Genomic DNA, 144,179 nt, shown 5'->3' on the forward strand with positions numbered 1-144,179 from the left:
GAAAGGACCAAAACCACTCTTAGTCCAGCCGGTGTACCAGGTTCGCGTATTTTAGTCTGACGCGAGATTTTGATCATATCTAGACTCACTTCCCTGTCATAAAATAACACGCTGCGTGTTGTGCCGCACGGGCAGATTAGCTGTCCTTAAAAATACGTGAATGTACGCAAAGTGCTTCGTTAAGTGAGAAGCCACCACATGGTAAGCTTTCAGTTTTGTGTCCAGAAGACTTGGGCAATATTGTATTTTGGGATTTGTGGCAAGTGTGGGAATAATAGTAGGAAATTGTCATTCAGTGACTGTTTTTTATCATACAAATTTCTTTGACTGGAAGGGAATAGTAGGGTAGCTGAAAGTGGTGAGATAGGGACGTCGCTGATGAAGAAAAAAGAAAAAAATAGAGAGAAACGGGGTGGAGAGAAGGGAGAGAGAGAGAGAGAGAGAGAGAGAGAGAGAGAGAGAGAGAGAGAGACAGAGAGAGACAGAGAGAGGACGCACCACGAAGAGTTATGAAACTTGGTCACAAATTGATATTCACACAGGTATCGACGGATAAACTTGGTTGTCGGTGGATGAATGTGTGATGCTGCAGCCCAAATCACCGTGCACCTGGCAAGGATAGTGAAAAGAGGACACGCCGATACCAGGGCATAACTACACATGCTGTTTGTCGACTTCAGAAAAGCATTCATCGGGAAAGTATGCTGAGGTGTCTGGAACAGTTCGGTTTTGCCAAGAAACTAGTAAGCCTCACGAACGCCTGCCTACTGGATACTACAGCAAAGGTAAAAATTGGAAATAAGGTGACTGAAACATTCAAAATAAAAACTACGGCAGGGCGACGGGCTATCACATGTTCTTTTCAATCTCGCATTAGAGAAGGTAGTGTGAGGGATGTCTCTAATGAACTCACAGGAGTCAAGACCTCGAATATGCCGATGATATAGTGCTACTATCTGGGTCGCAAGAAGAAGTAGGGGAAATGGCTGACATTGTAGAAACAACAGCGAGGAAAAATGGACTTCAAGTCAATCGTGACAAGATGGAATACATGGTTCTACACCGTAGACATAATGAAACTCAAGAACCACTTCCACCCTTACAGACTACTGAAGGTTCTTATCTGGGCGCAGTATTCACAGATGAACCATCCACTAAAATGGAAATAAAGGCAGACTACAGGCAGGCAATCGCTGTTACCACGGCTTTAATGCTGTCCTCAAAATCACAAGTTTCTCAAGACATTTCGAAATAAACATCTACAAAACACTTCTACAGCCAGCAGTACTATATGGATGTGCCACCTGGAGTACAACCAAGCAAGATCTGAACAGACTGATGATATTTGAAAGGAAAGTCCTACGGAAGATTTTTGGACCAGTTTACGATAATGAGAGTGATAAATCGAGGAACAGCCGCTGTGGCCAAGCGGTTCTAGGCTCTTCAGCCCGGAACTGCGCTGCTGCTACGGTCGCAGGTTCGAATCCTGCCTCAGGCATGTATGTGTGTGATGTCCTTAGGTCAGTTAGGTTTAAGTAGTTCTAAGTCTAGGGGACTGATGACCTCAGATGTTAAGTCCCATAGTGCTTGGAGACATTTGAACCATTTGAAGAAATCGAGGATTCGTAACAACACAGAGTTGTATGATATTTAGAAAGAGCCGAACATCATGGTTTTAATGCAGACACGACGACTACAGTGGGCAGGCCATGTTGCTCGAATGCGGGACAACCGATGGCCGAAAATTGTACTCAGCACCAAGCCAACCGGCAGAATGCCCGTAGCAAGACCTAGAACTCGATGGAGTGACTGCATATCTGTTATAACCAGGAATAACACAATAACCTCGTCAGTCTGGTTTATTAAATCATAAATCACTTTTTAACAATTATGTTAGCCAAGCGTCTACCTAGGCTCACACTCAGAAGTAATGCATAATTAAAGTTTGGTTATACCAATGTCCAAATGTGCAGAGTGGGGTGCACGTCCCGTAATTATTCCCAACCCCAGTGAAGTTCAGTCTCTCCAAGTGAAGTCGCTAGATTTCCGCCGAGCAGACAGGTAACCTCGAGTGGTGCGTGGAGTCACCCACAAGCAGCTGGAACACGGCGTACTGCACTTCCCGATGAGAACTGTCGTTTGCGGCGGCGGCCTGGTTTATATAAGGCTTGTTAGTTAATGGAGCCGTCGGCTGGGGTCGCTGTTTTCCAGGGAAAACCAATCGCAATGTTTCCTGGCGTAGCCAATTGCTGTGTGCTGACAAACGCGCGCGCGCGAAGGCGGCCAGCGATGGTAGCCGCGAGCCGCCCGGAGAAGTGCGGCCAGCGATGTATTTCTTGGCCACGTAAGGGAGCGTGCGTGTGAAGACGGCCAGCGATGGAAGCAGCGGGCCGCCCAGAAAAGTGCGGCCAGCGATGTATTTGGCGGCCGCGTACTGGAGCGCGTTGTTCGGTGTTTCTTATAAGTGGTGTATACCACAGTATCCAAAGACCTTCAGAGAGTGGGACTGCTGGAAGGATGGCAGAAAGGAGCCGAAGACAGGCTGAAGTGGAGGCAATCTCTCAAAGCAGCGTAAATTTAAGTACGTAAAGTAAAGTAAGTACTCAGTTGGACAGGAACAATGCCTCGCAGTCAGGAGCATGAACAACATACGCAGACGTCAGCATTTGAAAGAGGACGTGCAGCTGGGTCGACAGAACCCGGTTCTAGTAATCGGCGAATAGCCCGACGTTTGGAATGAAGCGGTGCCACGACTCAGCGATGTTGGCAGGAATGGATAAAACATAGCTGATCACAAGGTCAAAAGGGAGCGGTCACCCCAGGGCGAAGATGAGTCGTGTGGCTCGCCGCGATGTATCAGTGCGGCTTAGTGGTATCTCTCGGTTGCGCGCTATGTGTGCAGCGCCGTCTGCCGGCTTTCTCGTGCAGCGGTGCGTTGTCTCGGAGCCGAGGAGTGGAGTTGACATCTGACGCCGCCCGAGAGCAGACCTGTCCTCCTTTTGGTGGCAGCCTGTTGTTCACCTGCCACGCGTTAGCGGAAGTGTTTTGACGATGGAATAGAGGACTGGTAGTACGAATCTTTGGCCCTCTGTCGGCCGTTCCTGTTCAGCCTAAATTGAAAATAGATTTTATGACATGGCCTTGCACACAACTTAATGATTACGGGTGACGCAAAAGTGAGCACTGAATGCCTATTGAATCCTTAAAAGGCCTAGTGACAGTAAATTGTACTATATAGTGGCCTGTATCGGTCTGAAGCATTTATCGGTGATTAATTCAATCATGTCATGCAGGGGTACAGTAGACGGACTCACGTAACGTCTTAAATCAAGTGTAATATTATTTCTCTTATTTAGTATGATTTGAATTAGACTTTTAAAACTTGGCGCCAGTTTTATTTCGGCCAGGACTGGTTGCACATAATCGTTAGTTTGCTGGCCACTGTACCGTTTAGCTGGGCCGCTCTGTTTGCAGATAATGAAGAGATCGGTCTGTAGTGGGCGATTCGTTACCTTTTGTCGCTTCTCGCGCGCTCTCGTGTTACGGGCCGGGCTAGCTAACTGTGTTGGGCCTGCGTGTCACGCAGCCGCAGCTACTGGCGCTTGTGTGCGAGTCGTTACTGGGCTTGTTAATTTGTTGTACATCTTAAAACAGCTCATGCAATAATTTGTTCTTACAAGGAAGTGTAGCTCGCTGTGGTATTCTGGCTATATTTGGTCGTTAATGCGGAACCTTAGTGTGTTGTAGAGGTACTCTGCATGTGTCTGGCCTTTCTAACCAGGAGTTAGCGACGACGCATCGTCCTGCTGCCAAAGCGTTTGGCTACATCATCTAGGTGGGTGTCTGCTCGATCGCGAGCTTATTTTAATATCTTTTAAATTTTTGTTGGTTGAACGCCCAAAATTTTCTACATCTACTTGATTACTCTGCTGTACACAATGAAGTGCCTGGGAGAGGGTTCAATGAACCACCTTCGAGCTGTCTCTCTGCCGTTGTACTCTTGAACGGCGTGCGGGAGAAAGACCACTTAAATTTTTCTGTGCGAGCCCTGATTTCTCTTATTTTATCGTGATGATAATTTCTCCCTATGTACGTGGGTGCCAACGGAATGTTTTCGCAATCGGAGGAGAGAACTGGTGATTCAAATTTCGTGAGAAGATCCCGTCACAACGAAAAACGCCTTTGTTTCAATGATTGCCACTCCAATTCATGTATCGTTTCTGTGGCACTATCTCCCCTATTTCGCGATAATACAAAACGGGCCGCCCTTCTTTGAGCTTTTTCGATGTCATCCGCCAGACCCACCTGATGCGAATCCCACACCGCACAGCAGTACTCCAGAATAGGGCGGACAAGCGTGGTGTAAGCAGTCTCTTTAGTAGACCTGTTGCACCTTCTAAGTTCTGCACCAACGGAGCACAGTCGGTTCTGTAGACAACGCTGCAGAGGGTGAGCTCCGCCTTAATCTCGCAAGACTGGCAGTCTTTACCATTTCCACTACCTGTCCAGAACCAGAGAGAATCTCCTCCAATCCAAAGCGACACACGTCACTGATACCGACGTGGGGCACTACCTGCAGTTTTCTGCACTGTGTACTCTTCATGGCATCCGGAAGCACCCATTCCACATCCGGAATGACTCCCCCTGTATACACACAGAGTGCACACTGGCTCCCTTCCCCTCCTTGCAGCCATGTTCCTAAGGGGTCCCGTTACGCGCCTAACATTGAAGCTCCCAACTACCAGCAAACCCACCCTCTGTGAATACCCAGACCTCGTGGGCCGAGAAGCTTCCTCTGGAACAGGGTGGACGACTGCATCCGGCTCAGAGTCTTCGTCAGCCACAGATAATGCCCGAAACCTGTTCGTCAAACGAACTGGGGAGGCCCTACGATCGGCCCCGTTGGCAGACAGTCTTTCACTGCCTGCCAGACTTTGGAATGATCTCCCACTCGACCACAGGGGTCAACCTCAGTGCAGTCGGTACCCGGGGCGGCCACAGCAGTGAACAGATCGGCGGACACGTGGGACGTGCTCGAAGTCCCTCGCATCCCAGCGTCCGACCTGCCCCAGTGATACCCCTTGGCAGCAGCCTCAAGCTGTGTGATGGAAGCCAACACTGCTTGGAGCTGTGAGCGAAGGGTCACCAACTCAGCTCGCATCTGTACACAGCAATCACAGTTCATATCCATCACTGAAGCCGCTCGCGTTTGAAGCTCGTAAAAATATGTAATAAATGAATGGTGTACTCGCCTAATTAGTAGCAGGAACGCGAGGTGCTCTGTCACTGACGGTCTAAACAACACTGAGCTGTTGTAACCAAAACAAACAAAAGCCTGTACGATACGAGGGTCGATACAAGGGTCAATAGCAACGGCGGTACTGTATGTGAGACTATTGTTAAAATAAAAGGTTGTTCCTAGTAACCACTAAAACCACCCAAAAAGTTACAAAAGTAAACTGAGAATAAGTCGCTTCTGTTTGAATCTTGTAAAAATATATAATAAACGAACGGTGCACACGCGTTATTAGCAGCAGGAGCTCGAGGTGCTCTGTTACTGACAGTATAACCGATGATTAATTATTACCGTTCAAAGAGAGAGGTTGTTTCTTACTATTATCACCATTTGGGCGTAATATGTTTTTGCTCCCAAAGGTTAATTATTTTGCTATTGGCATCTGATTTTTTTCATAGCTGAAGTTGATTTAAAATTTTCAGTCATTTAAATTTTATGAATTACGGGTTTACATGAGAGCTACTTGTATAAGTCAATTTTGTAACTGAAGCTGATTTAAAAATTTTCAGTCATTGAAATGTTGTTTAGTCTCAGCAGTGAAGGACTGTGTGTTTGACTATGAATGCTGCTGCCCTTGTGTGTTAACTTCGCTCAGCCCTGCACTCTCCAGACACGTATGCTGCTGTGCTGCTCCTTGCGTCTTTCTGTTATTGAATTTAATCTCACGCTTACCAGAAGACACAATGAGAGAACCGAGCAATCGTCAGAGAATCCCAGAGCCCCAAATTCACGATTATCGTCGATCCGACGTGCAACTAGCGCTTCAGTGACCACAAGGGCCACTAATAGGCGATTCACGAAAAGGGGGCTGAGCTCACAGCGCCCCTTGCACCGACTGCCATTGCCCTCTGTGCCTCAACCTGCCCATTCCCAGTGATGTCTGGCCCATTCGGCCTGGAATCTCATTGACTGGAGTACAGTTGTCTTCAGCGATGAGTCCCACTTCGAACTGAGCTACGATGACCAGTGATGTCTGGAAACGCCCCGGATCGTGGTAGGTTACCAATCTATCACCCGTGATTCGGCTCGACAACCAGGAGTGACGGCCTGGGGTGCCGTTCCATCTCATAGCAGGACCTTCTGGTTGTGATCCGCGCCACCCTTACAGCATAGCGATCCACAGTACTCTACGCCCCGCTTTGTTGCTCTTGATAGCAAGCCATCCTGGGCCTACATTTCAGCAAGATAATGCTGCCCGCAGACGGCGACAGTCTTCATACATGCGAAACCCTACCTCGGCGAGCAAGGGGACCGGATTTCCTCCCAGTTGAAAATGTCGAGAGCGTTATGGGTAGGGCTCTCCAACCAGCTCAGGTTCGCCGGCCGGTGTGGCCGTGCGGTTCTAAGCGCTTCAGTTTGGAACCGCGTGACCGCTGCGGTCGCCGGTTCGAATCCTGCCTCGGACATGGATGTGTGTGATGTCCTTAGGTTAGTTAGGTTTAAGTAGTTCTACGTTCTAGGGGCTGATGACCTCAGAAGTTAAGTCCCATAGTGCTCAGAGCCATTTGAGCCAGCTCAGGTTCTTGACGACTGAACGCACCAGTTGGACAGAATTTGGCACGATATCACTCAGGAACACATACAAAATCTCTGAATCAATGCCAAGCTGAATAACTGCTTTTACAAGAGCCAGAGGTGGACCAAAGCATTACTGACTTGCTCAATTTGTGAAGCTCTTTCTTTTGAAAAAGTCATCAGATTTTTCTGAAACTCTAATCGTTTGTTTGTCTGTATATGTACTCCACATCTGCCGATTTCAGTCCCATTCGGATAATGTCTTCGTGGTGCGTGTTTTTTGTTTTTTATTCTTTACGTCTTAGAGTGTATAGAGTGTAAAAAAGATACGTGTACAAGGCTTTAGAGTATTTAGAGATGATAATGAGAAACACTTTTTACGTGAGAAAAATGTCAGAAGTACACCATTTTCACATCGGAGGTCCATGAAGATTTTGACACTAGTGGTTTCATGTTCGAACTGCCGTGTGATGAGTATTGTTTTAGAGATGTTGCTGAAACGTCGTCCCTTAACACTATGCACAACAGGCATTTGCATGCAAATGATTATCTAACATGTCCCAAACAATCAACTGTTTCACGAATAAAGGCTACAGCTTCAGCTAAACGAGTCAACATCTCTTTTGAAGTGTCTGTCGGTGTGTCGTACTCCACACGCTTCATCTGCAACAGAAAAAGTGAAATCCGCAGGAATGAGAACGTGGTGGTCACAATATATGTGTTTCTCAAGCCACTGCTTAAGCAGATGAATACATTTCCTTAAGATCCTTCCAATAAATGTGAGCCTGGCATCTGCTTATCATACATTCAGTTTTATACGGCAGTTCTAATTTAGGCCTCTCCAGACAGTTACCGCGAGGTATTTTATGGTTGTTACTACGAGGGCTATTCAGACAGTAGGGAGCGTTTTGGCACTAAAGAAAACTAAGTGCAAGAAATACATTTCATTATATACATCTGAAAGAGCGACTGACATACTACTTTTCCACATCGTCACCAAACACATTGAGGCACTTATAGTAGCGGTGGACAAGCTTTGAATGACCTTCGTCGTAAAATTCTGCCGCCTGAGACTTCAGCCAGGAGTTCCTAGTCGTCATCAAAGCGCTGCGTTGCAAGCCAGTTCATCATCTTGGGAAACAAGTGAAAGTCGCTTGGTGCAAGATCGGGGCTGTAGAGCGGATGAAGGAAAATTTCCCATTTGAATGAATTAAGGCGTTCTTTAGTGCGTTTTGCCGTGTGAGGTCGGACATTGTCGTGCAAAAACAAAATTTTGGACGTCAGCTTCCCTCGGCGTTTGTTTTGAACTGCTCTTCTAAGGCTGTGCAAAGTTTGACAGTACCACGCAGAATTTACGGTTGCTCCACGTTCGGTAAGATCAATAAGAAGCACACCTTGCCTATCCCAAAACACTGTCCCCATCAGCTTCCTTGCTGACAAGGTCTGCAAACATTTTTTTTTTTTTGGGGGGGGGGGGGGGGGGGGACCTTGTGTGCCCCTACTCCATGGACTGTAATTTTGTTTCGCAATTGACGTGTTTCACCCAAGTCTCGTCATCCGTTACGATTCGATCCAGTAATGAATCACCATGTTTGTGGTAGGACTCCAGAAATGTCAACATTGCACCCATTCGCTGTTCTTTATGGTGCTCTGTAAGCATTTTGGGCACCCATAGACCACAAAATGTGTGGTAGGCTAGCTTTTGGGTGACAGTTTCAAACAACAAAGTCCGTGAAACTTGTGGAAAAGAAAGTGAAAGCTCCGTTGTTGCGAAGCGACGGTTTTCACAAACCGTTTCATCAACTTTAGCGACAAGATCGTCAGTCACAATGCTCGAGCGTCCACTCTTCTCTTCATCATCTTCGGCCATTTTTAAACCGAATGCACCATTTCCGGACGGAACATTCACTCATTACGTTGTTTCCGTACACTTCACACAGTTCATGATAAATTTCTATAGGTTTTAGACGCGCAGAGACGTTCCCGCTGTCAGAAATGGATGCCGATTGAGCTGCCGAGTACGCACATACATACCAAAATACATGCGATCGGCGCGCCTAGCGATGTCAGAAGGAAACGTTCCCTACCTTCTGAATAGCCCTCGTATTTGCAGTGATTTGTCGCCAGTAGTATAATCTCTACACCTCTTTATTCGTAATACGTTACATTTATTTACGTTCAGCCCAATGAATACTATTCCTCCTAGCAGTAAGATGCAATTGTGTAGCTAATCGTATAAACATGTCAACGTGTAAGCTTCCTATAAAAGACTGCCTTCATGTAAGAAAACTGATTTCAAAAACTTTCTCCTCATTTAACGCATGCTTTAGATACCACATTCAATTAGTGAACAAAACTGGCTGATGGTTGGCTCTATGTTGCGCACGTGAATCGTGTCGTGAAATAAAACTTTAAATTTCATGAAATGCAAAACTTGAAATAAAGAAAATGAATCTAATTAAATTACAAAATAAATAACCTAATTATGTGTTCAATGAAAACTATGTAACTAAAATTCAAGACCAAAGTGCGTTATGAACGTTGTGTAATGTGAAGTGCAATATTAGAATAAGAATATTCAAGAAAATAAATTATTGCTCTGTTTGGAAGAAAAAATTGAAATTAGGAACACTGTTTACTGGAAATTAATATGATTGCTATCACGACACCTGACAATCCTGACAACACACAGTTTGCTGAAGAATGCAAGGAGAGATCTGCCTTGAAATAAAAGTGACTCACCTCTTACTCACCATGCTGTTTTTGTCTCTGGAGTACTGACGCGCTCGATAGCAAATACAACTCAGCAGATGCAGCACCTAAAGGGAAATAAAACTACTCACTAGCAATTTATTTCTTTTTGATTGTCAGAAACAATCTGTGTAGCGGAAGGCACAATGCACGCAGACGACAAAATATTCAAAACTTTACTACAAACCGTGGAGGTGCGTTTTACTTTGAAGAAAATTGTCCTTGACAAATTAATCTATGATTACTGACGAATTAATTGCAAAATTATCTCATTACAAAACCTACAAACATTTCAATCAATTGAGTTATACATGTCATAATGAAAAACAAAGAGATCAAATTAACTCTAATCATAAAAGTTATTGGTTATCTGAGGGACAACGATTTCCTTCAGTTAATAATTCTGACAAACAAAAATTTCATTCTTGTAGATTTCTTCATTACCTTTAAAATTTCTCCAAAGTCTTCTCTATCAATATAAAGAAAGAGAAAGTATTATAAATGAGTTTTTATCTCCAGAATAAAGTATTCTAGATAGTTTCTCCCCTATTCACAAAAAGCAGATCTCGTTCTCTGAAAAACTAAACTGCTCGCCACAAAAGCTCAAATAAGAATGCCCCAGCGGTGCACAACTGACTGATTAGGAACTCAACCATATAAAACTAAACACAAAGGATCTTATTCACTGCTCATGCATTGCGCTCATTCATCTTTGTCCCAGTGCAATAGCGGTGAATAGTTTACAACAGCAGAAAACATATGGGAATCATACATTATCTCCTGCTATCTCACCCCTCCCCCCCTCCAAGAAAAAGTTTAATACGGATTGTCTTAGCTATGGTAAGACAGGTGCAAGAAAATGCTCTGATTTGCGTTTTACACGTGAAGATTGTCTTTGCACAGGGAGGAAGCACACGTACTATTTGCCAAGTTCTGTAGACTGTAGGTAAATATTGCATCACTTACAATTATCGCAGATTCGCTATAATGTTTCACGTCATTAATCTTGAAGCCAGTATGAGAATACAATTCAAGGTAAAATGTTGCATCACTTAGCACTAACGAAGATACTATTAATGTGTCTCTGCCATTAATTTTGTGGCTAAGAAAAGGAATGGAACTAGTACAATATTGACACATTTCTCGAAAAAAAAATGGCTCTGAGCACTATGGGACTTAACTGCTGAGGTCATCAGTCCCCTAGAACTTAGAACTACTGAAACCTAACCAACCTAAGGACATCACACACATCCATGCCCGAGGCAGGATTCGAACCTGCGACCGTCACAGTCGCGCAGTTCCAGACTGTAGCGCCTAGAACCACTCGGCCACTTCGGCTGGCCACATTTCTCGAATCATTGATGAAGTTATATCAGACGCTGACTCAGTAAGGCAACTGACTGTCAGTCGCCGTCCGGAGTGGCCGAGTGGTTCTAGGCGCTACAGTCTGGAACCACACGACCGCTACGGTCGCAGGTTCCAATCCTGCCTCGGGCGTCGATGTGTGTGATGTCCTTAGTTTAGTTTGGTTTAAGTAGTTCTAAGTTCTAGGGGACTGATGACCTCAGAAGTTAAGTCCCATAGTGCTCAGAGTCATTTGAACCATTTGAACTGTCCGTCAATGACCACACTCTGAAGACTGGGAATAAATGTAGAATCAAATAGGCGCAGACTCAGGGTAGAAATTTTCCACCGATGACTCTTATACTCATTTGAAGTCTTGTAATTTCTTTGCTCTCAGTACTACTATTCCATTATGTGAGAGCAAAACTTAGCTAAGTCCTTGGGAACTTCACTAACTTTGTGATTATACAATACATAACAAATACACTATGTGATCAAAAGTATCCGGACATCTGGCTGAAAATGACTTACAGGTTCATGGCGTCTCCCAGCGGTAACGCTGGAATCAATATGGTGTTGGCCCACGCTTGGCCTTGTTGACAGCTTCCACTCTCACAGGAATACGTTCAATCAGGTGCTGGAAAGTTTCCAAGGGAATTGCAGCCCATTCTTCACGGAGTACTGCACTGAGGAGAGGTATCGATGTCGGTCGGTGAGGCCTAGAACGAAGTCGGCATTCCGAAACATCCCAAAGGTGTTCTATAGGATTCAGGTCAGGACTCTGTGCAGGCCAGTCCATTTCAGGGATGTTATTGTCGCGTAACCACTCCGCCACAGGCCGTGCATTATGAACAGGTGCTCGATAGTGTTGAAAGATGCAATCGCCATCCCAGAATCCTCTTCAACAGTGGGAAGCAAGAAGGTGCTTAAAACATCAATGTAGGCCTGTGCTGTGACAGTGCTACGCAAAACAATAAGGTGTGCAAGCCCCCTTCATGAAAAACACGACCACACCATAACACCAGTGCCGCCTCCGAATTTTACTGTTGGCACTACTCACGCTGGCAGATGTTGTTCCCCGGGCATTCGCCATACCCACACCCTGCCATCGGACCGCCACATTGCGTACCGTGATTCGTAACGTCACACAACGTTTTTCTACTCTTCAATCGCCTAATGTTTACGCTCCTTACACCAAGAGAGGCGTCGTTTGGCATTTACTGGCGTAATGTGGCTTATGAGCAGCCGCTCGAGCATGAAATCCAAGTTTTCTCACCTCCCGCCTAACTACCATAGTATTTGCAGTGGATATTGATGCAGTTTGGAATTCCTCTGTGATGGTCTGGATAGCTGTCTGCCTATTTCACATTACGAACCTCTTCAATAGTCCGCGGTCTCTGTCAGTCGGCAGACGAGGTCGGCCTGTACGCTTTTGTGCTGTACGTATCCGTTCACGTTTCCACTTCACTATCACATCGGAAACAGTGGGCCTAGGGATGTTTAGGAGTGTGGAAATACCGCGTACAGACGTATGACACAAGTGACACCCAATCACCTGACAACGTTCGAAGGCCGTGAGTTGCGCGGAGCGCCCCATTCTACTCTCTCACGATGTCTAATGACTACTGAGGTCGCTGATATGGAGTACCTGGGAGTAGGTGGCAGCACAACGCACCTAATATGAAAAACGTATGGTTTTGGGGGTGTCCGGATACTTTTGATCACATAGTGTGCATATAGGTATTGTATGTTTGCTAAGAAATATGTGAAATTGTACAAGAGCATTGCATGAAAATGTCAGATGAAGCTTATGTACGAAACATGAGTATTTTTACAGTACAGTAATCAGTGTGAACAAAAATCATATTCATACAAAGTGAATTATGCAATATTCTCTGCCAAACACAAAGTTGGTAAGAGGAGTAGCTGACAAAACATCAACATCCTCTAATGTTCACAGATGGCCGTAAAATGTACAAGAAAATCGAATGTGCACACAATAATAGATCTTACTTTACAGAAAGTGCTTAGTTACCCAGCTCTAAGATGACAAAAGTAGAAACACAGGTAACAAAAATACATACATGAAAAACATACACAATGTAAGAACAAGGATGTATATAAACCAGAAATAAAGGACAAACAAACATGTATCATGGTTCATTTAAGAGAAAACGAAAGGGAACTGATTGTATTTCAAAATCAAAATCTCAATCAGTCTGTATAATATTTTACCCTGGTGTCTTGTATTGCTCAGCTTTCCAGCTTCTGTGCTGTATGTCCATTATACCTTCACTGAAACGTCGTACTTGTCTCATATGTTTTGCCTTAATTTACCTGTCAAAAAATCATTTTCACGTAATAATACCTTTCATGTCAATTTAGCTGCCAAAAACATCATGTCAGTTTGTCTGCATTTCATTACCATATAATCATAATCACATAATGATCATTCAACCTGCCTACTCATTGATATTTCCAGACTGCAGTCAACATTTTTCATCAACCATACCATACATGCAATTTGATTTGACTTGCCTACTCACACATTTTACTACTCCCATTTTTTAGTTCTCATTTGTGTCTCATTTCTAGGTACATCTGTTACATTTTCAACTTACTCTCTTCCTATACCCGTTTTTCATTATTCTGTTATTTCATGACATTTACCTCATTTGCAGCCTCTAATAGTAAATGCTTTCCTAAGTGAGCTCTCATAAAATTATAGGTATCATGATATACATATAATCGTAAAGATAGTCCATCAGAAAAGAAATGCAGTGAAAGCCATTATCATGAATATGACAAGTTTTTCGTCAGAAAGCCAATGCAGGGAAATATTTTATCTTACACATACCCAACAAAAATCATTATGGAAATTCAGTAAACAAAAATGAAGAACATATTCTTAGTCTAAGACGAATCACACACAAAAGTTTCATCATAAAAGTAAAACAGTAACTGAAGTCAAGTATGTCATCACAAAAATACAAGGTATGCTGGTGCATCAGTAATTGTGTAACGGATGAGTCTAAGAGAGAGGAACGCTATGTTAAGAAAGTCATATCATGCAACAATATTACAAACATTTCACAGTACTAATCCTAGCCATGGCAAGAAAATTAACAAGTGCTAAAATGCAAAAAGGAATGAAGCATTATTGATTAGTGATTAATTATTCATAAAAATTCTCATTTTACCACAAATTTTATCTATATTTTGATTAATAGTCTTCTTATTCATGTTTTCTTTCTCTGCCTAATGTCATCAAAACACTTGTCATTCAACAATGCATCTTACGTGCAACTATGTCTTGTAAATCTGGAATATACACTGAAGCGCGAAAGGAACTGGTATAGGTATGGGTATTCGAATACAGAGATATGTAAACAGGCAGGATACGGCACTATGGTCGGCAACACCTTTATAAGATAACAAGTATCTGGCGCAGTTGCTAGATCGGTTACTGCTGCTAAACCGGCAGTTTATCAATATTTAAGTGTTATAGTCGGCGCACGAGCGATGGAACACAGCACTCCGAGGTAGCAATGAAGTGTGGATTTTCCCGTACGACTATTTCACGAACGTAACGTGAATATCAGGAATCCGGTTAAACATCAAATCTCCGACATCGCTGCGGCCTAAATGAAAAATATCATACAAGAACGGGACCAACGACGACTGAAGAGAATCGTTCAAGACGACAGAAGTGCACCCCTTCCGCAAAGTGCTGCAGATTACAATGCTGGGCCATCTAAAAGTTTCAGCGTGCGAACCGTTCAATGAGACATAATCGATATGGGCTTTTGGAACTTTCAAGTTGGTGGATGCTCTGTAATGGTGTGGGGCGTGTGCAGGTGGAGTGATGTGGGGCTCCTGATACGTCTAGATAGGACTCTGACAGGTGACACTCTGCCTGATCACCTCCATCTGTTCATGTCCATTGTGCATTCCGACAGGCTTGGCCAATTCCAGCAGGACAGTGCGTCACCCCAAAGCCCAGAATTGTTATAGAGTGGCTCGAGGAACATTGTTCTGAGTGTAAACACTTCTGCTGGCCACCAAGTTCCACAGACACGAACTTTATTGAGCACATATGGGATGCCTTGCAACGTGCTGTTCAGATTTCCACCCCCTCGTACTCTTACGGATTTACGAACAGCCGTGAAACTAGCGCTTACAACTGGGTTCAAATTGCACCCATGACCTACCTTATCTCGTGGAACGTTGTGGAATATGGTGCATGCATGATGGGTCACAGGCACATTTTACTGCTGGTGTAAGACGACAGGTAAGCCAGCAGTGCAGTCCGTGATAGGTAGGTCGCGTTTAGCCTAAACGTGAGCCTCTGTAAGGTCATCTGACCTCAGCCCTCTGGATTTTACACTCTGGGTTCATCTCAAAACAGTACAGCATTCGCGCTAATGCAGTTGAAGAACTGGAGCAGCGAATTTTACAATCTTGACAGCGTTTGCGAGAGGGTTGGGGAGAGGGATGGAGGGGAGAAGTTAAATAATTCCTCACTACTTTAGAGGCGAGAGCAGCACTGCATCAAAATGTGAGGACGATACATGGAAAACCTGCTTTAAGAGGTAGATTGAAACATCTAACGTGCCGAAGCAATGTTGTATACTACTGGCCATTAAAATTGCTACGCCACGAAGATGATGTGCTACAGACGCGAAATTTAACCGACAGAAAGAAGATGCTGTGATATGCAAATGATTAGCTTTTCAGAGCATTCACACAAGGTTGGCGCCGGTGGCGACATCTACAACGTTCTGACATGAGGAAAGTTTCCAACCGATTTCTCAAACACAAACAGCAGTTGACCGGCGTTACCTGGTGAAACGTTGTTGTGATGCCACCTATAAGGAGGAGAAATGCTTTCCATCACGTTTCCGTCTTTGATAAAGGTCGGATTGTAGCCTATCGCGATTGCGTTTTATCGTATCGCGACATTGCTGCTCGCGTTGGTCGAGATCCTTAGCAGAATATGGAATCGATGGGTTCAGGAGGGTAATACGGAACGCCGTGCTGGATCCCAACGGCCTCGTATCACTAGCAGTCCAGATGATATACATCTTATCCGCATGGCTATAACGGATCGTGCAGCCACGTCTCGATCCCTGAGTCAACAGATGGGGACGTTTGCAAGACAACAACAATCTGCACGAACGGTTCGATGACGTTTGCAGCAGCATGGACTATCAGCTCGGAGACCATGGCTGCGGTTACCCTTGACGCTGCATCACAGACTGGAGCGCCTGCTATGGTGTATTCAACGACGAACCTGGGTGCACGAATGGCAAAACGTCACTCTTTCGGATGAATCCTGGTTCTGTTTACAGCATCACGATGGTCGCATCCATGTTTCGCGACATCGCGGTGAACGCACGTTGGAAGCGTGTTTTCGACATCGGCATATTGGCATATCACCGGACGTGATGGTATGGGGTGCCATTTGTTACACGTCTCGGTCATCTCTTGTTCGCACTGACAGCACTTTGAACAGTGGACGTTACATTTCATATGTGTGGCTCTACCCTTCATTCGATCTCCGCGAAACCCAACATTTCAGCAGGATAATGCACGACCACATGTTGCAGGTCGGGTATGGGCCATTCTGGATACATAAAATGTTCGACTGCTGCCCTGGCCAGCACATTCTCCAGATCTGTCACCAATTGAAAACGTCTTGTCAGTGGTGGCCGAGCAACTGGCTCGTCACAATACTTCAGTCACTACTCTTGATGAGTTGTGGTATCGTGTTGAAGCTGCATGGGCAGCTGTACTTGTAAACGCCATCCAAGCTCTGTTTGACTCATTGCCCAGGCGTATCAAGGCTGTTATTACGGGCAGAGGTGGTTGTTCTGGGTACTGATTTCTCAGGATCTGTGCACCCAAATTAGGTGAAAATTTAATCACATGTCAATTCTAGTGTAATATATTTGTCCAATAAATACCCGTTTATCATCTCCATTTCTTCTTGGTGTAGCAATTTTAATGAGCAGTAGTGTATTTCTTGTTGATGTAGGCCTTGGGTGAAATTCAAGCACAATTACATGGGTACTTCGAAGAGTTTACGTTTCAGATGCAGTTTTACTCAGTAGGGCACTTGATACTAAAGTCAGTGGGAGATCTTAACAACATATTCACAAATAGATCCGAAACGTCTTGCTTGCGGCCCTATGTTTGTTAGAAGCTTTTTGCTTCGACAGGTGTGTCATATACTCTCACCCACGTTAGGTTTCACTACTAATAGTGATACACCCTGTACACAAATTTTGCACTTGGAGCTCCTCTCAGCCTGGCAGTTCTTATGACCGCATGTATCGCTTGAGTCTTTAAGTCGGCTTTCCCGCAGACGGCTGCCCCTTGTTACAGATTTGTGGAGAAGCCTGACTGAGAGGAGACGAGCCGGCCATGCTGTCCAGAGCGGCGACCACGCTGCGGCTGTCACTGAGGGCAGCGCGCCACGCCCACCACAGCTCCACACCAGCACAGGCGACCACGCCCCGGTGAGTCCCGTCACCTCTGTTGTTAATTTCTCCGTAGTATATGATCGACTGGTTCAGAGTTGGATCCGTTCCTCTCTCCATGTACACATTCATAATGCCATAAAACACTGATTGAAACGTAAATCATTACATCGTGAACACCATGACTGAATTTTACCTCAGCGGATACGCCCGCTAAATCACGCACGGCTCACAGGTAATTAGGATTGTGGAAAGGACCAAGGGAGTTCCGATCGGATTCATTTCACAATTGTAATTTATTATCATTTGGTTCACAAATACGCTTTTGAAAGAATTAAATTTGCTTCGCGGCTGAAGGCCTCCAAACAGATGCTTTAGAATAAGTTCAGTTTTGAAAAGACATGGCACACAACAGGTCAGGAAAAAACACTGTCTAAAAACTACGTTAGCGGCCAGGGCAGATAACCAGAACACTAACGGCCACAAGACAGAAAATTCCGCTGGTTCACTTAACTACGAAACAAGATAATACGTTTAACTTCACGCAAAATGAACACTGCCTGAATTTACGTTAGTGGCCAGGGCAGGTAACCAGAACACCAACGGCCACAAGGCAGAAAATTCCGCTGGTGCACTTGATTACGGATGAATTAATTTGATCACTTCCACCTGACGGCGGCTATCTCGAACACTTCACTCGTTGTTGCTCACAGGAAAACCTCCACAACAGCAACGCCGGAACCGACAACGTAATGCTCAAAACCACTCAACCTTCACGTCCTGGGTCGGCGAGCGTCGATGCTCGTACCGATCGGACAGCTCCAGACAGACTCCGACAGTACAGAGAGACTGCCAGCGGGCCCAGTCGACCACGCTGCACAGAGATGTCCTCAGACCAACCGACCGACCAACAATCCACCAAAAGTCAGGCCAGGCTTAAGTGATGCGTGGCGGCAACGGTCTGGCGGGCGATGTCCACGCTGGGCTCACTGCTGCTGCAAGCCGGAGACTGGCTGTGCCGGGCTGCGCTCCAGACGCGTTGCAACTGACTGACTGGGCCCAACTCACGACCAGAAACGCCGCCGTGAACTCTCCTCCTCGCACTTTCCGACTGACTCCACGACAGATCACAACCGGGAAGTCATAGCAGCCGAGCAAAAAGCCTGTCACACAGGGGATATATCGATACGCGCTACCAGCGCCGATGACGGTCAGGCAAACAGCAACTCAGTAACGCCAGTAATTTAAATCAACGTGGTGAGATGGAGAAATGTTAAAACAGGGTGGAAAATAACAAGTGGTGTAACGGCGAGCCACGTACGGCTCAACTCTGGTATTTCCATGCCTGTAGTATATGTCAATTAAAAGATGAAATTCCGGAGTGTGTCACCACGAACCACTGGGTACACATTACTGGAAGCTAGGCTGACATCTCGAATTGCCATACATAATTTTCTGTTGACCCCATTACACAGAGGACGGCAATCTGCAAGGTCTCATAGTTAACTACATTGGCACACCAGTAGTATCTGGACACCTGTTAGTAGCCATTAGTATGGCGTGTGTCCACCCTTCGCGCGTATGGCAGCTTGAGATCTGTTGGCTACACTCTCAGTGAGGTGTCTGAATCTCTGGAGGAATGGCAGCCCATTATTCCTCAACAGCCGTAACCAGAGAAGCTAGTGATGTTAAACTTCGGGCTGTGCAGCGAAATCGACGTCTGAACTCATCCCAAAGGCGTTCCAGTGGTTTCACGTCAGCCTGAAGGCAGGCCAATCCATTTCAGATTAGATTAGTACTTGTTCCATAGATCATGAATACGACACTTCGTAATGATGTGGAACGTGCCAGGTTAATAAAAGGTGTCTATACAAGATATTACATTACACAAAATATTACATGACACTCAATATTTTTTTTTATGTGGAGGTTGGGAAATTACCCACTTACTATATCCAAAAATTCATCTAATGAGTAGAAGGAGTTGCCATTAAGAAATTGTTTTAATTTCCTTTTATATGCTATATGGCTATCTGTCAGACTTTTGATGCTATTAGGTAAGTGACCAAAGACTTTTGTGGCAGCATAATTTACTCCGTTCTGAGCCAAAGTTAGATTTAACCTTGAGTAGTGAAGATCATCCTTTTCCTAGTGTTGTAGTGTTACTTTTGAATTCGTTCTGATTGTTAATAAAAAATTTCATAAGTGATTATATATATTATGAGGCTACAGTGAAGATTTCTAGCTCTTTAAATAAGTGTCTGCAGGATGATCTTGGATGAGCTCCAGCAATTATTCTGATTACACGCTTTTGTGCAATGAACACTCTTTTACTCAATGATGAGTTACCCCAGAATATGATGCCATACGAAAGCGGAGAATGAAAATAGGCGTGGTAAGCTAATTTACTCAGATGAATATCGCCAAAATTTGCAATGACCCTAATAGCATAAGTAGCTGAACTCAAACGTTTCAGCAGATCCTCAGTGTGTTTTTTCCAGTTCAACCCCACCTAGAAATTTTGAATATTCTACCTTAGCTACCGATTTCTGATCGAAGTCTATATTTATTAATGGGGTCATTCCATTTACTGTTTGTAACTGTATATACTGTGTTTTGTCAAAGTTTATTGAGAGCCCATTTGCAGAGAACCACTTAATGGTTTTCTGAAAAACATCGTTTACAATTTCACCAGTTAATTCTTGTCTGTCTGGTGTGATAGCTATACTTGTATCATCGGCAAAAAGTACCAGCTTAGCAACTTCATGAATATAGAATGGCAAGTCATTAATATATATTAAGAACAGCAGAGAACCCAAGACCGAACCTTGCGGCACCCCATTCTTGATTGTTCCCCAGTTTGAGAAATCACCAGTTTTTTGCATATTATGCGAACTGCTTATTTCAACTTTCTGCACTCTTCCAGTTAGGTATGATTTAAACCATCTGAGCACTGTCCCATTCATACCACAGTATTCCACGATTTACACAATCAAAAGCCTTTGATAGATCACAAAAAATCCCAACAGGTGACTTCCGGTTACTCAGAGCATTTAATATTTCATTAGTGAAAGTATATATAGCATTTTCCGTTGAAAAACCCTTCTGGAAACCAAACTGACATTTTTTAAAACTTTATTTTTACAAAGGTGTGAAGCTACTCTACGATACATTACTTTTTCAAGAATTTTGGATAAGGCAGTCAGAAGAGAGATTGGGCGGTAGTTGTTGACATCAGGCGTATCCCCTTTTTTATGCAGTGGTATAACAATGGCATACTTCAGTCTATCTGGGAAAATACCCTGCTTCAGAGAGCTATTACATATGTGGCTAAGAATCCCACTTATTTCTTGGGAACAAGCTTTTATTGTCGTGCTGGAAATGCCATCAATCCCATGTGAGCTTTTATTCTTGAGAGAGTTTACTATCTTCCTAATTTCAGATGGAAATGTGGGTGGAATTTCAATTGTATCAAATGGTGTGGGTAAGGCCTCTTCCATTAACTGCCTAGCTTCTTCTAATGAACATTTAGATCCTATTTTCTCTACAACATTTAAAAAATGATTATTCAAAATGTTTTCGACTTCCGGCTTGTTGTTTATCAAGTTTACATTCGCTTTAATGGTGATGCCGTCATCCTGTACTCTTGGTTGTCCTGTCTCCCTTTTAATAATATTACAAATTGTTTTGATTTTGTTATCAGAGGTATTAATCTCAGACATGATGCACATGTTTCTGGACTTTTTAATAACCTTTCTAAATGTAGCACAGTAGTTTTTATAATATTTGGATGTTTCTGGCTTATTACTCTTTCTTGTTGTTAGATACAGTTCCCTTTTGTGGTTACAAGATATTTTTATTCCTTTAGTAAGCCAAGGTTTTTTGCATAGTTTCTTATAATTAGATTTAATTACTTTCTTGAGGAAACAGTTTTCAAATTCTCTTACAAGTGTATAATGAAATAAGTTAAATTTGCATTTTAAATTAGCATCGGGTTCCTTGTACACCTCATCCCAGTCTAACTGCTGAAGATTTTCTGTGAAATTTCTAATTGTTGAGTCATTAATTGAATGCACAACTTTGGAGGGTAGTTTTGAATTACTGAATGGAGCTGTGTCACATACTGAAACTAGCTGAGCGTCATGATGAGAAAGCCCATTCTCAACAGGACAAGAATTTATGTTTTTAAACCTATCTTGGTCTATAAAACTGTTGTCCACAAACCATTGCCTCACAGACACTGCATTATGACAGGGTGCGTCGTCATGCTGATACAATCGCGGTTTCCAACAGTCCCTCTACTGCACGGAGTACACGATCCTGTAAAATGTGTTCTTACCCTTCCGCATGTAAGGTTATGGTTAGGTGGTTTCTTATTCTATGACTGAACACAACTGCGTAAGCTGTAATGATATTGTTTAATATTGAAATTTTATCACGGAAATACACGCTTTTACAAAGTTTACAATGTGACAATGTTAAGACAGTTGTCAAAATGACGCATCTCGGCCTCTGGCAGTGAACTAATCCTAAACACAACAATATTACCTTTTAACCAGCAGTTTCTTTACAAAATTATTCTTCCGATTACGTGATGATGTTGGCCAGTACTGCGATAAATCATCCGATTCCGGTTCAAAGATAGGTACTATTTTTAGGATCAGAATCAAGTCTACAGAGGATGGTTAGTTTTGTGATAAGTTGAGCAAAAGATTACCCAAGGTCGCTCGAGTTTACAGTGGACGCAAGCTGGTGAACCAACTAGTTTACACCTCTGCATGCTTGATTTACCTTAGCTGTGATGAGTTGTCGTCTGCTCGGCTGCTGTCGCCCACTGAAATTACTATAAAAATAATTAAACCGTTGCTGAATTTTCCAGCAGAAACTCCCCTATATTTCTCGACATGCGAGAAACAGGAACTCATCCCTAGTCTCAGACTATGGCGATATACACGCACATGGCTGGAGCAGCGTGCATATTATAATAGTCTCTTAGTTCTCGCAAGAACAATTAACTAAGTGGCTGGTTCGTTTCTCCACAGTTGAAGCTCAACGATGCTACAGCTAATTTCTAGCTGGAGGTCATCTGCTGTGAATGCACTTGACACCAGTTCAGAGGAGAGACCCCGAAAATTTCGCTCTCATCTTTCCCGTAGCCGAACTCTCTCCCTACCTGGGTTCTTTCGTTCTCCATGTCACGACTTTTTTCGACCAATAGAATCATTCCTCTTATTTTGTGGAAACTCTCTCTACCAATCACAAGGGTCCTGCCATTAAACTGCGTCAAAATCTCGGCACTTTACTCCTTCCCGGTGCGTTTCCGCCAATTCGACGTTTTGTGCCTGCTCCAGACGCCTAAGAAGTTACGTGTGTCTATCACGTGTGTACCACTTGCAGGTCACATGATAGAATGCGTCACTGGTTTTATTTGTATCCATTTGGAATGCCGAAACGCAGTTTTCTAAAGTTTCTTTCTGTCCTACTTCTAGTAAACCATTATTAGTCCTGTAGTATGTATCACCTGTCCGGTCGCTGATTCTCGCTGTGGGACGCACCCCCTTAAGAGCTTTCTGTAATGCCTCCTGGGGTGCGGCCTCTGCGTCTGCCCGTGCTGGCTTCCACACAAAACGCTTCCTTTCGCTGCTTGTTTCACCTTCTGCTCATTGACAAGCATTACATAGGAGTGGTGTGTCAATACCGTCGATTGAGTGTCATCTCTTTTGCATTACATACTTATAGACAAATCTGCTCATTACCGCTGAAGTAAGTTAGCTGTCAAATTCACCTTCCTGTTACGATGTATAAAATTCTTATGTAAGGTGCGAAACTGACCTCCATTTATTCTTCCACCTTACACGCATTTAGCCTTTTTTTAAGTACAAGAAGGGGACGACATGCTAAACAAGAAAAAACACAGCCATACGGTAACATTACCCTCTCCATATTTCACTGTTGGCACTACATATGATGGCAGGAAACAATCTCAGGACTTTCACCAAACTCAAACCCTTCCATCGGATTGACACAGGATTTAGGATGATTCATCACTCTAAGTTACTCGGCCCCAGTCATTCACTGTCCACTGGCGTCACTCTTAGAAATGTGTGGCTTACGAGGAGTTGCTCGACTATTATACCCGATTCTTTTTAACTTCCAGTGCACAGTAATTGTGCTAGCTGGACTGTTGGTAGCGCTTAGGAGCTCAAGATTGATTCTTTCCACTAATTTCATGCGATTTGTTACAACCATCCTCTGCAAGGCTTCAGGGACCCTGTCCATCAGTACATGATATCTGCCTGTGGTTGGCCTTTCTCATTTCGACTTCCCAGTCATATCACCAACTGTCGTCTTGGGCAGCTTTAGGAGGGCTGAGATGTCCCTGGTGGATCTGTGACTCAGACTACATCCACTGACTGATCCACATTTGAAGTCACTGAGCTCTCCGGTCCGACCCACTCTCTACTCACAATAGAACACTTTCCTCTTCCTTTTATAGTGGTGGGCCCGCCTCTCATGAAACCTAAAGGTCAATCACGCGTAATATACAGACGTCCAGATGCTTTGATCAGGCAGTTCAGACACTGAGTAGCATTTTGTGGTATTGGGAAGTAAGTCTCTCTTCTGTTTTTGGCAGTCAAATCGAAGCCAGCTTGTCTTTAGATGTCGTGATGCAGGGAGATGTGATTCTCAGTTCTCTCTAACTCGTTGGTTCACAGTGTGGGGCACTACTGAATATGACTGATTTGATAACTTGGCCATGAGAGGCTGAGAGTTGACCAGTATGTGTCAGCAATGGCAAATCCTGTTATCATACCTTTCACGACCGGCATACGAAATAGTATATTCCAGCAGGATACTGCAGGACCCCACGCTGCAGTTCAGATCACAAACGCTTGCAGTATGTACCCCTCCTTGAGTGGCCTTCCTGGTTCTCTGATTTGTCATCCATTGAGAGTTTCTGGTACGTGATGGGCAGAGATGAATACTCTCATACTAGCTTCCAGCCAGCAATTCGAATGAACTGATATAGCAAATGTTTGAGGCATGGAGATGACGTTGTAAGACGTCATGGTGTCCTGACCTTCATTGCTTACATATTCCGCCCTCACAATCATATTCAGCACATTAAGACGCTTCATTCGAACCCAAACTCGATAAGATAAAGTCAATGTTGTATGAATCCATGTAAACGATATGTAAATAACAAGTAAGCCCACCGGGGTTGAAATACTCGAGGCTGACGTACACACATACATTCCACACATGACGGTCACAGGAGTTTTTAGGTCAGGAGGGATCCGCACAACGGGACGCTGGTCCCTTCAGAGGACGAGTCAACATCAAACGCCGAGGTGACCACCTGTGGAGCGGACAGTGGGTGCCCGAGTGAAAGGAGGAACGATCCTCTGTGCGGCTTAAAAGCAAATTCCGCTACATTGTGTGGGAGTGGCCAGCCTATGCATTCTTTACACACAGCATGCAGTTTCAGAGATTTTCACAAGGAGATAGCAAACGCCAAACGCCGATACTACAGGTTTCCTGATTGGTTCGCCTTAAACGAAACGTCATTCTCCTGTTTTAGAAGAGCAATGCTGATTGGCAGACGATATTTCTGACGCCTTGAGCTGAAGGAGCAATGGAAGACACCGAAAGATTTACCCCTTCTACATCTACATCTACATCTATACTCCGCGAGCCACCTTACGGTGTGTGGCGGAGGGTACTTATTGTACCACTACCTGATCCCCCCTTCCCTGTTCCATTCACGAATTGTGCGTGGGAAGAACGACTGCTTGTAAGTCTCCGTATTTGCTCTAATTTCTCGGATCTTTTCGTTGTGATCATTACGCGAGATATATGTGGGCGGTAGTAATATGTTGCCCATCTCTTCCCGGAATGTGCTCTCTCGTAATTTCGATAATAAACCTCTCCGTATTGCGTAACGCCTTTCTTGAAGTGTCCGCCACTGGAGCTTGTTCAGCATCTCCGTAACGCTCTCGCGCTGACTAAATGTCCCCATGACGAATCGCGCTGCTTTTCGCTGGATCATGTCTATCTCTTCTATTAATCCAACCTGGTAAGGGTCCCATACTGATGAGCAATACTCAAGAATCGGACGAACAAGCGTTTTGTAAGCTACTTCCACATCTGGCATGGAGAGGAGCCGTTCCATTGTCGCTCTTGGAGCGAGAACACGTAACGAGAGCGTGTACTCAAAGAGTGAGGAACAAGTCTCTCCTCAGTGCTTCACTGGGAGAGCACCTCTGTCGAGAGCGAATCGAAGTGTGACTCTATATTGAGCCCTTGCGATCAAGTGTTGTTCACTGTGTTGGCCACCACACTTATTGTGCAGTGTGAACGGACAGAGTTATAGTTAAACGCCTGCGAGCGAATTTTTGAGTGGCATCGTGGTGGACTGGTTATCTGACAGGTGTACGACACCAATAGTTAGACTAGGGGCGAATAGGAATCCTTGACTTCATCAAGGCGTAGGGAGAGTTTGATTGGCGAAGGTCAATCCAGATAGAACGAGAGTTATCTTATTTGTCAGCAGCGAGCCGCGCAGACAGCAGTCATTGCAGCTTATGGTATTGTGCGCTACAGCTATTGTGAGCCCCATATTTCCTCCACAACAGTACACTTCACTGCATTTCATACGCGACAGCCTTGACCATACCTAGCAACATTCTAACGTATAATTATTCAAGTTGAGTAGGCGCGGCTGTCAGCCATTCTGCCAAGTCAATAACAGTCTTAAACTTTGTATAGAAATTTCATTAGCGAATCCTATACTTGAGAGATAACTTCACATTCCGAAAAGAACCAGGATATAACTTGTTCAATTCATAACTAAAAGCGCCATTGTGATTTCTCAGAATTCTAGCAAAATAAATAATAATTTTCGTTAGTTTCATGAATTTCTTACACTAACTAGCACTACTCCAGTACCCAAGTATCCCACTAGTTACGTAAGAAATTTTGTGAATTTTTGTGTCACTTCCTTACAGCGGACGACTCCAGAAGATATTTATTGCTGAAAGTTTTTCAGGCATTTCTCTTTAGAACGTTAGGAGCGTCTGTCTGACTTCTGTAGCAGGGTGGGGGTGGATATTGCATCTTGCAGGAGCCACAGGGTAATGGGTACATCTCAGATTAATCAGTTGCGCAGAATGACAGAATAGAAACCCCACGATCACAACATTCGGACACAATTTGCTTCATTGTCACACGAATACACAGTAATGTTGATAGGCGTCAGCTACAAATGGAATCAAATGTTAATCATTTAATATCAGTTGCGTTATTGACAACTCCACAAAGCTTGATAAATATCGGGCTGGAGCTTCATGGTTTTACACATCCCACTTCCATCAGTGTAATAATGACACCATGTCATCATATGATCATTTTCCTGTTGCATGTTAATAAGGTTTTCATATAATGCATTGAAGATCCAAATCTATAAATACTGCCTTAAGCTCATTCCAAATTGTTTTTAAACTTTTTACTTTTTACTTGCATTATACATTACATTCTCGGATTACATTTGAAAAGAGTCGATACATGGCTTTTAGTCTCTGAGAGTGATTTGGTATCTCTGCCCAGCCCGAGTATCGACAGGGAGATAATGTCAGAGATATTGAGATACTCTATTCCAGACTACAGATGCTGCGGCAAGCACAACAGGTGGCGTTTCCATCTGACGACTGCAGCCCAGCGATTGCACAGCTTCTCGATATACATGAAATTTGCTGGCAGATGCTAATACGAACGACCATCAGCTGTAGAAGGAAATGACGAAAATGAAGATTTGTGCCGGCCGGGGCTTGAGACAGGCTTTCCCGCTTTACACTATCGGTCACGTTAACCACTTTGGCTATCTGTGCACAACTCATAGTCAGACCCAGACTCCCACATGTCTTCATCCCTGCATTACAAACTGCTCACGTACATGAGCCATGGCAGGAGTGGCGCCAGGGATATCTTTGGCTTAGGCACTGTCTTTGGAGCCTGGGCCGGCTCAGGACATAGCGGAGCAGTACTGAGTGGAAGGGGCCTCCCCCACTCCTCCCCCCAGGCTTCCACTACCCCGTACCTTTTTTCCTCCCCCCCCCCCTCTCCACTGCCACTGGCATCTACACACTCCCCTCTTCTTCCTCCCCCAACTTTTCCCCTTTTGGCAGGTTCCCGGACTCGCACACGTCAAGTGAGCATTCACGCGCCGGAGATCATCGCCATCGGTTCTATGTGTGTGCCGTCGTGTTAGTGCTTTAGTGTTTTCACCGCCCACGCTCCATCGTTCACGTGTGTCGTTTCAGTCATCAGTGTCCGCGTACAATTGCTGAACGTTATTTTTTATTGTGCTCCGCCTGTGAACGGCTCCGTGTTTTTTACTCAAGTGTCGACTGTTTTTTGTCCACCATTATGTTTTGTTTTTCTGTGTCTTGCTTGTGTCTATTTGTTCTATCTATGGCCGAAGAGCGACGTAATATTGCCGCTGCTTATTTATTTATTTATTTATTGTTCCGTGGGACCACATTTAGGAGAAGTCTCCATGGTCATGGAACGAGTCAATACATGAAATTATAACACGATTGTAGAAACACATAAAATGAAACAAGTCGTTAGTTTAAATAAAGAAAATCAAGAATGTAACACTGGAATTTGCTTAATTTTTTATCTCTTCCAGGAGCTCCTCGACAGAATAGAAGGAGTGAGCCATGAGGAAACTCTTCAGTTTAGACTTAAAAGTGTTTGGGCTACTGCTAAGATTTTTGAGTTCTTGTGGTAGCTTATTGAAAATGGATGCAGCAGAATACTGCACTCCTTTCTGCACAAGAGTCAAGGAAGTGCATTCCACATGCAGATTTGATTTCTGCCTAGTATTAACTGAGTGAAAGCTGCTAACTCTTGGGAATAAGCTAATATTGCTAACAACAAACGACATTAAAGAAAATACATACTGTGAGGGCAATGTCAAAATTCCCAGACTATTGAATAGGGGTCGACAAGAGGTTTTCGAACTTACACCATACATAGCTCGAACAGCCCGTTTTTGCGCCAAAAATACCCTTTTTGAATCAGAAGAATTACCCCAAAAAATAATACCATATGACATAAGCGTATGAAAATATGCGAAGTATACTACGTTTCGTGTTGAAATGTCACTTATTTCAGATACTGTTCTAATGGTAAATAAAGCGGCATTTAGTTTCTGAACAAGATCCTGAACATGGGCTTTCCACAACAGCTTACTATCTATCCGTACGCCTAGGAACTTGAACTGTTCCGTCTCGCTTATAACATGCCCATTCTGTCTGATTAAAATGTCAGTTCTTGTTGAATTGTGCGTTAGAAACTGTAAAAACTGAGTCTTACTGTGATTTAGCATCAAATTATTTTCCACAAGCCACGAACTTACTTCATGAACTACATTATTTGATAATGTTTCAATATTACACACAAGATCCTTCACTACCAAGGTGGTGTCATCAGCAACCAGAAATATTTTTGAATCACCTGTAATACTAGAAGGCATATCATTTACATAAATAAGGAACAGCAGTGGCCCCAGCACCGACCCTTGGGGAACGCCCAATTTAACAGTGCCCCATTGGGACTGAACATCATTACCACTCTCAATATTGCGGAGGATTACCTTCTGCTTTCTGTTCTTAAAGTAGGAGGCGAACCAATTGTAAGCTACTCCCCTTACTCCATAATGTTCCAACTTCTGCAGTAATATTTTGTGGTCAACACAGTCAAAAGCCTTCGTTAAATCAAAGAAAACACCTAACGTTCTCAACCTTTTATTTAATCCGTCCAAAACCTCACAGAGAAAAGAGAATATAGCATTTTCAGTTGTTAAGCCATTTCTAAAACCAAACTGTACATTTGACAGCAAATTATGTGAATTTAAATGCTGCAGTAACCTTGTATATACAAGCCTCTCGATAACTTTAGCAAACACCGATGGCATAGAAATAGGTCTATAATTGTCAACATTATCCCTGTCTCCCTTTTTATAAAGTGGCTTCACTACCGAGTACTTTAATCGGTCAGGAAACCGACCACTGCTAAAGGAAAAGTTACAGATATGGCTAAGTACTGAGCTAATATACGTGGAACAATACTTCAGTATTCTGCTAGATACCCCGTCATATCCATGAGAGTTCTTGGTCTTTAGTGATTTAATTATTAACTCAATCTCCCTCTTGTCAGTATCATGGAGGAGCATTTCAGGTAACAGTCTCGGAACACTTTTTTCTAAGAGCGCTATATGATTCCCTGTTGGGACTATGTTTCTATTTAGTTCACCTGCTATATTCAGAAAGTGATTATTAAGTACTGTACATATATGCGACTTATCAGCAACACGGACATCCCCACTACGCACTGATTCTATATCCTCGACCTGTCTCTGCAGACCAGCCACTTCCTTTACGACTGACCATATGGGCTGCTGGCCCACCTTTTGTGTAAGGTATTGAAATAATAATAAAGGATAAAAATAGTGGATGGGGGAGAACAACGTTGGGTACAGAACGCGAAGTGCGCGTATTACCGAGACGTTGGAGAGACGGCAGCGAGCACGGTGTGCCTGAGTACGGGCGGCAGTCGGCGCCTGATCGTACTGGGGTCAGTAACAGCAGGCCGGCGCTGTGGCTTCTTGGCAACCTCGTGAAACTATGCATGTGCTCGCTTCCGTGAAGGAACACGCTGCTACTATCGGACTAAGCAACGTCTGTTGTCTTCGCCACATCGATCCAGCAGCTGGCATCAAGTTAAGTAATTCAAGTCCTACCAACGATTAGTGAAATATAAGGATGATTGCTCTTGAGGCAGCAAGGACTGTGATGTGATATTTCATGCCTCTTATTGTGTGCTTCGCTCCTTAGTAGTATTGTTCGTACTTCAGCTGGCAAGTGTCAAAAAAAAAAAAAAATTGATACGTGTACACAGCCTTACCGAGCGATCTACATTCTGTGTCTAAAGATTGCTGTGTGGTACCTTACAGGCCCACATAAGGTGCTCCATGTGATGCTTGGGTTTTAATGAGCCAGTTTAGTTTGCATCATTAGTGTATGTGGTTCTGCTTAAAGGGATGAAATTAGTTTTACTATTGTCAATTTTATCGAAGTAGTTTTCTGTATAAGTTTGAGTATTAAGGTGAAGGATGGTTTGTTTTGTTCCCTGTTGTCGCTTCTGATTTATGTTTCAGAGATCGGAAGCAGTAGACAACCAAAGTGCAGAGCCTCCCCTTTTAAATTACTAGGTAGTTTTCTGTATAAGTTTGAGTATTAAGGTGAAGGAAGGTTTGTTTGGTTCCCTGTTGTCGCTTCTGATTTATGTTTCAGAGATCGGAAGCAGTAGACAACCAAAGTGCAGAGCCTCCCCTTTTAAATTACTAGTGGGCGTACAGGCGGTGGGCTTTGACTGAGCTCGCGTGTGCTGTTTGGTTCCGATTTCGGTGTTCTGAACGGGGTGGAAGTACAAACGAAGTCCACATCTTAATTCGAAGATAAGTACTCAGTCGCCTCCACTGTCCGTGGGCAAGCTATGGCCTCACAATCTCGGGCCTCAGTTATTGCACAAGCTGCAGTTTTTTAAAGCTTGTGGTGGCTCTGCAAGGTTGCCCAGGTTACATGTTTTAAATATTTGTCTTCAGAATTTTGAGGTATTTCTAGAAGAATGTGTCTTAACTGAAACAGATTTTTAAAATTGCTGTGCAATTCAGCCTTAGTGGCGTATGTCAACTTTGATGGGGAAATAATTGGGCTATTACTGATCAAACTGTCTATAACCCTGTAAAGTTGTTTGGTAATATCTCGCCTGGGGAGGGGGGGGGGGGGGGGGGGGAATGCTATTCAATAAATGTGGAAATAATAATTGATTGCCTGGTTATTTGATGTAAAGTTTGTTTTAAATGATTTACCTGGCCCGAGTGGCGGATTTTTTAAATATTTGCAAAGAGATTAATTCGCTTGTGGTTTCATATAACAAGCAGTTTGTAAAATTGGCCTGATTGGCGGGTTCTTAAATGTTTTCAAAAAGATTAATTCATTTGTGGATTTATATAACAAGCAGTTTGTAAAGTTTGCCTGAATGGCGTTTCTTAAAGAAATTATTATCTGGTTTACGATTGTAATTCTCTTAATGATATATCTATGATGCAAATAAATATGTTGAAATGTAATGGTCACTGTATGGGTCAAGTCCTTCCACTCCCTTTGTATTAAAGGTTAAGGAAATTGCAGTTCAAAATAGAAATAACGTTCCAGTGCACACATTATGTAATTCCCGTATAGGGGAACACATATTAATTGGAAGTCGTTGCCTGGTATTGACGGATAAATACGATACTGCAGTTTCTTCGGACATACATCAATGTCTGAAGGAATACTGCATCCTTCTTCTTAACGAAGCAGGCACTGCAGTATCGTAGTTTCTCGCTAGTTCCTGAAGCCTGAGTATCGCTCCACTCAATAGCAGAGTATTTTGACCTTGCCTGTGTTATGTTCTGAGATCTGGATTATGCCTTGGTTTGTGATATATGTTTAGAACAGTTGGCTACACCTTGGACTTCTGTTGGTTATTCATTACCCTCGTGATCTTCGCCGTCATTCACCTACGGATCCTTCTGTCTTCCTTCCGCCAGTCTCCATGTTGCCACCAGTGCGAATTCATTTAATCTGGCTTTTTCACACATTCGTTTTACACAAACCAAAAAAAGTTTTGCATCACCCCAGTTCCCAGAACTCCTGAAAATAGACGTTGACTGTGGATATTGTATCACAGACACAGTGCCTTTGTTCATAGATGTCACTAAACCCGCCCAAAGACGTAAACAACCATGCAAGAGTAGCGCCTATTACAAGGAGGGGGTCCGACAGCCGATCAGTTTCAGTCATTACACCAACACGGAAGTACACGGCTCATATTGTCTGTAGTTCAACCACGCCTAGACGGTCAATACCGAGGGTCGGTCGCTTCCGCATTGTTACTTTGTGCCAGGATCGGCTCTCAACAAGGGAGGTGTCCAGGCGTCTCGGAGTGAACCGAAGCGATGTAGCTCGGACATGCAGGAGATACAGCGAGACAGGAACTGTCGATGACATGCCTCGCTCAGGCCGCCCAAGGCCTACTACTGAAGTGGATGACCGCTACCTACGGATTATGGCTCGGAGGAAACCTGACAGCAACGCCACCATGATGAATAATGCTTTTCGTGCAGCCACAGGACGTCGTGTTACGACTCAAACTGTGCGCAATAGGCTGCATGATGCGCAACTTCACTCCCGACGTCCATTGCGAGGTCCATCTTTGCAAACACGACACCTTGCAGCGCCGTACAGATGAGCCCAACAACACGCCGAATGAACCGCTCAGAATTGGCATCACGTTATCTTCACCGATGAGTGTCGCATTTGCCTTCAATCAGTCAATCGTCGGAGACGTGTTTGGAGACAACCTGGTCAGGCTGAACGCCTTAGACACACTGTCCAGCAAGTGCAGCAAGGTGGAGGTTTCCTGCTGTTTTAGGGTGGCATTATGTGGGGCCGACATACGTCGCTGGTGGTCGTGGAAGGCGCTGTAACGGCTGTACGATACGTGAATGCCATCCTCCGACCGATAGTGCAGCCATATTGGCAGCATATTGGTGAGGCATTCGTCTTCTTGGACGAAAATTCGCGCCGCCATCGTGCACAATTTGTGATGGCTTCCCTCACGATAACGACATCGCTCGACTATGGACAGCATGTTCTCCAGACATGAACCCTATCAAACATGCCTGGGATAGATTCAAAAGGGCTGTCTATGGACGACGTGACCCACTAACCACTGACGGGTCTGCGCTGATCGCCAATGGATAGCGTATAGTATGCCATGACAAACACAAGCATGCATCATTGCAAGAGGACGTGCTACTGGCTATTGCAGGTACCGATGTGTACAGCAATTTGGACCACCACCTCTGAAGGTCTCGCTGTATGGTGGTACAACATGGAATGTGTGGTTTTCATGAGCAATAAAAAGGCCGAAATGATGTTTATGTTGATTTCTATTCCAATTTTCTGTACAGGTTATTATTATTATTAACGTTAATGCCCCGTTAAGGACAGCGCTAAAACACAGTCAATTTACATGGCATTTTTTTCTGTCTCTTTTCTCCCAAAAACCTCTCATATTCGCTTTGTTTCTTCTTCCTGTTCACTTCTTCTTGTTTTCTTCTCTTTGGGCGATTGCTGAAATTTCTGTTTTCTTTTTCTCTCTGTATTTCTTCCTGTCTGTCATGTCATCTGCCGAGATGTTCAGTTTCTTAGGTCTTCCATGGTTTCCTTTACCCAGTTGGTTTTCACTGTATTAGTTGCCACTATATTAAAAATTTTCTTGATCAATCTATTTTCGTTCATCCTATGTGTATGTCCGTAGAACTTTGTCCTTCCTTTCCTGATGTTATTTGTAATCGTCTATGACTGTTTGTACAGTTCTTTCGTCGGTCTCTTTATCCAGATCCGCTTTCTGAACTGACCTGTAGATCTTTCTCAGTATTTTCCTCACTTGTTTTCATTCTCCTTAATTTTCGTTCTTCCCTTGATTGCTGTTGTTTCTGAGGCATACAAGGCCTCTGGTTGGACTACTGTACTACAGTGTCGTAATTTGGCATTGATGGAAATATTTCTTTTCTTGTAATGGCTCAATGTAAGTTTGTATGATTTTTGTAGTTTTGTGATCCTTTCTTCATTGGATGTTGCGTTCAGTCCTCTTTTCTGTATAATCTCTCCCAGGTATTTGAAACTATTTACTTGTGTTATCTTTCCAAACTTCATTGCCAATGGGTGTCTGTCTGTGGATTTCGTGTCCATGTATTGCGTTTTATCATGTAAGATTTGTAGTTCTATTTTGGCTGACATTTCTTTTAGTGTCCCTAGAGCGTCCCTGGCTTCTTTGCTGTTATTTGTTATGATGGCTATATATCGGCAAAGGCCAGACATTTTATGTTGACGGTTCTATCATTGTGCCTACCCATCTTCACCCCAATGACCTCTTTGTCCCATGTCCTCATTATATTCTTCAAAACCGAATTAAATAGAATGGATAATAGCCTATCTCCCTGCCTCACTCCTGCCTTGATTTCGAACGGTTCCGAGATCTCTCCCTTAAACTTTACTTTGTCTGTTGTGTTTGTGAATGTGTCCTAGATTAGCTTCCTAATTGTCCACCTTCATTTCTTTCTGTGTGTGGCAGAGTGTTCCTCTGTCTATGGAATCGTAGGCCTTCTTGAAGTCGAAGAATGTTATTGTGGTGTTCCTGAACTTTCTTGTTTTCAATATTGATCTAGGGCACGAGAGATGTTCATTGTATGATCTTCAGTTTCTGAACCCTCCTTGGTATTCTTCTATGTGCGGATCTATTTAAGGCTCTAACCGATTTAACATGGCTTTTGATAGAATTTTGTATATCACAGGTAACAGTGAAATTCCTCTGCACTTACAGGGTTTTGTATCCTTTCTTATGGAAAGGTTGATTATCGCTGACTGCCATTCTTCTGGTATATTTTCCGTTTCCGAGAGGTTTTTGATGATTCTGTGTATTTTGCGTGAGATGTAGTCATGGTCTAATTTCCAGATTTCCACAGTGAGTCCATCTTCTCTGTGTCCACTGTTAGTTTTCAGTGATTTTAATATTTTCGCGATCTCCTCGTGTGTTAGAGGTTTGGAATCGAGGATGGGTTCTGGTTTCTCGAACTGTAGGATCTGCAACGGTTTATCACTGTTTAGCAGTGTGTCAATGTGCTGCGTTTATATTTCACAGTTGTTTTTCGGGTTTGTCTCCAGTGTTCCGTCTTGGCTTTTGAAGCATGAGCTCGATGGTTGGTATCCTCTCATATTTTCTCTGAATTTTCTGTAAAAGTTTCGTGTGTTGTTATTGTTAAAGTTCCGGCGTGCAGGGCGCCCAATGTGGCGCCGACTGTAATAAGACCTGCGATATGGCGGCCGGACCTGCCCCGCGAGGGGCCTCCCGGCCAATGACGCCAAACGCTCATCATCATCATTGTTAAAGTCCTCTTCTATCTCTTTCAGTTTGTCATTTTCATAACCTCTTTTTTTCTCTACGGATTATTTTCGAAGTGGTCTTCTGTATACTGTTTAATTCTATGACTGCTAAATTTTTTCCAGGCTTGTATTCTCTCTTCTATGGCTCTGTCACATGTCATGTTTCTTTTTCCACTATGGTTGCCCGTTTTATCAATTCTTTAACTTTCTCTGACAATTCTGTCCAGTCGCTACTGTCGATTTTCTTAATTTTTTCTATTATTTCCTTCTTGTTAATTTGCATGAACGTCGTGTCTGTTCCGAAATTTCTGTTGGTTCTCTTGATTTGTCTCCTGGATATACATGTCGCTTTAATTTGGAGTAGGCGGTGATCGTATTCAAAAAATTCTTTCCTTGTTCTTACATTCACAAATTCTCTGGTGTTTTTCATGCATATCGCAATGTGATCTATGTGAAACTCTCCTAGCGCGTTGCTGGGATTTGTGTACTACAAATCCCGTTCCGAAGTGTTTTAGATTTCTTCTTGGAACAGTTGTGGGCATTAAGTCAAACAGAGCTTGGATGGCGTGTACAGGCACAACCGAGCATGCACCTTCAACACGATACCACAGTTCATCAAGAGTAGTGACTGGCGTATTGTGACAAGCTAGTTGCACGGCCACCATTGACCAGACGTTTTCAATTGGTGAGAGATCTGGAGAATGTGCTGGCCTTTCTGTATCCAGAAAGGCCTGTACAGGACCTGCAACATGCGGTCATGCATTATCCTGCTGAAATGTAGGATTTCGCAGGGATCGAATGAAGGGTAGAGCCACGGGCCGTAACACATCTGAAATGTAACGTCCACTGTCCAGCGTGCCGTCAATGCGAACAAGAGGTGACCGAGACGTGTAACCGATGGCACCCCATACCATCACGTCGGGTGATACGCCAGTATAGCCATGACGAATACACGCTTCCAATGTGCGTTCACCGCGATGTCGCCAAACACGGATGCGACCATCATGATGCTGTATACAGAACCTGGATTCATCCGAAAAAATGACGTTTTGCCATTCGTGCGCCCAGGTTCGTCGTTGAGTACACCACCGCAGGCGCTCCTGTCTGTGATGCAGTATCAAGGGTAACTTCGGCCACGGTCCCCTAGCTGATAGTCCATGCTGCTGCAAACGTCGTCGAACTGTTCGTGCAGATCGCGACGTGGCTGCACGATCCATTACACCCATATGGATAAGGTGCCTGTCATCTCGACTGCTACTGATACGAGGCCGTTGGGATCCAGCACTGCGTTCCGTATTACCCTCCTGAACCCACCAATTCCATAATCTGCTAACATTCATTGGATCTCGACCAACGCGAGCATCAATGTCGCAATACGATAAACCGCAATCGCGATAAGCTACAATCCGACCTTTATCAAATTCGGAAACGTGATGTTACGCATTTCTCCTCCTTACACGAGGCATCACAAAACGTTTCACCAGGCAACGCCGGTCAACTGCTGTTTGTGTATGTGAAATCGGTTGGAAACTTTCCTCATGTCAGCACGTTGTAGGTGTCGCCACCGGCGCCAACCTAGTGTGGATGCTCTTACAAGCTAATTATTTGCATATCACAGCATCTTCTTCCTGTCGGTTAAATTTCGCATCTGTAGCACGTCATCTTCGTAGTGTAGCAATCTGGAGGTGGTATACTACGTCATGGGCAACAACTTTTGTTATGGAGAAAAGTTAGCTGGTGCTTCCCGGTGACACTAGGCTACTTTTTTACTTTTTATTATTGATTTGTCCCTGAGAAGCGTCAGGGCGTAGGCATTCTGCACCGTGTACATGTAATGTGTGTTGCCTACAGTCTAGCCATATTGTATGCTGGATTGGCTGTGACATAGTCCTGCAGCTCTCCAAGAGGTAGCATCACGACAACAAGGACAGCAGTACGTTGTGTCTGTTGTCCGTAGTTCCTCTCCCACCAAACAGCTGCGTGTTGCCACCGCCTATGGCGAAACAGTGGTGTGTTGATGGTCAGTGTACGTCGTACCCCACACCAGTCACGAATGCTTTTTTCTCGGCGGAACTGGGACATATACATCTGCTATACGGGGAAGCTACAGGTGGTGGACGCTTAGTAACACGTGTGTATGAGCAACGCTACCAACACAGACGCACTGCTCCAGAGGCTACATCGGAGACTGTGTGGCTATAGGACTTCCCATCTGAGACAAGAGGGCGTCAACAAGAGAGGAGTTTGTGCGATGCAATTTGGAGAGAAAATAGTGTATTGCGAGCCCCTCAACAAGAACATGAGCGATCACAAAAGATGTGGGTGTCACTCACACTTCCGTGTGAAGTGTGGCCCGATCAGCAGCAGTTTCACACATTTCTTTCACGAGAGGTACAAGCCCTTGGACCAGATAACTTCGGACCCTTATGCGGTTTTCACAGTGATTGATGCAATAATGCATTGCGGAGGCATAGTGTGCATCGTGCGTCTTGTTTACAGACGATGCGTGTGTTACGAGAGCCCGCATCTCGTGGTCGTGCGGTAGCGTTCTCGCTTCCCACGCCCGGGTTCCCGGGTTCGATTCCCGGCGGGGTCAGGGATTTTCTCTGCCTCGTGATGGCTGGGTGTTGTGTGATGTCCTTAGGTTAGTTAGGTTTAAGTAGTTCTAAGTTCTAGGGGACTGATGACCATAGATGTTAAGTCCCATAGTGCTCAGAGCCATTTTTTTGTGTTACGAGAGATGGTCGAATAAATATCCACAGCAGTCACGTGTGGGCAGAAGAAAACCTCGTTCAACTGCTGCCATGCGCCACCAACACAATTTTTAGTACACGTATGGGCTGATATCGTCGTCGAACATATTATTGTATCCGCTATTTTTTCAGCATGTCTAGAAATCAACCGAATGTGTCACAACTTTCTGGGAAATGACCTGTCCAAGCTGCTAAGAGGCAGTCCGATGAACTTATGAGTGAAACTGTGGTTGGAAGATGATGGCGCATCACCGCATTTTATCTGTCGTGTGCGAAAACACCCCACTGGCACGTTTGGTGTGAATTGCGTTTGGGATAGGTGGCTGGTTGCCGTGACCACCACGATCACCCGCTCTCAGGCCGGTCGATTTCTTCCTTTTGGGTCACGTGAAAGTAACCTTTATACTACGCCATGTAGAACACCGCGACATTCTCGGCAGACGAATACAGGAAGCATGTAATGTCATTCAGACCAAGTCACACTTTAGCTTAGAGCATAATTGACTTCTGTCGGTCAATAGTTTTAAGTGTGTTGACGGGAGCGATGTTCGCCAAGTCACACTTTAGCTTTAAATATAATTCCGCTGTTATTCCCTAAGTCCGATGGCAATGGTCACCAGGCCCGAATTATGATGGCAGTGTTCCACACACAGTTTCTACAGTATGTGTGTGGATCACCTCCATGGAGGCAAATTGAGTACCCCATCGCCGCCCATTATCCCCTACTTTAGTGTTTTCTGTAACTCATAACCATAACTTCGTCGTGAAGGTCAATCAGGCACGTGAATTAGTTTATTTTGATTCGATTCTAGAGAATTTCAGGTCAAATATACTAATCTTGAATAATGACCATCCATTTTATATGGCCCGTATTGCCGGATGTTACAGATTAGATGTAGACGTGTTCATAAGTACATTCATTTCCGTTTGTGTGCTAAGTGACCAGTATGTTCATACGTTGCAACCATAGCCAAGTAAATGCTTAACATTTACGTCTTAAAAAAATTTTTAGACCTAGTCTTCATGATGACGATGTTGGCTTTATATGATTCTTCCCACTCCTAAGTTCTATTTAGGTGGTTAAACTTCGTGCTTAAGCACAAAATTTTCCTATGCAGGCTATACGTTGTAAGCACGTGATGTCTTCCTCATAGCATGACCAACAAATACTTCATAAATGTTAAGACAGTCGATATAAGTACGTTCTGCACAGGATAACATATACGCCCTTTTCCTTAGCTATACCTTTTATTTCACTTTACTAAAAATCCAAGGTCAGGAGTTAAGTTCACGTCTTGTCCCACCAAGTAACTATCATACAGTTTCTGCGCAGGCGCAAGGTATTGTGTCCGCCTAGGCGGGCCTCATGACGCTACGGTCAGTTCCAGTACAGCGCTCGTGGCTGCCGCATCGCGGTCGCGAAGTGGGGCCGAGACAGTTTCAGATAAGTTTTTACAAAAAATGGTTCAAATGGCTCTGAGCACTATGGGACTTAACATCTGAGGTCATCAGTCCCCTATAACTTAGAACTACTTAAACCTAACTAACCTAAGGACATCACACACATTCATGCCCGAGGCAGGATTCGAACCTGCGACCGTAGCGGTCGCGTGGTTCCAGACTGAAGCGCCTAGAACCGCTCGGCCACACCGGCCGGGTAAGTTTTTACAGTCTGACGATAATTTATGGATATTTAGTTTTAGCTTGACGATGTCCACTATGGACAAACGGTAGTTACTTTTATTCTGAAGAAGGTTGGGTTATCCCGACTGAAACCAAGGTAAATCTAGATAAACTTTGCAACTGAGGCTGTTGGTTTTTAAAATTAAAATCAGTGAGTGTTCTTTGTGTATCTCCAACATTCCCTGAACTGTGTTGTCTGTAAATGATGTCAAACCTTCTTTAAAATAACAATGAAATTGGTTGCTATACTTTTAGATGAGGCCCAATCGTGCATCTTGCCCTGGGCCGAGTCTTGGCTCTCAGCCGGCCTGTTTGGTTTTGTATCTAGGTGGTGTTCGTTAAACCCCAATCTTCGTTTCTTCCTTCACAAACATTGCCGATACCACTAGTCATGCTGTTGCTAGTAGTTAATACGTGATGTCGACAGCAGGTAGCGTGGTTGCTGTTACTCACAGTCTGCTGATTGCCGGTGTTACAGGCTGGAGCCACGCGGCAGGGCGGCGCTGGTTACAGGCGGTGCAGCCGGCCTGGGTGCTGCCGTCTCCAAGGCGCTGGTCTCGGCAGGGGCCAAGGTACGGCACCAACCAGCGTCTCTGGTTTTCATTCTCCACGGCAGCAGCCGGGATATGTCTCTCTTACCGTATTCATATGTCTGCCTTGTGGTCAGTGACGCAATAAATTATTTAAAGTACGTTATTCCTGGTAAACGACTTGCTGACATAAATCGAGGAGTTAGACAAAGATGTCCTTTGTTAACAGCTCTATTTAACGTAAATACAGGATGTCCCTTTTATGCTGACCACACCAAATAACTTTTTTTACCAAAAGCAAAAAAAAAAAAAAAATTATTTTCATTTTTTTATTTATTATTGATTTATTTAACTTGGTAATATTAGGGCCATCAGGCCCTCTCTTACATCTAACCACGCATTCTGCATATTTTGCTTTCATGCGTTTTAATGGGCGTGTTAAACTACATCTAGTGAAGTGAAATAAACAATTACAAAGGTAAACTTGGAAAAATACGTACACATACAGTTTATATTCGTAGATGATAAGTACTGCTATAATTAGACATTATGATGAAGACAGATTTTGAATAGGAGTGCTAGCAGCAGTGGGTATGAGGGAAACTGATGGTGAAGGGAGGAGAAGAATAGGAACATGATGAAACACAGTTAAGGAAATATAAGGGAAAAGACGATTGTGTGGCTAATGGAGATAGATGAAGAGGAAGAAGAGAAAGGAGCAAGATAGGAGACGCTAGTTTTGATATTTGACAGAGGGGAGGAGTAGCCTTGTGCATTAATTTTGTGGGAAACGTTTCGAGGATGATAGTAGGAAATGCTTCAACTTCTTCTTAAAAGCAGCAGGGGATTGAATTTCGCACAAGGTAAGGGGCAGATTGTTCCAGAGGCGGACAGCGGCAACTGAGAAGGAGTTTGAAAAAGTTTTTGTTTTGTGAGTGAGCACAGTTAGGATACCAGTGACCCCGTGTTTCTATTATGATGGCATCAAAGGTGCTTAATCTCTGAAACAATGTACTGGGGTGCTTGCGCCACGAGGAGCTGGGGAAGTAAACATAGTGTGGTAGTGACGTAAATTTGTCCGGCCACAGCCACCCTAGTTGGGAGTATGAAGCACTAACATGAGCATATCGGCGAATGTTGCAGGTGTAACGCACACAGGCATTCATGGTTGTTTTCACTACTCATGCCATGTTGAATCACATCACAATAGTGGAGGTTCGGTAGAACGAGTGCTTGCACGAGCTGGCGTTTCATGTCCTGTGGAAACACGCTCCGAAACTTTTGAGAGCATAGAGACAAGCGGACGTCTTCTGGCACACTACGACTGTATTCTCTGCCCTGTTGAGATGCTCATCCAAAGTAACATCCAAGTTCTTAACTGTTTCCTGATATGGTATTAGAATACCGTCGAGCAGAATGGCAGGCAGCCATTCGCGTAAATCTGGACTTACTAATTTCTGATGAGCTATTAATATTATATGACGCAAATGTTTAGCTACCGGAAGGACATTAACCAGCACGGTTGCTTCTCTTATAACTTGATTCATTACTAAGAAACGAACAGCGGTACGTATTTTTCAAATAGCACCCTATAATTTTTATTTGGTAAGTCACTTCATCTCGTCACGATCTGTTCAAAAACTTATCACAGTGAACCATGCACGTAAACACTACGTTATTAAAAAGTAGCACTACATTTGATTTTGACTCTCTTGTACTAGCACACAATTAAGGTGTAGGCGTTCCGGGGTAACGTAACACGCCCACTTGCTGGAGTTCACGGTAAATAAATACAAACACAAGAAAATTGCACACCAGTCAGTCAATCGTCTTCGTTTTAAGGTTTATGTAAATAAATAAGGACTATCTTTATAGTACTCAACATATCATTTAAAAGTGCTGCAGTACTGTTCTAGATGCACCCGTACTGTAAATAAGAAAGCATGACAGCAATTTCTGTTCTGCTAACTTACATTCTCCATAGATGACTAGCATTTTCAATTTTTCTCTGTTGGTGTATGTATACTGTACTCATACAACCATTCAATTGAAGAGGATCCGTTGAACGCTCGATATGATGCTTCCTTATGTTTTCATTTGTTTTGCTGTGAACTACGTCAGGTGGACGAGTTAAGTTACGCCAGGTGCCTGCACTGTTCGCTAGTACACGAGAGTCGAAGTCAAATTTTATGCTACGATGGTGGTTTGAAAAGTTCTCGGAACGGACTAGAAAAAAAGTACTTACATTACTGAAACTTTTATTTTTGAATGTAGTCACCTCGTAGATTAATTCACTTGGTCTAACGATGTTCCAGTGCTTTGATCTCATCTCGGGAGTGAGCTCCCTCGAGGCCTGCAAAATGGTTGTCAACTCCAACTATCCATTCTTCGTTTGAAGTGAATCTTCGTCCACCAAGAAAAACTTTTAATTTTGGGAAGAGTTGGAAGTCTGACGGAGTCATAGCAGGTGAATAAGGCGGTTGTGGCGACAATTCATACTTTAGTTCGTGTAATTTTGCCATGGCGAAGGCGCATGTGTGCGGGAGCGCATTGTCATGGAAGATGACTTCCTTCTTTGCTAAACCTGGCCTTTTTTCGCGTATCTTTTGTTGGTATTTGTCCAAGAGGTTAGCATAGTATTCTCCAGTAATTGTTTGCCCAGTGGGGAGATAATCTACAAACAGAATCCGCTTTGCATCCCAGAACACTTTCCCGCCGAAGGAATTGTCTTTGTTTTCTTTGGTGGCGGAGAATCAGCATGTTTCCACTGCAGAATGAGATTTTCACTCTGCAGCGGAGTGTGCGCTGATATGAAACTTCCTGGCAGATTAAAACTGTGTGCCCGACCGAGAGCTTCTGTAAAGTTTGGAAGGTAGGAGACGAGGTACTGGCAGAAGTAAAGCTGTGAGTACCGGGCGTGAGTCGTGCTTCGGTAGCTCAGTTGGTAGAGCACTTGCCCTCGAAAGGCAAGGTCCCGAGTTCGAGTCTCGGTCGGGCACACAGTTTTAATCTGCCAGGAAGTTTCATGTTTCCACTGCTTTGACTGTTGTTTTGTCTCTGGGGTATAGTAGTGCACCCAAGATTCATGTGTGGTCACAAACCGGCACAAAAAATCGTGTTCGTTTCTCCTAAAACGGGCCAAACATTGTTCCAATATGTCCATTCTCAAGCGTTTTTGATCCAGCGTCAAGAGTCACGGCACCCATCTTGCAGATAATTTTTTCATTTCTAATTCTTCAGTTAAAATGTGATATACCCTTTCAGATGGCAAGCTGAGCAATTTCACGCACTTTGAATCGGCGATCCTCCATGACCATTTTGGGCAATGTTGCAATGATTTCTGAAGTAGTGACACATCTTGGCCCACCACTGTGCGGATCATCATCTAAGCTCTCTCGACCAAATTTAAATTCATTTGTCCACTTGGCAACAGTTGAATATAAAGGAACAGAGTCCCCCCGGAGATCGTCATGAATGTCCTTTGCTTTCATATCTTTCTTTACGAAGTACTTAATCACTGCTCGGATCTCGATCTTTTCCATCTTGACAAATCACTACGCGGGAACAACAGAGCCACGTCAGCGCCACAGCTACTTCCAAGAGCACTGACGTGGCACGTGCTTACTGCCAACTGTCCCATGAATATCACGTGAACAACTCGTTGCGCTAGCGCTGACCTCTTGTGGTGATTCCGAGAACTTTTCAAACCACCCTCGTACATTTCTAACAACGTCATGTCTACGTGAATGGTGCACTGTGATAAGGTTTTGAACAGGGCTTGAGAAGAGGAAGTGCGTAGGCGAATAAAACTGTAGTTCGCTATTCAGATCTTCGTAACAGACGAAGTTACATGCTGGCTATAGTCCCTTGGCAACTAACAACATTTACTTGACACTTTTTATTTCGCTTGTGGCAAAAATGTCAAGATAAATGGGCTACCCTGTATATAGGGCGAGGTAGTTAAGATAGGCCAATCCAAATATATCCGGAACACTCAGGAACATGTAAAATAGAGGGGAGCATCGAATCGAAATGAAATTCATTGAACGTACCATATAGAGATTCAATTAACCCCAAAATCCAGATCCCACATGGGGTCGAAGAACGGTATCAGCATAACGCTGACCCGTTGAGGTTCCACGTACTGCAGCTTGAGAGGTTCGGGTATCGTTTCCTAGTGGGCAATTTAGCGCGCGACAGAGTGGGTGCAACCAGGCGGCCTGAACTCCCGTATATTGTTGTCATCCATCCCCAAAACGAATGGGGATTGATGGCTAAACACCACGTTTTGCCAGTCTATGGCAGTCTACGCCATTCCTGTTTGGCACCACTGCAGGCGGAGTCTTCGATGTCTGAGTGTTAACGGCAGTGTACAGCAAGAGCGATTGTACTGCAAATTCGCAACGCGTCTGGATACGGTTTGCGGAACAACTGGCACTCGTACATCTGCTTGTATGATGATGCCAGTCACTGTAAGATCCCTGATCGCTTGCCACAAGACTCTTCGGTCCTCTCGCCTTATCGTCTTTCTAATCGCTAAAGACGTGGTGCGTCGCACATGGATGCCATCTCGTGTCCACTGCTCCCACATCGTCCGAACGATCGAACTGGCGAGCCATACGCCGTGTCGACCAGCGTGCGATTCTCATGCCGGTGGTTGCCCCCTCCAAAACTGGCTTAACTGTAAGAAATGTCGTCTAACACATCTAGCTGGCATTCTGCGTCTACTACCATCCTTCTTGAGTCAGCATGTGGTCGTCACGTGTATGATTCGTTCACCAGGTACTACCATACTCCTTTCACAAATATTTGACCAAGTATATGATCAAATATTCTCCAAATTTGTTTGACAAAGATATTTGATGTGGCGCTAAACAGGGGTACTACACTATTGTCATATTTTTCGTCAAAGTTCAAGATGGCTGACAACAACTTGTTATTATGCGCAGCAGTTGCATGTACCACAATTGCACTGTCTGCGCATTTGGAAGAGAAGCGGGGGAAAAATAGAAATGTACGTGGGTGAAGCCGTGGATTTTACGACGAGACGGTAAAAGCTTTACACAAAATTTGTTACGTGAGCTTCTAGTGGAGGACGTCAAGTCCTACAGAAATTACTTAAGACTGGATGAGCATACACTTCAGTATTTGCTCAGTCAAGTATCTCGTCATGCAACAAAGCACAATACTCACTTAAGAACTGCTGTATCTGCGGAAGACAGCCTCACCATAACACTCTGGTTTCTTGCTACAGGAGAGAGTTATTCTAGCTTACAGTACAGCACTCCAATACCACAGTGCGCATTAACTAAAATACCTGAAACGTGGGAAGCAAATTATAAAGCACTAAAGGACCAATATCTGAAAGTAAATAAATGTTTAATACACTGTATGTGCATTGAGAACTATTTTTATTGCAGATCGAAGTAATAATTACATTTTGTGTCCCACAACTTCAAAATTAATAGAAATGTATGAAGCTGATGAGCCGCTTTACAATGTGAGGCATCCTGAGTAAAAAAAACAGATTAAGAAGACTGGAGAGCTCAGAACATACGGGTGTTCAAAAAGTCCGCAGTGCCGTATGGTTGTTCGCCTGCCTGGGTTATTTCCCTTCAAGTGGACTCTTCCAACATTCCACTGTTTCGTTTATCTCAGCCAACGTCAGTAGTATCGTTGGTGCGTGTCGTTACGTGTTGACGTTAACGTTTAAGTTTAGTTCCTTTGTTCGTTTGTTTCCTTTTTCTCACTATTAAAATGCTAATCACTGAAGAACGTGTGTTTTTAGTCGAACAAATGTTCATAGCTGGCGGTAAATACACAGTTTCAGTTCGTCAAACATTTAATTCAGTTTTCCCGGAGACAACACTCCCACATCGAGATACTGTGCGAGATTTGATTAACAAATTTCGAAGTACGGGTTCAGTGACAGATGCACCGAGAAGTGGTCGTCCTAGCGTTTTGTGTGAGGATAAACTACTCGATATTTCCAATAAAATGTCCATAAGTCCAAATAAGTCAGTAAGGAAACGCGCCCAGGAAATCGATGTTAGTGTCAGAACGGCCCACACAGCTGTAAGGAAAAAATTAGAACTTTTCCCATACAAAGTGACAGTCGTGTAAGAACTGAAAAATACTGATCATGGCAAGAGACTGCATTATTGTCAATGGTTCAAAAATTTCGTTCAACGAAATGGAAGGGATATTCTTAATGAAACGTTTTTCACTGATGAGGCGTGGTTTCATTTATCCAGATACATGAACTCGCAAAATTCTCGAATGTGCAAGTCTATTGTGTATTCATGAGGAACCACTTCATTCTGTGAAAATATAGGAGTTTGGATTGCAACTTCTAGACGTCGGATTGTGGATCCCATATTTTTCAACGAAACAATAAACGCACAACGATACTGCAGTGATATTCTGTTCCCGTTCATAGGAGAACTTGTGTTAAGTGAAATACTGAACGGTTATTTTCAACAAGATGATGCAATCATGCCTATAGCTCGCGTTTCATTGTCACTGCTTGGTGATGTTTTTGGTGATCGCATAAGTTCACAGGGACTTCGCCCTTCACGATCGCCTGATCTAACACCACCTGAATTTTTCTTCTGGGGTGCAGCGAAAGCAATTGTATATAAAAACAGTCCAAAATCCATCGATGAATTGAAAACTGCAATATCCACTTTCACTGCTTCTGTTGCAAAAGAAATGTTACAGCTTGTGTTTGGAAACATGATTACACGAAATGAAATGTGTATTCAACAATACGGGGGGACACTTTCAACATTTAATGTGAAAATTTGTAACTAAAAATGAATATTCAATAAGTTAATAACTTGTGTTTCTCTGAGTTTCATTTTGGTATATTCGCTGTGGCATACAGCACACGCGGCTGACAATCATGCGGCACTGCGGAGAGACTTTTTGAATTAATGAAATAAGTATGTCGATACGAACTTTTACTTTCTCGTGAGAGTAGCTTGAGCGGAGGCGATTAATTTTCTTTTTCGTCTCGTCAGCCATGCACCCGGGCCGTATCTCACGGCTAAAGACCTCCGCAATATTTTTGTAGCTCTCCAGTCTTCTTAATCTATTTTTGTATTCAGGGTGCCTCACGTTGAAAAGCACCTCATCAGATTCATACATTTCGATTAATTTTGCAGTCGACGGCAAACACGAATTAAACTTCGCAGCCATGTTTACAAACACACGACCGGTGACAGAATGGTCACATTTCACAATATAGTAAACAGAAGACAAGCGGCTTTTAGGATCAGATCTACAGCGAGGCCCTAGATTTGATCATATTTATTTGATGACAGGCGATATTTGACAACGTTCCCTATTACACCAACAAATTTCTTTGACATAAATATTTGACATATCAACTTTGACAAAGAAATATGATAGTGTAATACTGGCCTTAAATAGGGTCCCTTGCCTGAATGCAGCGCCACTGTAAGATCTGTAGGCATTTGCATTAGCAACAGCCTTGGATCATTCTCCATTGAATCTCACTGTACTTATTTGCAAAGTTTCGCTTTTGTACCTTTCTTCCCTCTGGGCACTCTATTTTCCACTTTCCTGTGTGTATACCGAGGTGTGGATGTCGTAAAATTTAGAGCGGAAAATGTAGCGTATTTTCTGACACACGCAACTAATTTTTAACGTTTATAGGTGCTGAATTAATACACCGACTTCTTCCCTTTTTCATTTTTTTTTCATGGAAATACACTGAAGGAAGTATGGTACACAATGAAGCACCAGTTCGACATTTATCCGACTTTGTGGAGATGTTTATCACATAAATGATTAATCTTTCATTCCATTCGGAACTGATGTCCACCGTCATCGGTATGAGGTGTCACCCCCTCAGACACGAATACAATCTTGTATTTATTGTGGCATGGAACAACATAGCGTCTGAATGCCGCATTGACGAATTCCGTGCTACGCCTGAGAGAGACGCAGTGTGGCTTACATCCATCGCACATATGCTCACTGGGTGACAAGTCAAGGGGCTGGGTAGGCCAGTCGAAGGTCCGTTCGTTGCTTAAGGGGAGCACGTGCATCCTATACCTACAGTGTTAAATTTGCAATGTTCATGACCATTATCTCAGAACCTTTGACAGACAGAGATCTGAAATTTTTGGGAAGTATGGTTTCAGTTCTTTTCTGATTACTGAACCAGAATCGTAATATATAGACAAATAATTAGTTAGTTACGATTTTTTAATATTTATGTTCAATTTTTTTAAATCCACTTTTGTTCCTGTAAGTAGAACATAGTGCAAAATTAGAAATACATATCTGTAACAGTTCTCGAGACAATCGGTCAAGTATTTTTGAAAAAGTCAGTTTCACTAAAGCAAGTTTAAACGTATCATTTGATATTAACTCACATATGGAGGCATGGCAGCTCCTAGATATAACCAGGCCCATAATCAGCATTATGTGGATCCTGTTCTTGATCGTCCTGCAAACCTAAAAGGTTCTTTCTTTTCCTGCCTCTTGCTTCTTTAGTCATATTCTCTGCTACACGCTGGGATTTCATGAAGCTAAGCCGATCCATTCGTTGGAAAGCGTGCAGTGTGTTGGCTCCTGAAGTGATAACAAGTTGCTCTAGTACCCTATTTCTTCGCTTATTACTATCATTAAACATTATCACAGCGTCACAAACACCCAAGCATAGAGTTTTCATTCCTGCAAAGACGTTTTTGGTATGCCGGTCCGAATGACATTCCTGATAGACTCATTCGGGTTTTGCGATCGACCAAAGAGACATTTGAAAAGAAGGTCAGAATGAGCTAACACTATATATTGGTTTAGTAGCTTCCATCACTGCAGATGGTATGCTACTTTGTGCCTAAATTGTTCCTCTGTACCCGCTGCCTGATCTTTGCGGTACTTGCAACATGAATCAGCACCAGTTGGGCAAAGACTATGTGTAGGTGTATAGTCAGTGAATAATTTGTGGATGAATGTAGCCCACACTGCTCTTTTATCCCTTGGGGTCATGTGTATTGTTTCTTATTGCCATTCCACAATACTGCTGGAGTTCATCAATGTTTTTGTCTGTAAGTCTACCTTCAACATTTAGAGTCTTTCTCCGCAAATATGCATGTGCCATACCGTCATTTCTGATCACACACTGCATCCAGCCTCTTAACACGAACATTAACATTAATTCAGAGAATAAATAGCAGAAAACCGTAGCCATCTAGATTGAACAGTTCCGGGGATAGAGATACTTAAGGAAGTCAGTGCAGAGTGACTGGGTTTCTTTACACTTGCACTATTACCTTTAAAAATAAAAACTATTCTTACAATGGAAATTAATCGACAAATGATGCATCACGTTTTTCAAGATTGATCCAATATTATTAAGAGATAATAATCTGAAAATGTCACTTTTTGACCAGTTACTCTCCTTAAGGCGTTTGTGGTGTGAGGTGCAGTGTAGGGGTCTTGATGTATCTAGCTGGAATATGCCCTTTGGTATTATCGTCGTGAAAGGTATCAAAACATGGTTTACCATTCTTGGCACAAGCTAGCGGGCGTATACCTCCCTTCAGCAATTGCCACATTAGTCCTGCTGTCACATGCAACAGTTTCGTACATCGTGATTCTGGGAACTGAAGAGGAATGGGCCCCTAGGATACCACTTCCTGTGGCCTCTCACCAGGTCGTCTACGAAGATGTTGGCGTCGATTTGCCCGCCACAAACTATGGCGGGGTTCATCTATGAACAACAGACAATTCGAGTCACTGTTCCAGTTACCTCCGGCTTAACAGCTTGAAAATCTCTATTGTCTGTGTACTGTGTCAGCAGTAAACTTAAAATAAGCTCGGATAAGTATGAAATTTTAATCATCGTATTCCTCAAGCCTGGAAATACTAGAGTATCAGTTTGGCAGTGCTTGTGGAAGATGTGCACGGTGTAACATTTTCCGTTTCAGCCATTGTACACAGGGAGTCTCTCTTATGAGTCGTCAAGTGTACACTTGTCACACTTGAGTTGTCAGTGTGTCAGATATTTGGAATTTCGCACTGGAACGTGTAGTTGGAATCGACCCAAAGAAATACTGCTCATCACGTCTTTCATGCGACGCCTCCAGTCGACAAAAAGCGTCGGTTTCATTCTCTTTACGAACACAATGATCTTCAAAGTGAAATTTTATCTGCACACTCGATAGAGCGGTCCCACATTAGTCTAGTGCCATATTCGTTTTACCGATATATACAGGGCTATTACAAATGATTGAAGCGATTACATAAATTCACTGTAGCTTCATTCATTGACATATGGTCGCGAAACACTACAGATACGTAGAAAAACTCATAAAGTTTTGTTCGGCTGAAGCCGCACTTCAGGTTTCTGCCGCCAGAGCGCTCGAGAGCGCAGTGAGACAAAATGGCGACAGGTGCCGAGAAAGCGTATATCGTGCTTGTAATGCACTCACATCAGTTAGTCATAACAGTGCAACGACACTTCAGGACGAAGTTCAACAAAGATCCACCAACTGCTAACTCCATTCGACGATGGTATGCGCAGTTTAAAGATTCTGTATGACTCTGTAAGGGGAAATCAACGTGTCGGCCTGCAGTGAGCGAAGATACAGTTGAACGCGTGCGGGCAAGTTTCACGCGTAGCCCGCGGAAGTCGACGAATAAAGCAAGCAACGTACCACAGCCGACGGTTTGGAAAATCTTACGGAAAAGGCTAAAGCAGAAGCCTTACCGTTTACAATTGCTACAAGCCCTGACACCCGATGACAAAGTCAAACGCTTTGAATTTTCGGCGCGGTTGCAACAGCTCATGGAAGCGGATGCGTTCAGTGCGAAACTTGTTTTCAGTGATGAAGCAACATTTTTTCTTAATGGTGAAGTGAACAGACACAATGTGCGAATCTGGGCGGTAGAGAATACTCACGCATTCGAGCTCGCATCAACGATGCTTTCGAACTCATTGATGGGGACATGCTGCGCCGAGTGTGGGAGGAACTTGATTATCGGCTTGATGTCTGCCGAATCACTAAAGGGGCACATATCGAACATTTGTGAATGCCTAAAAAAACTTTTTGAGTTTTTGTATGTGTGTGCAAAACATTGTGAAAATATCTCAAATAATAAAGTTATTGTAGAGCTGTGAAATCGCTTCAATCATTTGTAATAACCCTGTATTAACGGGGACAGTAAAACAGGAAGAATGACCAGTGGCCCAGCAGAGACTCAGTGGTGCTGCAGGCTTGGCTGAGGCAGTCAACATGGGCCACAGCAGCGCTGTCGCTGCACATTCCAAATATCTGATGAAACAACAGGGAAAATGTGCCCGGCGAATCTTGAGAGAGACGCCCTGTACATGTTTTTCTGTCGCACTGGAATGAGACTTCGATGGTGACCTCAAAGACGCAAGTTTTGCGGCCACAAGAAAAGAGCGCTTGAAACCCACCAGTCCCTGCTCTCCTCTTGCCTACGTACTACCAGCTGCTCACTGGCTACACTGACCATCACACTGCGTCCTTTTTAAATCAGAAACGAAGTAGTGCCCAGATACGTGTAGACAATGTATGGTTTCCACTATATCCTTAAACACTGTGCTGAGTAGAAAATATCTCTAAACACCCGTTTCTTTTAAAGAATCAATCTACTAGGTATGAAACTACTCCAGTCGAAAAATTATTGTACAAATGTGTCACATTCAGTAAACTTTTTCTGGGTTTGTGACCACATTGTCAATATGCAGGATGTAAATTTTAAGTTGACAAACCAGAATAACTCGTAAAATAAGCTTCACACGAAAAAATCTGTAGACTCCAAAGTTGATTATTTTCCAGGGGGACATCTGCTAGGGGTGGGGCGGGAGGATACTTTAAAATTTCAAATGGTAACCCCCATTTTTTATTGCAGAATCAGATTCTACATTAAAACTATGTACATTTTGTCTTAAACATTTCTTTTGATTCTTGGTAGTTGGCGCTGTAATTCAAGAAAATCCATGTTATCATTTTTGCGTGGCAATTGGTTACGGATAAATAAAAAATACTTATTTACTTCGTAAATTTTGATTCGCTAACATTAAAACTCACCCTCTCTCCCCATAGTGGTCTGAGAGAGAGGAATTACAGTTTTACAAATGTTGACCCACATATTATTTTTTTCTGCAGACTCGGATAAGTTTTGTTTGTCTCTCAAATAAGTATTTTTTATTTATGTGTTACCATTTTCCACGCAAAAATATGAACATGGACTTTCTTGAATTACAGCGCCAACTACCAAGAATCAAAACAAATGTCTAAGACAAAATGTGCGTAGTTTTTTTATGCAGGATCTGATACTGCAATAAAAAATGGAAGTTCCCATTTGAAATTTTAAAGTTGCCTCCCGCCCTACCCCAGGGGCCTGGGGTGGCGGGCAAATATTAGCACAAGCAGATGTCCCCCTCGAATATGATCATCTTTGGATTCTATACATTTTTTCGTGTGAAGCTTATTTTTCGAGTTATTCGGGTTTGTCAACATAAAATTTGCACCCTGTGTATAAAACTACGGATGTTTACAGTAAAAAAAAAAAAAAAAAAACACCCTGAAGAAGGTCGCTTGCAATAGGGTCCGAAACGTCTGTCATTTTATACAGGGTGAGTCACTAATTATTGCCACCAACAATAGCTCCGAAAGCATGATAGTGGCTGAAACGTTTATGGGACAAATGTTTCATGGGACAACGTGGGCCATAATACGACCTTGGTTTTTTGTTTCTAGGTCGAATCGCTTCAGAGATATGAAGATCAACTTCGTTTTTTTTTTTTTTTTTTTAATTGGATGCTATAGTTTGTTACTTATTGTCTGATGGCGGCTATCGAGACGAATCCATTGATTTTTAACAGTAAGGTCTTTGAAGATCAATGAAGGTCACAAAGGTGGCATGAACGTCCATTTACAGAAGGTGTTCGATGTGATGACCATTGGTATCAGTGCAGTGCTGCAGTATTCTTATCATGGATTGAGTGGTATTCCTGATCACATCGGCACTTATCGAAGCACATTTTCTGACAATTTTCTCGCATATCTTCAGGTGTAGTTGCGACGTCTTTATAAACAATGTCTTTTACGAATCCCCACAAGAAAAAATCCAGAGGTGTCGAAGACTGACGAACGAGGCGGCCACGACACATCTCCTCCGCGTCCAATGTAGCGATTTGGGAATTGTCTGCGTAGCTCATTTCTAGCCACCAGCGAAAAATGTGCCGGTCACCCATCGTGTTGATACCACATTGTGTTCCTTGTTCCTAAAGGTATTTCTTCCAATAACAGATCTAATGTATCTTGCAGGAATGTGGTGTGCTTCTTACCATTAACATTTCCTTCGATGAATTAGGGGCCTATAATTCTGTCCTCCAGAATCCCATACAATACATTCACCGACCACGGTTTTTGGTGTGCTATTCGCTCCTGGAAACATGGATTTGCAGTTGCCCAGTAATGCATGTTATGCAAATTAAGATTTCCATGGTTCATGAATGTAGCCTTCTAAGTAAATAAAATCAAATTAATAAATGTGTTATCCCTCTGAATCTGAAATTGAGCCAATTTCCGTTCCATGTTAGTAACTTTCCTCTGCTGGATATGTTTCTGATGCATTAAAGATCCAGTTGTTCTCAATTTATAATACACATATTTAAATGGTTCAAATGGCTCTGAGCACTATGGGACCTAACATCTGTGGTCATCAGTCCCCTAGAACTTAGAACTACTTAAACCTAACTAACCTAAGGACAGCACACAACACCCAGTCATCACGAGGCAGAGAAAATCCCTGACCCCGCCGGGAATCGAACCCGGGAACCCGGGCGTGGGAAGCGAGAACGCTACCGCACGACCACGAGCTGCGGACCACACATATTTAAATGTACGACATGTAAGGTAAGTACGTTGAGGATATCTTTCAGCGTATAAGTCTCTAGCTTTCACAGAATTTCGATGGCATTCTCCGTAAATGAGAAGCATATTGACTTCTTTCTCGAAGGAACACATTATTCAAATTCGCTTCATTCGACGATTCTAGCCTTATCGTTCCTATTAGTGTTGTATTGCGAAACCGTCGAATGGTGTTCACGTGTCAAGGGCACGCTAGCTGGATACGCCGCTTTCGGCGAATATTTAGTATTTGTACGATATACGAGAGAGAATTGTCAGAGCATGTGCTTCGATAAGTGCCGAAGTGATATGGAATACCACTCAATCCACGAAAAGAAGATTGCAACACTGCATTGATACCAATGGTCATCACTTCGAGCACCTTACGTAAATGGACGTTCATGCCACCTTTGTGACCTTCGTTGAGCTTCAAAGACTTTACTGTTACACATCATTGGATTCGCCTCGATAGCCGCTATCAAAAAATAAGTACCAAACTATAGCATCTCATTAAAACAAAAAAAAGGCGACCATCATATCTCCGAAGCGACCCCACCTTGCACCAAAAAACCAAGGTCGTATTATGACCCCCGTTGTCCCATGCAACATTTGTCCCATAAACTTTTCAGCTACTATCATACTTTTGGAGTTATCCTAGATGGCAACAGTTAGTGACTCACCTTGTATATATTGACATTACGATCACAAACCCAGAAAAAATTTATTGAGTGTGACAATGGCAGCAGAAGCCTACGACTATAAATGTGTCAAATATTTTAACTTAAGCATGCAAGCGAGGAAAAGTCTAGGCTGTGTTTGAAAGTATGTTTAAAGTTTGGTGGAAGTCACTAAGTACTCACTTTATGCCGGCGGCATAAAACGTCATCCGAAATTGTATTGAATGTTTTCTCAGAAAATTGTTTTGAACAATTAGTTCATGAGCCCACTCAAAGCATACTTGACCTCTCAGCAAGAAATAATCCTAGACAAATAGGCAGTATCATGACGGATACAGGGATTAGAGACCTAAGGCAGTTGCTGCTAGGTTGAATACCGTAACACCCTGAGTCATCAAAAAGAAACGCAAAGTACATCTATTTAAAAAACCCGATAAAAATTATCTTAACACCTTTTTAAGAGACAGTCTCTACTCCTTCCGTTCTGATCATGTAAGAGTAGAAAAGATGTGGAATGATTTCAAAGAGATAGTATCGACGGTAGTTTAGATATATATACCACATAAATTAATAAGTGACGGTACTGATCCCCCATGGTACACAAAACGGGGCAGATCGCTGTTGCAGAAGCAACGAAAAAAGCATGCCAAATTTCAAATCCCCAAGATTTGCAAAGTTTTGAGGAAGTTCGAAATATAGCGCATACTTCAATGCGAGATGATTTTAATAATTTCCACACTGAAACTCTGTCTCGCAATCTCGCAGTAAACCCAAAGAGGTTCTGGTCATATATGAAGCAAACCAGTGGCAAGACGCAATCAATACCTTCAGTGTGCGATAACAACGGTGAAGTCACTGATGACAATGCCACTAAAGCTGAGTTATTAAACACGGTTTTCCGAAACTCCTTCACCAAAGAAGACGAAGTAAATATTCCTGAACTCCAATCAATAACAACTGCCAAGATGGGAAACATAGAAGCAGATATCGTTGGTGTAGCAAAGCAGCTTAAATCTCTCAATAAAGGCAAGGCCTCCCGTCCACATTGTATAGCAATCGGGTTCCTTTGAGAGAATGCTGATTAAAAAGCTCCATATTTAGCAATTATATACAACCGATCGCTCATAGAAAGATCCGTACTTAAATACTGGAAAATTTCTCAAATCACACCAATACCCAAAAAGGGAAACAGGAGTAATCCGCTGAATTACAGGCTCATATCACTAGCGTATTTGCAGTATTGTTTTGGAACACATGCTGTATGCGAACATTATGAATTACCTCGAAGAAAACGATTTGTTGACACATAATCATCACAGATTCAGAAAATATCGTTCTTGCGAAACACAACTAGCTCTTTATACTCCTGAAGTAATGAGTGCTATCGACGGGATGTCAAATTGATTCCATATTTTTAGATTTCCAGAAGGCTTTCGACACCGTTCCTTGCAAGTACCTTCTACCCAAACTGCGTGCCTATGGAATAACGCCTCAGTTGTGCGACTGGATCCGTGATTTCCTGCCAGATAGATCACAGTTCGTAATAATAGACGGAAAGTCATCGAAAAAAAGGGAAGTAACATCTGGCGTTCCCCAAGGAAGTGTTATAGACCCTCTATTGTTCTTGATCTATATTAATGACATTCGAGACAATCTGTATGGCCTTCGAGGTTATTTTTCAGATGATGCTGTCATTTACCGTCTTGTAAAGTCATTATATGACCAAAACGAATTGCAAAATGCGTTAGATAAGATATTCCTATGTTGCGAAAAGTGGCAGTTGACCATGAACAAAGAAAATTGTGAAGTTATTCATGTGAGTACTAAAAGAAAGCCGGCCGAAGTGGCCGTGCGGTTAAAGGCGCTACAGTCTGGAACCGCAAGACCGCTACGGTCGCAGGTTCGAATCCTGCCTCGGGCATGGATGTTTGTGATGTCCTTAGGTTAGTTAGGTTTAACTAGTTCTAAGTTCTGAGGGACTAATGACCTCAGCAGTTGAGTCCCATAGTGCTCAGAGCCAGCCAACTAAAAGAAATCAGCTAAATTTCGATTACGCTGTAAGTCACACAAACCTGAAGGCTACAAATTCAACTAAACACCTAGGGATTACAATTACAAATAACCTAAACTAGAACGATCACGTAGATGATGTTGTGGGTAGAGCAAACCAAAGGCTGCGATTCATTGGCAGAACAACCTATTCTAGAGTATTGCTGTGCGGTGTGAGATCCGCATCAGGTGGGACTGACGGATGACATCGAAAAAGTTCAAAGAATGGCAGCTCGTCTTTTATTATCGCGAAATAGAGACGACAGTGCCTCAGACAGGATACGTGAATTGGAGTGGCAATCATTAAAACAAAGGAGATATCGTTGCGACGGGATCTTCTTATGAAATTTCAATCACCAGTGTTCTCCTCCGATTGCGAAACCATTCTGTTGGCACCCACCTACATAGGGAGAAATTATCATCACGATAAAATAAGAGACATCAGGGCTCGCACAGAAAAATTTAAATGCTCGTTTTTCCCGTGCGCCGTTCGAGTGTGGAACGGTAGAGAGATGGTTTGAAGGTGGTTCATTGAACTCTCTGCCAGGCACTTTATTGTGAATGGCAGACACTTTCCGAAATACTATTTAGGTATCTACTAAAAATATAAACCGCAATGCCTACGCAGCTGATTTGCGCAAAAATGGGATAATCCTGCATGAAGGAGGACCAGTGATAGCAAATGAAAGGGTGCAGAATGCCATCCAGTGTCCGACTGGCAGGGATGGATAACAGTGAATGCTACATTCATTCATCGAGATTAATTATGGGTGTAACAGGAAGTCAGCGCCACAGTCAGATCACTGCGAAGAGTCCTAAATTGCCACCATAGCTGAAATATCACTGTGCATCGTTTATTTACGCATACTTGAAGAAACAAATGTTTTTCAACGTAAATAATTGGATAGGAGTGTACTACTATTGACGATCAGGCTTCACAGGCTAACAAATGTACCAGTGAGGAAAAATTACATATCTTCTGATATTTAGAAAGTCACTATGGGCTTGAGACGAGCAAGGTGTATAACTGTGAAGCGTGAGAAGTGATCGCGGAACGTGACGGCATGTTACCCAGCTACTAGTGTTGCCAATCTGATGTAACTCTGCGTACCTGTCGTTTGCCAATTATCTTCTTCAATTAAGCGTAACCCTTGGTTCTCACGTCATCGACGATCTGCCATACGTACTAGTATCTAGACCTGCCTTGCGGTTCTTACCGTCATTTAAGCTTTTCTATCCAAAAGAGATGCCCGCAGGGCTCCATCCTAGGACCTATTTATTGACACATTGCAATAGAACGTTCAATGAAGCTGTCAAGTGAGATTGAGAAATAGAGTTGAGCGCTAGAACAACGCGGCATTATCTGTTACATATTCATGATTCCTGTGGTACGAGAAGCAGATAGCCGCTTGTAAAATTGTGTACATTGCACCTAATGTGAGATGGTCATGCAGGAGGGGCTCCAGCAGGTTATGTCACTAAGGATACAGGTTGTGACACGGTACTGCGAATACCTGACTCTGACGATAATTTCACAAAGGTGTGTGATAAGGCGTACAAAGTCATTTATAATAAGCGATCCATTCTCTCTCTTCATCTACTAGTGTGCTTTACTAGACTTTTTTTGTCATTGATTGTTGCATCTTTATTCCTTGGTAGGTCAGTCCATATGCCCTTCTACAGTCCGCTGTACCATCACGTTTCAAAAGCGTTTCAAACATAATTTTGTACGGATATGTTTCTAGTCTCAATGTTTACATTTTTGCATGTCTTTCTGCAAGTTTTGCCAATATGTCATTCTTGCTTTTTCATTCTTTATTCACGTTATTTACAAAATAGCAAAATTCGTTCATTCCTAGATGTCTCGCTTGTGCACGTTTAGTATTTATCCATCCAGTGTTTCCACCTACTGCAAAAACTATTATTTTAGTTTTCTTTTCTTTGTGTACAAACGTCTATACAAAAATATTTCTATCGTAGGTAGTCAGTACCACAGTGTCCCACTTCCATGTCCTAAGTCACTAACGCATGGTGACGCTCAACCGGGAGATGCCCTAGTTTGAATCCTGCTGGTGGACGATGGATGAAATTTTCACTGCTAGTATTTGGCTGACAAGGGGAGAAAAAATGGTGGTGTAACGCTCCTGATCACCAGACTTTGCGCCAATGGATTAAATTCCAAACCTCTCAGTTCTCCCCCCTTTTAGTAAGGACATGTGACATTTTTTATGGTGATTCATCAGCTGGAGCTGGATGGGAACTCTGAACTGTCAGATACCACACTTGCTAGGTGGTAGCCTTTAAATCGGCCGCGGTCCGGTAGTATACGTCGGACCCGCGTGTCGCCACTGTCAGTGATTGCAGACCGAGCGCCGCCACACGGCAGGTCTAGAGACACTTCCTAGCATTCGCCCCAGTTGTACAGCCGACTTTGCTAGAGATGGTTCACTGACAAATTACGCTCTCATTTGCCGAGACGATAGTTAGGATAGCCTTCAGCTACGTCATTTGCTACGACCTAGCAAGGCGCCATTATCACTTGCTATTTATCTTGTGATGCATGTACCGTCAGACCGATGTTCATCAATTATGAATTAAAGTTAAGTATTCCAGCAGCAACGTACCTTATTGGCTATATTAATTACATTGTCCTGTTCCAGACCTCACGCCAGCCTGTGTGAGCTTAAATGCGTGCTTTTCGGCTACCAATCATAGTGGCTTGGCTGTCTTGCCAAGTCACAACAGACCCAAATGTAAGACAACACTACACACAAATCCATTACAATTACCTGTCTATAACAGCCACACATATAGGAAAACTTTTACATATCTGCAAGGGAAGGAATCCTTTTTGACTAGGTAGCTGAACCAACCTCTTGGGATCTCTCATACAACGGTGGCATATGACTTAACATCTTTTAAATGGAATTCTTTCCATTCTACTGAGCATTGGCATGTAATGTATCGTTTTATGTAGCTCAGAATGTGGTGCTAATGATTATGACACTAGCTGTAAGTAGCTTTTCTGGGTATTTGAAATTTTTTTGGCAATGCGTACGGGAAGGCAGGTGCTTCTGGGAGGTAGGGAAGAGTCGGAGCTGAAAGTGGCCGCTGTGAACAGGTGGCGGTGGTGGACGTGGATGCTGCTGCGGGTAGCCGCCTCGTGCAGGGGCTGAGGGCCGCAGCAGGCGACGGGAGCGCCATCTTCCTGCACGCTGACGTCACAGACTTCGCGCGCCTCCAGGGTGAGTTGTCCTCTTCTGGCCTTCCCACTGCACTCACCCACACACAACACATATGCCGAAGACGCAGTTTCGTACATCGTGACGTAGCGAGCCATTGTATGCTGGGAAAGAAAATCTTTGTCGATTTGGCGACCGTGTAACCTCTCAGACTCTGTGACCCTATACTTCCACACGACTCTGGGGTTCATCTCTTTGCGTAACAGCCCACTGCAGAAGCTTTTACTTTCTTTTGTAATGTGTTGATGCTGTTGCACGCACGCTTCCTCCATATGCTGTTTAATATAACCTGTGGAAGCTTCTTCATCTCTGCAGTTGCATCCATTCCAACCTGCTTAGTGTATTCAAGACTTGCTTTCCCTCCAGAGTTTTTGTATGAGGGGTCACCTGACACTAATGCATAACACAACCAATCGATGGCGAATGATTTTAATGGCTTCCTACACTGAAAGCGAAGATCTCAACCCATGCAATAAGACCACAGGTAGCGTATGTACCGACACAGATTTAACATACCGGACTTTGATACAGATGTTCCCCTCATTAATTTGAATAGCATGTTTCTAGTTCATTCAGGAATCAGCTTTTTTTCTGTTTCCTCACAAGTATACATTACGTGAGTAATGGCGTTTCAAAAATAATACAGTTGGGGATAGCGTACACCTGTGGCCATTCAAATTGCGGCATCAGATTAATGACGAATTTTACTTATTCTGCACATACGTCATAGGCAGGCCACGCGGGATTAGCCGAGCGGTCTAGGACGCTGCAGTCATGGACGGTGCGACTGGTCCCAGCGGAGGTTCGAGTCCTCCCTCGGGCATGGGTGTGTGTGTTTGTCCCTAGCATAATTTAGGTTAAGTAGTGTGTAAGCTTAGGGACTGATGACCTTAGCAGTTAAGTCCCATAAGATTTCACACACATTTGAACATTTTTTGTCATAAGCAGGAAGAATATATAATTACTCCTGTAGGGGATTTGTGTGAGGACTGCAGTACTCATAGCTCTGGCATCTGGCAGCAACGATGATTCCAGACTGGCAAGGCATCAACTTAAGCTGGATTCGGATGAGAGATAAGCGTATATCATTTCACGCTGCTTCAGCTCTGTGCCAAGAGTCATCGGTTGTAGTGGCTGGTAACAGACAGTCTCTCGGCAGAACATGCTCACATGTTTCCATTGGGAGAGACATCACAGAAAACACAGTCCAGAGCAACAGTCGAAAAACCACAGAATCGAGATATAGCAGGGTGACACAGGAAAACGAGGTACTGCCTTACCTCATTCAACGGCAACATTAGAGGTATGTCGAAGACAGGGCGCAGCCACTAGCCTTAACTCGTTAGAAATGTGTCATCCGCTGTGTGAAGTAGAGGTTACAATATTCCTTTTTTTTGACAAGATGTCTTTGGTTGTAACAGAGTATTTGTGCAAGCGAGGTTTGTCGCTGGAAATGTGCATGTCCATCACATGTCGAGATTGTTCTCTGTAAGCAACTTACCTTGATTATTCTAAAGATGTCCCTTCGCTACAGTGGAGGCGCTCACTCATGGCCTTGTACAGCTGGAAATGTGCAAGTCCATCATATGTCGAGATTGTTCTCTGAAAACAACTCACCTTGATTGTTCTAAAGATGTCCCTTCGATAGAGAGGAGGCGCTCGTTCATGGCCTTGTACAGAAGTGGTGCTGTAATTGGTGATAATTGGAAGATATTCTTAATTAATTTGCAGTAAAGAATACACAGCAGTCCTTTTTCAAGGATGTCTATTATTAATTCCTGTAGTTTTTGATCACAGCACAGTCAACACTACACCCCGTGGGTGCACAACATATCATTTAATCGTAAAATTTGAAAACACTCTCAGATTCAATCTTTAACTAGTTCTGGCCCACGTATGTGATAGCATTAATCAGCGGCCTGTGACTTTAATTCAGTGATTAACATGTTTTAGCAAATAACTGGCGGAGCCATGGGAGCCACAAGAGCCTCAACCAACAGAACTTTACACTTTGGCCACCTCCACTATTCTGACTCTACCAGCCCTGACCTCGGAGTTCCTGTCATGACAAGAGAGCTTATGCTCGACTAGTTTAGCCCATCTCTGCAAAGTGCCCCACCTTCCCTAAAAGTTCGCCGCAACATTTCTGGGACATCCTGTGTTGTGACCAGACGAAATTACAGTAGTTTCGCCAAAAAGGTGGGTTCTTTGGTTGCTTGCTGAAGTGGCACATAGGAACTGTAACTCATAAAATATTAGTTCAGTTTCTTACGTAAATGGATAAAAAGATTTACTCAACTTGACACACTTGACAGGGGTACCAGATAATTTTTAAGTGCCACTGAGTAGCAACGCATCACTTGATGCACTAATTAACAAGCTTTTCTCTTGAAGTACAATGTTCCACATTTACGAAAATACAAGTCCATCTGAAACTTTAACAACTGTCGCTGTCCTACTTGACGATGCTGACTGCTTCTACTGGCCTCAACGACTGGGGCAGAGCGCTTCCATGCTCGGCTCTATGGTGATATCTGGTGCGAGTGCGCTACTGTGCTGAGAGGGGACGGACGGGTGGTTGTCAGGAGCACCTCCCATATGTCCTTGCAGACGACAGCGAGACATCTATAACATCTCTGTCATCAATATGTGTTGCCGACTTTGGTGTGGCACCGTGATCTCTGGACAATATCTCACACAGCATACAGTGGAGACTTGCTTGGCCAATAGCAAGTGAGGACATAGTGGCTGACGCTCCACGCCATGCCAGCAAAGTGCCATACTGCCCAGACTATAGATATTGCTCCACATGACACAAACGTGATACCCATTTTGACATAAATGGCATAAAGATGACTATCTTGAGTACCCAGTAGCATCCCACATAATCATACAGAGAGCTAAGCCCAGCTGACGATGAGGAATGGAATACAGCATCGTTTGTTCTCCTCTGAGCCTCCAAACAGAGATGCTTTCATGTGAAACAATAAACCACACTCTCGATAAGCAACTATCCTGTCGCTGAATGGCGTTTCTCCTTCAAATGAGAACCATAACACGGTGTTCTTTCAACAAACACCAGTTAAATGCGATACCTTAATTTGAAAGGTACTAAGGTACTGTGTAATATTTATACACAGCATATATATATATATATATATATATATATATATATATTACAACACATTTGAGGCCAATATGATGTTAATTGCATGCCGCCTTCATCGTGTTGCAATTTTTCTGGCCATCAGTGCATGACTGCACTCTAGCCAAAAACTTCCAAGGGGGGCAGACATCCCTAAATTATACAACTTTTCATATCTTATTTATTATAGCCTAAACAGTAAGTTGCAAAATTGTTTAAACAATGCCACCCTAAACCGCAAATGTTGTTCTTGGTATCTGATTTAAAAACTGGAAATTCTGAGGAAAACAAAAACACACTACACTTCTAATCATCTGCTCTTCGTACAAATTAGGAATCTGGCTTTCTAATTGGTACTGGTATGTGCATAAATTGTGCCAACGTCATAAACTATGTCCCTCAGATTGAAGAAATGTACTAGTTTAATTTTAAGGAAATATTCCTTACTTTAATTCTCACACCACTATTTGAGATCATTGCAACTTTTTCTCTCCTTTTCCCATCGCTGCACACCTTGTATGAGTCCACATTTTGCATTTTATGAACCTCATCATTCATTCCATTCAACTTCGACATGTTTAAACCGAACATCATCTCTTCAAATTTAAGAATATGATCTTCCAATTGATTTTCAGCTTTGTTGTAAAACAATTCATTGCGTTCAAAAGTTTTTACATCGCAGTTTGAGTTTTCGTTTTCATTTTCAGCATATATCTTAACTGTTGGCTTATGCACATTTTATATTTAACCCCTGATTCCCTCTTAGAAATACCCTTACAGCTAAATGCATTTCGTCTGTGCTCCACATTCCATAACATCTTGTTGTTGCCATAATAAACAAAATAATTATTTTGAATTCATAACTTAGGAAAAGAACACACCAGAAAATTCAACACATCATTTCTAAATATTATGCCGCACTAATAAAGCTAAATCCATTTTTTTTAAATCTCAAAGCAACCATATTCAACCAAGTTCTTCAAATTGCACAAGTACAATATCGGAAACTTATAGCCATACTTTACAGGTTACACCGCAAGTTCATCTTTCTAAATTTTCTACAAACTAACCACAAGGAAAATACGCTGAAGCACTAATAAAACTGGTATACGCATGCGTATTCAAATACAGAGATAGGTAAACAGGCAGAATACGGCGCTGTGGTTGGCAACGCCTATATGAGACTACAAGTGTCTTGTGCAGTTGTTAGGTCTGGCAGGTTATCAAGTTTCCAGTGAGTTTGAACGTCGCATTATAGTCGGTGCACGAGCGATGAGACACAGCATCTCCGAGGTAGCGATGAAGTGAGGATTTTCCCTACGACCATTTCACGAGCGCACCCTGAATATCAGCAATCCGATAAAACATCAAATCTCTGACATCGCTGCGGCCAGAAAAGATCCTGCAAGAACGGGACCAACGACGACTGAAGGCCGGCCGCGGTGGTCTCGCGGTTCTAGGCGCGCAGTCCGGAACCGTGCGACAGCTACAGTCGCAGGTTCGAATCCTGCCTCGGGCATGGATGTGTGTGATGTCCTTAGGTTCGTTAGGTTTAAGTAGTTCTAAGTTCTAGGGGACTGATGACCACAGCAGTTGAGTCCCATAGTGCTCAGAGCCATTTGAACCATTTGACGACTGAAGAGAATCGTTCAACGTGACGGAATTGCAACTGCTGGGCCGTCAACAAGTGTCAGGGTGCGAACCATTAGACGAAACATCATCGATATGGGCCGAAGGTCCACTAGTGTAACCTTGATGACTGCACTAAACAAAGTTTTACGCATCGCCTGGACCCGACGACACCGACAATGGATTGTTGATGACTGGAAATGTGTTGCCTGGTCGGACTAGTCTTGTTTCAGATTGTATCGAGCGGATGGACGTGTACGGATATGGAAACCTCATGAATCCATGGACCCTGCATGTCAGCAGGGGCTATTCAAACTGGGGGAGGCTCTCTATAACGGTGTGGGGCGTGTGCAGTAGGAGTGATATGCAACCCCTGATAGGCTATAGATGCGACTCTGACATGAGACACGTACGTAAGCATCCTGTCTGATCACCTGCATCCACTCATGTCCATTGTGCATTCCGACGAACTTGGGCAATTCCAGCAGGACAATGCGACACTCCATACGTACAGAATTGCTACAGAGTGGTGCCAGGAACATTCTTCTGAGTTTCAACACTTCCGCTGGCCACAAAACTCCCCAAACACGAACATTATTGAGCATATATGGGATGCCTTGCAACGTGCCGTTTAGAACAGATCTCTCACCGCCCCCCTCTCCCCCCCCCCCCCCCTCTCGTACTCTTACGGATTTAATTTGTGGACAGTCCTGCAGGATTCATGATCTCAATTTCCTCCATCACTGCTTCAGGCATTAAACGAGTCCACTCCACGTCGTGTTGCGGCACTTCTGCCCGCTCGCAGGGGCCGTACACGATATTAGGTAAGTGTATCAGTTTCTTTGACTCTTCAGCGTACATTCATGACTGTCTAAAACTAATATTAGCTCCTGTATTTTCACCCATAAATGAAACATTATGTTGCCACTTACCTTATAACAGTAATTCTCAAAACTAAAACGTAATCAATGCTGACCCCTAAACGCCTGGAGCTCCAAGAAGCTCACGCTGACATCACTAAATGTCAGTTAATACAAGAGTTACGAATTTTATAGCATTGGTACAAATTAGGAGCCGGTAAAATATAGGCAACTCTCTCCTACTTCCTAATATTTAGATTTACATTCCATGTTATCATGTTTCTCTTTCTTAGATAATCTTATGTTGCTATTATCAATCTACATTTTATGTCTCCCACCTTCCTCAGTTTTGTGCCCAGTAACTGAAAAACATCTAAACATAGATGTAGGCATCTATAAGGTTAATTCTCCGAGAGTGTTAAGATTCATTTCACTTGCATGAAGCAGCTTTCTTTGGTGCCCGACTTCTTCTCCATCATTACTACAAGCGAACTTTCATTCCCACTGTGATACCACAACAGTGGCGCACCTTCTCTCTTTTCGTCAGCTATTTTTAATTGTTATTTCTTCTGTTACAGACGCATTTGAGATGGCGAAGGGGACTTTCAATGGGTTGGACATCGTCATAAATAACGCCGGTGTCGGAAATGATGTCGAGTGGCAACGAGAGATCGATATTAATTTGGTGAGTGGTCGTTTGCTATTTCCGCCCTTGCATTGTTACCTATGCTTGGGACCGATTAATAAGTTTGAGCCGACGTTCAGTGTAGCACACGTACTCCAAAAATCAACCTTGTGGACGTCATCTGTGAGATATGATGACTTTGATGACTGCAGCTGATTCCAGGTCTTTGATCTCGAAGTTCACTTGAGTTGTCAGGTTTCCTAGCTATATACGAGGTAAATACTAATAAATAAAACATTTCTTCATAGTTTAACATTTATTTTGGGAACAACCAAACGAAGTGGCACTTGTCATCCAGCTTGATTACACACTGTTGTAAACTTACATGTCGTTGGATTTCACAAAAATAAAAATTAACTCTTTCTCATGTGACGTTTGGCGTCTACACAAAATGCATTTAAAGATATCATTCACTCAACCAATTTAGGAGATGTAATGCCACAAAACAAAGTATCAATAAGTATATAATGGAATTACTTTGCCTGGAGACTAATTCCTTCCAGCCTCATACTTTTTTTTTTTTTTTTTTTGACATCAGTCTTCTGATTGGTTTAATGCGGCCCCCACGAATTCCTCTCCTGTGCAATCACGCACCTTCTCTTTTTTAACCCCTAGACCACGGGTGACATCGCAACTAGAATTAACTTAGAATTTTGTGTTATGTGACAGTGACTATACATTTAAGGAGGAAAATAACTTTCGCATAATGTGTCACTGCCAAGTAACATGGCTCGATGAAATTTGGAGCATACATACGAAGAACTGCTACGGTATAGTACAACAAAATGACACTTATGTTAAAAGTCAATTATTACGTTGGAGTCATCGCGATTTGTGATGGTTCGCAGGACATTACCAAAGGCGGGACATGATTCTTAATACTAGGATGTTCAAATGGTTCAAATGGCTCTGAGCACTATGCGACTTAATTTCTGAGGTCATCAGTCGCCTAGAACTTAGCACTAATTAAACCTAACTAAGCTAAGGACATCACACACATCCATGCCCGAGGCAGGATACGAACCTGCGACCGTAGCGGTCGCTCGGCTCCAGACTGTAGCGCCTAGAACCGCACGGCCACTCCAGCCGGCTTACTAGGGTGTGTGATGGTTCTTAACACCAGGATGTGCTATCACTTGCAACAACATTGCTCCCATGCTGATATGGTAAGGAGTTCCTATGGTAGGTCACATGGTGCCAAATTGTCCATAATCCGTTGCACTGGTGTATTGCAGGCAGCAGAGCACACGCAGATGCATCGGTGGTTTCTCCACCAGCGCAGTTGAAGAAATGAGTTTAGGGTCAAAAGCACCCCTCAAAAGACGCTGTCCAGAAGGAATACAGTGTCACAAAAACGTTGACCGATGGCTGTGTCACGATCTAAAGTTTGTTGTCCAATTACGCCCATGCAAGATTATGTCATTCCCCCTCCCCTCCACCCCCACCCCCCCACCCACACGCTCACCATAACACCTCGACCACCAAAACGATCCTGTTCAATAATCCTGGAAGTGTCAACATACGGCGATGCACCCAGGAACATTGTCGAATATCATCTTTTTGGTAGTCCAGGTGTGGGGTGGCATCATTTTACCTGGGCATATTGACCCACAAATTTTTGAACATGGTACACTCACTGGTCAACGTTATTGTGACACCGTACTGCTACTCCCCAATGTGCGTCTTTTCTGGGGTGCATTCGGCCCTAACTTCATTTTTATGGATGACAGTGGGCGACTGCATCGAGCAACCTGGTGGTGGAGCCCTTGGAACAAGAGGATGTTCGGCGAATGGATTGGCCTGATAGTTCGTACTGAAACGTGTTCCACCGTTGTCCAACGCGCCTCTGGAGAGGTCTTTGCTGGTCATCGGAGCTCAGTTCGAGGTGGGGCTCATCACTGAAGACAATTCTATTCCAGCCAATGACATTCCAGGCCGAAGACGAGTCTGGGGACGTCCCGGACAGTGGTCGGATACCAACCTGAATGTCGCCTTTACCGACATCGAGGAGTGATGGTCAGTGGTGCCATTTCTTATCAAAGCAGGATCGCCCTGGTTGTCATCCGCGGCATCCCTACAGTACAGCGGTACGTCGGCGATATTCTACGCCCCGTTTTGTTGTCCTTCATGGCAAGCCATCCTAAGCTTACACCAAGGGGTCCAAAAAATGTATTCACTGTTTAAAAGTCCAAAACTTGCAAACTAATTGACAGAGTTGTCTCATTTTTGGTGAAAGTGTAGTTTAAAGTCCACTTAGAGATATCACTGTAGGTGTTCGAAATTGTCACCATTAACATCCACACACAAACGATGCCGCCGAACTGCAGCGAACTACTGACTGCAACGTGTTCAGTTGGATATTTGCACATAAATGTACGATGGATTCTCGAAGTTCATCCAATGTGCGTGGCTTTTGTCGATAAACGATGTCCTTTAGTGTTCCCCACAGAGAAAAGTCCAGAGGAGTTAGGTCTGGGGAACCTGGTGAATGTTCCACAGCACCTCTACGGCCTATCCATCTTCTTGGTAGATTTTCGTCGAGATACGCCATAACACGATTTTGGTAGTGGGCTGGGGATCCATCTTGTTGAAAGTAAACTCTTCCGTCTCCATACAAGTCTCGGACGGCAGGTAAAATGACTGTCTGAAGCTTGTGAAGGTACGACTCACCGGTAACTGTGCCATCAAACAAGAATGGCCCAATCAAGCCCCGGTAAGACAACCCACACCACACATTTACTCCTGGCAAATTCAAGGCTTTGTCTACATGGATGTTCGGATTTTCGGCGGCCCAGTAGACGCAATTTTGGGCGATTTACTGTAGCATTGAGTTTGAACTGTGCCTCATCAGACGACACGATCATCTCTGCAAATTCTTCATCGTTGCGCACCATGTTAGTAAACCACGCGCAGTACTCCAGTCTACGATCTTGGTCGTCCTCGTTCATTGCGTGTAGATGTAACACTTTGCAACACCTCCGTTTATTATCCCGACCTGATCTGATCGAATAGCAGCCCAATATTTATTATTAACATGACCGTGAACCTAATGGGGCTGGCAATCGGAATTGACTGCTACGGAAGTTGTTACTTTCCAGTTCGTCCTGTTCAATACTATAATACTGAATGTCTGGTAATGAGGAACACCAACACAGTTTTACTAATTACGAACTTATATTCTTCTCAAAACACAAAAAAAGGAGACAGCCACTGCCTTCGCCATACATATCTAATTGCGGCTAATCTCTGCACAGGCTTTCTTCATTTTCCATTATCGTCACACGCTAATCCATCACTGCATCCGACACTGCAATCCAAGGTTAGGCCGGCGCGGTAGACGCGAAACCAAATATCGGCACTAGTAACGTCACTGATCACTTTCGTAATGATACTTCTTCACCTTCCAGGTATTAATCTATTACATAGGGGTCTAACCACGGCGATGGCGACACCCTTCTCCGTTAAAGCCCTGTATTTCAACAATGACCTTCACACACACATACCCGCCAACGACACTGGCGCATCTCGACACTCGCTCTCTCAACACGTCACAATCGATTGTTCGTCCTATCGACCTGTGCCAAGCGCAAAGTTATAGTAAGGGCCTATGGACCCCTAACAACTTCCACTTTGCTGTCTTCAAAATTCGCCGACTCACTCTAGTTTCACGGGCACACAGTCTCACAGACTTCTGTGGTGAACGAGTGAATTGTAACACACGACGAGAGTTAGCTGGACTTGTTACTGTTACAGGTCGTCCAGATCATTGTTTGTGTACATCTTTAACACAGCCTTCGGCTTCAAATTTGTCTCGAATGCGACAAATCGTTAAACGTGTCGGTGGCTCTTGTTTGATACTCATTTCGCCATCGCTGTTGAACCTCATTAATGTTTTCGTACTTAAAATACCACTTCAAAAATGACCTCCTTTCATCGAATGTAAGCCTTGCGTCAGCCATGTTTACTCGAGTAACTAGGTGCAACTAAGAACAAAACACTGACTATCTGGCGACTGTCATCTGGCAAAACTAAATAACGCAATACAACGCTTGTGTGGCGATTGCCGGAACTACAAACTATTACACTACCAAAGATGCGACAACTGCGTCAATTAGTTTACCAGTTATGAACTTTTAAACAGTGGATACATTTTTTGGACCCCTCTGTATTTCAGCAAGGTAATGACCGCGCATGACGAGAGTTTCTCCTGCTGGTGCTCGTGCCTGTAAAACCCTGCCGTGACCAGTAAGTTCGCTGGAACTCTTCCCGTTGAGAATCTTTGGAACGTTATCGGCAGAACACTCCAACTAGCTCGGGACTTTGATGCTTTAACGCGCCAGTCGGGCAGAATTTGGCACGATATCCCTCAGGACATCCAACAACTGTATGAATCATGACCAAGCCGAATAACTGCCTGCAGAGAGAGACCAACGTGTTACTGACTTGCTCAATCCGCAACCACAGTCGTGAGTACTTGTCACGCAGCTAGAATCGTGCGGTCAGGCGGCGGGAAAAATACTTCAAGACCACCATCTATCGCTACTTTTTGCATTTAGTACTACATACGTTTTCTTCAATTATGTACGAGGGTAAAAAAAATGGTTCAAATGGCTCTGAGTACTATGGGACTCAACTTCTGAGGTCATTAGTCCCCTAGAACGTAGAACTAGTTAAACCTAACTAACCTAAAGACATCACACACATCCATGCCCGAGGCAGGATTCGAACCTGCGACCGTAGTGGTCTCGCAGTTCCAGACTGCAGCGCCTAGAACCGCACGGCCAATTCGGCCGGCATACGAGGGTCACTCCAAAAGATATGCACACTATTTTTGTAAAAATACAGTTTTCATTCTGCATATGTGAAAGTTTTGCAGTGTGTAGATACATCCTTCCCGCTTGTTTTCAAACTTAGTTCAACCTTTTCCCGTGAGTGGCGCCGTAACAGCATGTCTTCAAGATGGCTGCTACACTTGACGTTCGTCAGAAGCAATGTGCTGTCACAGAATTCCTGTACTGTGAAAACGAGACAGTGGGAAACATCCATAAGACGTTGAAAAAGGTGTATGGAGATGCTGCTGTCGATCTCAGTACAGTTAGTCGGTGGGCAAGCAGGTTACGTGACGAAAGCGGGCACAGCAATATTGAGGATTGTCCTCGCAGCGGCAGGCCGCATACTGCACACACTCCAGACAATGTGCAGAGAGTTAACGAATTGGTGACTGCTGACAGACGCATCACAGTGAACGAATTGTCATGCTACATTGGGATAGGGGAAAGAAGTGTTTGCAGAATACTGAAAAGTGTTGGCGTTAAAAAAGGTTTGTGTCAGGTGGGTTCCCAGGATGTTGACAGTGGCTCACAAAGAAACAAGAAAAACGGTATGCAGCGAACTTTTGGAACAGTACGAGAATGGTGGTGAAGAATGTCTTGGAAGAATTGTGACAGGTGATGAAACATGGGTCCATCATTTTTCACCTTAGACGAAGAGGCCATCAATGGAGTGGCACCATGCAAACTTACCCAACAAAAAAAATTAAAAAATCAAGGAACCACCATAAACTCTGATGCATATGTGACGACAATGAAGAAACTTCAAGCTCGACTGAGTCGTGTTCGACCACATCAAGCAGGGATGTTGTGTTGTTGCACAACAATGCACGGCCACATGTCAGTCAAAAAACCATGGAAGCGATCACAAAACTCGGATGGACAACACTGAAAAACCCGCCTTACAGTCCTGACCTGGCTCCATGTGACTGTCATCTCTTTGTGAAACTGAAAGACTCTCTTCGTGGAACAAGGTTTGAAGATTATGACTCCCTTGTGCACGCTGCTAAACAGTGACTCCAACAGGTTGGTCCAGAATTTTACCGTGCGGGTATACAGGCGCTGGTCCCAAGATGGCGTATGGCAGTTGAGAGGGATGGATATTACGTGGAGAAATGAAAATATTGTTCCTAAAGGATGTGTCTACACACTGTAAAACTTTCAAATATGTAGAATAAAAGATGGATTTAAAAAAAAATAGTGTATATTTCTTTTGGAGTGGTTCTCGTATAAATAGTAACATACTGTTTCGGTGCTATGGAAAAATCCTATTCTTATTGCACTCTAAATTCTCATGGAAAATTCCAGTGATGGACACATATCAAAATATTTAAGTGTAGTTCCTTACTTGAAACTTGGTTGTTGCAGGTTAATGTTGAAAAGGTACCATTAGTGCTAAAATTAATGAGTATTCTTGACAGTGAGTTACACATAAAAAATCTACACTATTGGAAGTGGCCACATTTCGCGTCACGTTACACGCACTGCGGACACATCTTACTTGAGAATTCCAATGAAATTGGGACCTTGCACTTGCGACACAAATAGCTTGTCTGCCTCTTCTTTTTTGGTGGACAAATGCGACATGTTTCCCTTCCTTCCCTTAGTAGTTAGTCCTTTTCCAGATCTTCGTTGAGACGTACCTCAGCTCCTAGAACTCGAGCGATAGAAAATCTCAATTCTCGTGGAAGGTGTTTGTTGATTATTGATTCGATCAGTTCTTTTCAAAGAGCTTTTATGAAGTTCATCCTGGTAAGTACAGTTCTTTCCTTGAATGACTGATGAACAGTGTATCATAGATAACACTCATATCAAGAATACGGGAATACACAACCATGCGGTACTGTGACTTCAACAATATTTAGCACTCTTCCCATCTGCAGTATCAATACCACCCTTTGTGTTATGATAGTGGGCTATAATTACAGCTTTTTGACTTTCCACATCACTTTCTATGGAGTGATGCATTTTTACTATAAGCATTACTGCTCTTCCTTTCTTAGGCACGTGGGAATTCAGGGTGATGGGTTTGATAAATTCTTACAGCGTTGGTTCAACTTCACGTCCACGGGAAGGCTAGAAAGAAACCGGAGTGTCTTTTCGGTTCTTTCGCACTGCTCCCATTGCGGTCAAACCATTTTTCCGCAGCACGTCTGCAAGTTCGATTGTCAAATACCAGTTGCCAGTGGTAATGTTTCGGTTACTATGTGCTATTGGTTTGCACGATCTGAGGACAGCCTGGGTTGTTGTTGTTGTGGTCTTCAGTCCTGAGTCTGGTTTGCTGCAGCTCTCTATGCTACTCTATCCTGTGCAAGCCTTTTCATCTCCCAGTACTTACCGCAACCTACATCCTTCTGAATCTGCTTAATGTATTCATCTCTTGGTCTCCCTCTACGATTTTTACCCTCCACGCTGCCCTCCAATGCTAAATTTGTGATCCCTTGATGCCTCAGAACATGTCCTACCAACCGGTCCCTTCTTCTTGTCAAGTTGTGCCACAAACTCCTCTTCTCCCCAATTCTATTCAATACCTCCTCATTAGTTATGTGATCTACCCATCCAATCTTCAGCATTCTTCTGTAGCACCACATTTCGAAAGCTTCTATTCTCTTCCTGTCCAAACTATTTATCGTCCACGTTTCACTTCCATACATGGCTACACTCCAAACAAATACTTTCAGAAACGACTTCCTGACACTTAAATCTATACTCGATGTTAACAAATTTCTCTTCTTCAGAAACGCTTTCCTTGCCATTGCCAGTCGACATTTTATATCCTCTCTACTTCGACCATCATCAGTTATTTTACTCCCCAAATAGCAAAACTCCTTTACTATTTTAAGCGTCTCATTTCCTAATCTAATTCCGTCAGCATCACCCGACTTAATTCGACTACATTCCATTATCCTCATTTTGCTTTTGTTGATGTTCATCTTATATCCTGCTTTCAAGACACTGTCCATTCCGTTCAACTGCTCTTCCAAGTCCTTTGCTGTCTCTGACAGAATCACAATGTCATCGGCGAGCCATTAAGTTTTTATTTCTTCTCCATGGATTTTAATACCCACTCCGAATTTTTTTTTGTTTCCTTTACTGCTTGCTCAATATGCAGATTGAGTAACTCGGGGAGAGGCTACAACCCTGTCTCAGTCCCTTCCCAACCGCTGCTTCCCTTTCATGCCCCTCGACTCTTATAACTGCCATCTGGCTTCTGTACAATTTGTAAATAGCCTTTTGTTCCCTATATTTTACCCCTGCCACCTTCAGAATTTGAAAGAGAATATTCCAGTCAACATTGTCAAAAGCTTTCTCTAAGTCTACAAATACTAGAAACGTAGGTTTGCCTTTCCTTAATCTTTCTTCTAAGATAAGTCGTAAGGTCAGTATTGCCTCACGTGTTCGAATATTTCTACGGAATCCAAACTGATCTTCCCCAAGGTTGGCTTCTACTAGTTTTTCCATTGGTCTGTAAAGAATTCGCGTTAGTATTTTGCAGCTATGGCTTATTAAACTGATTGTTTGGTAGTTTTCACATCTGTCAACACCTGCTTTCTTTGGGATTGGAATTATTACATTCTTCTTGAATTCTGAGGGTATTTCACCTGTCTCATACATGTTGCTCGCCAGATGGTAGAGTTTTGTCAGGACTGGTTCTCCCAAGGCCGTTAGCAGTTCTAAAGAAATGTTGTCAACTCCCGGGGCCTTGTTTGGACTCAGGTCTTTCAGTGCTCTGTCAAACTCTTGACGCTGTATTGTATCTCCCATTTCGTCTTCATCTAAATTCTCTTCCATTTCCAGAATATTGTACTCAAGTACGTCGCCCTTGTATAGACCCTCTATATACTCCTTCCACCTTTCTGCTTTCCCTTCTTTGCTTAGAACTGGGTTTCCATCTGAGCTCTGGGTGGGGACGGGGTATTTCTTCTTGTCTGTGGAAAGTCTTGCTCGCTACCTTTTCCACAGTAGAGATAGGTGTTGAAGGCATAATTACTCCTGGAATCGGTGGGACAGTGAAGTTTCAGGCCCAACTTCGCCGGTTTAGATGTAGTATACATTTTGAACTTGCAGCGTTTTCTAAAGCCGATTGGCGTTTCGTGAACTGTAGCGTCAGCCCCAAGAATATAGGATCGTGCGAATTTGTCAAATGTTTGTTAATGCAGCGATGTCACCATTCCATCCTCTCTCCGATCACCCCTCTCCCCGCCCAACCACCAGCACCACCACCGCCCCTATCACATCAATATTCTTCCCGAGAAACCTGGTTAGTGACACCCGTTCTCTTCTGTGGACGGCCTGGTAAATGCCGGAATTTGGAAGTACCGTAATATTATCCACGATGTACGGGTAAGAGTGAACAAAAGTGCCGTGCGGTGTGTTGCAGAAGGGCGTGGTGGGCGGCACGCTGCTGGGTCTGCGGCTGGCCGCCAGGGGCGCGCGTGTGCTCAACGTGGCGTCGGTGGCCGCACTCGGCGCCTTCTGCTGCGCCCCCGTCTACACCGCCACCAAGCACGCCGTCGTCGCGCTCACCCGCTGCTACGGGGTCAGTGACTCAGTGGCCGCCACGACAGTCTAACTACACTACTGGCAATTAAAATTGCTACACCACGAAGATGTGCTACAGACGCGAAATTTAACCGACAGGAAGAAGATGCTGTGATATGCAAATGATTACCTTCTAACAGCATTCACCCAACGCTGGCGCCAGTAGCGACACCTACAACGTGCTGACATGAGCAAAGTTCCCAACTGATTTCTCATACACAAACGGCAGTTGACCGGCGTTGCCTGGTGAAACGTTGTTGTGATGCCTTGTGTAAGGAGGAGAAATGCGTACCATCACGCTTCCCACTTTGATAAAGATCGGATTGTAGCCTATCACTATTGCGGTTTATCGTATCGAAGACATTGCTGCTCGCGTTGGTCGAGATCCAATGACTGTTAGAAGAATATGGAATCGGTGGGTTCAGCAGGGTAATACGGAACGCCGTGCTGGACCCCAGTGGCCTCGTATCACTAGCAGTCGAGATCACAGGCACCTTATCCGCATGCCTGTAACGTATCGTGCAGCCACGTCTCGATCCCTGAGTCAACAGATGGGGACGTTTGCAAGACAACAACCATCTGCACGAACAGTTCGACGACGTTTGCAGCAGCATGGGCAATCAGCTCGGAGTCTGTGGCTGCGGTTACCCTTGACGCTGCATCACAGACTGGAGCGCCTGTGATTGCGTACTCAACGACGAACCTGGGTGCACGAATGGCAAAACGTCATTTTTCCGGATGAATCCAGGTTCTGTTTACAGCAGCATGATGGTCGCATCCATGTTTGGCGACATCGCGGTGAACGCACATTCGAAGCGTGTATTCGCCATCGCCATACTGGCGTATCACCCAGCGTGATGATATGGGGTGCCATTGGTTACACGTCTCGGTCACCTCTTCTTCTCATTGACGGCACTTTGAACAGTGGACGTTACATTTGAGATGTGTTACGACCCGTGGCTCTACGCTTCATTCCATCTCTGCGAAACCCTACATTTCAGCAGGATAATGCACGACCGCATATTTGCAGGTCCTGTACGGGCCTTTCTAGATACATAAAATGTTCGACTGCTGCCCTGACCAGCACATTATCCAGATCTCTCACCAATTGCAAACGTCTGGTCAATGGTGGCCGAGCAACTGGGTTGTCACAATACTCCAGTGACTACTCTTGATGAACTGTGGTATCGTGTTGAAGCTGCATGGGCAGCTGTACCTGTACACGCCATCCGAGCTCTGTTTGACTCAATGCCCAGGTGTATCAAGGCCGTTATTACGGCCAGAGGTGGTTGTTCTGGGTATTGATTTCTCAGGATCTATGCACCCAAATTGCGTGAAAATGTAATCACATGTCAGTTCTAGTATAATATATTTGTCCAATGAATACCCGTTTATCATCTGCATTTCTTCTTGGTGTAGCAATTTTAATGGCCAGTAGTGTATCTTCCTGCGGCAGATGGTCTGTTAGACTCCGTTACAAGTGCTATCTTACCAGAGTGACGGAGGAAGGAGGCATGCTGAATGGACGAGGCTCTCGTGTAACAAACATCAACCATCAGTAAAAGAAATGAAACGCCACAGCCATACCGTCAAGGAAAAATGTTTCAGAGGACTACTTTCGACGCAACACTAACGCCATCTTTAGGTCCACTGTAAAACAAAAGAATACTTGCATTCCTTGGCCTCTCGTATCGTCGAACCCATGTATACTAATCAGCCAGAACGTTATGGGCACTTACCTACTATCGATATAAGGCCGGCCAAGCGATAGCAGCATCAGCTGGCGAGGAATGACTGCTAGACAGACACACTGACTGTGCAGGTAGGATAAGTGGGCATGCTCTCTATGTGTAGAATGAGGAAGGTGCGTAATCTGTCTGTCTGACCGAGGGCAGATTGTGATAGCGTGGAGATCTCGCGTCCGTCGGCCGTCGTAATTTAATTTATTATTTAGTACAGAAATTGATTGGTAATGGTGATTGTTGCCGACTTACGTCGTGGGCCTTAATCAAAATGATATTTCATTCAATTTTGATTTAAATTACATGCTTTTGTGAAGTTCTCTTTTTTAACAATATTAATCTTCAGTGGAAATTATTTGTTACGTTAATGAACGTTAGACTCGCTGAACCTTAAAACATGAGCACTTAAGTTGAACAAGGGAATAAACTTTTCATATTAATTTCCTCGGCTAGTCAGTTCATTTTAAAGCAAAAAATCTTTAGTTATTAATTACAATTGCGGCCCACACACGCCCGAGAGTATTTTTTCTTACCTCCGTTCACCATTGCATTGTAGTCGGAGTCCTGGCTCTGACTCTCGGCTGCGACACTGAAAATAAGAGTCTTAAAGCTAAGTATTTTCTGCAACGTCGGGCGGCTGTGGAGAAAAATGTATATTATGTTAATAGCGAGCGAGTTTTTCGCTTCCGCTAATTTTTATAAGTTAATATCGCCACGTAATGACGTAGTTGGCTGCTTGGCCCGCTGCGATTGTTGCACTGTAAATTACTCGAATGCAGCTTAATTCAAGGAAAGTGGACATGAAATCGGGATCACCTCTTACAAATTAAAAGTGAACAATAATATTAAATCAATATATTATCTGCTTAATTAGTACAAATATGCTTACATTTGCCAGCACTCGCAAGATGTCCGTCTACACGCAACCAAGACAAGAGAAGAAGTAAAGACGACTAAAAAATTAACAAAAGAGCGTATCTTGTCGTCTCTTTAGATCATTTTGTTATATTTCTTTGCCCTCGAAACTTACACAGAGAAATTATTATAATACGGATACATGAGAAAAATGTATGTTCGCCTGAGCGGCTGGTGTCCACTTATTATTCAATTTTTAAATGTCTCTTCTTTAAAAATGCTGTTTTTTAAGTCTTTTCTTATTATTTCACCGGGGACACCATAGAGACTCGGGATAAGCATTTAGGAAACCGTACGACTTATCAGGTGTTCGATGAGTGCTGTGGTGAGCGTCTTCAACACATGGAGAAACCAAGGTGAATACCAAGTCCAGACATCATGGAGTTGGATGGCCACCCCTCACTACAGATGTCGCACATTGTAGGCTGGGCAGACTGATAAAACAGGACAGGTTGCGAACTGTGGCAGTACTAACATCAGACTTTAAAGCTGGGTGGAGTACAAACGTGTCTGAACTCACACTGCACCGAACACCCCCAATGATGAGCCACTGCAGCAGATGACCCATGCATGTACCAATGTTAACACCACAAAATCGTAGCTACGACTGTAATGAGCATGTAACCATCGGCACTGGACATTGGCGCAGTGGCAGAGCGCTGCAGGGTCTGATGAATCGTGACACCTTCTTCATCGTGCGAATGGGAGGGCGCAAATCAGTCGTCTTCCAGGGGAAAACCTCCCTGACACGTGTACTACAGGATGGAGACAGACTGGCGGCAGCTCCATTATGCTCTGTGGAACATTCACGTGGGCATCCATGGGCCCAGTGGAGCTCATCCAAGGCACCCTGACGACCAAGGAGTATTGTAGACTGGTTGCAGATCACGTACACCCTTCCACGACGATCATGTTTCCTGACGACAATGGCATTTTTTCACAAGATTATAGGCCATGTCACAAGGCCAGAAGTGTGATGGAGTGGCGAGATCCAGCTGATGTTAGGGCCCCCAACTCGCCTGATCCGAATCCTGTCAAACACATCTAGGATGTGATGAAATGTATCGTCAGAGCTCGTCCTCTCCCTCTCCGCAATTTACGGGAATTAGGTGGCTTGTGTATGCAGGTGTGGTGCCAACTCCCTCAAGCGACCAATATTTAAAATTGTTGTTCAGATGTGTGTGAAATTTTATGGGACTTAACTGCTTAGGTCATTAGTCCCTAAGCTTACACACTACTTAACCTAAATTATCCTAAGGACAAACACACACATCTATGCCCGAGGGAGGACTCGAACCTCCGCCGGGACCAGCCGCACCGTCCATGACTAAAGCTCCTCAGACCGCTCGGCTAACTCCGCGCGGCCGACCAAAGCTTCATTGCTTCCTTGCCATGATGCGTCACCGCTGTCGTCTGTGCCAATGGTGCGGATACTGGCTATCAGGTAACTGATCATAATATTCTGGCTGATCAGTGTAATATTGCCCTGCTGTGTACCCAAAATGCAACACCCTGAAGCAAGCATTCAAATCTACATCTACATCTACATCCATACTCGCAATCCACCTCACGGTGTGTGGCGGAGGGTACCTTGAGTACCTCTATCGATTCTCCCTTCTATTCCAGTCTCGTATTGTCCGTGGAAAGAAAGATTGTCGGTATGCCTCTGTGTGGGCTCTAATCTCTCTGGTTTTATCCTCATAGTCTCTTCGCGAGATATACGTAGGAGGGAGCAATATACTGCTTGACTCCTCGGTGAAGGTATGTTCTCGAAACTTCAACAAAAGCCCGTAACGAGCTACTGAGCGTCTCTCCCGCAGAGTCTTCCACTATCATCTCCGTGGCTCTTTTCCATCTCTTACCATCTTGTTTGGCACATACTCATCTAACGCATATTGTATCAGGTGAAATTCACAGCATGCATTTGCTGTGACTAGAGACGGACACGATTAGCATTTCGGCGCTGGCGCACATAACTGGCGCCAATAGCGCCACCTGCAAGCGCTATATTTATGGGGAACAAACTGCCATATGGACGTACTGGAATTGTTTCTTCGCGCTTTTGTTTTGTGTAAACAGTTCCAGTATGCGTCTTAGAAGACAGCGAGCGTCTTTCGAGTATGTTTCGGGATTCGACCGAGAAAGAATAGTTGCCTATAGAGATTGCGGATTATCTTGCAGAGAAACCGGTGATCGTGTCGGACGGAACCGAGCAACTGTGATCCGGATCTGTAATCGCTGGATGCAGGAGGGAACGACGGACCGACGGGACCAACAACACACACCTCGCGGCACCGCTACGCACAATAACAGGCATATTGTGCGCATGGAAGTGGTGGATTGGTCTGCCACGCCACGAACTATGTCACAACAAGCTTGGTCTGTTGAGTAACAAGCAGTGTCCACGCCTACTATTCGACGTCGTCTGCAGCTGAATAGACTGTCCGCAAGGCGTCCATTGCTGCGTACACCAGTGAGTCAACGCAACAGGGCCTGCCTGGTTATCCGTGCGGTCTAACGCACGGCTTTCCGGAGTGGGAAGGAGCGTCTGAGCGTATTGAGCGTATTGAGCATGTCTGGGATGCCTTGCAACGTGCTCTTCAGAAGAGATCTCCACCCCCTCCTACTTTTACGGATTTATGGGCAGCCCTGCAGGATTCATGGTGTCAGTTCCCTGCAGCACCATTTCAGACAATAGTCTAGTACATGCCACGTCCTGCAGCGGCACTTATGCATGTTTGCGGGGACCCTACACGATATTAGTTTCTTTGGCTCTTCAGTGTAACTCCTTCCATTCCTCGAACAGCACGATTGACAACAACTGGATTGACCTTGGTGCATGCAGAATTGCTGCCTTAGATCTCCCCATCGCATCCGACAAGTGCTTAATGGGATTCAAGTCGGGGGAACGGCTAGTCCAATCCATTCGCCGAATATACTCTCGTTCCAAGAGCTCCTCCACCGGCGCAGCTCGAAGCAACCGCGCATTGTCATTCATAAAAATGAAGCCAGGGCCGGATGAACTCTAAAAAGGCTCTCACGGGGAAAGAGTACAGTCTCACAATAACGGTGACTGATCTGCTCAAAGATCTGGTGATCAGTAAGCCCTTGCAACATTAGGCCTCCCCACAGCGCAACACCTAGACCCTCAAAACTACCATATTCGAGAAGGCTGTACGTATCCCCATATGGAGAGAGGTGGGAACACCTAATTAATCCAGGAACATCGTCGAATATAATCGAACATGCCCTGCCGTCCTCAGTCATCACACAGAATATTGAGGACCATGTATCACCTTTTGTAATGCCCAGCGGACCATCATGAATCGCGACGACTTCTGTGTAGTTATTGTCTATCACATCTTTATCACATACTTCTGTATATGGTCCAAACTTCATCGAGCTATGTTACTTGGCAATGACACATCATGCGAAGTTACTTTCGTCTTTAACTTCTGGACACCATTGTAAATAAAAGTAGTTTTGTCCTACTTGCACGTCTGCGGACGTACACTGCCAAAGAAAAAATGAAGCACCCAGGAGGGGGAGGGAGAGCGGGGTGCGGGCGAGGAAATGAAAAGAAACTTCACGGGTCGAGAGGATATTGGCGCTACTTACGTCGTTACAAAATTGAGCCACTTTCACAAAGAACTTGCCAGTGCGAACCCACAGATCGGTACGACGTTGGCCTAATTGCTTGGACTGATCCAGTCGGGAAGGGTGCCATAAAGCGTTTGCACCCTCACCTGGTGCAAGCTGGTCCACGACTGTTGAAAATGTTGTAAATGGTCCTTCATAACCTGGAGTGTGGCATTGGGATGTATATTACATGCGAGCTGATCTCACACATGTTCTATTGGTGACGGATCTGTGGATCTTGCTGGCCATGGGGGCACCTAAGCTTCACACAGCTAGTTCATAGAGATACGTGCCGTGTGTGAATAAGCGCTGTTTTGTTGGAAAATGGCACACGATATGGTTATAGGACAGATAACACATGACGAGGTAGGATCCCCACGAGGTACCGTTATGCCATCAGAGTTCAGTCTTGACCAGAGGTCATACCTCACGGTTCCCTACACCATAGCGCCTGGAGTACCAAAGCTGTCTCTGTTCAGAACGCTGGAGAGTGGGTCTTCTCCTCAGATACCCACCATACAAGCTGACGATGGTCATCCGGGGCAGAGCAGCACTGCGATTCACCGCTTAAAAAAAATGCGACGCCATTCATCAGCAGTCCATGTATCCCAGTTACGGCGCCTCTCCAAACGCAGCTATTTGTGTTGAGGTGTTGACGGCAGAGTACTCAAGGGACTGTGATTCCCCGGTCCGGTTGCTGCTGTCTCTGCTATCTCTGGCCAGTGGTATGTTATGACACAGATGTTGCAGAGTTCTCATTACTTGTCCTCGGATAGCAGGCGGAAGTGTGAGGGATTACGATGCGACTGGTGCACAATAGAGCGATCATCCCACGCAGTGTTCAGCCACGGTCGACCCTCAAGTTCCCATGCAGTCTACATCTACATCTACATATCTACATATATACTCCGCTAGCCACCAAGCGGTGTGTGGTGGAGGGCACAATTCGCGCCAAAGTCATATTTCCCCCCCCCCCCCCCCCTCTGTTCCACTCGCGGATCGCGCGATGGAAAAACGACTGTCTGAACGCCTCAGTACGAGCTCTTATTTCCCTTATCTTTGAATGGTGATCATTACGCGATCTGAAAGTTGGTGGTAATAATACAGGGTGATTCAAAAAGAATACCACAACTTTAGGAATTTAAAACTCTGCAACGACAAAAGGCAGAGCTAAGCACTATCTGTCGGCGAATTAAGAGAGCTATAAAGTTTCACTTAGTTGTACATCTGTTCGCTTGAGGCGCTGTTGACTAGGCGTCAGCGTCAGTTGATGCTAAGATGGCGACCGCTCAACAGAAAGCTTTTTGTGTTATTGAGTACGGCAGAAGTGAATCGACGACAGTTGTTCAGCGTGCATTTCGAACGAAGTATGGTGTTAAAACCTCCTAATAGGTGGTGTATTAAACGTCGGTATAAACAGTTTACAGAAAATGGGTGTTTGTGCAAAGGGAAAAGTTCTGGACGGCCGAGAACGAGTGATGAAAATGTAGCACGCATCCAGCAAGCATTTGTTCGCAGCCCAGGAAAATCGACTCGCAGAGCTAGCAGAGAGCTGCAAATTCCACAATCAACTGTATGGAGAGTCCTACGAAAAAGGTTAGTTATGAAACCTTATCGTCTGAAATTGGTTCAAGCACTGTCTGCAGCTGATAAGATTAAAAGAATCGATTTCTGTGATTTTATCCTTGCTCAAATGGAAACAGATGAATCTTTCGTTTCAAAGATTGTGTTTAGTGATGAAGCAACTTTCCACACTAACGGGAAAGTCAACCGTCACAATGTCTGTATATGGGGCACTGAGAATCCGCGGGAAACAACTCAGTATGAACGTGACTCGCCTAAGGTGAACGTTTTCTGTGCCATTTCAGGTCCCTTTTTCTTCGAAGGTGCTACTGTAACTGGACTACAGTATCTGGAGATGTTAGAGAATTGGCTGTTCCCTCAGCTCGAACAAGAAGCACAACAATTCATATTTCAGCAGGATGGAGCGCCACCACATTGGCACTTATCTGTCCGTAACTACCTGAACGTCAACTACCCGAGGCGATGGATCGGCCGCCAGACAGCCCGTGACAGAGCACTTCATCACTGGCCTCCAAGAAGCCCTGACCTTACCACCTGCGATTTTTTCTTATGGGGGTATGTTAAGGATATGGTGTTTCGGACACCTCTCCCAGCCACCATTGATGATTTGAAACGAGAAATAACAGCAGCTATCCAAACTGTTACGCCTGATATGCTACAGAGAGTGTGGAACGAGTTGGAGTATCGGGTTGATATTGCTCGTGTGTCTGGAGGGGGCCATATTGAACATCTCTGAACTTGTTTTTGAGTGAAAAAAAACCTTTTTAAATACTCTTTGTAATGATGTATAACAGAAGGTTATATTATGTTTCTTTCATTAAATACACATTTTTAAAGTTGTGGTATTCTTTTTGAATCACCCTGTATATGCTCTACATCCTCGGTGAAGATTGGATTTCGGAATTTAGTGAGCAGCCCCTTCTGTTTAGCGCGTCGTCTATCAGCAAGTGTGTCCCACTTCAAACTTCCGTGATGGCTAAGTGTACCAGTCACGAATCTTGCCGCTCTTCTTTGGACCTTCTCAATCTCTTGAATCAGATCCAACTAGTAAGGGTTCCATACAGACGAACAATACTCTAAGACTGGACGAACTAACGTATTGTAAGCTATTTCCTTTGTTGAAGGACTGCATCGCTTCAGGATTCTACCAGTAAACCGCAATCTAGAGTTCGCCTTACCCGCTACTTGTGTAATCTGATCATTCCATTTGGGATCATTTCGAATAGTCACACCCAGATACACGACCGATGTTACCGCTTCCAAAGACTGATCATTTATGTTGTACTCATATATTAGTGGGGATTTTCGCCTTGTTATACGCAGTAGGTTACACTTACTAATATTGAGATATAACTGCCAGTCATTACACCGCGCATTTATTTTCTGGAAATCCTCATTGATTTGTTCACAACTTTCATGTGATACTACTTTCCTGTAGACTACAGCATCATCGGCAAACAGTCTAAGGCCGCTGTCAATACCATCAACCAGATCGTTTATGTAAATCGTAAAAAGCAGAGGATCTATTACGCTACCCTGGGGCACACCTGAAGTTACTCTTGTTTCTGTCGAAGTTACCCCGTTCAGGACGACATACTGCTCCCTGTCTGTTAGAAAACTTTCTATCCAACCGCATATGTCATTGGATAGACCGTAAGCGCGCACTTTTTGTAGCAAGCGACAGTGCGGAACTAAGTCGAATGCCTTTCGAAAGTCGAGAAATTTGGCATCAACCTGGGAGCCGGTATCTAGAGCCTGTTGTATACCATGCACAAAGAGGGCCAGCTGTGTCTCGCATGACCGCTGTTTCCTAAAACCGTGCTGGTTTCTGCAGATGAGCTTCTCAGAGCCTAGAAAGGTCATTATGTCTGAACACAAAATATGTTCCATGATTATACAACAAATCGATGTCAGTGAAATTGGCCGGTAATTATGTGCGTCCGATTTTCTACCCTTTTTATAGATTGCTGTGACCTGGACCTTCTTCCAATCCAGTGGAACTTTCCGCCGTTCCAGTGATCTCTGATAGATGATGGATAAGAATGGTGCTATATTTGTAGCATAGTCAACATAAAATCTCACGGGGATACCGTCTGAGCCAGATGCCTTTCTGGTGTCTAAGGATCTTAACTTTTTTACAATCCCAGATACACTAAACACTATGTCAACCATCCTTTCGTTTGTTCGATAATTGTAAGGGGGAATGGTGCTGCAGTCCTCTATCGTAAACGAGTTTTTGAAAGCTAGGTTTAGAATTTCGGCCTTCTGTTTATCATCATCAGTTACATTACCCATACTGTCAGCAAGTGAAGGTATTGAATTATTTGTAGCGTTCATAGATTTTACGTACGACCAAAATTTTTTGGGGTTATTTTTAGAATCTGCAGATAAAATATTACTTTCAGATTCGTTAAAAGAGTCTCTCATTGTCCTTCTGATAGCTGCTTTCATTTCGCATAATTTCTGTTTGTCAGTGGGGCGGTGACTACGTTTAAAACGACTGTGCAAAATTCTGTGCTTTCTCAGAAACTTCCTAATACGTTTGTTGTACCAAGGTGGATCCTTTCCCTCCCCTATACTTTTGCTAGGCACATACTCCTCTAGCACATGGTGGACAATAACTTTAAATTCCGACCAAAGATGCTCAATATCTTTGTGTCCCGCGGTGAATGCTTGGAGCTATGAAGTTATTCATTAATGACACTTTTATTTGCTTTCCCAAACAAGAAACACCGGAATTGAAAATACCATGCTGTTTACGCCCCTTACATGCCCTGCCAGGTCTAGTAACAGGACTAAACACGAACAACGCTAATGCACTCTGGTGGCCGTTCCACCTGACACAAAGAGCTGCAACTCTTAATCAACTCTCATTCTGGAAACATTCCCCAGGCTGTGGCTAAGCCATGTTTCCACAATATCCTTTCTTTCAGGAGTGCTAGTTCTGTAAGGTTCGCAGGAGAGCTTCTGTAAAGTTTGGAAGGTAGGAGACGAGATGCAGAAGTAAAGCTGTGAGTAGCGGGCGTGAGTCGTGCTTCGGTAGCTCAGATGGTAGAGCACCTGCCCGCGAAAGGCAAAGGTCCCGAGTTCGAGTCTCGGTCGGGCACACAGTTTTAATCTGCCAGGAAGTTTCATATCACACTCCGCTGCAGAGTGAAAATCTCATTCTGGAACTCTTAATCATTTGCATATCCCTCGACGGTGTGTGTGCATCTAAAAAGTTATATTGACGTCCGGCTATATCTTCTGACAGGATCACTTTTTTTTGTCAGGCAGTTTATTTGGGCTTACATTCAAGGGGAATAGGGAACGAAGGAATATACTTCATAAAACTTTTAAAAAGGTATGAAACAAAAATAAAACAGATGACAAAAACAGACGTAGTTTATTCTAAAGTGCATATCGTTACACACCTGTGAAATCAGAATCTGTTCTTGGGTAAAAAACCTTTTGCTCCAGCCTGGCCGCTGTAATATTCTTGGATACTCGTTGGCATGTTTGGTCGAAATGTCACTGCTGAGGTAGGTCACACGTTTCAGCCTCGGCCCTCCTGACGTCACCCAGTGTGAGAGGGATTCTGTTACGTGACATGTGACGATGTATCATCATGATCTGGATTCATTTTGGATTATGGCGTGTGGACACACATTTGTAAAATCCGATACTTACACAATGTAAAATGTGATGTACGGAAAATGATGTCAGGCATGTACTCGAAAATGACGTAAAGTCGAAATTAGTTATCACACAAATTAAATAAGGAACATTAGTATACAGCCTGCCATGCACCATGCTTTCGCTTGTAAATTATTTAGAGGCTATGAACCCACACAGAAACAAAATTTCATTGGATAGTTGCATCTACCACCAATCATTTGCCAGTTCATTTCTTTCAGCATCCACGTAACACTCTCCTATGGCTCAAAAAAACTTGAGATCATTCGTGCCTGCCCTTCATTGTACACTTTCATTATCCTCTGTTACTACTATGCGTCACGGGTGCTACACACTTGAGCAATATTCTACGGTGTTTTGCACGAGTGTTTTGCGTTTAATTTCATTAGCAGACCGATCGCATTTCCCTAGTATTCTACCAGTGAAACAAACTCTACCACCCGTTTCACCTACTGCTCAATCTACGTGATCCATTTCACATCTCAACAAATTGTATATCCAGGAATTTGAATCAGCTGACTGATTGTAACTTTGGCTCGTTGATACAGTATCAACCAGTATCTCTGATGAACTTTAATGCTTCTTCACATCTTCTTGGTGTTTCACGGTGGTTGTCGATTTCATGCACCCCTTCTCTAGGGGTAGCGTCTCTGATTAGTAATCAAAATGCCTTCGGTACCGGGTTCGAACCCCATCACCGCGTAAATCTTGAATAAAAATCATCAGCACTGGCTACCGAAGATTTCCAGCCGAAGAAATTACCCTCATTCTGTCAACAGCCTTGTCAAAGAGGGCGGAGGAGCAGACAGAGGTTGAGGGCACTCTGTTACCGTTGCGGTGAGAAACTGCTCCTAAAAGCGGAAGAATCAGCAATGATCAACGGCATGAGGATGCAGAAGGCAATGGAAACCACTGTATTTATACGCATAGCGTGTATCCACAACACATGTGGCCCTTGACTGAAAAAAGTATCATGATGATCTCTCCATTGGCAAAAGCCTCCGGAATTGTCCACCATTCGGCGCTCCGGGAGGGAACTGCCAAGGCGGTGGTGACCATGAGAAAAAGATTGAATAACCAACGAAAAGATAACGTTCTACCAGTCAGAGCGTTTAATGTCAGCGGTGTGAACTTGATAGGGAAGCTAGAAAATCTGAAAAGAGAAATGAAAAGACTCAATCTAGATACAGTAGCGGTTAATGAAGTGAAATGGAAAGAAGACAAGGATTTCTGGTCATATGAATATAGGGTAATATCAACAGCAGTAGAAAATGGTATAACGGGAGTAGGATTCTCATTATGGGTAGGAAACTAGGGTAGAGAGTGTGTTGCTGTGAACAGTTCAGTGACAGGGTTTTTATTATCAGAATCGACACTAAACCAACATCCACAACGATAGTTCAGGTATACATGCCGACGTCGCAAGCTGAAGGTGAAGAGGTAGAGAAAATATATGAGGATATTGAACGAAGAATTCAGTACATAAAGGGAGATGAAAATCAAATAACCATGGAGGACTGGAAAGCGGTTCTACGAGAAAGAATGAAAGAAAGGCTTACGGGAGAATATGGGCTTGGTACTAGGAATGAGACAGGAGAGAGGCTAATTGAGTTCTCCAATAAATGTGAGCCAGTAATACCGATTACTCCGTTAAAGAATAACAAGACGAGGAGGTACACTGGAAAAGGCCGGGAGATACGGGAAGGTTTCAGTTAGATTACATCATGGTCAAAGATTCTGTTATCTGATACTGCACTGTAAGGCGTACCTAGGAGAAGATATAGACTCAGGTCACAATGCAGTAGTGATGAACAGTAAGCTGAAGTTTAGGTGACTAGTCAGGACGAATCAAGTGAGAAGAAGTGGGATATGGGAGTACTAAGGGATGAAAAGACAGTTTTGAAGTTCTCGGAGGCTATAGATACTGCAATAAGGAATAGCTCAGTACGCTGCTCAGTTGAAGAGAAATGGGCATCTCTAATACGAGCTTTCACAGAAGTTGGCAATAAAATCATAGGTACAAAGTAGGTGACTGCAAAGAAACCATGGGTAAAAGAAGAAATGCTTCAGACGATCGCTGAATGAAAGAAGTACCAAAATGTCCAGGGAAATTCATGAATACAGAAATATAAGTCGCTGAGGAATGAAATAAACAGAAAGTGCAGGGAAGCTAAGACGAAATGACTGCATTAAAACTGTGAAGAAAGCGGAGAAGAAATGATTGTCGGGATGACTGACTCTGACTATCGTCTACACAATTACGAAGGATGACAAGTATGGAAAAGAAAACTGAAGATGTGTTAGATGACGATCAGTTTGGCTTTAGGAAAGGTAAAGGCACTAGAGAGGCAGTTCTGGCGTTGCTATTGATACTGGAAGCAAGGCTAAAGAAAAATCAGGACACGTTCATAGGATTTGTCGACTTGGGGAAAGCGTTCGACAATAATGAATGGTGGAAGATGTTCGAAATTCTGAGGAAAATTGGGGTTAGCTATATGGAGAGAAGTATAATATACAACATGGACAAGAACCAAGAGGGGATAACAATAATAGTAGAAGACCAAGAACGAAGTGATTAAAAAGGGTCTAAGACGGGGATGTAGTCGTTCGCCCCTACTGTTCAATCTGTACATCGAAGAAGCAATGGCGAAAATAAAAGAGAGGTTCAGGAGCGGAATTAAAATTCAAGGTGAAAGGATATCACTAATACGATTCGCTGATTACATTGTTCTCCTCGGTGAAAGTGAGGAAGAATTACAGGATCTACTGAATGAAATGGTCTAATGAGTACAGAATACAGACAGAGAGTAAATCGAAGAAAGACGAAAGTAATGAGAAGTAGCAGAAATGTAATAAGAAACTTAACATCAGGATTGGTGATCATAATGTAGATGTTGTTACTGTATTCATCTCTTGCTCTCCCTCTACGGTTTTCACCCCCCCCCCCCCCCCCCACACACACACACACTTCCCTCGAGTACTAAATTGGTGAACATTTGACACCTCGAAACGTGTCCTATCCACTGATCCCTTCTTTTGGTCAATTTGTGCCACAAATTTCCTCTCTCCCCACTTCTATTCAGTACCTCCTTATTAGTTGCTGATCTACCCATCTAATCTTCAACATACTTTTGTAGCATCACATTTCAAAAGCTTCTACTCTCTTCTTGTCTAAACTGTTTCACTTCCATACACTCCAGACAAATACTTTCAGAAAATAATTCCTAACACTTATATCTATATTCGATGTTAATAAAATTGCCTTCTTCAGAAATGCTTTTCTTGCCATTGGCAGTCTACTTTTTACATCGTCTCAAATAGCAAAACGCACCTAGTGCTTTAAGTGTGTCGTTTCCAAATCTAATTTCCCCAGCATCACCTGACATAGTTCTACTACATTCCACTACTCTTGTTTTGCTTTTTTTGCTGTTCATTTTATATCCTCCTTTCAAGACAATGTCCATTCCGTTCAACTGCTCTTCGAAGTCCTGTGCTGTTTCTGACAGAATTACAGTGTCATCGACAAACCTAAAAGTTTTTATTTCTTTTCCTTGAACTTTCATTTCTACTCCAAATTTTTCTCTGATTTCCTTCACTGCTTGTTCAGTGTACTGACTGAATAACATCAGGGATAGGGTACAACCCTGTCTCACTCCCTTCTCAACCGCTGCTTCCCTTTCATGCCCGTTGACTGTTATAACGGCCGTCTGGTTTCTACACCACTTATAAATAGCCTTTCGCTCCCTTTGTTTTACCCCTGCTGCCTTCAGAACTTCAAAGAGAGCATTCCAGACTACACCATCAAAAGCCTTCGCCAAGTCTACAAATGCGATAAATGTAGGTTTGTCTTTGCTGAACTTAAATTCTAAGATAAGTGGTAGGGTCGGTGTTATTACATTTCTCCGGAATCCAAACTGATCTTCGCCAGTGTCGGCTCCTACGGGTTTTTCCATTCTTCTGTACAGGATTCGTGTTAGTATTTTGCAGCTGTGACTTATTAAACTGATAGTTCGGTAATTTTTACACTTGCCATCAACTTCTTTCATTAGAACTAGAATTATTATATTCTTCTTGAAGTGAGAGGGTATTCCGCTTGTCTCGTAACATCTTGCACACTAGATGGAAGAGTTTTGTCATGCATGGCCCTCCCAAGGCTATCAGTAGTTCTGACGGAATATCGTCCACAGCCAGGGCGTTGTTTCGACTTAGGTCTTTCAGCGATCTGTCAATTTCTTCTCGTATCTCATCTCCATCTACGTCCACTTTCAGTTCTATAATATTGCCTCCAAGAACATCCTCCTTTGATAGACCCTCTATATACTCCTTCCACCTTTCAGCTTTCCCTTCTTTGCTTAGGACTGGTTTTCCATCTGAACTCTTGTTATTCAAATAGTCGCTTCTCTTTTCTCCAAAGGGCTCTTTAATTTTCCTGTAGGTGGTATATGTCTTTCCCCTCGAGAAATATGCTTCACCTGATTCGTTTGATTTCTCTATTTTCTCTATTCATCTATTTTTACCTATCTGATCCTCGGCTGCCTTCACTGTTCATCTCTTGAAGCTACCCATTCGTATTCTACTCTATTTCTTTCCCCTGTGCTAGTCAACCGTTGCTCTCTCTGAAATTTTCAGCAACATCTACCCTTTTCCAATTTTTCCAGTTTTAGTCTACAATTCATACCGAATAAATTGTGGTCAGTGTTCACATCTGCAACTGGAAATGTCGTAGAATTTAAACTCTCGTTCCTCAATCTCTGTACTATCGTTATACAATCAGTCTGAAACTTTCTCCAGGTCTCTTCCACGCATACAACCTTCTTTTAGGATACTTCAATAAAGTGTCAGCGATTATTAAATTACTCTCTGTGCAAAACTCTACTAGGTGGCTTCCTCTTTTATTCCTTTCCCCCAGACCATATTCACTTACTATTTTTCCTTCACTTCCTTTCCTACTATCGAATTCCAGTCTCCCATCACAACTAAATTATCGTCTCCCTTAACTACCTGAGTAATTTCTTTCATCTCGTCATAGGAAGTGCGTTCAAGTTCTAAGGCCTCCGATTTTTTTTTCTAATTAACTACTCACCCGAAACCGATGAAACTGGCGTTACTTCTCGACGTAATCGGCCTGCAGACTTACACATTTTTCACAACGCTGACGCCATGATTCCATGGCAGCGGCGAAGACTTCTTTAGGAGTCTGTTTTGACCACTGGAAAATCGCTGAGGCAATAGCAGCACAGCTGGTGAATGTGCGGCCACGGAGAGTGTCTTTCATTGTTGGAAAAAGCCGAAAGTCACTAGGAGCCAGGTCAGGTGAGTAGGGAGCATGAGGAATCACTTCAAAGTTGTTATCACGAAGAAACTGTTGCATAACGTTAGCTCGATGTGCGGGTGCGTTGTCTTGGTGAAACAGCACACGCGCAGCCCTTCCTGGACGTTTTTGTTGCAGTGCAGGAAGGAATTTGTTCTTCAAAACATTTTCGTAGGATGCACCTGTTACCTTAGTGCCCTTTGGAACGCAATGGGTAAGGATTACGCCCTCGCTGTCCCAGAACATGGACACCTTCATTTTTTCAGCACTGGCGGTTACCCGAAATTTTTTTGGTGGCGGTGAATCTGTGTGCTTCCATTGAGCTGACTGGCACTTTGTTTCTGGATTGAAAAATGGCATCCACGTCTCATCCATTGTCACAACCGACGAAAAGAAAGTCCTATTCATGCTGTCTTTACGCGTCAACATTGCTTGGCAACATGCCACACGGGCAGCCGTGTGGTCGTCCGTCAGCATTCGTGGCACCCACCTGGATGACACTTTTCGTATTTTCAGGTCGTCATGCAGGATTGTGTGCACAGAACCCACAGAAATGCCAACTCTGGAGGCGATCTGTTCAACAGTCATTCGGCGATCCCCCGAAACAAATCTCTCCACTTTCTCGATCATGTAGTCAGACCGGCCTGAGGTTGTTTCGGTTTGTTGTCACATGATGTTCTGCCTTCATTAAACTGTGGCACCCATGAACGCACTTTTGACACATCCATAACTCCATCACCACATGTCTCCTTCAACTGTCAATGAATTTCAATTGGTTTCACACCACGAAAATTCAGAAAACGAGTGATTGCACACTGTTCAAGTAAGGAAAACGTTGCCATTTTAAGTATTTAAAACAGTTCTCATTCTCACCTCAGGCGGTAAAATTCCATCTGCCGTACGGTGCTGCCATCTCTGGGACGTATTGACAATGAACGCAGCCACATTTTAAAACAATGCGCATGTTTCTATCTCTTTCCAGTCTGGAGAAAAAAATCGGAGGCCTTAGCACTTGAATGCACCTCATGCAGTTACTTCAATCTCTTCATCATCTGCGGAGCTAGTTGGCATATAAACTTGTACTACTGTCGTGGCTATAGGCTTCCTGTCTATCTTGGCTACAGTAATGCGTTCACTATGTTGTTCATAGTAGCTTACCCGCATTCCTGTTTGATGAAGTTAAAGAATTCTATTAAGTTAAAGAAGTTAAAGAATTCTGCTACTTAGGCAGCGAAATAACCCACGACAGACGGAGGAAGAAGACATAAGAAGCAGACTAGCACTGGCAAAAAGAGCATTCCTGGAAAGGGAAATCTACTAGTGTAGACCTTACTTGTATGGCAGCGAAACATGGGCTGTGATAGAACCGGAAGAGAAGAAAATAGAAGCATTTGAGATGTGGTGCTAGAGACGAATGTTGAAAATAACGTGGACTGATAAGGTAAGGAATGAGGAGGTTCAGCGTAGAATCGGAGCGGGAAGGAATGTATGGAAGACAATGACAAGGAGAAGGGACAGGATGGTAAGTCATCTGTTAAAACATCAGGGAATAACTTTCGTGGTGCTAGAGGGAGCTGAGAGAGCAAAAACTGTAGAGGAAGACAAAAATTGGAGTACATCGAGCAAATAATTCAGGACGTAGCTTGCCAATGCTACTTGGAGATGATGAGACTGGCACAGGAGAGGATTTCGTGACGGGTCGCATTATGTCAGTCAGAAGACTGATGACAAAAAGAAGGTTTCATGAGCTGGCCAAGACACATCTCAACGGAAGCTGTCTTCTAGCTCAGACTAGTGGGACAGGTGTACTTGAACACCTACCCATTTCGCTGTATTAAAATTCGTAGTTTCGTTTGTGGTACCGATTCATCCGCCTGTTTCCGACCTACGCGTCGTTTCAGTAAAGCAGAAATTCCAGTAGAATGAAATACAACGTCTTGTCACAAAATAACCAAAAAGTTTCCTTTGAAGGGCTGCTGCAGCGCGTAAGCAACGTAGCGCGACTGCGATGCAGGTAAGGAATTAGTGTGGCATTCGCGTCTTTCCGTCGTGGGTGCAGTAAAGGCGGTAAATTGAACTACGTTGACGTTATTAGCAAATGCGTCCAAACAGGACCAACGGGCTGTTATCCTTTTCTTGGTTTCCAAAGGACAAATATCGGTAGACATCCATCGGAAAGCGAACAACATGTATGGGGCAGCATGCCGCTGTGGAACGGTGCGCCAAGTTTCGTGCCTCTACATCTACGTGATTACTCAGATATTCACAACAAAGTGCCTGGCAGAGGGTTCAATGAACCACCTTCATGGTGTCTCTCTACCGTTCCACTCTCGAACGGCATACGGGAAAAACGAACACTTAAATTTTTCCGTGCAAGCCCTGAATTCTCTTATTTTATCGTGATGATCATATCTCTCTATGTAGGTGGGTGCCAACAGAATGTTTTCGCAATCGAAGGAGAAAGCTGATGATTGAATTTTCATGAGAAGCTCCCGTCGCAACGAAAAATGCCTTTGTTTTAATGATTGCCACTCCAATTCACGTATCATGGCTGTGACACTATCTCCTCTATTTCGCGACAATACAAAACGAGCTGCCCTTCTTTGTACATTTCGATGTCATCCGTCAGTCCCACCTGATGCGGTTCCCCACCGCAGAGCAGGACTCCAGAACAGGGCGGACAAGCGTGGTGTAAGCACTCTGTTTAGTAGACCTGTTGCACCTTCTAAGTGTTCTGCCAATGAATCGCAGTCTTTGGTTTGCTCTACCCACAATATTATCTATGTAATCGTTCCAATTTAGGTTATTTGTAATTGTAATCCCTAAGTATTTTGTTGAATTTCCCCATGTCGCAAATGCCGTAATGCAGAAGCTACGGCAACTCAAATGGGAGACACTTGAGTACCTGCCCTATAGTCCTGGCACCCTCTCATGCGATTATCACGCCTCTGGGACCCTAAAAAAAGTCCCTGAAGGATCGACTATTCCTGTCGGACAAGGATGTGCACGCGGCAGTTCGTGACTCCTCCACGCAGCAGGATGCAGAGTTTTACCGGAGACATATCTTCAACCTGGTGTATCGATAGAATGATTGACCCAATGCTCACGGCGAGTTTGCTTGGCATACCGATTTTAGGTTGTGCGGCCTTCGGACTGAAACTTTTAGATCGCCCATTATACACTACTGGCCATTAAAATTGCTACACCACGAAGATGACGTACTACAGACGCGAAATTTAACCGACGGGAAGAAGATGCTGTGATATGCAAATGATTAGCTTTTCAGAGCATTCACACAAGGTTGGCGCCGGTGGCAACACCTACAATGTGCTGATTTGAGGAAAGTTTCCAACCGATTTCTCATACAGGAACAGCAGTTGACCGGCGTTGCCTGGTGAAACGTTTTTGTGATGCCTGGTGTAAGGATGAGAAACGCGTACCATCACGTTTCCGACTTTGATAAAGGTTGGATTGTAGTCTATCGCGATTGCGGTTTATCGTATCATGACTGTCAGCAGAGTTTGGAATCGGTGGGCTCAGGGGGGTAATACGGAAATTCGCCCTGGATCCCAACGGCCTCGTATCACTAGCAGTCTAGATGACAGGCATCTTATCCGCATGGCTGTAACGGATCGTGCAGCCAAGTCTCGATCCCTGAGTCAACAGATGGGGACGTTTGCAAGACAACGACCATCTGCACGAATAGTTCGACGACGTTTGCAGCAGCATGGACTATCAGCTCGGAGACCGTGGCTGCGGTTACTCTTGACGCTGCGTCACAGACAGGAGCGCGTGAGATGGTGTACTCAACGACGAACCTGTGCCCACGAATGGCAAAACGTCATTTTATCGGATGAATCCAGGTTCTGTTTACAGCATCATGATGGTCGCATCCGTGTTTGGCGATATCGCGGTGAACGCACATTGGAAGCGTGTATTCGTCATCGCCGTACGGCGTATCACCCGTCGTGATGGTATGGGGTGCCATTGGTTACACGTCTCGGTCACCTCTTGTTCGCATTGATAGCACTTTGAACAGTGGAAGTTACATTTCAGAAGTATTACGACCCGTGGCTCTACCCTTCATTCGATCTACATCTACATTTACATCTACATCCATACTCGGCAAGCCACCTGACAGTGTGTGGCGGAGGGGATCCCTGCAAAACCCTACATTTCAGCAGGATAATGCACGACCGCATGTTGCAGGCCCTGTACGGGCATTTCTGGATACAGAAAATGTTCGAGCGGTGCCCTCGCCAACTGAAAACGTCTGGTCAATGGTGGCCGAGCAACTGGCTCGTCACAATACGCCATACGCCAATCACTATTCTTGATGAAATGTGGTATTGTGTTGAAGCTGCATGGGCAGATGTACTGTACACGCCATCCAAGCTCTGTTTGACTCAATGCCCAGGCGTATCGAGGCCGTGATTATGGCCAGAGGTGGTTGTTCTGGGTACTGATTTCTCAGGATCTATGCAGCCAAATTGCATGAAACTGTAATCACATGTCAGTTATAGTGTAATATATATTTGTCCAATGAATTCCCGTTTATCATCTGCATTTCTTCTGGGTGTAGCAATTTTAATGGCCAGTAGTGTACTATCATCCCTGGAATTAATTGACATTGCAGCCTTTGGATACCACGTTTCTTTATTTGTGAAGTGAAAAAATTTTACATTTACGAACATTTTATGATAGTAGGCATTTTTTGCACCGCATTGGAATCTTATGAAGATCTGAAAGTATATTTGTGCATCTGTTTTCAGTCTGTACTTCATTATAGATAGTTGCAAAAATGGTTCAAATGCCTCTGAGCACTACGGGACTTATCAACTGACGTCCCCTAGATTTAGAACTACTTAAAGCTAAGTAACTTAAGGATATCACACACATCCATGCCCACGGCAGGATTCTAACCTCCGACCGTAGTAGCAGCGCGGTTCAGGACTGAAGCGCCTACAACCGCTCGGCCACAGCGTCCGGCAGATAGTTGCACCACCGGCGAATAGTTCAAATGGTTCAAATGGCTCTGAGCACTATGGGACAACATCTGAGGTCATCAGTCCCCTAGAACTTAGAACTACTTAAACCTAACTAACCTAAGGACATCACACACATCCATGCCCGAGACAGGATTAGAACCTGAGACCGTAGCGGTCGAGCGCCGGCGAATAGTCTGAGGGTATTATTAATACTGTGTTTAATGTCATTAACATAATGTACGAAAAGCTAGGGTCTCAACGCACTTCCCAGGGACACGCCCGAAGCTGTTTCCGCGTATGTCGATAACTGTCTCTCCAAAATAAGGTGCTGTTTCCCACCAGAAATCCTCAATCCAGTCACAAATCTCACTTCATTATCCATATGGCTGTGCTTTCGATAAGCATATGTGTCGTACAGAGTCAGATCCCTTTTGGGAATCAAGAAACACAACATAAATGTGACTCACTTGGTCAGTAGCGTGTTGGGTTTCACGTGACCGATACTTTCGTAATCCATGCTGCTTTGCGTGGAGCAGGTGATTCTCTTCGAGATACTTCATTACGTTAGAGTCCAGGATACGTCCTAAGATTCTTCAAAAATGGATGTCAGTGATACTGGATAACAGCTTTGTGTTTCACTTCAGCTACCGTTCTTGTAGAGAGATGTGAGCTGCGCTTTCTTCCAGCTACTGAACATAGTTCTTTGTTCGAAGATCTGTGATAGACTAACATTAAAAGAGGAAACTCAGCCACAAATTCGACATAGAGTATTAAAGCCATCCGAACGGACCATGGAACTTTGCTAAATTTTAGCGATTTCAACTGTTTCTCAACACCACAAACGCTATTATCTATGTTACTAATCTTTGCAGTAGTTCGAGAATTAAATTGGCATTATAACAGTGCATTTTGCGTTGTAAAGGAACATTTGAAAGCAGGGTTCGATGTTTCTACTTTTGCTTTTTTAACCTCAGTTTAATTTCCTGTCTAGTCCATGAGTGTTTGGACAGTAATTTTGGTGACAGTAATAGTCTTTACATATGACCAAAATTTTTTCTTATTTTGTGAAAGGTAAAATCGTCATGAAATTTTCTCGCATTTCGCTCTTAACAGCCAAACGCGTTTCATTCATTATTCCGCTATCTATAGTCTCACGTTTTGTTTTACACCTGTAGTGCGCTAGTGCCTCTTTCTTTCGAAGCTTCTGCACAGTAACTATATATCATGGAGGTATGTCTTATAATCTGTTTTCATGACACTATCCATCCCTTGTCATTGGCAAGCTTCAAAATTTTTGAAACTTCCTGGCAGATTAAAACTCTGTGCCGGACCGAGACTCGAACTCGGGACCTTTGCCTTTCGCAGGCTACCATCTGAGCTACCCAAGTACGACTTACGACCCGTCCTCACAGCTTCACTTCCGCTGGCCCTGCAAGGTTCGCAGGAGAGCTTCTGTAAAGTTTGGAAGGTAGGAGACGATGTACTGGCGGAAGTAAAGCTGTGAGGACGGGTCGTGAGTCGTGCTTGGGTAGCTCAGATGGTAGAGCACTTGCCCGCGAAAGGCAAAGGTCCCTAGTTCGAGCCTCGGTCCGGCACACAGTTTTAATCTGCCAGGAAGTTTGATAAATGGCACCACGATACAGATAAATGGCAATACAGATAAATGGCGTAACACGTGAGGACGAAGGATGTCCACAATGCACTGTTGTGCTGTCAGTTCCCTCTATCACTACCAGCATAACTTCTGGTCATTGCTGCTAGCGATTGAGGTAACTCTGACAGCACAACAGTGCATTGTGGACATCCTTCGTCCTCATGTGTTACCTCTAATGCGACTGTAATGTGGCGCCATTTATCAACAGAACAATGTCAAACACAGTACCTATCTCTACAAACTGTCTGCGTGATGTTGAGGTAATGCTGTGGACAGAAAGATCTATAGATCAGCCCCTCTTCGAAAGATGTGGGATCATCTGGGACGTCAATTCCCGATGGCTGCAAACCCCATGTTGGCAGGAATAACACCACTGTGTCTCTCGAAAACATTGAAAGAATGGAACCACTTCCAAGGTCGCCGCCCTGCTAACCTTCGTTGGTCATTCAGAGTACTACACAACCGAGATTCATCGTCAAACACAATGCAGTGCCATTCATCAATAGTCCATACTTCCCTCTGACAGCACTTCTCCAGATGTAGCTGTTTCTGTTGTTGTGTTAATGGTAGCATGGGGCGGTAATTCCCTGGTCCAGCTGCTGCTTATTTCCTATCAATTGTACGGGATGACATAGATTGTTACAGGGAGTCCATTGCTTGTTCTCGTATGGTGTTGAATGGATGGATAGGAAAGGTTCCTCCAGAGGGCCCATGCATAAGTTGCACAGCATGGTGCCATGGGTGTACCGATGTCAGTACCGCCGATTTGTTTATAGCTTTGGTCTTCAGAAGTGAAATAATGTCACAGGTGTGAAGGGCTTACTACGTGCTTGAAGCACATTAAGACAATCCTTCCTTACGACCGACAGATGTGATCGATCGGATCCTTCATCACCAGACTGCTTGCTGTCACGTTCCAATGCAGTCCAGAATCTGGCAACTACCACTTCCAAATCCACCACATATCTCAATATTGCACGATTCGATAAAGCGGCCAAACGAAGACCCACTATGAGGCCCGTATCAAACTGTGTCAGGTGCTGTCAGCGCTGTCTCGTACGAGTACATGGCATTCCATGTCCTTCACAGTGATCACTCAACATGTTCCGGCGTAATGACAAGGGCCTTCACGACCATCAAGAGCAGAGAGGGCTGCGACACGACGTCAGCCTATAGCACGCTGACGAACCCCTCCCTAGGACGACAATAAGATACACTGTTTGATCAAAAGTATCTGGACACCTGGCTGAAAATGACATACAAGTTCGTGGCTCCCTCCATTGGTAATGCTGGAATTCAGTATGGTGTTGGCCTACCCTTAGCCTTGATGACAGCTTCCGCTCTCACAGGCATACGTTTAATCAGGAGCTGGAAGGTTTCCTTTTGGAATGGCTGCCCATTCTTCACGTAGTGCTGCACTGAGGAGAGGTATCGATGTCGGTCAGTGAGGCCTGGCACGAAGTCGGCGTTCCAAAACATCCCAGCGGTGTTCTATAGGATTCAGGTCAAGACTCTGTGCAGGCCAGTCCATTTCAGGGATCTTATTGTCAAGTAACCACTCCGCCACAGGCCGTGCATTATGAACAAGTGCTCGATCGTGTTGAAGCATGCAATCGCCATCCCCGAACTGCTCTTCAACAGTGGGAAGCAAGAAGGTGCTTAAAACATCAATGGAGGCCTGTGCTGTGATAGTTTCACGCGCAACAACATGGGGTGCAAGCTCCCTCGATGAAAATCACGACCACACCGTAACACCACCGCTTCCGAATTTTACTGTTGGCACTACACACGCTGGCAGATGACGTTCACCGGGCATTCACCATACGCACACCCTGCCATCCGATCGCCACCTTGTGTACCGTGATTCGTCACTCCACACAACGTTTTTCCACTGTTCAACCGTCCAATGTTTACGCCTCTTGCACCACGCGAGGCGTCGTTTGGCATTTACTGGCGTCATGTGTGGCTTATGAGCAGCCGCTCGACCATGAAATCCAAGTTTTCTCACCTTCCGCCTAACTGTCATAGTACTTGCAGTGGATCTTGATGCAGTTTGGAATTCCTGTGTGATGATCGGGGTAGATGTCTGCCTATTGCCCTTTACAACCCTCTTCAACTGTCGGCGGTCTCCGTCAGTCAACAAACGAGTCGGACTGTACGCTCTTGTGCTGTACGTTTCCACTTCACTATCACATCGGAAACAGTGGACCCAGGGATGTTTATGGGTGTGGAAATCTCGCGTACAGATGTATGTCACAAGTGACACCAAATCATCTGACCACGTTCGAAGTCCGTGAGTTCCACAGAGCGCCCCATTTTGCTCTCTCACGGTGTCTAATGACTAGCGACGTCGCTGATACGGAGCACCTGGCAGTAGATGGCAGCACAAAACACGTAATACGAAAAACATATTTTTTGGTGGTGTCAGGATACTTTTGATCACATAGTGTACATTGACGTCCCACCATGTTTTTCGCGAGTTTATTTTTTTTCTTACAGGTGGTGTATAATCTGGTTTCCGGATATCGTTTCGCTTATTCCACCTAACAAACTCCCTCGCATGGTGCCAAATTGTCCATACTCAGTTGCACTGGTGCATTGCAGGCAGCAGAGCACACGGAGAAGACAGGTGTGTCTGTGGTGGCGGTGTGCCCCGGGCCCTGTGATACGACGCTGCTGGAGAACGTGGGCAGGCACTTGCCTGAGGCCTGGCAGGCGGAGCAGTTCTACTCCCTGGTCCAGCAGTTCGGAGTCTCCAGGTGAGCAGCCTCTTCTCTGTTCTCTTTGCCCCGTCCAGAGGGTACGGCCAGTGAGTACAGAGGGCTCAAGTTATAGTCACCGGCGCGCGCCACTAGGCCACTCTTCCCGCATCAAACGTGAGTTTTTACGCTGACGATTGGTAGACGGAACATCTCGGAAGGTTGTTTGTTACTCAGTGGTCGAGAATGATTGCCACGATCGCCAGTGGGAAAGATGTAGCCAGCTTCTGTATAGACAGGTCTTGTCTCTTACGAATGCGATGCTTCGTTGCCTTGGTGGATGACATCTTCGACCACTGGTTTTCATCTGCAGTTTATTTTTCTCCTGTATGCCGAGAAACGCTGGAAGTTTTACAGGCTTCCAGGAGAAAAATAAACTGCAGATGGAAACCTGTGTCCAAAGTGGTGATCCACAGAGGCAACAGAGCATCTCATTCACAGGAGACAAGGCCTGCCATCGCAGCAACTAACTTCATCTCCTCCACTGGCGGTGGTGGCAATCAGTCGTGATCACTGAAAAACAAACAATATCGCGAGACGTTCTGCCTGCAAAGTCTCTTTTGCTGCCGAAGGGGTGACCTACAGTCAGGGGCCGGCGCCTATAACTTCGAAGCTCTGTAGTGTTGTTGGATCACGTTCCCAGACACGGGTTCCTATTCTCGATTTGTTCCTCATGACACCTTCTACAGCCATTCGAAGTTTTACGCAAAATTTCTGGAACGACCTGTATTTGTTCAGCACACAGTACAAACTATGCAACAATCAGGTATTTAGTGAGTCACTGATTCATCATCTGGCCGTCCATTTTTAATCATCAGCCAGAAGAATTTGAAGATGCAAAGTAGCAGTCACGGAATTTAGTGACGTGGACAAAAATTGTTCATCTTTAAAGTGCCCACCTATCCTGCCCAGTGAATTTATATGTGCACCTCCTTCTTGTCAGTTCTGCTTCTCAGTACACCAGTTGTTTCATAGCCCGTCAGGTTGTCCAATTAGCGACGACGATTTCCCATCAGCGGAAAGCGGAGCCTGGAAGTGCACGGCAGCAGAGGCCGCCAATCAAAATTGGCATGCCCATCGTCGAACAGAACTAATTTTTATGTATAAGGCGGAACTATGGGCCTCATGGAAAAAGGGTGACCCGGCTGAGTCACGCAATTTGACTCTTGGTCTGATCACGAGGGGTGGCCATTAAATTGCACGCGTTGATCACGTAGGCTGACGTGAGGATCAATGAACTATTCTTGACGGGATGCATCTGGAACATCTTAGGTGATTAGAAAGTTAGTACACAGGAATACCATTACATACTTAGCTTTATTCTGCATCAGCGACGATCGTCGATCTTGACTTTGTACAATAATATTTAGGAGTGCAGTTATAGACTGAACTGCGAATACTGCTTTACAATTCTGATTGCTTCACACATATAGATCAATTGGCAATGCATAAACTGTATGTGGCGCCTGGCTAGGTCGTAGCTACTGACTTAGCTGAAGGCTATGCTAACTAGCGTCTCCGCAAATGAGATCTCTGAAGCTATAACAAGTGTACCATTCCTATTAAAGTCGACTATAGAACTGGCCAGTGCGCTAGCTTGTCTCGCAAGAGCAGCCGAGTGGCGGCGCTCGGTCTGCTAGCGTCGACAGTGGCGACTCGCGGATCCGATGTGTACTGACGGACCGCGGCCTATTTGAAGCCTACAAAGTAGCCAGTGTCGTGCTTTGCGGTGACACCACACTAATAGTGCTGTGTGAATTAGCCACTTAATGCGACCGGCGGTACTGTTCACTGCAAACTATGTTCTGTTCGACAATACCCGAAATAATTTTGTTTTGTATTTATTGACGATGCTACTCTGGCTTTGTTGTATTAGGATATGTTCAAACAGATCTGACGATGCTCGTAACAGACCGAAAGGAACAGCCTGAAGGCAATTTTCGTGACCAAATATGCCGGAAATAAAGAAACATTTGAACTTTAGACAGTTTAATCTTAGTGAGATGTAAAACAAAATATGCGTGAGATAAACTTTTATAATGAACATTAGTCAGCAGCACTTAAATGATCAGTATAAGTCTTATACGCTTGAATTTTCTATATCTCTTAGTTGCAACTTCGTACAATACGAGATCTGAGATGAAAATGCCAAGAACATCTTAAAGTTAACACTCATGCACACTGATCAGCCAGAACAGTACCATCACCTACCTAAGAACCGGCGTGTCCACCCTTGGCACGGATAACAGTGGCGACGCCTCGTGGCATGGGAGCTACGAGGCACCGGTACTTCACTGGAGGGAGCTAGCACCACATCTTTTTGTCATCAGTCTACTGACTGGTTTGATGCGGCCCGCCACGAATTCCTTTCCTGTGCTAACCTCTTCATCTCAGAGTAGCACTTGCAACCTACGTCCTCAATTATTTGCTTGACGTATTCCAATCTCTGTCTTCCTCTACAGTTTTTGCCCTCTACAGCTCTCTCTACTACCATGGAAGTCATTCCGTCATGTCTTAGCAGATGTCCTATCATCCTGTCCCTTCTCCTTATCAGTGTTTTCTACATATTCCTTTCCTCTCCGATTCTGCGTAGAACCTCCTCATTCCTTACCTTATCAGTCCACCTAATTTTCAACATTCGTCTATAGCACCACATCTCAAATGCTTCGATTCTCTTCTGTTCCGGTTTTCCCACAGTCCATGTTTCACTACCATACAATGCTGTACTCCAGACGTACATCCTCAGAAATTTCTTCCCCAAATTAAGGCCGGTATTTGATATTAGTAGACTTCTCTTGGCCAGAAATGCCTTTTTTGCCACAGCGAGTCTGCTTTTGATGTCCTCCTTGCTCCGTCCGTCATTAGTTATTTTACTGCCTAGGTAGCAGAATTCCTTAACTTCATTGACTTCGTGACCATCAATCCTGATGTTAACTTTCTCGCTGTTCTCATTTCTACTACTTCTCATTACCTTCGTCTTTCTCCGATTTACTCTCAAACCATGCTGTGTACTCATTAGACTGTTCATTCCGTTCAGCAGATCATTTAATTCTTCTTCACTTTCACTCAGGATAGCAATGTCATCAGCGAATCGTATCATTGATATCCTTTCACCTTGTATTTTAATTCCACTCCTGAACCTTTCTTTTATTTCCATCATCGCTTCCTCGATGTACAGATTGAAGAATAGGGGCGAAAGGCCTACAGCCTTGTCTTACACCCTTCTTAATACGAGCACTTCGTTCTTGATCGTCCACTCTTATTATTCCCTCTTGGTTGTTGTACATATTGTATATGACCCGTCTCTCCCTATACCTTACCCCTACTTTTTTCAGAATCTCGAACAGCTTGCACCATTTTATATTGTCGAACGCTTTTTCCAGGTCGACAAATCCTATGTAGCCTTGCTTCCATTATTAGCCGTAACGTCAGAATTGCCTCTTTCGTCCCTTTACTTTTCCTAAAGCCAAACTGATCGTCACCTAGCGCATTCTCAATTTTCTTTTCCATTCTTCATATATTATTCTTGTAAGCAGCTTCGATGCACGAGCTGTTAAGCTGATTGTGCCATAATTCTCGCACTTGTCAGCTCTTGCCGTATTCGGAATTGTGTGGATAATGCTTTTCCGAAAGTCAGATGGTACATCGCCAGACTCATTCTACACACCAACGTGAATAGTCGTTTTGTTGCCACTTCCCCCAATGATTTTAGAAATTGTGATGGAATTTTATCTATCCCTTCTGCCTTATTTGACCGTAAGTCCTCCAAAGCCCTTTTAAATTCAGATTCTAATACTGGATCCCCTATCTCTTCTAAATCGACTCCTGTTTCTTCTTCTATCACATCAGACAAATCTTCACCCTCATAGAGGCTTCCAATGTATTCTTTCCACCTATCTGCTCTCTCCTCTGCATTTAACAGTGGAATTCCCGTTGCACTCCTAATGTTACCACCGTTGCTTTTAATGTCACCATAGGTTGTTTTGACTTTCCTTTATGCTGAGTCTGTCCTTCCGACAATCATATCTTTTTCGATGTCTTCACATTTTTCCTGCAGCCATTTCGTCTTAGCTTCCCTGCACTTCCTATTTATTTCATTCCTCAGCGACTTGTATTTCTGTATTCCTGATTTTCCCGGAACATGTTTGTACTTCCTCCTTTCATCAATAAACTGAAGTATTTCTTCTGTTACCCATGGTTTCTTCGCAGCTACCTTCTTTGTACCTATGTTTTCCTTCCCAACTTCTGTGATGGCCCTTTTTAGAGATGTCCATTCCTCTTCAACTGCACTGCCTACTGCGCTATTCCTTATTGCTGTATCTATAGCGTTAGAGAACTTCAAACGTATCTCGTCATTCCTTAGTACTTCCGTATCCCAGTTCTTTGCATATTGATTCTTCCTGACTAATGTCTTGAACTTCAGCCTACTCTTTATCACTACTATATTGTGATCTGAGTCTGTGATCTGAGTCTGTACACACACCTAATTCCCGTACATTCCGGGGAGGGTTCCGAGATGCGTTCTACCAGTTTCAAATCTGGCGAGTTGGGGAACCAGAACATCGATTGGAACTCGGCAGTGTGTTCCTCATAACACTCCATCACACTCTTGGCATGCGATACGGCGTATTATCTTACTGAAAATTACTATGTCCGTAAGGGAACATGATCGTCATGACGGGGTGTGAACGGCCGCCTGGCCGAGCGGTTCTAGGCGCTTCAGTCTGGGACCGCGCGACTGCTACGGTCGCAGGTTCGATTCCTGCCTCGGGCATGGATGTGTGTGATGTCATTAGGCTAGTAGTTCTAAGTTCTAGGGGTCTGATGACCTCAGATGTTAAGTCCCGAAGTGCTCAGAGCCATTTTTTGAAGAGACTTTAAATACGGAGTGGTAGTTGGTTCTAGACGCATGGGACGTTCAATATGCCGAGATCCACAGAGTGAAGAATGGGCCAAGAATACCATATTTCAAGAATTACTTCTCACCACGGACAACGTAGTTGCCGACGGCCTTCAGTTAACGGCCGAGAGCAGCGGCGTTTGCGTAGAGTTGTCAGTGCTAACAGACAAGCAGCACTGCGTGAAAAAATCATGTAGGACTTACGACGAACATATCCGTTAGGATGTTGCGGCAAAATTTGGCGTCAACGGGCTATGGCAGCAGACATGCTATGGGAGCAGATAATCGACTTGAGTGCCTTTGCTAACAGCAGTACACCGCCTGCAGTGCTTCTCCCAGGCTCGTGTAGACGACTATAAAACCGTGGCTTGGTCAGATGAGTCCCGATTTCCTTTGATAAGAGCTGATGGCAGGGTTCAGTTGTAGCGCAGACACCACGAAGGCATGGACGCAAGTTGGCAACAAGGCACTGTGCAAGTTGGTGGTGGTGTGAGCTATTTTTATATGGAATGGACTGTGTCCTCTGGTCCAGCTGAACCGATCATTGACTAGAAATAGTTCAGCCACTTGCAAACCATTTGCAGCCACTAATCCAAACAACGATGGAATTTTTGTGGGTGGCAATGTGGCATGTCAACTGGGCACAACTGTTCGAGACTGGATTCTGGACAGTTAGAGCGATTAATTTGGCCAGCCAGAGCGCCCGACATGGATCCAATCGAACATTTATGGGACGTAATCGAGAAGTTAGTTCGCGCACAAAATCCTGCGCCGGTAACACCTTCGCAATTATGGACGGCTATAGAGGCAGCATTGCTCAATATTTCTGCAGGGGACTTCCCAACGACTTGTTGAGTCCATAGCACCCTAGTTGCTGCACTACGCTGGGCAAAAGGAGGTCCAACACGATATTGGTAGATTGTTAGGTTTCCCATGACTTTCGGCATTTTTGAATTTATCAAAAGATTGTGAAGTCCTGGGAGCAAGTTGTAACTCATTACTGGCATCTTACTATTCATTGAGTGGCGGCCTAAGGAGGGTTACTTACTTTCACTAACAGGAGCTTCTTTTGATTATTATTATTATTTCTTTTGTTCCAGCCTGCTATGATGGCATATCCTGTCCACATTCGCCCTTATTTTTCTTTAGCGAGTAACCTTCTCCGAATAGTTTTGCCCATTATTGGCTGGCTCTGAGCACTATGGGACTTAACTACTGTGGTCATCAGTCCCCTAGAACTTAGAACTACTTAAACCTAACTAACCTAAGGACATCACACACATCCATGCCCGAGGCAGGATTCGAACCTGCGACCGTAGCGGTTGCGTGGTTCCAGACTGTAGCGCCTAGAACCGCTAGACTACCGCGGTCGGCGCCCGTTATTTGAAATAGATTTAGGCCCATGTAAATTTTAGGAACAATTCCTTCACTGATTGAATTTATTAACGTCGCAACGGATAACGCAGTGGTATTCTATGGGGCAGTCAGAGAAAGTTACGTACCGTTAGCTAAAGTTGAGCCAAGCACTTTAGATTGTAGGAGCGTAATCATCAATACTACAAATGCGACACTATTTTCAGATGTGTTGAAAATTAATTAAAGATCACTGAAATAGCTTCAAATGATAAAATATTTATTTTTGAGTAACATTTCACATGTTAACAGTAATCTTTTTGTATTTAATAGATGGACAAAACATTCCTGGTACATTTGCATACGATCCTATGGCTTTCTCATACGAGAAAAACAAGCCACGTTGCCCTTAATCTGCAGAGTCCTGTGGGGTGGGAAAATCTGGGGAGCACGTGGTCACTGCTCAAGTTTGTAACAGAGACAAATAAATGGCTCTGAGCACTATGGGACTTAACTCCTAAGGTCATCAGTCCCCTAGAACGTAGAATTACTTAAACCTAACTAACCAAAGGACATCACACACATCCATGCCCGAGGCAGGATTCGTACCTGCGACCGTAGCGGCCGCGCGGTTCCAGACTGTAGCGCCTAGAACCACTCGGCCACCCCGCCCGGCATAACACAGACATTCACCAGCACTAATTCACGCGGCAAACAAAATCCCGACAGCATTTATTAGTGGGAAGAATTGTATGCACCTCGTGGCTGGCATCGAGCAGGATTTTGGTGGTTGCATATCTTTGCGTGAAGCGCTTGGAATCGAATCGATTCATCTTGCCAAATATACGCTCGGTACAGTTTTGTTGATAATTTAAAATGTCCTGCACAAATAAAATAATATGGCACACAGTAATTTTTAAGGCTTGGGCTGCGCTTTGAATCTATAGACCGCGTGGTCGCGCCTAACGGAAACCACACTATTATGACCCTGATTAACTGAACCAAAAATTGTAACCAGAACCTAAATGGTATTTCAAAAAATGGCTAGGAGAAGAAATTGTTGAGATTAACAAATTATTATTAACAGATTCAAATACCTTTAGTCCCTTGTTCGACACAGACATTCTGGGGAACGTCTAGTCGCTTACCTGCCTTCAGAACAACTCTCAACCTGTAACCGTCGCGCGGAGCTCTCTCCGAAACGCCCGAAGTGGTGGTGGAGGCCCATGACCAGCCTCTGGTAGGAAAACGTTTTGCTTTACTCATCTTTGGCCGAGCCCTCCTGTTCCTGCTGTCTGCCTTCCAGCGACACCGTTTAGGTTGGTAGAAGAGTAAGATATCCACCACTTCTCTGGTTCGTCTGCTACTGCATTCAAATCAATCACACTTGATCACACGCTTTCAGGAAAGGTGAAAAACGGAAAGCAGGACACAGGACGTGCACATAAGAATTTAAAAAAAGTGTAGACCCATATTGCTTCTACAGGCATGCGGTTGTTAGGGCCGAGATTAATTAGTTGGATCACTCATTTTTGTAATCATGTAACGACACCTATTGTGATTTTACAAAGTGTTACTGAGAAGGGAACCTCCCCATCGCACCCCCCTCAGATTTAGTTATAAGTTGGCACAGTGGATAGGCCTTGAAAAACTGAACACAGATCAATCGAGAAAACAGGAAGAAGTTATGTGGAAATATGAAAAATATAAGCAAAATATACAAACTGAGTAGTCCATGCGTAAGATAGGCAACATCAAGGATAGTGTGAGCTTAGGAGCGCCGTGGTCCCGTGGTTAGCGTGAGCAGCTGCGGAACGAGAGGTCCTTGGTTCAAGTCTTCCCTCGACTGAAAAGTTTACTTTCTTTATTTTCGCGAAGTTATGATCTGTCTGTTCGTTCATTGATGTCTCTGTTCACTGTAATAAGTTCAGTGTATGTGTTTTGCGACCGCACCCCAAAATCGTGCGATTAGTAGACGAAAGGACGTGCCTCTCGAATGGGAACCGAAAACATTTGATCGCAAGGTCATAGGTCAACCGATTCCTCCACAGGAAAACACGTCTGATATATTCTATACGATACTGGTGACGGCATGTGCGTCACATGACAGGAATATGTTGTCGAGCCACCTAACTTGTACACTTGGCGAATGGGTAAAGAGATTCTTCTACCTTGTCCGATTTAAGTTTTCTTGTGATGTGATAATCACTCCCAAAAAAGTGATGAAAACATAAGAGTTTGCCGCATAAACTGCAACAAATGAATGCAACAGTTTCACAGTCACACACTTTTCCCTGTGTTCTGTCAAAACATATGTTTACCAGAAGATATGTTTTTAATGTTTTCAAATTTTTCCTTGCGTAGACCGTCAAATCCTGCATATGTCCAAGCAAATCTGAACATGTCCTGGAATTTTGGAGAGCGAAGTTGATTATGTGTGAGTGCCTGAACTTCGATAATTGGCTGAAAATAAAAAAAAAAATTATACTTTTCACTCGAGGGAAGACTTGAACCAAGGACCTCTCGTTCCGCAGCTGCTCACGCTAACCACGGGACCACGGCGCTCCTGAGCTCATATTCAACTTGTTTGTATATTTTGCTGATTTTTTTCATAGTTCCACACAACTTCTTGTTTTCTCGATTGATCTGTGTTGAGTTTTTCAAGGCGTATCCACTGTGCCAACTTATAACTAAATCTGAGGGGGGTGCGATGGGGAGGTTCCCTTGTCAGAAAATCGAAAGAAATGAATGGACAAGAAACTGCAACAATACTTGGGTCACGTGTGAGAATGTTCCAGAGCTATTCTGTCTGTTGCAGCCCTGAGCAGATGGCGGAGGGTGTGATGCACGTGCTGCGAGACGCCACCTCCGGCTCGGTGTGGGTGTGTCACGAGGGCCGAGCCTCGCCCGTGGAGTTCCCAGAGCTCCTCTAGAGGGGCTCTCTGCCCTCTGCTCTCCAGGAGGCTTCGTGAATGAGCTATATAAGACTTGCTGTCATACCACGCTTCGTTGCACAGCATGTCGACGACGCTGTGTTAGATGCTGCAAGTCTAATAATGCAAGACGGAGGTAGCTCCCATAACTTCTACCTCGACATTTTCGTATACTCTATCTAATTAGATAACGCATTTAAATATCTGGGACCAAAAACTAACAAAGCAGACCCTGTTACTAACAGCAATACCGAAACCCCACTACAGAGTACAACAGATAACCGGCATAACATGGAGAGAGGCTTTTGTCTGCCGTACTAAACACCTACAAAGCCCTGATCCAACTTCTCCTCTCCTAGCCGGTTTCGCTGGAGTGTTTCGCTCCCTCCTAATTCTCTAATACCACAAACTCGCTTCACCTTCCGTAGGCATATACTTATCAGTTTAGTAGCTCGTTTCCCTCTCCACTTGCACACTAACCACTTTCGAATTCCCTACACTTGTCAGAAACTCGACACCAACTACCCAATCGTTTCTTCCCCGCACGACGCGCTCGTTGCAGCACGTCCCCACAAACTTACGCATACACCCTCACCATATTCTATGACAACGACACTACATCTACATCCATACTCCGCAAGCCACCTGACGGTTTGTGGCGGAGGGTACTTTGAGTACCTCTATCGGTTCTCCCTTCTATTCCAGTCTCGTATTGTTCGTGGAAAGAAAGATTGTCGGTATGCCTCAGTGTGGGCTCTAATCTCTCTGATTTTATCCTCATGGTCTCTTCGCGAGTTATACTTAGGAGGGAGCAATATACTGCTTGACTCCTCGACGAAGGTATGTTCTCGAAACTTCAACAAAAGTCCGTACCGAGCTACTGAGCGTCTCTCTTGCAGAGTCTTCCACTGGAGTCTAACTATCATCTCCGTAACGCTTTCGCGATTACTAAATGATCCTGTAACGAAGCACGCTGTTCTCCGTTGGATCTTCTCTATGTATTCTATCAACCCTATCTGGTACGCATCCCACACCGGTGATCAATATTCAAGCAGTTGGTGAACAAGTGTACTGTAACCTACGTCCTTTGTTTTCGGATTCCATTTGCTTAGGACTCTTCCAATGAATCTCAGTCTGGCATCTGCTTTACCGATGATTAATTTTATATGATCATTCCATTTTAAATCACTCCTAATGCCTACTCCCAGATCATTTATGGAATTAACTGCTCCCAGTTGCTGACCTGCTATATTGTAGCTAAATGATAAAGGATCTTTCTTTCTATGTATTCGCAGCACATTACACTTGTCTACATTGAGATTCAATTGCCATTCCCTGCACCATGCGTCAATTCGTAGCAGATCCTCCTGCATTTCAATTTTCCATTGTTACAACCTCTCCATATACTACAGCATCATCCGCAAAAAGCCTCAGTGAACTTCCGATGTTATCCACAAGGTCATTTATGTGTATTGTGAATAGCAACGGTCCTACGACACTCCCCTGCGGCACACCTGAATTCACTCTTACTTCGGAAGACTTCTCTCCATTGAGAATGACATGCTGCGTTCTGTTATCTAGGAACTCTTCAACCGAATCACACGATTGGTCTGGCAGTCAATATGCTCTTACTTTGTTCATTAAACGACTGTGGGAAACTGTATCGAATGACTTGCGGAAGTCAAGATACAGGGCATCTACCTGGGAACCCGTGTCAACCGATCGTCTTTTTCGAAACCCATGTTGATTCCTACAGAGTAGATTTCTAGTCTCCAGAAAAGTCATTATACTCGAACATAATAGGTGTTCCAAAATTCTACAACTGATCGACGTTAGAGGTATAGGTCTATAGTTCTGCACATCTGTTCGACGTCCCTTCTTGAAAACGGGGATGACCTGTGCCCTTTTCCAATCCTTTGGAACGCTACGCTCTTCTAGAGACCTACTGTACACCGCTGGAAGAAGGGGGAGGGGGAGGGGTCAAGTTCCTTCGCGTACTCTGTGTAAAATCGAACTGCTATCCCATCAGGTCCAGCGGCCTTTCCTCTTTTGAGCGATTTTAATTGTTTCTCTATCCCTCTGTCGTCTATTTCGATATCTACCATTTTGTCATATGTGCGACAACCTAGAGAAGGAACTACAGTGCTGTCTTCCTCTGTGTAACAGCTTTGGAGAAAGACATTTAGTATTTCGGCCTTTAGTCTGTCATCCTCTGTTTCAGTACCATTTTGGTCACAGAGTATCTGGACTTTTTGTTTGGATCCCCGAAATTTCTGCCTATCCTTCTTGTGGATCTTCTTGCTCTAGGCTCCTCATCCTCGTCATTTTTATTCTACATTCTTTCCCAAAACTCTACCACAAAAAGCACTCGTGATATCCTGATTATTTCACTCTCAAAATTTATAAAACTCATTGCTCATCCATCCGCATTTCCTGACAGTCAGCTCGTGCCCAACCTTTATCGCAAATAACGCCAGTCACCCGTCATCAGCGTTATTTACGTAATCAATTAAGAAAAGTGGCGTTTATCATACCAGTCATCCGTGGAAGATGCCAGTGTTATTTACGTAATCAATTAAGAAAAGTGGCGTTTATCTTTTGAGAATTACTCAGAAGAGATCATTAATATGTTCACTCATAATCCACTGTTACATAACATAGTTTTAATGCAATCAAATAACTTTTATATTTATATAGTTTTTAATTCTATGGCTAGAGATTAGATATAAGTGTGACTGCACACAGCTCAACCGCTCTTGTGAATCGAAGAAGATTAAAGAACAGAAAAGAGAAAATTAACTGAATATTTCCTGGTTTAAGACACACATGGATTCCCGAATCAACTGAAAGAATTTTATTAGAAGAAGATTATGGATTAATCACCATAATTCGAAATACCGAAATACTCTCCTTCAAAACAGCATACAGTAACTCAAGAGTGATGTACGGTGAAGCCAAAATAAAATAAACTATTTCATGCACTTTAAGACAGGCAACCCAAAATACAACATTCACAGCCAGGTATGGACGATTTAGGCTGGTTGCCCAACTCCATGAAATATTCTCCTGGCCAGTTTCATTTTACCCACCCGGTGTGACAAAAACGATGTTCCCAGAAACACCATTACAAAAATCTTTAACTCCACAAGCTTAGCATCTGCTGTTTCGCTGCGTCAACCCTATAGTCTGCACTTTTTTCTATTCTTTAATCGAATTTTTATGTTTTTCACAAATTGCAACACCTTCCAAACCGTTCACACTAATTAAGGCCATTTAAGTATGGTCTTTTGGGAATGTACTTCTTACCAAAAAGACATTCTGGAAGCTAGAGGCCACGGATTTTATTAAGCATGCTCTTTACATTCCTGTGATGATATTTCCGTAGAGACTTTCATCCCCTAACATATATTTCTTTATATCTCATCATAAAGAGAAACACCAATTTTCACAGATTTAGTTTTACAATTTTTTTTAATATAAGAAAATATTTGACATTCTTACGAGTTGCATTTCCAAAAACATTGAAACAAATTCTTTTCGTTTCTAAGCAAGAAGCAAAATCACAGTTTTCTAACATTTAGCTTTAAAAATTCTTTCACAATAAAATATTTCCATAAAACGTTTAACCCCCCCCCCCCCCCCATTTCACCCCCTTAGGGGTTCAGTTTCCAAAAACAACCAAACGCGGTTTTTTTTACTTTTAACAGTGAAGCCAAATACAAATTCTCATAGATTTAGCTTCAGAACAGGTAGGATAATGAAATATTTCCAAGAAAATTCCTATTTCATCCCCATAGGAATTGAATTTCAAAAAACAGTGAAACACATTTTTTTTAAATTTGTGTGCGAGAAATCAAATACCAATTTTATAGATGTAGTTTCAAAATATTTTAGCGGTTCTGTAATAATTATTAACTTTTCAAAAAACCTTCACTATTTCAGCCCCGTAAGGGTAAATTTGCCAAAATGCTGAAACACATATTTCTTTGTTTCTGACTGAGCAACCAAATACCAATATTCGTAGGTCTAGTTTCAAGATTGCCTTACGAACGATATATTTTCAAAAAACGTTTCATGCCCTATTTCACCCTCTTAGGGGTGGAATTTGCGAAACTCCTTTCTTAAACGACGCCTACAGTATAAGATCAACATCCTCTACAAATTTTAAATTTGTAACCTTAGTGGCTTGGGCTGGGTGATAATGAGTCAGTGACTAAGTGAATCGGGACATAGCCTCCTATAGAGGGTGATTTTTTTCCACTGTGTACAATCTCTGAGAGGATACGGAACAGAAAAGGTCTAATTAACTTACGTCCGGAAATGTGTGGCTTCCATGCTAAGAGACCGTTTATTCAGCCATCATTGTTACAGAGATTGCGGTCTAATACGCGTTGTGCGGAGGCAGCCACAGTTCCAGTATATGTTGATAATGGTTTCCTTGCGCCTCAACACATACGTTTACGCGCCGTAACACGTCCCGTCTCACACGTTCACATCGGCCAGGCTGCATCCGAACAGTGACAAAGGCAGCACGAATAACGCTGCTCCAGTGTCTCCACATCCGAAATGGGCTCTGCGTACGCAATACTTTTGGTATGGCCCAATAACCATAAATCACACGGGGTTGAGATCCGGTGAACGAGCAGGCCATGCAGCCGAACCCCCTCGTCCGATGCATCGACCAGGGAAGACACGATTGAGATGCGCCCAACCGCTAACGGCGAAGTGGGCTGGAGCACCACAATGTGGCAGCCACATAGCCCTTAGAATCATCAATAGCACTTCTTCCAGCAAGGGACGCAAAATCACCAGCAAGAAGCGTCGATAGTTCCGGCCTGTTAGGAGACCCCAAAATACGGCCACCAATTCTCCCAGCCCACACATTTCACCGACCGGTGTGGCCGAGCGGTTCTAGGCGCTTCAGTCTGGAACCGCGCGACCGCTACGGTAGCAGGTTCTAATCCTACCTCGGGCATGGATGTGTGTGATGTCCTTAGGTCAGGTTACGTAGTTCTAAGTTCTAGGGGACTGATGACCTCAGATGCTGAATCCCGTAGTGCTCAGAGCCATTTGAACCAATTTGAACCACACATTCCATCTGCACCGGTGCTGATGATTCGCTATCACCATACCAAGGGGTTCTGCATACTATCCCACAGATGATTGTTCAGAAAATCGAAGATACCACTCCGCGTAAAGATGGCCTTATCTGTGAATAGGATGAATGACAGAAATCCCGGAATCATGTTTGGTTAGTGAAGAAACCAGTGGCAAAACTGCTCCCGACGTGGAAAGTCTGTCGCTAGTAAGCCCTGCACACACTGTAAGTGATAAAGGTAGTAGCAATTGTCAAGGGGAATGTTCCACATGGTCGTGTGGCTTACCCTGTACTGGCGGGCCAGCTGCCTGGTACTGGCACGGCGGTCGCCTTTCACAGTGACACATTTTCCTCCTGGTCTGGTGACCGAACATGTCACGTACGTCCTCCGTGATTCCCTGATTCCTGAGACGACCCTGTCTCAGACAACCGGCGAAACATTTTTGCAAACATTGAATGCTATTGTTGTTGTCGGCCAGGAGAGGTCTCCTGATAAATTCAGCACGAGTTAAAGCTGCCCGCCGCTCGTTGCCATTTGCCTTTCCGTAGGTAAACAGCATGTCCTCAAGCTCTCGATTCGAATACGGAGCCTTTGTGTACAACGCTGGATTACATCCACTACAAGGTGAGTCAGCGAAAGAAGTGAATCGGACAAACATTACCAATTACTATGGCTGGAGAGGTCGTTAGGGCACGAGGAACAGTAACATCCTCTAGGAGGAAACCATGCATACTGTAACTGTGGCAGCATCGTATAGTGCGTACTAGACCGCAGTCTCTGTAACAAAGTATGAATGAATATGATGTGTTGGCAGAGGAGCCAACACCGTGTTGCTAGAGGAGGCCGAAATGCACGCGTTTAATTACACGCAGACTGGCGTGAGGTCTGGAACAGGTCAGAGAAATAAGACTAGCAAAACAGGAGGTACTGGTAGAATACTTAACTTTAATCCATAATTGGTGTACATCTCTCTTGACTGTACATCATCTCCATCTTAATATAAACTGGTAAAGGCGCCTTGCTAGGTCGTAGCAAAGGACGTAGCTGAAGGCTATGCTAACTATCGTCTCGGCAAATGAGAGCGTATTTATCAGTGTAGCATCGCTAGCAAAGTCGGCAGTACAACTGGCGCGAGTGCTAGGACGTGTCTCAAGACCTGCCGTGTGGCGGCGCTCGGTCTGCTATCACTGACAGTGGCGACACGCGGGTCCGACGTATACTAATGGACCGCGGCCGATTTAAAGGCTACCACCTAGCAAGTGTGGTGTCTGGCGGTGACACCACAGAATAAATGGTCTCTAGCATGGAAAGCAGGCATTTCCGGACATAAGTTCATTAGAACTTTTTTGTTCCGCATCCTCTCATCGACCACGCTCAAGAGTTTGTACACGGTGGAAAAAAATCACGCTGTGTACAGAGATTAGTTTTGTACGAGTTTTTATTTGTAATTCTGACACTGAATGTGAGTAAGTCTTCGAAGATGATGATGAAGAACGTTGCGTGGACGACGTCATGGTCTTAAGCACTCTTACGAAGATCGAGACGAGTGTGGTTCGAATAAATTCAGCACGAGTTAAAGCTTCTCAGTACCTTAAAAAATCAAGATGAATCTTCCTCTCTCTCTCTCTCTCTCTCTCTCTCTCTCTCTCTCTCTGTCTCTATCACATACACATCAAGATGAGTCTCCCTCTTTCTCTATCCTCTATCACACACACGCACACACACACACACATACACACACACACACACACACAGTGAAATCAATTTAATCGTCACTTCTAAAATAACCAGTTTTAAGAGAGAAAAGGCACAATGTAAAATGTAAAGGAGTACAGTAGAAATCATGGCAGGTTCATCATTGAAGGAAGCCTTGGCAGAACTAGAGAGAAAATTACCCTCAGTCATTACGTGATTTCTAGACTCTTGTTACAAAAAAGGCATCAACTAGAAGTTACCCGACAAATAAATTTACAATAAAACGTAGATTTGTGACGCAGATTTATTCCACGAGAAGATAGGACCATCGGTGAAAATGAAGAGTATAATCAAGAGTGCAAGCCGGTGTCTCCTGAATAGGGGAGTGCAAGCAGCTCTAGTGACAGTTACCGAATTATGGGCGCAAAACGATCAACAAAACGGCCTAGCGTGGTATTGGTTGTCTCATGAAATAATTATAAATTGCGTTATACTCAACCAATACTGTAATATCTTTGACCAATCATGAAGAGAAGACGCTGTATGTCACCTCGGATTTGCGAGCTAAGTAAGATATTGTGTATTGTCTCTGCACAAAATCACGTTGATATCTGCTCATAATTTTATTCTGCTAACTGGCAAGTGAACAGAAAGTTTCGTCTTAAGTGGAGTGCACATCGTGAAATTAGTAGAGGAACACCTTTCTGGTGTTCAGTAGCACATATTATAAAGCTGTCTACAAGCTGAAGCCCGGTTTGGAAACTACAGTGCTTTCCTTGACGTGCTCCTATTGGACTCTTCTATTCCTCCAGCTTTTGAACTGATTCAGTCAGCCAGTTATAGAGAAACTTACAGTATAATATGTCAGTCGAAACAATACGAATCGGACGATTTTCACATATAAAAATTATTGCCATACTTGAAAGAAGTGATAAGTGACAGAGGACAGTCCAAGGACCGACTGGCTATCGAAATCTAGACACCCACGCGAGCCACAACATTGATGCAGAGGTTCATCACATAATATGTATTAACTAATTAAACTCTTATTCCATTCGGTACCGATATCGATCGTCATCAGTTTGATGGAACAAACACACAGCCCTGTGCCAAGTGGTTATACGTAATCTGAGAGAGTCCTGAATGCAGCAGTGCAGGCGGTATACATTGCAGCACGCTGAAACCTCATAGTTGCGTTCATTAATGAGTCCGCTGGATCAGTGTGCTGAAAGAAAGTAGTAGTTCCACTTTCTGCCACCAGGCGAGATTACAGCGCTATAAACAGAGTATGGTTAGAGAGCGTGTACAGGGAGAGAGTGGCCAACCGGACGATACGGCGGCCATTTTTCTGCCAAACTGCGGGCGGGACTTTTGAATGGCCAGTAGTGGAGTAGTGGAGTACACACTCACCGAATCAAAAACACAAGACAATATGGCGAAATCATTCGTTAAATGCCTTTGTTCACAAGAATAATGTGTTATAATAATTTTCACATAGCCAGTTTACAGGTTTCTTTTCAAATTTAACTATGTACATTGCAAGTTGTTTTATATGTAGTAAAAAGCAAAAACGACTTACTTCGCATAGATAAGAGTACTTGGTTGGTTTCCACAAGGCTCCTGTTTGATTTATGTCAGCGCTGTTGACTGCGGCTGCCTACTGCTTTCGTCTTTCTTCACTGCGTGTAAATGCTAACATGCGAAATCCACCTTCGCCTCTATTGGAACAACCAAATGCAGCACAACCTGGCATCGTTTACGAGCGTCTGGAGAACGAATTACAGATGTCAAAAACAATACTGTACAATTACTAACGTGTTTACTTCGAACATGTAGGCCTACCGACTTCACCACAAAACGCTTCATTATTTCAACTCGTATTTAAGATCGCAAACGCTAATTACGTACTAAAAACGATATACAACTAAATTGAATATGCATGCACAACGCATAACAAGTGTCTCAATAATTCAAATACCTTCTAATCGTTTCCAAAAGTTCTCTGAACTTCAACTCAAAAGCACGGCGAACATAGGAAGCGCGAGAGACGTTTGGCGCCATTTTTCTGCCAAAGCTAATCAACCAATCACGGGCCACTCTCTCTGTATACAGGCTCTCTAAGTATGGTGTGGATGCAGGAAAATTTCAGATCAATAAGAATCCGGATATATCCCTCTTAGACACGACCTTTCAGATATCCTGACAGCCACAAACCAGACGGATTTAGATCTGGAAATTTGAACGTCACACAACTTGAAATTGCCTAGAGATGATTACGTCGTTACCTGGCAAATGAAATGTGGTGTCGCCCTTCCTGTACGAAAATAGTGGTGTGGACATAGTTGCGGTTTTGCAAAGCTGGAGTCACGTTTTGCGCGAGGGGGCCCTTATAACGTGCAGATATCACCGTACACACAACAGGCCCTCGTGGTGTCATCTCCTCGAAGAAAAATGGACCGAGAATGAAGGAACTTGTGAAACCTCACATAAGCTGTGTGCAGTAGGTGTTCCTGCACAACATGTGACGGAGTAGATTCCCATGTGCGACAATTCTGTGCTTTCATGGCACTATGCCCAGTAAAATGTGCCCTATCCATCCAAACAATATTCCCCGACCACATGTCATCCATTTCAAAAAAAAAAAAAAAAAAAAAAAAAAAGAGGAAAAAGGTTCAAATGGCTCTGAGCACTATGGGACTTAACATCTATGGTCATCAGTCCCCTAGAACTTAAAACTACTTAAACCTAACTAACCTAAGGACATCACACAACACCCAGTCATCACGAGGCAGAGAAAATCCCTGACCCCGCTGGGAATCGAACCCGGCAAACCGGGCGTGGGAAGCGAGAACGCTACCGCACGACCACGAGCTGCGGACATCCATTACCATTCGTGGAAAAAAACGAAGTGTAAAGGCAAAGTCACGGCGTTGTAGCCTGTCCTGGGGCTTCATCTGGTGCACATTCTGAATCTTGCAGGGATACCAGTGTCAGTGTAAAATGCGCAGCAAAATCTTTTGAGCTCTTGACTACGAAGAGCTCGAACACTGGCTGCAGAATGTGAGGCATGTGTTGCACGGTCGGCTACAGCAATTTCATCAACAACTGGCATGGCAATGAGCCGCCTCCCTGTCCCTGCTGTACCATCTGACTGATCTGTTTCTTCAACTTTCTTGATCATTGACCCGTTTATTGTCATAGGTCCCCTTTGCAGCTGTTTCTGCCGGCGAAGTTCCCGGAATACAGCGCTGCTATTATTGCCGTTCTGATAAAAGAACTTAACCAGCAGAACACGGTCTTTCCCCTCAATAATCCTTACTTTTCAGACGGAAAACTCCAATCTTTTACACCAAATGTCACTTCAAAAGAAATCAGCATGTTTTGCCTAGCTACACTACTGGCCATTAAAATAGCTACACCACGAAGATGACGTGCTACAGACGCGAAATGTAACCGACAGGAAGAAGATGTTGTGATATGCAAATGATTAGCTTTTCAGAGCATTCACACAAGGTTGGCGCCGGTGGTGACACCTACCAACGTGCTGACATGAGGGAAGTTTCCAACCGATTTCTCATACACAAACAGCAGTTGATCGGCGTTGCCTGGTGAAACGTTGTTGTGATGCCTCGTGTAAGGAGCAGAAATGCGTACCATCACGTATCCGCCTTTGATAAAGGTCGGATTGTAGCCTATCGCGATTGCGGTTTATCGTATCGCGACATTGCTGCACGCGTTGGTCGAGATCCAATGACTGTTAGCAGAATATGGAATCGGTGGGTTTAGGAGGGTAATACGGAACGTCGTGCTGGATGCCAACGGCCTCGTATCACTATCAGTCGAGATGACAGGCATTTTACCCGCATGGCTGTAACGGATCGTGCAGCCACGTCTCGATCCCTGAGTCAACAGATGGGGACATTTGCAAGACAACAACCATCTGCACGAACAGCTCGACGACGTTTACATCAGCATGGACTATCAGCTCGGAGACCGTGGCTGCTGTTACCCTTGACGCTGCATCACAGACAGGAGCGCCTGCGATGGTGTACTCTGGGTGCACGACTGGCAAAACGTCATTTCTTCGGATGAATCCAGGTTCTGTTTACAGCATCATGATGGTCGCATCCGTGTTTGGCGACTTCGCGGTGAACGCACATTGGAAGCGTGTATTCGTCATCGCCATACTGGCGTATCACCCGGCGTGATGGTTTGGGGTGCCATTGTTTACACGTCTCGGTCACCTCTTGTTCGCACTGACGGCACATTGAACAGTGGACGTTACATTTCAGATGTGTTACGACCCGTGGCTCTATCCTTCATTCGATCCCTTCGAAACCCTACACTTCAGAAGTATAATGCACGACCGCATGTTGCAGGTCCTGTACGGGCCTTTCTGGATACAGAAAGTGTTCGACTGCTGCCCTGGCCAGCACATTCTCCAGATCTCTCACCAATTGAAAACGTCTGGTCAATCGTGGCCGTGCAACTGGCTCGTCACAATACGCCAGTCACTACTGTTGATGAATTGTGGTATCGTGTTGGAGCTGCATGGGCAGCTGTACCTGTACACGCCATCCAAGCTCTGTTTGAGTCAATGCCCAGGCGTATCAAGGCCGTTATTACGGCCAGAGGTGGTTGTTCTGGGTACTGATTTCTCAGGATCTATGCACCCAAATTGCGTGAAAATATAACCACATGTCAGTTCTAGTATAATATATTTGTCCAATGAATACCCGTTTATCATCTGCTTTTCTTGCTGGTGTAGCAATTTTAATGGCCAGTAGTGTACAAACATCATACTGAGGTCAAAACGTTTTTTCACCTATTGGCAGAAAGCGAAAGTTTTTTTTTTCTTTTTAGTAAAACTGTATCCTATAGGCGCAGCAGTTAATGATGTAAGGTACGATGTTTCAGCGTCCTGTGATGTATGCAGCCTGCAATTGAGCACTCGGAACACCGTCAGTTTCATTACAAAAATTTCAAATGGCTCTGAGCACTATGGGACTTAACTTCTCAGGTCATGTCCCCTAGAACTTAGAACTACTTAAACCTAACTAACCTAAGGACATCACACACATCCATGGCCGAGGCAGGATTCGAACCTGCGACCGTAGCGGTTGCGCAGTTACAAACTGTAGCGCCTAGAACCGCTCGGCCACCCCGGCCGGCAGTTTCATTACAACCACCCGGTATTTGTCGAAGGATAGAAGCAAACAAACAGCCTCTGAATGTCAGCCTGAAGAATTTCTGGCCATCTGAATCAGTTCGTGAAGATTGCTGGCTGGAGGATGATATGAAAGGACACGTCTGAATTACCTGAAGAGAGTGATATTTTACCGCTGTCAATCCACCCCTACCGACAAGGGAGCACGACATTAAAATAACAATTAAGAAAAGAAGTTGGAAAGATACCATTCCTTTGTCTAATTGGCCCGTTTGTGATGAATTCCGTAAGATGGAACAGTTTATGAAGAAAATTAGAAGTGACAAATTAGCCCCTTGTGACTAAATGCATCGCAGATTAAACGAAAACGCCGATGAGTTGAACAAAAACACTTGACGACTATCTCAAACTTTGCGATATCACTTACCAATCGAAGATCAGACTGTGGCCTTGTCGAAAGGTGATGTTTCAGATAAGATACATTTGCTTTGCTGCAGCTTCCTTCAACACCTCTTGTACGATATTTAGTGGCGTTGTATAAGCGGCATCTATTGTTATTCAGCTTTTAATGCCCTGGGAAGATGTGAAATAAAGTGTACTTCTAGAACCTTATCAAATACAAACAAGAAATATAGACAGCACATACAATAAAAAAGGAATAATTGAAGTTTGGACTTTGAGTTCAGGACGTAGACTTCCGCAACCGGAATCGGTTTTAAATAAAATGCTTCTGGATGTGTGACCCTGTTATAAGTTGAATGAAATGACCTGCACTGGTTATTAAGCAGGATCCTGTAAGTATTTATCAGGTACTGCTATACGATACAACTCTTCACTATCCCTTTATTCTTCACACTGTTGTTAAGAACTATTTGTAAAAATGTTTTGCTTTATTAATTTTTGTACAGATAACGTGAGGATGCGTCTTCAGTTGAAGCGAAACTGGCTGTGACTTTGAATAAAAGTATTTTACAGCCACTGCGGATCATTTCATTCAAAAAGTGGAAATTTGTGGGCGGCTGCCCCCAATGTAAAGTATTGTAAGTGATAAAACCGTTAACGTTGCAGCTGTTATTAGATGCACAATTCATCAGGGTGACTTATGAAGACTACCTGGAACAGGGTCCGAAGCGTTGGTGGTTTTTCACATACGACGAGGTCACACACTCGGAAGCAATTTATTGAAATTTGGACACCAGGTTTTTCGACTGCTATGCATCCAGCCTGATGTAAATTTTACAGGGAACTGGCGAAAGTACCCAAAGGACTGTTCTGAGCGATATGTGGCAGAGTGTCGCCAACTCGCCACTGCGACAGCGCCACAGCGACTTCACACCCTCTAGCCTTACTCACCCCAACTCCCCCTCCAGTGTCACCCTCTACAGATCCTCTGGTCCTTCGGTCAACTCTATAGCAAAGCCATGTGCAGCGAGCAGGAGGAAAGGTTAGTTACAGTGAATTGCATTATTGGGACATGCAATCAATTGAAAACCTGTACTGCGTACACATAGTGCCCGCACAAGAGCCGATGGGCTCCTGAAACTTATTGTAAACATAAAAGTATTTGATAAATCATAACCCAACAACTGTAAGTACTAAGTTAATTTAAACGTGCTGCAGGGGAACAACTTCATGTGTTAAAAATACACAGGGTCGTCCATTGATAGTGACCGGGCCAAAAATCTCACGAAATAAGCATCAAACGAAAAAACATCAAAGAACGAAGCTCGTCCAGCTTGAAGGGGGAAACCAGATGGCGCTATGGTTGGCCCGCTAGATGGCGCTGCCTTAGGTCAAACGGATATCAACTGCGTTTTTTTTTTAATAGGAACCCCCATTTTTATTACTTATTCATGTAGTACGTAAAGAAATACGAATGTTTTAGTTGGACGACTTTTTTCGCTTTGCGATAGATGGCGCTGTAAAAGTCACAAACGTATAAGTACATGGTATCACGTAACATTCCGCCACTGCGGACGGTATTTGCTTCGTCATACATTACACGTGTTAAAAGAGACCGTTTACCAATTGCGGAAAAGGTCGATATCGTGTTTATTAATGGCTATTGTAATCAAAATGCCCAACGGGCGTGTGCCATGTATGCTGCTCGGTATCCTGGACGACATCATACAAGTGTCCGGACCGTTCGCCGGATAGTTAAGTTACTTAAGGAAACAGGAAGTGTTCAGCCACATGTGAAACATCAACCATGACCTGCAACAAGTGATGATGCCAAAGTGGGGTGTTTTAGCTGCTGTCGCGGCTAATCCGCACATCAGTAGCAGACAAACTGCGCGAGAATAGGGAATCTGAAAAACGAAGATGTTGAGAATGCTACATCAACATCGATTGCATCTGTACCATATTTCTATGCACCAGGAATTGCATGGTGACGACTTTGAACGTCTTGTACAGTTCTACCACTGGACACAAGAGAAATTACGGGACGATGACTGATTTTTTACACGCGTTCTATTTAGCGACGAAGCGTCATTCACCAACAGCGGTAACGTAAACCGGCATAATATGCACTACTGGGCAACTGAAAATCCACGATGGCTGCGACAAGTGGAACATCAGCGACCTTGGCGGGTTAATGTATGGTGCGGCATTATGGGAGGAAGGATAATTGGCCCCCATTTTATCGATGGCAATTTAAATGGTGCAATGTATGCTCATTTCCTACGTAATGTTCTACCGATGTTACTACGAGATGTTTCACTGCATGACAGAATGGCGATGTACTTCCAACATGATGGATGTCCGGCACATAGCCCGCGTGCGGTTGAAGCGGTATTGAATAGCATATTTCATGACAGGTGGATTGGTCGTCGAAGCACCATACCGTGGCCCGAATGTTCACCGGATCTCACGTCCTCGGATTTCTTTCTGTGGGGAAAGTTGAAGGATATTTGCTATCTTGATCCACCGACAATGCCTGACAACATGCGTCAGCGCTTTTCAATGCATGTGCGAACATTACGGAAGGCGAAGTACTCGCTGTTGAGAGGAATGTCGTTACACGTATTGCCAAATGCATTGAGGTTGACGGACATAATTTTGAGAATTTATTGCATTAATGTGGTAATTATAGGTAATCACACTGTAACAGCATGCGCTCTCAGAAATGATAAGTTCACAAAGGTACATGTATCACCTTGGAACAACCGAAATAAAATGTTCAAACGTACCTACGTTCTGTATTTTAATTTAAAAAACCTACCTGTTACCAACTGTTCGTGTAAAATTGTGGGCCTTATGTTTGGGACTATTACAGCGAAAAAGTGGTCCAATTAAAACATTCATATTTCTTTACGTACTACACGAATATGTAATAAAAAATGGGGGTTCCTATTTTTAAAAAACGCAGTTGGTATCCGTTTGACCTATGGCAGCGCCATCTAGCAAGCCAACCATAGCGACATCTGGTTTCCTCCTTCAAGCTAGACAAGTTTCGTTCTTTGTAGTTTTTTCGTTTGACGCTTATTTCGTGAGATATTTCGCCCGGTCACAATCAATGGACCACCCTGTATACACGAGGGGACTTCAAAACCGACAAGTAACTGTTATTGAACGCTGTACTACATTTCAAAGTGACACAGAGCCATGACAATGTTTTTAACATAGTCAGCATCTCTGTAAACAACCGTCCAAACGATCAAACGATGTACTAGTCGTTCAGTTCTTCGATGATGGAATTCCGTTCCTTGGTCAAGAGGAGGCCTTTTTTTTTTTTTCATCCGTCTACTGACTGGTTTGATGCGGCCCGCCACGAATTCCTTTCCTGTGCTAACCTCTTCATCTCAGAGTAGCACTTGCAACCTACGTCTTCAATTATTTGCTCGACGTATTCCAATCTCTGTCTTCCTCTACAGTTTTTGCCCTCTACAGCTCCCTCTAGTACCATGGAAGTCATTCCCTCGTGTCGTAGCAGATGTCCTATCATTCTGTCCCTTCTCCCTATCCGTGTTTTCCACATATTCCTTTCCTCTCCGATTCTGCGTAGAACCTCCTCATTCATTACCTTATCAGTCCACCTAATTTTCAACATTCGTCTATAGCACCACATCTCAAATGCTTCGATTCTCTTCTGTTCCGGTTTTCCCACAGTCCATGTTTCACTATCATACAATGCTTTACTCCAGACGTACATCCTCAGAAATTTCTTCCTCAAATTAAGGCCGGTATTTGATATTAGTAGACTTCTCTTGGCCAGAAATGCCTTTTTTGCCATAGCGAGTCTGCTTTTGATGTCCTCCTTGCTCCGTCCGTCATTGGTTATTTTACTGCCTAGGTAGCAGAATTCCTTAACTTCATTGACTTCGTGACCATCAATCCTGATGTTAAGTTTCTCGCTGTTCTCATTTCTACTACTTCTCATTACCTTCGCTGTTCATTCCGTTCAGCAGATCATTTAATTCTTCTTCACTTTCACTCAGGATAGCAATGTCATCAGCGAATCGTATCATTGATATCCTTTCACTTTGTATTTTAATTCCACTCCTGAACCTTTCTTTTATTTCCATCATTGCTTTCTCGATGTACAGATTGAAGAGTAGGGGCGAAAGGCTACAGCCTTGTCTTACACCCTTCTTAATACGAGCACTTCGTTGTTGATCGTCCACTCTTATTATTCCCTCTTGGTTGTTGTACATATTGTATATGACCCGTCTCTCTCTATAGCTTACCCCTACTTTTTTCAGAATCTCGAACAGCTTGCACCATTTTATATTGTCGAACGCTTTTTCCAGGTCGACAAATCCTATGAAAGTGTCTTGATTTTTCTTTAGCCTTGCTTCCATTATTAGCCGTAACGTCAGAATTGCCTCTCTCGTCCCTTTGTTTTTCCTAAAGTGAAACTGATCTTCACCTAGCGCATTCTCAATTTTCTTTTCTATTCTTCTGTATATTATTCTTGTAAGCAGCTTCGATGCACGAGCTGTTAAGCTGATTGTGCGATAATTCTCGCACCTGTCAGCTGTTGCCGTCTTCGGAATTGTGTGGATGATGCTTTTCCGAAAGTCTGATGGTATATCGCCAGACTCATATATTCTAGACACCAACGTGAATAGTCGTTTTGTTGCCACTTCCCCCAATAATTTTAGAAATTCTGATGGAATGTTATCTATTCCTTCTGCCTTATTTGACCGTAAGTCCTCCAAAGCTCTTTTAAATTCCGATTCTAATACTGGATCCCCTATCTCTTCTAAATCGACTCCTGTTTCTTCTTCTATCACATCAGACAAATCTTCATCCTCATAGAGGCTTTCAATGCATTCTTTACACCTATCTGCTCTCTCTTCTGCATTTAACAGTGGAATTCCCGTTGCACTCTTAATGTTACCACCGTTGCTTTTAATGTCACCAAAGGTTGTTTTGACTTTCCTGTATGCTGAGTCTGTCCTTCCGACAATCATATCTTTTTCGATGTCTTCACATTTTTCCTGCAGCCATTTCGTCTTAGCTTCCCTGCACTTCCTATTTATTTCATTCCTCAGCGATTTGTATTTCTGTATTCCTGATTTTCCCGGAACATGTCTGTACTTCCTCCTTTGATCAATCAACTGAAGTATTTCTTCTGTTACCCATGGTTTCTTCGCAGCTACCTTCTTGGCAAGAGGCCATTAGAGAACCATTGTTTAAACGCCCTCATCGTCCAAAATCTGTGATTTCTGCACATCAGTTCCTCAACTGCCTACACGTCATCGTCTGTGGTCTAAGTCTATAGCGTTCCTTCCCAATCAACGCCATGCACGTCTGCGGCTTTGGTCTAATTGTTGGCAATATCTCACTATACAGCGTCAGAATTTCACGTTTTGCGCACTAGAATGGTACTGTCCGGCGCTGGAATACGTCGCTCTCCCACGGTGATGTACCTGTTGACCGCACCTCGACAGAGCTGTCTTTGCAGCAAACCCAGGACATGTACTCTCTTCTGACAATGCGCCACTCTTGTTGCGCAATTGTGTTATCGTGGGACGAAGTGTGTTACGAGAGAATAAGTAATGCAATATCGGTTAAAAATACGGAATTTCTTGTGGGACATCGTGGAATATTCCCTCTTCAGGAACTAGAGTTTTATGAAGTTCCGATAGGTGTCAGCGCTATGCGTACTGCTTAAAATGACGTCTTTAATGGAGGTGCGTTCCAAGCAGAGAGCTGTTGGTGGAAAACCAGAGCATCACAGATATTCATAGGCGCTCGCAAATTGTCTACAGAAGCGTGGCAGTGAACAAAACCACGGTGAGTCGTTGGGCGAGGTGTCTCTCATCGTCCCAGCAAGGTCGCGCAATATTGTCCGTTCCCCAGCATGTCGGCTGGTCGCTCTCAGCTGTGAATCCTGCAATGTTGGTACGTGTGGGCACTCTCACTCGACGTGACGGGCGGATCCCAAACACCTCGCTGCTCAACTGGATGTCTCTGTTGGCAGTGCTGACACACGCGTCCACCAGTCGGGGTACTCAAAGGTGTGCGCCCGCTGCGTTCCTCGCTGGCTAACAGAAGATCTTAAGGAGTAACGAAGGAGTTGCTTGAGCGCTACGACGCTAATCCTGACAATTCTTTGGTGAACATCGTCACAGGCGATGAAACATGGGTTCATGACTTCGAACCGGAAACAAAACATGGAGTGGCGCCACACCACTTCTTTTCCAAAGGAAAAAGTTCAAAGTCGCACCCTCATCCAGTAAAGTCACGGCGAAAACTCCACTTGGATTCTGAAGAACTTATTCTGTTTGATCTTCTTCCTCAAGTACACCTGTTATTCCAAAAACATTATCGTGGAATTAGGGGTCAGGAGGTGCTGGTGAAATAACACACACTGCTAAAGATACCTTTTTTTATTTTAAAAGACTTAATAATAAATTTTTAAGTCAGGCATTTTTTAAAAAAACAATTTCCAATAGCTGACAAATTTTCTTTATGAAAAGGAGATTGCAAGGTATGACGTTAACAACATCCCAATAATAAGATTTTAAACTTTATATATATATATATATATATATATATATATATATATATATATTTATATATATTCACCATTCTAAGTGCGCAAAACGTCTCAATTGCGCACAGATTCGCCGTGAAGTTCTGACGGTGTATAGTGCGATGTTGCCAACAATTTGACCAAGGCCGCAGTTGTGTATGGCGTTGATTGGGAAGGAACTCCATAGACGTACACCACAGACGAGGATGTGTTGGTAATTGAGGAATTGATGTGCAGAAATCACAGATTCTGGACGATGAGGACGTCCGAACAACGTTTCTCTAATGGCCTCTTGACCAAGGAATGGAATTCCATCATCGAAGAACGGAACGACTAGTACAGAGCTTGGATCGTTGTTTGCCGAGATGCTGACTTTTTCATGTCTCTGTGTCACTTTGAAGCGTAGCAGAGCATTCAATAACAGTTACTTGTCCGTTTGAAGTCCCCTCGTACATATATTTTGAGACGTGAAGTGTTCCCCTGCAGGAAATTTAAAACAGTAAAAAAACTGTTTCAAAAAATTGCTCTATATAAAGGATATTGCAAGGTTTGACGTTAACAATAAGAAAATTTTAAACTTGTTATATCAATAAGGGAACAATTCCAAAAAAGACTTTAGGTAGCTAGCTTGTACTAAGCAAAAATAGTTGTCTCTCGCCAGTTACATAACTTATATTTGTTACAAGATAAATGAGAATAAGCCAGCACACAAACCTTCACATTAAAGACAGTTCCCAAAAAAAAATTTCGTTAGCTCGGTGAAGGAGTGACACGTGTAAAGGGGCCCAAATTGCAACAGGCGGAATAGTTATTGGTGGTCTACAGGGCCACAGCAGATCAGCCCCAAAACTTCCATTACAAGCCACCACCTCCCCGAGTTACTCAGAAGCAGGAGATGTAGCAACGGCGGTGCCTTTACAGACTCTGAACCACAGAGACACACGACACCAACCCTAACTCACCCAATGGAGTTGTGAATAAAACGGCCCGACCAAGAAGCAATTACCACATTCCCGCGGACAGGCAAACGAAAACTGTGGTGAGAAGACCCCAACAAACCACTGGTGAAGAAACTCATACACTTCACTAGAACTTGAAAACCCTATATACACAACGTAAAAACAGTACTGAACTTCTCACACTCCACCGGGAACACGTTGGACTTCCTTATGCTCGTCGGAGCCAACCGCTGCCAGTGGTTTCAACGGCCGATAAGAAGATATACGGCCCCACGCGCTCATCTGCACCACGGCTTCTTAGCTTCATAAGCCACGTACATGCGGGTAAGGCAGACTCAGCCCCCGACAGCCAAGAGGTCGGCCAAAGCACGTGGCGAGCAGCTGACGACCCCCAACAGCAGGGCCCCGCTCGCGCCACCACCTCTCTCGGTCACCGCCCAGTACGTACTTCTCGACCGTCACGCGACCGTACACTTGCTCCACCTCCCGCCAGAGGGCGGTAGCGATCCAAACAGCGCGCCAAACCGAAAGCACCACCGCAAACACTAGACGCGAAGCGAAAGCACTCCGCCTGGCGCGCTTTTCGAAGAGCCGGACACAACTACGGCTCAGGTGCAACGATCAACTCTGAAGTGTATTGTGCTACCCTCAGGAAAACGAAGAGTTCAGCGTGTTTGTCGCCACAAAATTCCAAACGAACCTCTCCTTCTCCATGACAACCGAAGGCCTCGCACAAGTCTGCAAATCCGAGAGGAGCTCATAACTTTATTGCGCTGTCTTTCCAAATCCACACTACAACCGGGATCTCGCCCCTTCCGACTTCCATCTGTTTGGCCCAATGAAGGATGTAATCAGCGGGAAGCAGTACGTGCATGATGGCGAGGTTATTTATGCAACAATACGTTGGTCCCGATAACGACTAGTGGAATGGTACCATAATGGCATACTTGCCCTCCCCGTAAGGTGGCCCGAGGTCATCGAATTGAACAGAGATTACGTTGAAAAACTGAGTTTTGAAGCCAAAAGAATGGGGAATAATATGGTGTACTGGAATCCTGAATAAAATAATCCCGCTTAAAAAAAAAGTGTTGCATTGCTTATTGTGCGTCCCTCGTACTTTCTGAAGTCCCTACCTTGCTTTTTAAACCCCTGAAATTCAGAGGAAATAGACTAATACAAATGCCCAAAAAACCGCAGTAACATTTACAGGTAGTTTATTATCAAAAACAGTCTTGATCATAATTTATTTATCACGGTGACCGGTTTCGACCACTACTGTGGTCATCTTCAGACCAATGAGTAAGAACCTCCATCTGACGGAAAAGGTGATTCTCCAGCAGAAGGTGGTTCTTACGCATTGGTATGAAGATGACCACAGTAGTGGTTGAAATCGGTCACCGTAATAAATAAATTGTGATCAAGACTGTTTTTGATAGTAAATATTTATAACACATTGATCACTGTTCACTTCCATAATGTATTCAAAAGTAATTAATTTACAAGTAGATCTACATTCAAATACACGCCTTGCAAACTACTGTGGATAGCACGGCAGAGCGTACGTAACATGGTATCATATGTTATGGTTGCTTACTGTTCTGCACGCGTATGGAACGCGGGAACAATGACTGTTTAAATTCCTCTGTGAGCGCTGTGATTACTCTGATTTTACCTTGACGATCGCTACTGGAGAAATGCGTAGGAACATGAAGGAAATCTCTAGATCCTTTTCTTGACATTTTGTAAGTAGGCTTCCGGCGAATAATTGTCTATCTTCAAGAGTCGGCCAATTTTTCAGTATTTTCGTCACGGTCTTCAGGGTGTAGGACAAACCTGTAATGACTAGTCTTTGTCGATCCATTATGGACCGTGGGACAATGACTGGCATGTATTTCTTGATCCAATAATTTACCAACAGCCGTATGTATTGTAGAAAATTATTTTATGAACTGCTTATGTGCTACCAGTTTCGGGCATTACATTGATGCTATCTTCAGGCCCCACACGTCATAGTCGTAAAATCGCTATACACGGAAGGAGCCACATATAACTGGATCCGTGAATCAAATCGCTATGCAACCGCTCTTGGTGGCATAGCGATTTGGCTCAAATGGCTCTGAGCACTATGGAACTTCTAAGGTCATCAGTCTCCTAGAACTTAGAACTACTTAAACCTAACTAACCTAAAGACATCACACACATCCATGCCCGAGGCAGGATTCGAACCTGCGACTGTAGCGGTCGCGCGGTTCCAGACTGTAGCGCCTAGAACCGCTCGGCCACCACGGCCAGCATAGCGATTTGATTCACGGATCTAGTTATATGGCTCCTTCCGTGTATAGCGATTTTACGACTATGATGTGTGGGGCCTTGAAGATGGTATCAATGTAATGCCGAAATTGGTAGCACATAAGAAGCTCATAAAATAAATTTCTACAATACATACGGCTGTTGGTAAATTATTGCATCGAGAAAAGTAACCATTAGTGTCGCTCTTTTCTGGATACATTGAAAGTGCCCTGCTAGTTGTGTTTGGTATGGGTTCCACACACTTAATCAATATTCTAACATGGGACGCAAATTTTACAAGCATCCTGCGAACGAGCCGAAGCCTGCTACCTGCGTTCCCTACGACTGACCCTACGTGATCGTTGCAATTCATATCCCTACCTATCGTTTCATTAAGGTATTGGAATGTGAATAAATGATGTTGTACTAAAAGGACACAACTTTCCTGCATTTTTTTTAAGTGCACCGTTTTGCATTTCTGAACGTTTAAAAACAGGTCGTCAGTCTTGGTAACAACTTTAAAATCTTTTCAAGAACTGACTTGATATTTGTGCAGCATTTTTCAGGTTGTACTTCATTATAGGTAACTGCATGGACTGCAAAACTCCTGAGATTACTATTGATTTTGTCAACCAGTCCATTAATATACAGTACGAATAATAAAGATCACTTACCTGGGGCACGCCTTTAGTTCCACGTTTTTCGATAACTCTCCATCCATGATCACATCTTACAGCCTCCCTACCAAGTGAATCTTCACTCTAGTCACAAATTTTGCCCGAACTCAATATAATCGTACTTTTGTTAGCAATACTTGGTTTCTTTTCGGAGGTCAAGAACTGCTGTATCTACCTAATTGTGTCAATCCATGGCTTTCTGGATATTCTGTGAAAAAAAGTCCAAGTTGAGTTTCACTTCATCTACGTTTTCGTAATCCGTGCTGGTCTGCATTGAAGCCATTAATTACATAGATATACAAGGTGACAATTGAAAAGCCTGGGCTAGCAGGACAAAGCGGGTTAGATTATGTGGAAAGGGCCAGAATAAGGTTGCTGTCAGTTGCACTCAAGATGCAAACTTTATTTGTCCACACACATAATATTAGAACAAGAATGGAAAACACTCAAAGTTTTAATCGACCTTCTTTGATTAACTTTAGATCGTCTGAAGGCCACATTCAAAATCCAAGTAAGAAATTGACATACAAGGTTCTTCTGGAGGTGTGACCCATCAATATTTTCTAAATCTTCAATCTAAACAGGCTGAAGGCCTTAGTACCTTAATTTTAATGGAACTCGGCTGGAGGCCGCATGTTAAGCAATAGGCCGGCCGAAGTGGACGTGCGGTTAAAGGCGCTGCAGTCTGGAACCGCAAGACCGCTACGGTCGCAGGTTCGAATCCTGCCTCGGGCATGGATGTTTGTGATGTCCTTAGGTTAGTTAGGTTTAACTAGTTCTAAGTTCTAGGGGACTAATGACCTCAGAAGTTGAGTCCCATAGTGCTCAGAGCCATTTGAACCAACCATTAAGCAATAAGAAGTGTTTCAATCAAATGGCAGAAGGCCTTATCTTAAAACAATTGAAGCAAGTTCGGCTGAAGGTCCCATACAAAAACATCACAATTCTTATGCCTTAAGGGCAAGACAATAAAATTAATTTAAGAAATATCAACATTTGGCTGAAGGCCGCACATCAGCAAGCCCTAAAAGAAAGGTTTCAATTTTGAAGGCAGGAGCTCGTACCATAAAACATTTCATATAAAATAAAGAATAACAATCTCATGCCTAAAGGACAAGACAAAACATTAATTCAGGATATATTAAAAGTCGGCTGAATGCCACATATCAATCAAATAAATAAAATTCAAACAGGGAAGTTACTATGTAATACTCACGGGACGACGCTCAGAAGTTTCCAAGGGTCGGCCTGGAATTGTAACACCTACGCCCGTTTAGGCGAGACAGGCAGGCTGACCGACAATCTGTTAATCGGAAGGCAACCCAACCGACAGAATGCCGACGAACCAACCAATTACCTGGTTTCGGTCACCAGACCAACGGCACTACAACCAAAATGCCAGCGAGGCAAAGAGACCAGTAACACTGGTCTTTAAATACTGGTGTGTTACGAAGCCAAGGCACAATAACTACTGAGATACATGAACATCGCCACGGTTGTGGAACTACACGCCGAGGCGGACAGCATGAACGCGGTAAGAAAACACTCACTCGCTGCTCTGTCGCAACCGACCAACTGGCTACTGCAGTACGTAGACAGCATTACAGCATTTAAAGCATAGCTCAGTGGAACTGACACAGGGTACGCAGTGTTCCACGAAACACTGCCACAAGAAACTTGAACAGTCGTAAAACGAATCACTGATGAACAACTAGAACAAATCTCAGGCGGACACACACACAAAACCGAAAGACGGTCGGTGACAAAACACGTCGTCTGAACAGACGACCGACCAACAACCAACCAAGGTCGTTGCCACTCGAACCATGTGTGTCAGCAACGGTCTGGCGAGTCTTGAGTAACCGCGCACACTGGCTCGGACCTAATCATGCAGAGGTAACTATTGCCGATTGACCACGACGTCTCCGCACAAGAAGGAACCGAGTCACGTCGTGCAAGATGACCCAGTGGCGAGGCCCAGAAACGGTTAAAAGACCAAACACACGTCGCCGAAAGAGGTGACCAACTGAACGACCGACCAACGGTCGATCCCCCTGCCATCTCCGTCCGTCGGACAGTCCATCCTGTGTCGCGAGCGGTCGGCAGTACTGGCTGTCCGCGCCTCCCTAGCGCTCCTTCCCCAATTGCTGCTACCTCCCGACTGCACTTCTGCCGCGTTCCAACTCGACGACTGCCAAGTGCGATCTCCTCCCACGGCACACGACGACCGGGAAGTAACAGCCGTCCAGCAAAGATAATACGGCGGGGCTAATATCGACACGCGCTGCTGCTGCCACTCACGGGCAGGCAAGACAGCAATTCAGTGACACCAGCAATTGAAATTAAAATGGCGAGGCGGCCGCAAGGTAAAAACAAGTTGTTCAATAATAGATGGCACAAGCATGAGCCACGCACGGCTCAATTATTGAACGATATGAAAGAAGACATAAATTAGTTACAAATAACGGCGATCACACACTTTATTCAACATGTAATCGTCACTACAGATATTCTGATTTAGGCTATGAAATGTTCAATATGCCTGCCATCATTGGCGACGATGTGGCGCAGACGGTAGCAAAATTCTGTATGACCCGCTAAAGTGTCGGAACATTGCGCTGTCGATGACCTCCTGAATGGCTCTTTTCAGCTTAGTAATAGTTTTGGGGTTATTGCTGTACACCTTGTCTTTAAATAGCTCCACAAAAATGAGTCAATTGTTTTCAGGTCTGGAAAATATGGTGCCCAATCGAGGACCATGCCAGTGACCTTTGGGTACTCTAGAGTCAGAATGCGGCCCCCAGAGTGCTCCTCCGGGATATCACGCACTCTCCTGTTTCGACGGGGTCGAGCTCCGGCTTGCATGAACCACATATTGTCGAAATCAGTGTCGCTTAAGATAATGGGGATGAAATCATCTTCCAAAAGTTTCACTTACCATTCGGTAGTCACCATGCATCAAGGAATATCGTACCAATTATTTATTGCACATTACACTCCATACAGTCACCCGTTGAAGATGGAGAGACTTCTCGATTGCGAAATGCGGATTGTCAGTCCCCCAAATGCGCCAATTTTGCGTATTGAGGAATCTGTTCAAATGAATGTGGGCTTCATGGCTACACCAAACCATATTCACATCAAAGTCCTGTTCGTCAGTTCTGTGGACAATAGTGTTGGCGAAACACAACCGCTGTTCCATGGCCCTGGGGCTGAATGGCTGATGGGTTTGAGTTTTGTATGGGGAGAGATGCAGGTCTTCAACAACAGTTTACCGTAGTGTCTCCCGGTTGATTCCCACCTGTTGTGCAGCCCGTTTGATCGATTTCCTTGGGCTGGTTTGAAACACGGCGCCTGTCTTCTTGATATTTTCAGGTATTTTCACCCTTTTTGGATGACCGTCATTGCCAACAATGTCATCACGAACACTACCCATTCTCTCAAACTTGTGAATCAAATTCTTGATTGTTAGCGCACTTGGATCGTATCTACAGCTTGAACTCGGTCGCACACTTCCTTTGAGCCGCAGTTGGGCTGTTATCGCTCGCATAGTAGGCCTTCACAAGCGGTATAAGCAGGTACAGGCATGCTGTACCGTGACATTTTCACATGCGACTGGCCGACAATAACAAGGCGCGTGCGCATGCACATGTGCATACTAGTTCCCATCATGCCCCACGGCCAGCCGTGGAGTTTCAGCATACTAACGCAAACCGTTCAGAAGTTATGATGATTTTATTTCATATAATTCATGTTGTGTGTAATACACAGTACTGATTTAAATCACTGTTGATCAGAGCTCAATCACAACTCGATCCAAGACTTGTAGATTACGAAGATGAAAACAGAAAAGCGGGGTTCAGTCCTGAATGCCTCCCTAATATCAAAAGATTAATTAAACTTGAAAACCTAAGGGGGAAAACGTCTTTCTTAGACCAAAAAAGTCGATGATCTGAGAAGCAGACAAGCGATGATAAACATCCTAGTAGAAAAAACTGTAAATCTAGAAAAGTATCAAAGATACTCTAACACAAACCTACATCAAGCTGCCTGTCAGACAAAGGAATGACTTGAAACTTTCTGGAAGTTCTGTTGAAACTTTTCCTTATCGCGGGCAAATGCTTTGCCGACTGAGCTATCCAAGTGTGACTCAAGACCCACCCTCACAGCTTTACTTCCGCCAGTATCTCACGTCATACCTTCCAAACATAACAGTTCTCCTTCATACCATGCGGGACTTTCCTGGAAGAAAGATTACTGTGGAGACATGGCTTGGTCACAGCCTGGGGGATTGTTTCGAGAACGAGTTTTCACTCTACAGCGAAGTTTGGAGAGACGTACGGGCAGAAGTATAACTGTGATGGTGGGCCCTGAGACGTGCCTGCATAGCTCAGTCGGTTGAGCGAGTGTCGGCGAAAGGCAAACGTTCTGGTCTCGAGCACCGTTCCGCCACAGCTTTAATGTACCAGAAAGTTTCAAATCAGCACACATTCCGCTGCCAAGTGAATATTATTTATGTAATGAAACGTCTTATTGGTCACCTAAGCTGCAGACCGAACATTTGCAGGAATCACCTCGCATAATAGGACTCACAATTTCAACTTAAAAAAAAAAACAACAAAAACTGCATGATCTTCATTTAGCTATGAAGAGTTTATCGCGTAATGGTGTAAACCAGATTTGGACGAAAATGAATTACGTTCTATGTCGTGTAGTATGAACCGTACTCTTCTGGGTGGCATAACGATGATCTTTGTACGCACAGTAGTATCACAGATGGCACCACAAATTATACTGTGAAATGGGTTGTAAGATGCATGTTATGTCAAAGTAAGTCTGACTTGCGGAGCAATGCAGTGAAACAAAATTAAGAGTGTAACATGATTTACATCCTAGGAGAGTTGAATCTGCACGATATTCGATGAGAGTGTATAAGGAATTATTAAATTGTAACTTCAAAAATGTTTATGCTTTTACAGTTGATACGGAAAAAGTCCTGGCATTTCCAAAGTTAACACGTTTATTAGTATTATGGCGTAAAGTCAAGCGCCGGCACGCCAATAGGAAACGGGAGAGCAGAGACGGCTGTGAGAAGACAGCCAATTGCACGCTGAGCGACCCCTCTCCTGGACGATAACGCGACGGCAGCGACCTTTAAGCTTAAGAGGACATAAGCGCCGCGCCGACTGGTCGCGGCCCACCTCTACAGTAGCATCAAGATTAAGCACTGAAACTTTCCCTTCAAAAATTAAGAATGACTGTGCTGGTAAACTTCTACGTTACGGTATTTGATTTTCAAACAGCTGAGCAAAACTGAACGTACTCAGACAGTGCTCTCTTCACTCATTCTGATCATTACTAAACTGACACACAATATTTTTTAGCACAATGCAATCTGACTTTCAATAATCCCTACAAAAGAATGGCCCTGACTAACAATAACCTATACCTTTCATGAATCACTTACCCCACAAAAATCTTCGTTACTCGAACTACTGCAATACAGTGAGCGCCTATACTTCCAGCTAAATAAAAGGTTCTATCTACTCAAGGCACTAACTAGTGATAGGAATAGTTATCAAATGAAAGATTTTGATAGAGAACAAACAATGTATTTACCTTAATAATGTTCAAAAGTCATTATATATATCAGTTCATGACATCCAGTCTTACAAATTTCCTTTCTCTGATGGACACACGTCCAGATCGTCCGCTCTCAAAACTCTGGCATCTCTCTCCCCACATCCACCACTGCTGGCGGCTTAACCCCAACTGCCCAACGCTACGTGCTGTTCACATCCAACTGCCCAACACTACACAAGCGAATATTCCAACAATGAGTCCAACCAGCCACAGACTGCACACAGTGCAGTCAGCGATTTTCATACAGAGCACTACGTGGCGTTACCAACATAAAAACCTAAGCAGCCTACTTACAACGCTACAAGACTAGCGACTTAGTAATGGTATATACTGAAGAACATTGTTTTCTTTGTCTGTCGCCCTTTGCTTGCGACACACCTGTTTAACGCAAAGTCATGTACTTTTAATAATAAAACTCTTTAATACAATTTGCTTGAGTTGTTGTCTAGCCATCCCAGAAGCAGGTTTCCTAGACACCCCATCTTTGACAACGAGGTAGGATTCAACAAGTAGCACATTGTAAACACAATTTATATCGCTATAATCTTGGTTGTCACAACCCCACAACTGAGTCTACTGCCATGTATGTACGGGGCGAAACTGTAGCCTTGAGAGGATCGCAGAAAACGTCATCATGCATGGTGAAACATAAAGGAAGTGCTTACTACAAGAAAAGACATAATAATGTTCAATGATGCTTGCACTGGACAAAATAGATATTTTAAAATGGTACTTCTCTGTTTGAGACCTATGAGATATCCACTACTTCAAATGCATGTTCTTCATCATACTTTTATGACAAGTGGACACTCATATCTGTCAAACTATGCTGATTTTGGTTGTGTGGAACTCCAGGCAAAAGGAAGAACTATCTACACAGTCAGACTGGTATAAAAACATTGCTTAGTCAGGAAGAAAGCAGCCATTTACCGTACTACAGATGAAGCAAGGAGAATTTGTATCGACGGTAGTTTTCAAGAAGGCAGTAGTTAAGGGTAAAGGTAACGAATTAAACTATCCATTATCTTGGCAACAAACTCAGTGGTTGCAGTATAGATCTGACCTATGAAGATACATTACAAGAAACTTGTGAATGCTGGTATGGAGTTCTTCACCTTGGACAAACACCAAGCTCAACAGTATAAAGCAGGAACCATTATACGGCGAAATACGACTAGTCAGTAATTTGCAGAAAAAGGACGTGTAAGAATTGTTACCATACATACCTCCTGTTCATCGCTTGTTTTTTCATTATCTGAAGCTGTATTTTTGTGTTAATTCAAACTGAATTCAAGCAATTTATAAATAGTTATGATGATAATATTAATATTACTGGGCTTAATTTTTTCTCCACTATTAATAGTATCCCTTATTACGCTCAGTATCCCTATGCGAACTTCTCTTAGGCTTTCCGATTTTCACTGTCTAATGTTACAGAAAATGTTCAGTTTCTCAGAATGTGCAAAACTGACTGACACCATTCTGCATAAACTACTTCATATAGCGCGAACAATGTGAAAGTATTCAAAGACTCCAAATACTTTGTGGACTAGCTGCATATGAGGAGCAGTCAGAAACTAAGCGTGCTTTGGACAGCACTCACACAGAATTTGCCTCGACGAGGCCCTCTATAATGGGTTTAAAAAAAAAAAAAAAAAAAAAAAAAAAAAAAAAAAAAAAAAAAAAAAAAAAATGTCTCACATTGCTACATTAGGTACGACTCGTCAAAATTAGAAGAAAAGTTGCTCTTCTTTATGTTCTGAAATCAGTGCCTCTTGAGATCCGTAGTTCACACCATGCATTTTTTTTTTTTTTTTTTTTTTTTTTACAGATAAGGGACGATTCACAAGATATGGTACTGTAAATTACCAGAATGTACACATGTGGGCAGATACAAATCCTCGAGCACCTATGGAACTGAAGCACATTGCTTCACTGCGGACAGGAATTGTTAGTGATGGACTAATAGGGCCATAAACTTTAGAAAACAGATTAGCAAACGCTGTGCATAACCGATTTCTGTGCGATTAGTTATCAGCGCACTTGGAGAACATCAGTCTCGCAGAAACGCAACGAATGTGGTTTACGCACGTTGGGGTACCATCCCACTTCCTTCGGATCGTGCAACAGAACCTCACCACAACGTCTCATGGGCTACTTTTGGTCGCAAAGGTTCGGTAGTGTGGCCTCATCTTTCACCGGTCCTTCATCCGTGGAATTCCTCTGGCTATGGAGACTAAGGAATTGGAGTATGCACGATCTATTGGCAATTACAGAAGTGTGTGACCAATGTATGTGACGCAATTCGCATGTAGCCAGGTGTGTCTGAAAGAGTGCGTGGTTCATAACGAAGAAGGGCTGAAGGATGTACATGGTGACAATTATTGAACTACGAGGGTTGCCCAGAAAGTAATGTACCGCTTTTTTTTCCTCAGCCTGAAACAATGCTACGAATGCAAAACGTTACGTACGTGTTATTTAAAGTCTCCTGAGCGAGCGCGCCAAATTTCCGTTACTTCCGACAGATAGAGTAGCAGCAGAACAGTTTCAAAATGGCGCCTGTAGGTGATGTACGTTACAAGCAACGTGCCGTCACTGAATTTCTCCCTGCAGAGAAAGAAACTGCGGGGAAAATTCACAAACGCTTGTGCAAAGTCTATGGAGCATCTGCTGTCGACAGAAGTACAGTCAATCGCTAGGCACGGAGTGTGAGGTCATCAGAAGGCGGTTCCGCGGAGCTCCACGATTTGCAGCAGTCAGGGAGAACATCCATAGCTGTCACCCTTCAGCCCTGACCTATCATCGTCGCACTTCTACTTCTTTGGGCCAATAAAGGATGCAAATGGTGGAAGACATTTTGGGGACGAAGAGGAGGTGATTCACACAGCGAAGCACTGGCTCCGTCACCAGGGCAAGAATTGGTACCGACAGGGCATACACGCCCTTGTTTAGCGCTGGAGGAAGGCCATAGAACGGGATGGAGATTGCGCGGAAAAATAGGATGTGTAAATAAAGCACCATTCTTTCGTGTGTGTAATTCTCATTAAGTTCAATAAAGAAAAAAATTGCACTGCATTATTTTCTGGACAACTGTCATATATGAAATAAAATCATCACAACTACTGAACGGTTTCCTTTAGGACGTTCAAACTCCGCGGTTGGCAGCGGGACATGATGAGAATTAGTATGCGCACGCATGGTTTGGTTTAGCCACGAAGCCCACTTTCATTTGGACATCTGTCCCACTTTCATCTGGACAACTGTCATATATAAAATAAAATCATCATAACTTCTGAACGGTTTGCTTTAGGACGTTCAAACTCCACGGTTGACAGCGGGACATGATGAGAATTAGTATGCGCACGCATGGTTTGGTTTAGCGACGAAGCCCACTTTCATTTGGACGGGTTCGTCAATAGCAAAACTGGCGCATTTGGGGGACTGAGCATCCGTGTTTCGCGCTCGAGAAGTCTCTTCATCCTCAACGAGTGACTGTGTGGTGTGCAATGTGCAGTCATGGAATAATCGGTGCGATTTTCCTTGATGGCATGGTGACTACCGAACGGCACTTGAAGACTTTGGAAGATGATTTCATCTCCATTATCCGAAGTGACCCTGATTTCGACAAGATGTGGTTCATGCAAGACGGAGCTCGACACCATCGAAGCAGGAGAGTGTCTGATTCTTGGAGGAGCACTCAGGGGAGCGCCTTCTGGTTCTGGGGTACCCAGAGACCACTGGCATGGGCCTCGATTGGCCACCATATTCTCCGGATCTGAACACATGCGACTCCTTTTTGTGGGCCTATATTAAAAACAAGGTGTAAAGCAATAACCCCAAAACCATTACTGAGCTGAAAATAGCCATTCAGAAGTTCATCGTCAGCATCGATGTTCCGATACCTCAGCGTGTCATGCAGAGTTTCGCTATTCGTCTGCGCCACATCATCGCCAATGATGGCACGCAGCCGGCCGTTGTGGCCAAGCGGTTCTAGGCGCTTCAGTCCGGAACCGCGCTGCTGCTACGGTCGCAGGTTCGAACCCTGCCTCGGGCGTGGATGTGAGGTTTAAGTAGTTATAAGTTCTAGGCGTCTGATGACCTCAGATTTAAGTCCCATAGTGCCTAGAGCCATTTGAACCATTTGATGGCACGGATATCAAACATGTCGTAACGTAAATCCGAATGTCTGTAGTGACGTTTACATGTTGATAAAGTGTGTGCA

General features: G+C 43.9%; 1 non-coding gene across 1 annotated transcript; it reads left to right on the top strand.

The window, feature by feature from the left end:
• The first annotated feature begins 43,338 nt into the window (after positions 1-43,338).
• Positions 43,339-43,412, top strand: Trnas-cga. Its single transcript has one exon. It is a non-coding gene; the product is annotated as a tRNA-Ser (tRNA).
• Positions 43,413-144,179: the final 100,767 nt, after the last annotated feature.

The sequence above is a fragment of the Schistocerca americana genome, chromosome 3 (assembly GCF_021461395.2).
Source record: "Schistocerca americana isolate TAMUIC-IGC-003095 chromosome 3, iqSchAmer2.1, whole genome shotgun sequence".
Classification (NCBI taxonomy): domain Eukaryota; kingdom Metazoa; phylum Arthropoda; class Insecta; order Orthoptera; family Acrididae; genus Schistocerca; species Schistocerca americana.